At 34.8% G+C, this 142,675-nt stretch overlaps 4 protein-coding genes and 2 long non-coding RNA genes across 10 annotated transcripts; 4 read left to right on the forward strand and 2 right to left on the reverse strand.

The window, feature by feature from the left end:
• The first annotated feature begins 246 nt into the window (after positions 1-246).
• LOC143155323 (bifunctional 3'-phosphoadenosine 5'-phosphosulfate synthase) lies at positions 247-11,686 on the forward strand. Its single transcript, XM_076327931.1, has 10 exons — positions 247-352; positions 5,147-5,317; positions 6,421-6,946; positions 7,544-7,644; positions 8,101-8,288; positions 8,837-9,083; positions 9,421-9,627; positions 9,814-9,919; positions 10,224-10,400; positions 10,871-11,686. Exons 1-10 carry the CDS (start codon positions 305-307, stop codon positions 10,951-10,953), a joined length of 1,854 nt encoding a protein of 617 aa, XP_076184046.1. The 5' UTR covers positions 247-304; the 3' UTR covers positions 10,954-11,686.
• LOC143155322 (protein qui-1) lies at positions 11,127-39,638 on the reverse strand. 3 transcript variants are annotated; one of them, XM_076327930.1, is made up of 20 exons: positions 39,561-39,638; positions 28,945-29,116; positions 28,047-28,219; positions 24,417-24,496; positions 23,730-23,852; positions 23,261-23,403; positions 22,282-22,439; positions 21,568-21,957; positions 19,845-20,255; positions 19,112-19,458; positions 17,987-18,517; positions 17,437-17,677; positions 16,958-17,141; positions 16,158-16,632; positions 15,437-15,743; positions 14,808-15,033; positions 14,366-14,561; positions 13,125-13,653; positions 12,261-12,524; positions 11,127-11,464 (listed from the first exon to the last, which is right to left on the reverse strand). In XM_076327930.1, exons 3-20 carry the CDS (start codon positions 28,153-28,155, stop codon positions 11,451-11,453), a joined length of 4,728 nt encoding a protein of 1,575 aa, XP_076184045.1. In that variant the 5' UTR covers positions 28,156-28,219; positions 28,945-29,116; positions 39,561-39,638; the 3' UTR covers positions 11,127-11,450. The 3 variants fall into 3 exon arrangements, with proteins under 3 accessions (XP_076184045.1, XP_076184044.1, XP_076184042.1); XM_076327929.1 differs by having other exon boundaries at positions 28,697-29,116; XM_076327927.1 differs by having other exon boundaries at positions 28,047-28,224; positions 28,697-29,116.
• Positions 39,639-41,223: 1,585 nt separating this feature from the next.
• On the forward strand, positions 41,224-44,231 carry Mtssb (mitochondrial single stranded DNA-binding protein). The gene is made up of 4 exons (XM_076327670.1): positions 41,224-41,383; positions 41,457-41,541; positions 42,025-42,144; positions 43,931-44,231. The coding sequence occupies exons 1-4, from the start codon at positions 41,372-41,374 to the stop codon at positions 44,140-44,142; spliced, it is 429 nt and encodes a 142-aa protein (XP_076183785.1). The 5' UTR covers positions 41,224-41,371; the 3' UTR covers positions 44,143-44,231.
• Positions 44,232-46,493: 2,262 nt separating this feature from the next.
• Aop (ETS variant transcription factor anterior open) lies at positions 46,494-84,392 on the reverse strand. 3 transcript variants are annotated; one of them, XR_012994350.1, is made up of 6 exons: positions 83,698-84,392; positions 52,698-52,943; positions 51,511-52,173; positions 50,135-50,384; positions 47,519-48,675; positions 46,494-47,292 (listed from the first exon to the last, which is right to left on the reverse strand). XR_012994350.1 is itself a non-coding variant. In XM_076327672.1 (6 exons), the coding sequence occupies exons 3-6, from the start codon at positions 52,912-52,914 to the stop codon at positions 48,399-48,401; spliced, it is 1,407 nt and encodes a 468-aa protein (XP_076183787.1). In that variant the 5' UTR covers positions 52,915-52,943; positions 64,873-65,208; positions 83,698-84,392; the 3' UTR covers positions 46,494-48,398. The 3 variants fall into 3 exon arrangements, 2 of the variants coding, with proteins under 2 accessions (XP_076183787.1, XP_076183786.1); XM_076327672.1 differs by adding an exon at positions 64,873-65,208 and having other exon boundaries at positions 46,494-48,675; XM_076327671.1 differs by having other exon boundaries at positions 46,494-48,675.
• LOC143155215 (uncharacterized) lies at positions 59,568-109,650 on the forward strand. The gene is made up of 3 exons (XR_012994352.1): positions 59,568-59,578; positions 101,043-101,138; positions 109,463-109,650. It is a non-coding gene; the product is annotated as an uncharacterized LOC143155215 (long non-coding RNA).
• LOC143155213 (uncharacterized) lies at positions 64,469-65,008 on the forward strand. The gene is made up of 2 exons (XR_012994351.1): positions 64,469-64,649; positions 64,721-65,008. It is a non-coding gene; the product is annotated as an uncharacterized LOC143155213 (long non-coding RNA).
• Positions 109,651-142,675: the final 33,025 nt, after the last annotated feature.

Below are 142,675 nucleotides of genomic sequence, written 5' to 3' on the forward strand. Positions count from 1 at the left end.
CACTGGTATCCGTTTTTCCTACATTCAGGGTTGCGTTTAAAAAAGAGAGAGAGAGTGAGAGGGAGAGGAAGAGAGAGAAGAGAGAGAGAGAAAGTGTGCAATTTCTCCCCTCCTGGAAGCAATGTATGCCTCCTTAACCCTTCCCGGTGATATATGAAAGAACACGTGTGTCACCAGCTACTCAGTGCTGCTACACAGGTCATTATTGTTTACTCGCTTAAAAATTTGTATTCAAGACATCGTGGTTGAGCTGAATGTCGAACCAAAATCGAATAACAAAGAGAATATCACTTCGTTGAGAAGAATGAGTGAGAATAGAACGATATTATATCCCAATGGAGGAATCAACTCTGTGAGTCTTGATCGAATTTTTAATTTATTTATTATGATACATATAGAGAGTTATAACTATGAGCGTGAGTAGAGGTGCGATCAATTTCAATAATTGGGATGTATTTTAAATTTTCCGTTTCAGAGAGTTTCAAAAATTTCGATTTGAGATTTTATTCCTGATAATTGAAAACTATTATTACTTTAATTAGACACATTGATGATTGAATTTAAGAAATAGTATAATTTTTATCTTCCAGGGAGCGTTTTAAATCAATTGTGAAAAAGAATCAGTTATAAATCAATTGTAGAAAATAATCAAAATTCTTGGTTTGTAAATATAAAGATAATTTTCATCAGAATGAACAAATAATGAGAATCTGTTATCATTATAAATTTTTCATTAATCCTGTTTGGTTCTTATATAGCTATCGTTTGTTACCACAGACTCTGGTATACCACTGTTTTTAAAACTTCACCCGAATAATTAATTTCATTAAAACATACAACCCCTTAAATATATAGACATGTTGAAATATGTAGTAAACTAGTAAAATTCGTATAAAAAATGTATAAATATTATATTTATTTCGTATGTCTTATGCGAAGTTATTTGTATTTTCTTAATTAGTACTTATTAATTGATTAGCAAGTTCGATTGTTAATTAAACCATTGTTAATTTGATATTGCGTTAAATACTTCATCGTAGAATTAAGCTACGAATTAAGTTCAATGAATTTTTCTTCTACTGCGTTTAGTTTACATTCTCTTCGCGCTTTTTAAAAATGGGTTTAAGTTACGTTCAAGTGGCTCGTATGACTTTTCTTGTACTCTTGTTTCATTTCATGTTTTACTATGATAACCGTTTCGGTGCCGTGGGAGTTTATAAGTGTTTAGTTAATCAATACAATTCGTGCGGTGAACGCCCATTGGCGTTCGACGGATGTGTTTCATATACGTGGTTACCAGAATTCCGCATGCGGCGCATGTTATGGTTCTACATCTTAGCATTGAATCATTTTCAGCAATGAAGCGAATAATTTTGACTTATTAGTAAATAGTTGCTGCTTGAAAATAATTAAATCGGGAAGCATTTTTATAAAGAAACAGAAATACGTTTCTACGAATTGCTTTAAACGGTAGGAATTCTATTTTGTTGAATCATTATTGTTTTAAAAAAAATCATTAGTGATTTTCGATAATCTGCAAAATATTTGATACGATAAAGTTAATCGATAAAGTAGACCAAAATATTTAAAATAAACTGCAACCGTAACGTATAAATATTTATTTTAAAATTACATTTATTTCAGTAGAGATCGATAAATCTTTTATAGTTAATCGCACCAAGTAATCGAAATTAATCGAAACGTTGTTGAGAAATTGTTTTCAAACTCATAATGTATAATATTTACAAGTGATAATTTAATCGAAAGGTTGTTCTTTTGTTACAAATGGTTGTTCTGTGACTGACTTTCGAATCTATTTTTCCACATCATTGGAACAATACACTCGTTGCACTCTTGTGAAACTAGATCATGGATTATCGTCAGTCTCGCATTCACCATCTTTTTTAACCGTCAAGAAAAAAAACATATATAGCAGACGTAAGTCAGTAAATTGTTAACGAACCAAATTCCAAACGTTTACTCTTGAAAGAATTTTAGAGAACGTATTTTTCCTAATATAAAACGTTCTCTTTGTTAATACGAAGTGTATAGATATAACGGTTGTGCTTTTAAAGTGAAAATATAATATCGAATATGTAAATACATATTTAATATAAAGAGTATGATTTAATTATATTTTTGGCTATATCTAAACATTGTTAAATATTTAGACGTATTGGAGTACCATGTATATAATTATATATTCTATTTTATTAAAAAATATACATGAACTTTTGGGACAAATACAATGGATTTTACAAACATTTTGTTTAATTTAAACAATCTTAAAGTTTCTTATCGAGGAAAAGATGTTACTTATTTATTATAATATTACGTCAGTTTCTTGTTAAGTATGATATTTTTCCTTGCAGTTGATAACAGTTTATAGCAATAAGAGAAATATAAAGTAAATTTAACGAGTTAGAAGCCTTTTTATTTAAATTCAATAATACAATACGAGACTGGATTTTACCAAGAATGATAGAAACTTTAAATTTTAATATAGTACTCAACTTAGAAATTGGCACGTAAGCATTATGAGACTCGATTTCAAGTTAACGCGAAATTATTCATTGGCTGCAGTCAGTATAGCGTTAGATAACATTATACAGTGTAATTCAGAAATACATACCAGTACTCCAAGAAGCGAGTTCACATATTAAAAGGAATGAAATATTATGCAAAGATTAATTACATATACTAGAATAGGAAAAATTTTACTTCAGATAAAATATAAAATATCCACATTATGTATTTTTGTAAAAAATTATGCACTTTCATTATTTATAGTTAATATCCATTTTATTCATAAATTGGACAAAAATGATTAGAATGAAGGTGTGATTAACTTAAACATCTTTTTCTATTAATAGATTAATCATTTGAATTTAACAATTGTGGGAGAACATTTTTCCCAGAATTATTTTAACCATTATCTCTCATCTCGGGTGCAGAAATTCTCTTTTTTCTTTTTTTTTTTTGGAGGAAACTTGCCAAAAAGTTCAAATGTATACACAATTGTACAATTAATATATAAACATGTAGAAACTTATTTATGATGTTCAGACAATTAAGAAATAGTTAAAACGGTAAAACTCAAGAACGTTGCGTCAGTACCATTGCTTCATAAATTTATGGTTAGTTTTCCAGGGCAAATATAGAAGTGACAAAACATCTGGGCAAGCTGAATCATTGAACCGAAACAGTTTTATCGTGTTTCTAGTGAGTGTAAACGCAAGTTTCTCGTTCTTATAATTCTGTAGCTTCGTATCACTTAAAATTAGCGCGTCTGCAGGAAACGTATCAGTATGTGATAGTACGTTTCTCATCGTTCATGTACGGATTCTGTAGTACATTATTGGTCTGTAAGGGGTTAACACCTTCTACATTATCGTGAGTCCTTTAGCAACCTAGGATGAAACACCATTTTTTGGAAAAAAAAATGTTTTCACTTGATAGAAGATTGTAGATAGCCGAAAAGATAATTAAATTATTTGCAATACTAATCTTAAAGTATATTGAAGGGGAAAGATCATTAAGGTTTGAAGTTTTAGGTATTAGAAATTTAATTTCCGATAAAACGAAAATAATGGGTAGGTAATTATAATTTATTTTAAAGTCAACATTTTTTTTTTGTCATTTATTGTCTTTAGCTAGACTTCAAAATTTTCGAATAATTTTGAAGATTTCTACATTATTATTATACATATGTGTACCTTTGCTGAGGAGCAGAATAAAATTCTTGAAATTATAATATTGTGTAATAGTTTCATTTAATTGATTGGTCAACTCGTAAAAATCATTAAACAAGCGAGTTAGTATGTTTGTGCTTCGTAAAATATCTATAGAAAAATCAAGTTTTCTTAGACTTTTAAATTTCGATTTTGATAACAAATTAAAAATGAGGTCGCTTCGACTAATGGACTCTAATTTGTTTTTAAAAGGAACCACATTTCTTGGATCGAAATGTAAACGAACAAGGATAACTATGATTTTTTGGAGCATATTTTGAAAACAAGAATCTTTATATTTTCAAGAGACACTAAAAAAAAAAACCATTAAATAATTCTTTCCGTTTATTTTTCCTAAGGAATTATAATTTTTTAATGGATCATAATTTTGTCTCGATTTATCATTTATTGTTCTTAACGAAAATCTGGTCTAATAATTGTATATTGTATCGCAACTTAAATATCTTATAGTATTACACGTGTAAATGTGAAATCACAAACGTAAATATCTTATTTACTACGCACTGTAACATATCCATCATCCTTTTACGATTTCCTTGTATCTTGTATTCGAAGTAGGTATATCTTGTGAAATTTCTCGATCCCACTATTGGGTTGAGTTACTTTCATTTCACTTTCTCGCTGGACAGAACTTAAATTCTCGGCAGTTGAGTCGCAACCATCTATCCGAATGGTATTTTCGTTACCGTGTGAGTGATGAACTAACCGAAACAATGTTGTTTATGTATTTAAAACACAGAAACGCAGTTGACATTTTAATAAATTAGTTTTCTTTAAACGAGTATAAAACAAGTAATATAGGTACATGAAATATTATTTTATCGATACTAATATAATCCAATTACGTAAACAATTGAATCGTATTATAAGCTCGAGCGAACATTTAAAAAGCGTAAATTTCAAAAATTGATACTTAAATATTATTCGCAATGGGAATGTACATGAATTCCTTCTTGGATGATCGGAGTGCACGAAGAAATGTCGATAAGGTATTATATCGTATTTTCTAATTATTAATTTATTTAAAAAAAAAGTATGCAAATAATCCATTTCCAGAAGTGTCAAATTTTTATTCGTATAATTATTTATTACTGGATTCGTACAATTATTCGTGTGTTTAACTACGATTTAACTAAAACTATAATCCTTAGTCTCGGATAAATGAGCGATGATTTTGATTTAATTTATTCAATGTCGAATTAATAATTCGTGAAACTATTGCTTTATCACGTAGTTATATATCATTTTATTTTTGGGCTTGATTATTTAATCGTTCCTTGATTAAATATTGTCTATTTACACCTACATATATTGGTCATGTTTATTTCATGAAAATATTTTCCTATTAATCACTATTCCTATTAATCAAACACCGTGAATATCGCGATGTGTAGATTCTCGCAACAAATGTGACGCAGCAGATACATCATGTTTCGAGGGAGAAACGTGGAGAGTCTTATGGAAGATTCAAAGGATTTCGCGGATGTACCATTTGGTTAACGGGACTTTCAGGTGCTGGAAAGACTTCAATCTCCTTTGAGCTTGAGAATTATCTTGTTTCGCAGGTAAAGTTATTTTTCGTATATAATATTCATGCATCGCGATGTACGTAGATTATTTTATGTTTCTATCGATAAATATTGAAGTAGTTTTTGTGTAATATAATGATTCAATTAACTTATTTGTGGAGCCAACAAAATTGAAAATGTTTAAAATAGAATACATTCCTAAGATTTTATTTTCGAGTTTGATAGTGTTCATACATCACGATGTATGAAGATTTATTTTATGTTTCTATCGATAAATATAAAAGTAGTTTTGGTGTAATATAATAAATAAGTTAACTAATGTGTGGAGTAAACAATATTAAAAATGTTTAAAATAGAATACATTCCTAAGATTTTATTTTCGAGTTTGATAGTGTTTATACATCACGATGTATGAAGATTTATTTTATGTTTCTATCGATAAATATAAAAGTAGTTTTGGTGTAATATAATAAATAAGTTAACTAATGTGTGGAGTAAACAAAATTGAAAATGTTTAAAATAGAATATATTCCTAAGATTTTATTTTCGAGTTTGATAAAATAACGAAACGTGTCAAACTATTTGATACGTTACGAATACCCAAAATTCTAATAGTTAATTATTATTTATCACGTAAGACAATTCGGGGAACGCTACACCAATGAAAATAAATATTCTTGCATTTTTTATTCAAATTTTATCGCTGAAACCTTCATTAAGATATTTCTAATAAGAATGAGTTCAAATGCGACTTTGTTTTGATTATAATTTTAATTATACGTTGTTGAAAGTTTTTTTAGAAATAATTTGAACAACGTATAATTAAAAATTGCAGGAACGAGGTTGTTTTTGGACTCATCTTCCATTGGTAGTGTAAACTATTTTCATTTCTACTAATGACTCGTATCAGGAGTATTCTCGGTTACAAGTTGCCTGATTCAAGACGATAATTCAAGACTCTATTCTGTTTACTTTCCCCGGTTACAGCCTGAGTTAAAGCATATCGACTGTTGGCAAAAGAAAACCCTTTTTCGGATGTATAAAATCGACCGTCTTGTTTTAGTCTTTTGTTCACAACTTAGTAAGTTATCATATTATAAATATTAATTATCAATTTTCACTCGAATTAACTACTTCAGGGAATACCAGCGTACAGTCTCGATGGTGACAATGTCCGTGGAGGTTTAAATAAAAATCTTGGTTTCACTAAAGAAGATCGCGAAGAAAATGTGCGGAGAGCAGCGGAGGTAGCGAAATTATTTTCAGACTGTGGTATAATCACCATTTGCAGTTTCGTCTCTCCCTTCGAGGCCGATAGATTATTAGCTAAAAAGATTCTCGAAGAATTTAAATTAAAGTTTTTTGAGATCTACGTACAAGCATCTGTCGAAATTTGCGAAGCGCGAGACGTTAAAGGGTTATACAAGAAAGCGAGGAAAGGTGTTATTCAAAGTTTCACGGGTGTTGGTCAAGAATACGAAGTACCCAGACAACCTGATCTTGTTGTAAACACCGAGATTAATAATGTGGAAACGTCAACAAAAATGGTGATCGAGTTGCTGGAAAGGGAAGGATTCATTCCGAAAATTCGAGAAGTCGTCGAAGAGTTATTCATCGACAATGCAAGAATTCAAGACGCCAAAATGGAGGCCGAGAAGCTTCTCAGTATGTTTTTAATTCACACAAACTTTGTTTTCTTTAATTACGCTTTATTTTCTTTATTCAGAAGTTAATACTAAAATTAATATAAAGTAATTAACTATCGATTCGCGCAATAACTGATTATAATTTTTTGAAACATTCTAAATATTTAAAAATTCGGTAAATATTTAGTGAATTTATATTTGCAGAATTTATACAAACTTTAGATTGTACGTGTAATTCATTAATTAATCTGTAATTAAGTTTCCTTTTTAAAAAAGGAAACTTCACAAATTTTTCATTGTCGTCATGGTTTATCATTGTTAGTACAGTATTTATGGAAGAAAAACATCCTGTATCGTATAAATAATTAAGAATAGTTGAAAACCCTAAGCTCGTGTCCAGTATGTTTTTATATTACCGAATGAAACCTTATCGTCTATAGGTGATCTGGTATTATATATACTGATTATTTCAATATTTTTTCTTTGACATAACTCGTTTGAATATTACAAAAATTTACATAATACGCTGCAGCGTATCGGTTGAAATTGAAAGTTGTGTCGTGTCCTAGAAGTTAAAGATATTACGTTACGCATCTAATATTTTCTCACTTTGAAGGTATCGAGATCACCGATATCGACTTGCAATGGGTTCAAGTACTCGCTGAAGGTTGGGCAAGTCCTCTCAGAGGTTTCATGAGAGAGGATGAGTACCTGCAGGTAAGAACGATTTATTTCAATTATACTAAGTGTACAGACTACTGTTTACTATAATAAAGTACGAAATAAAATTTTTTCCTAATTGACATCGAGTACAATTTGGCTAACGTATTTATTTCATTGCTTATTGTTTTTACTTTTATATTTGTGAATATTGACGGTGGTACAATATTATTTACTTTAACTAGTTTTAAGTTAATAGATAGAAAAATTAACAAAAAGCAGATATTAAATACCATACAGTCGTCAATGTTTATAAACATTGGTGCAAATAGAAATACTGTGTAATAGACACGTGTTAGACATTTAGAAATTAATTAAAGTTAGAAACTTGAAACTGGAAAAAGGAAAAAGAAGGTAGTAGAATTGGAACATCATTTATCAGACGTTACGTGCAAAATTGAACACGTTGAAATCAATGAAAGGGTTAACCAAGAAGAAAATTATTTTCCTTAGTGCCAACATTTCAAGACCCTTGAATACAACGGAAGAGTGGTGAATCAGTCGATACCAATTGTTCTTGCAGTTACCACGGATCAAAAACAAAAATGCAGCAATGAACCAGCATTGGCTCTAAAACACCAAGGCCGACTCATTGCAGTTTTACAGAGACCAGAATTTTTTGCGCATCGAAAGGAAGAAAGGTTCGAAATATATATCAGCCAGTTTATTTTATGGCAAATTGCAACTAAACTTCAATTTCGTACGAGGCTTGTTATTTCAATGCACAGAAGCGGTCAGAGTAATGACTGAAATTGTTTTAATTCCTGTACAGTAATTTTCACTTTAAAGTGATAATTATTACACCGGATTTAAATTGTCCCCTCCTATTGTTTACGTTCACTTAAAACAATTTCTTACTGCAGAATAATATAATTAACGATATAAATCTTACTGAGAATTTCTTTTTATTCATTTTGATAAGTGACAAATATGTGCAAATCATTTGTACCACGAATTCGTGATAAACTAAAAAATTATTATTCTCTCAAATTTGTTGTTGCAAATATACTAAACTATAGTCTGTTCACAAATATGTTTTTGCAATATGTTTATAAAGTTTTAATATTTAAAGCAATTTGATTCAATTCTTAAGTTTTTTCTTTATTTTAAATGGTTTCCAATTGTGACGTTTGAATATTTTTTGTAAAAATTAGAATCTTTTGTTTCTAATGAAAGAAAATCGTAACAGATGTTGCAGACAATTTGGTACGAACGAACCTGACCATCCTTACATTAAGATGATTAAAAAATCAGGCGATTGGCTAGTTGGAGGAGAGTTGGAGGTTTTTGAGAGAATTAGGTGGAACGATGGTCTTGACCAATACAGACTCACTCCCAATGAAGTACGAGAAAAGTGTAAAGAGATGGGTGCCGATGTTGTTTTCGCTTTTCAATTGAGAAATCCGGTGCATAATGGTCATGCACTTTTAATGCAGGTAGCTCGATTTTTATCATTATTTAAATGAAATTACACGCAATAGTGGAGGAAAAAAAGTCAACAATTATTATTTATCTTAACGGTAACTAATTACGTAATCACTATAACGTACAATAATTTTTCTCTCTAATAACTGTTAATATTTACTACCTGTTCAGATAACTAAAAATAATAAGGTAACTTCTGTAATAAATTACACAGAAGATTACATTACTTTTTATAGTGTTCTTTTGTGTCCTTGTTTCAAATTATTATTTCTATTATTAATCGTGAAAATTATTTACTTAACATATTTTTTTGTTGCAATACGTTGAATTTATTGCCATTAATATCAGGACACGAGGAAACACCTTTTGGAAGAACGTGGCTTTAAAAAACCAGTTCTTTTACTGCATCCTTTAGGAGGATGGACGAAAGAGGACGATGTCCCATTATCAGTAAGGATAAAGCAGCACCAAAGTGTTATCGAGGAAGGTGTATTACATCCAGATACTATACTTTCTATTTTTCCAAGCCCAATGTTATATGCTGGACCTACAGAGGTACCAATATATTAATAATCTTTGCAATTAATATCATAGTATTATTGAATGGCCATTTGAATTCCATGTGATTATAACAACATACATAAGAATGCCCCCAATTCTTTAATTCGAAGTTTTGTACACTTACTGGTTTTTCTGTGTACTTTCAATAAATGAATTCGCGATGTACTATTTGTTTCGCAGGTACAATGGCATGCTAAGGCAAGAATGATAGCGGGAGCAAATTTTTACATAGTTGGTCGCGATCCTGCGGGTCTACCGCATCCCGACAAATCTAAAACACCAGATGGTAATATTAAAATGATACAAATTTCACACTTTATCCGTATTTAGAATCTAGGGTGAAAAAATGTTTTACACGCCTTGGTACCTCCCCGATTAATTAAAATTTAAAATGAAACTGCAAACATGCCGTGTTAAACATATACAGGATGTTTTAAAAAAATAGTTTAACGCTCTTTATTCTATGTACTTACCTCGAGGATGAACAAAGTTTTCACTATCGTGCGTCTCGAAATAACTTTTCGAGTGATAATTACATTTCTTCCGTGATTAATTTATAAATAAAGTAATATTTTTGTTTATAATGTTAGGTAATCTGTACGATGTAACGCATGGCGCGAGAGTGTTGACAATGGCACCAGGCCTTCAGAATCTTGAAATAATTCCGTTTAGAGTAGCAGCTTACGATAACAGGCTAAAAAAGATGGCATTCTTTGAACCAGAACGATCTCACGACTTCAGTTTCATATCAGGAACTAAAATGCGAGGTCAGTTATGTTTTGTTATACATCCTTTTGTAATATATTTATTTTATGGTAATAGTTTATTATCTTTCAAATGAAAAGCACTATGTACAGTTGATATAAAAAAAATCAGTATGTACTATCTAAAGTTTGTAGAATATGCAAAGTAGCTTACTTATTATCAATAATTTTAAACGAATTATTCTCTTCGTCTCTGCTATAGCTTATTACAATGCCAAAATATGTTTCAATCTGGAGTAGAATTTACTTCTAAGTATGCGAAGAGAATACTAATTGGATAATTTAATATAATGTTGTGAATGGCGAAGGATATTTTTATAATGAAATTTTACAATTTATGAAAAGATCACAATTTAATGTCTACCAAAAAAATAGAACTGAATTTTAAAAAATGATTATTTAAGATATATCTTAAGTTGAAGTACTGATAAATTAAATATTAACTACCAACAACATTTATTTAATTATTTCAGAATTGGCAAAATCTGGTGAAAATCCACCAGAGGGTTTTATGGCACCTAAAGCTTGGCGAATCGTGGCTGACTATTACAAATAAAATTTAATCAAGAGATTATAAATACTCGTACAATTGTCATGCAACGCTCGTGTAAAGGATAAGATTTGTAAACATGAAGTGTCTTCTTCGTGATTTTACTTTAATCATGATTTCTGCAAAGGACATAGTTCTATAAGAGAAAAAGTTAATTGAAACGAGTAACTATTTGAAAGTAATTTATTTATACTCTTTGTTAAAAATTATCCTTGATAAGGTGGGGGTGAAAGATAAAAGTAAATAACTGTAATTTATTTTTCTCTAATATCGATATACATATTAGACGTGTTTCATTACACATATACATTGTGTATTCATACAGATACGTTTATTGCATCAGACACGAAAAATTCGTAACTTGGAACTTCTTACAGGGACGTACTCTTTTTTTTAGATTTTTCTCTATTTTGTTTATTTGAAAGACAATCAATGTGAGGAGAAGGTATGACAATTAGAATTTTGCAGAGTTTAGTCCATTCATCTTCTAATGAAATATTATTTTAAACTGGTACATCTGAAAGAAAAATCTCGTTGATTACACCAAAATAATTCTTTATAATAAATTTTATCGTATTGAATGAAAAGTCTTCGAAAATTTAAACTAATTCTATACACTACATGTGCATAATGGACTTATTGAACTCACTTTAACAGTTTTGTCGTAACTTTAATGTAACTTCGATTTTATAAAACATGATATTATAAATATATGTAGCATAATCTTTTAGAATCTGGATTTATTTCAAGTTTAATATATTGCTCAATTGAATTTTGAAATAAAAGAACACTTTTAAAAAGAGATTGTATAGTGGTACACACGTGTTTTCTGAGTGTCATTAAGTGGGTGAAATATTATATCTTGTTTGAATAAAAATAATGTTCAATGGGTGTAACTTTTTTTTCCCTCTAGATTAAGTTTTAATTCTATGTTATCCAGAATTCATCTTGTGTTTTCCTCAACAAAGCTCAGAAAAGTTATTTTTTGAAAACTTTTGTACATCACCAAATAAACTTTATTTTTGTTAAAAATTATACATTTTATACAGAAGTTGATACTTTTCGAAAATTGAAAATTCTAAAACAATTGTTTTCGAATTTGTGTTTGCAACGATAAACTCCATAAGTGTTATTGCAATGGATATTGCAAAATAAGAAAACAGTTTTTATTCGTTCGACAATGATATTTTCAATTAATGTCTCTTAATTCTTTCATAGAAAATGATTTTATTCGTTTTTAAAAAATTCTACTTTCACTCAATTTATTTTTTAGAAAGTTGTCTACCAATATGTTTTACTAAACAGAAATTTACCTTCTTCGTCAGAGTCAGATATTCGTGTAGCTTGTAATGAACTTTGTTTCGACAAAGTTCTGCCATGAAGGCGTGGTCTAGAAGGAGGTGATTGTTTATTCCAAAGGGCTTCGAGTTGGTCGAAATGTTGTGACTGAGCAAGAGCTGCCTGCTCTGGACCAAGTCCCGATGGACTACTTGCTAATCCAACTTTACTGATTTCATCCATGGAAGCACTAACACTAAATCGTCGTTGTAGATTCTCCACCGATGATGCTGATATTCCTAAACAAGATGTAACATTTAAACTTCATATTATATCAGTCACTTTTAGAGCTATTATACGAGAATCTCTTCTTTGTTTAGGCTTCGAGAAAATTCCCTTTTGACCTTATTTTCTTTAGGTCCTCTTCAACAAAAAATACGCAATTACTTGGACAAAAAGAAAAAAGAGAGTAGTACTAGTGACTAGATTTTATTTAAATTTTGTCAGTATTTAATCTTAATCTTCTATTTTCTCTTTTTCAATCATTTATTTCATACAAAATATTGTTCACTTTCTTTTCTTCTCGTCTACGTAATTTGCATATTTTTTCCTCTTTTCTTCATTTTGTTACAGAATGAAGTTTCTTCTCGTTATTACCAAAGAGGATCCAAAAAAAATGAAGTTGAAACGTTTAAAACACACATAAGTATATTAAATCATAAGCTTGCTCAAAGAGTCTGTCATAATGTTTCTCTGATATGCAACTTTGAAAAGCTCTAACTCACCAAGAAAGCAATTATGGATTTTGACGTTATTTGATATGACATTATTTCACTAACGATGATTAGGAAAATACGTTTGCTGTACATAATATCAAGGAATTTCTCACAAGAGCCTACCTGATGTAAGGTGGCCATATTTCCTGTGCCATGTGTCACTATCCAATGACACCTCCTTCTTTAACAGTCTTTTATTCGGTCTTTTTGGGCCAGATGGTCTTAAATCTCTTATATCGCACCAAGGTGCAACGTAATCTGGCAATTTAACATATTGCGCCGGAGTATTGTGTAAACAAAGAATAGGCATGCACTTGTGTTCCAGGAGATGTAGCGCGAGTCTTGAAAGATCTGTGGACAGCTCAAGACCCAATACCGGCACGTGCAACATGATGCTGCTCAGAGAACAACCCTTCTTTGTATCCCAGATAATCAGACTCTTATCTTCGCTACCCGATGCTGCGAGACTTCCATCACCTGATAGTTTCACGCATGTAATGAAACCCAAATGGCCTTTTAGAGTATGGAGGTCTGCACCAGTATTAATATCCCAAACGATGAGATTAGCATCTCTAGAGCCGGACACTACAATGGACTTATCAAGGACGGAAACTGCAACGCAGGTGACGTGATCCGTATGACCCACAAGGACCTAAACATGGAATTGTTTGGGCCTTTTGGAGTTGTCTTTACTGCTTCACTCCACAAGGTAGAGTCCCAATCATCGCCGGTCGATTTGAATTTCGCGCTATTTTTAAAACGTCAAACCGATTAACCTGAAACTTGACATCGTATGTCATTTAGACAGATGGGAAATCAATCGTGGAAAAGTACACGGTTATGAAAAATTTTTGGAAAAGGTTGGTGGTCTGTAAAAACGCCGAGACGGTTATTTGGAAGATATCTTAATCCATTATTAACTCCCAAGTTTGTACTTTTAAGTGAAAGAACAAATATTAAGATTACTTAAACCGTTTGAGTTTTATTCAAAAAGTAAATCGACCGGTGACGATTGGGGCACTCTACATTCAATTCACTTGAAAGCGGGGTAGGTGGAGATTTTGATATTAAATTGAGGCCGATATAAATGACCCAAGAAATTGATATTTTAAAAGGTAAATCTAGAATGTTTCTATAAGCACTTTTTTTTATAAACAATTGAAATTTGAAGTTACGAATTACGGGAATTATTGTAGTGCCATTTCACATATTCAAATCTCGATGTTCGAATATATATTTATGATACATTTAATTTCTTGTATTACACACTACATTTAAATTTGTTTTTCCTTTCAAGAGTTTTTAATTCCGTATTTACAGTAATGTGAGTAATTACAATAAAATCTAAAATTTAATAAACAAACCTGTGATAACTTCCCACCAGCCAGTTGCCAGACTTTCAAACTCATATCTATAGAACCCGTAATCAAAGACCGAGAGTCTGGAGTAACTACGAGACAGGTGATGTCTTGGGAATGAGACACCTGATACTTCTCTTCCGGGCCAGCTCCTAAACTTACTATACGTACTTGATTGTCTTCTGTTCCACATACTGCGTACCTGAAATTTTGTTATTACTGTATGGTTAAAATTCGTTAATAAAATATTTTTAAAACAAGTCATCAACTGTGGTTGTTGAATTCATTTCGCAATTAAAGCATTTTAGAAGAGATACATGATTTCACAAAGTAAAATTAGAAAGTTTTTGACAGACAGAAGTGAATATATAGTATTCAAAAAATGAAATAAAAGATCGTAAGTAATGATGAACACAGAAACAGATTTACTAGTATCAGTGTTAGTTACCTCATATCAGGGGCAACTGTGATGCAACGACCAGGTCCACATACAGATTGAATTAGAGTACCAGTATCAGCTGCCCAGACTCGAATTGCACCACCTCTATCGGAACTAACAATTCTTCGTCCGTCAAACATTGCTGTTACGTTCGTAACAGTTGCTTGATGTTTAAACGTTGATACAACCAAACCCAACGTCAATCCCCAAACGCGGACTGTTTTGTCTTCCGAACCTGTATTGAATGCAGTTTCTATTGTAAGAACTGATAACACTATCAGACACGAATTTTGCCTTTCCATCTCCCTCTATTATTTAAGACCAATTAAAACTTTCCAACGGTTTTACTTTATACGTGATACTCAGAACTAAAATAATCTACTTAGAACCAAAACCAATTGATAATAGTGTACACGTACAAAATGTAAGAAATCGTAAATTCCAGGTCAAACTGCTTTCCAGTCTGTTTTAAAGAATATAAAATTCAGTGTGCTAAATGTAACACGATACAAACGAAAAGGTTGACTTTCACTATATAGTGACGTGCAGGAAAAGTGAATCAAAAAAAGATTATATAAATAATACTTTTCAAATAATTGAAGAATATCTATTATCGTGAAAACAATCGATTTACACACCAGAGGCGACGAATAAACCGGAAGCTGAAAATGCAATACACGTGACGCTGGCAATGTGCCCCTCAAAAGTTGAAAGCAACTCGTGTGTGTTTAGCTGCCAGAGGTTGACGAGAGAGTCCACTCCACCGGTGACTGTCATTGCTCCATCTCTGGATATATCCAAACAAGAGATAGGAGCTGTATGAGGAAGCAAGGTTTCCTGCTTGCCGGGTTTTTTGGGTTTCGAAAATGCTTCCTCTCCCCGAAAATTCCAATACGTTACCCGAGTCCCAGCAGCAGTTATCAGAAAGTCATCTTTTTCGGTCACCTTTTGAGAGAAATAAATTACCAACGATATTATGAATTGAAAATTCAATAGACTAAAGTCACGGTCAAGCGATACTATCCGTTACCGAAAAAATGATCAGTGTGCCAGCATAGAGGCAAGAGGGATATCTCGCTGACTTAACCTCTTTAACTTTTCCATAACCCTCATTTCGCTTTGTTTTGACCCGTCAAAATGTTGATAGTACACGAGAACCGTTTCAACTAATAATATACTACGACTAAGACCATGTGTGCTTAATTCAAAGATGAAAAAGTACGACGCCATGAATTTGAGGACAAACGTTTTGAAATTGAGAAATATCGTATCTTTTTGTAAACGTAAATGAAGAAAATTGTGTCACTCAAAGTTTAGGAACGTACTGCACATGTACTGATTAAGCAACATGTTACTTACTTTGACAGCAGTGACGTCCGCTGAAGGATATGTTGTCAATGTTCGTGTCAATCTTCCACTATGCATATCGAAAACGGATACTTTGCCCTTCGTGCCACCAACGATAGCTCTTCTACAATCTCTCGCAAGACAAACACTTTTGACTTCTCCTTGATGACCTCTCAGCGTATGAATCTCTGTTCCTGTTGCCAAGGACCTCAGGTACAATTTCTGATCTTCACAGGCCGCCAACAAAAAAACAGAATCAGCCGATACATCGAGCATCGTCACCGGTGAAGGCAAGACGATGTTTTTCAGCATCGTGAATTTCTTCAGACACCATAAACAGACTGTACAGTCTGACGAACCGGAAACAAGAATCTCGCCAGCGGAATCAACGCGAATGGAGTTTACTGGTCCTCTATGGTGGTCGAATTTCATGAGAACATTACCATTCTGCAAACTCGTGACGATGATTCTGGAATCTTCGCCTCCGCTAAAGGAAAGCACATAGTTGAATTTATTAGATGATTCTATTGGAGAGTTTGCGCATGAGTTAGTTGAAGGACGTGTAGAAAAGTAAGGATGTAATAGTGTCCTGTAGAAAAGTGCTTCAAGTATAGAAAGCGCTATCAAATATCTGTATACTATATTACAATAATATAAATATTGTCAATAAGAAGAATATGATATAAATAATACCAAAATCAGGAAAAATCAAGTGTTAATTGTCACGTATTTAAAAATCGCATGGTAAATTGTAATGTATACTGTGATTACAGAATAATAGCGAGTAAGTGACATAAGATAAAATTGTGAACCTGACAATCACAAAATTCGTGAGCGCAGTAGTCAAACACAAAACAGGAGCAATGTGTTCTTGGATCCTCAACGATAAAGTCAGTGTCTTCATGTCCCACACGATAACTGACGTATCTTCGGAGCCTGTCAGCAAGTACTGCGAATGTTGTGTCACAGCTAAGCACGAGATTGGACCAGAGTGTCCTGAAATAATTTTAGATAAAACATTATAACGTACATGGAAGCCAATATACATATGCAACACAGTAATATCTGACATTTCAAACTGTGATTCATGATATTTTAAGCAACAATTCTACTCTCTACTTTTACATTAACCTAAAAATTGAAAATCATTCGTATTGAATTGTGAATCAATACAATTGCCTTTGCGTCTAAATGTACTTTGCATATAAACTTGCGAACAATTGTTTTCAAAGACGCAACCATATCAGAATCAAACATAGTTGACGAAAATTTATCAAATTGAGAGAACTACCGGAGAAAGTATGAACCAACTGGCTAGACATCACATGCCAGAGCTCAGCATCTCCTTGGAAAGGGATAACGATAACGTGTTGTCCAGAAGGGGCAGCTTCGACAAGTTTCACACCTTGTGGACAGGATAAAGTGCGAATTTGAAGAGGCAAGGGTGGTTGGAGCCAACCGTTCAGTGGTACCAATAGTGGTGCTGTGTAACCATCGCACCAGGCCATTGCCGCTGTTACCATTTTGCTAACCTTGAAGTAGAAATTTTGTTTTTCATTGGTACTGTGATATATACAGTGTTCCATAATGTGAGCGACCCATTCCAATAGTGTACAGAGAAAACAAGAAAAACCTTCACACGCACACACACACACATATGTGTCTCATTTAATCTTATTCCCAATGACAAATAGAAGTACAATCTTTTGCAATTGAGAGATCGACAGGTCAAAGTAATAAACCTAAGGTACTTCGTTAGATGGAAACGAAAAAATTGCTTTGAAAATAAATCTCTGAATTCTAACGTAAACAAATAATGTTAAGAATGAATAGCTCCTCACCAAATCACTTTCATCCTCAGCTACAGGTCTTAACCAGCAAATGAGTTGTGCTCCAAGTTGAAGGGGATCCCTTGTCAAGATATCGCTTGATTTTCTCACGGTGTAATAAACTAACTCTAAGTCTCTCTCAAGGAGGTATCTTCTCGAATGCTCCAGAACGCATCTCAAATAACTGACGGATATCATTTGCACGGCCGCGAGAAGAAAATCGAACGCGCAAACAGCTAATTTTTTTAACCTTTCCACATCGCCAGCTCGTAGTAAATGTAACCAGGCCTCCTCTACATGCCTCAGGTTGTACGCTATATCCTGTGATACTGGTCTACTTTGATAGGGTGTCTCCTTTAGAGGAGTTTCCACTTCTGGAGATGATCTATCATCCTTGAGTACGAAATATTCCCAAAACAAAAGATTCGCAAGTTCTGTATGGTCGCTCCTCAGAGTCTCTTGGTTAGGAAAGTATTTCTTTCGAGCCAGATCACGAATAGGATGTCGCCAACCAAAAAGCAGCCTTCCACTCATCACGCGAACCTTAAATGTGAAACATTGTTCGTTAATATTAATAACAATTCTCGAGAGGATTCTTAAGGTGACTAGAAACCTTTACATGACACGTAATACGGTGAAAAATTAATGGCTTTTTCCTTATTCTTTTTTTTTAGTAGAATAGTGTATTAATTGTAGGACAAATGATTCAGCAGTCGAGAATGGTTGCATTCACAAACAGATTTCTATAGGAACAAGGTATCTAGAATTTTGCTATGTGTTTCAATTTAGGTGAATCTGTTGTACCAAGTATCGAAGCTCCGTCTTCTTCAAAGTGAAGCATAGCTAACTAAATGTACATAAAGTTGCAAAATCTGTGGTAAATAATTAAAAGTAAGAAACGTTTGAGAAAAGTGGAGGAAATCAATTTTGAAAATTTTTCGAGTACACGTGTAATTCTTCTCAAATTATTATTATTATATATATATATATATATATATATCTTATTGTAACAAAATAATAAGTGATCTGCTAAGAATTATGTGTACCGTGTAAAGTGTCCCGACACACTAAGGAAGAAAATAACTTATAGCAGTTTTTGGAGAGATTGTATAAAATAATGTGTCGTTTAAAAATTACCTTCAGGCTTTCGTCGAATGTTCTTCTGACCAAACACCAAGTCGAAAAGTCAAACAGTCCATCTTCAAGGAATGAGTGTTCATCGTCCGTAGTTTGCATAATCACCTCAAGAATTTCTGTTTCGGATAGACCATATTCCGTGCAAGCCAAAATTCCGCCAATTCTGTTAGCCGCAGTCTCTCCTATGAGTTTCTCCAATGCGCCAAAGACATTCTCCATTTCGTTTGAATCGGTACCTGGATCTTGAAGTTCGATTAAAATGTCATTGCTGCGGAATATTTCCTTTTGTGCAGGTGTGAGACGCAACATTTCTGGAGGTACAGCAGTCGTTACCACCAAGTGCACCCCTAAAATTAATATTACGTTAATATTAAAATTAATATTATCATAAAGTTGTGCCATTTTAATTTATAAGAAAAAAGTGTGCTCTAGGTGTCAAGGTTATTTCAGATTGTTTAAATATAAAATTCACAGCAGTTCACTATTCAGGGAAACAGAAAGTAAAAATATAAGTCTGAACTATTGAAGGTGTAAATCTGTAAAATTCCAAGATCCGTACTGTTCGAAATCAAATTATGCAACTGTGTAATTCAAAGTTGGACAATATTCTAACTTTAAATAATGCAATAATATTACACGAAGGTTCCTTGCAAGCCAAAATTCACTGTTGAAAATATTCTTGGAGAATTGAATGTGTAGATACGGAAATGAGAAAATGGATTTTTTGTATTACCTGCTGGTAAGTATAACGGTAGCCATGATAGAGCAGCGATAATGTTGCATTCCAATGGATGCAATCGATGAAGATCGTCGATAAGGATCAGCAACTGTTCCTTCATCGGTTCCTCCTCGATTCGTCTCATAATTTGACTGAACCAGTTGTTCAAATATAGAGGATCGAATGAAGCGTCTTTGGGAAGGTTGCCATCCAATAAACCCGAGAGAAAACCAATATGTTGACAGAGCACTCGAAGTAACTCTAAGCTGTACGCTGATCGAGGGGTCGAAGCACAGAGGCGAACAACCCTGAAAGTTGTGCAATCCAACCAGGTGGAAGCATCTGCATACATTCTCGAGAGCAGCGATGATTTGCCAGAATATTTGCCCCCTTTTATCATTATCGGTCTATGCTTCTGCAATTTACCTATTGAATATTTTAAACAAATTCATTGTTGTATTATCATCGTTATTAGGTTGATTATAACGCCTGGCAAGATACATCTTCACCAGAGGTTTTGTAAAAGATAAAATGGTGAACAAATAGAAATTGAGAAAAGCTACAGTCAGTTATAATTACCTACATATCTTGCATTTAGACTTTGCTAATTATAACTTATTAAGTTCAAATCTATCTACATTGAATATCGAGATTAAATTGCTACATTACATGTAAATTTGAAAAAAGTATTAAAATCTATCGTCCTGATATAGCGTACAATAAATATTCTAATACGACTTTATAAGCAGATATGTATGTACATTCATTTTTAATACACTATTTAAAATAATTAGAGGATCGAATGTTTGAGTAATTTAAGAGAATAAATTTAGACATGAAATAAATACATTCAAATATTCAAACATTCAAACATTCAAACACTCAAGCACCCAAGAACTCAAGCATTTAAGGTTTCAAGAATTCAAGTAGTGAAATATTCAAGTAATCGAAATAAAAAACCAGTCCGAGAAATGAAAAGTTAACTTTAATTAATTTTCGTATTGTTTATTTTAAAATATCAGAATTTGTCGTCATTCAATTTCCATAATTGAGCCAGTCAATGCCGTGGGATAAAATTCAGGTAGAATAATAAAAGAAATATAAATACATAATAATGAACTCAACGTTCTTCTTTTTTATAATGCGTATAAGTAGACCAGGTAAATCGACTATGACTTAATCACATTCATGCACACATATGTACTCGTGTTTCTAGAACTAAACAGTTACCTATAAACTACCTAAGTACGATGAAACTCTAGTTTAAACTTATTTCTATAGGAATGCCCACTTTGAAACCTTCTTTCTTGAGCCTATGTTCTACGCAATAAAATAATGAAATTCACGATTCTACGCTTTTAACTTATTTAGCTTTCTTCGAGTGTCTTTCTTTGCCTTGTTGACTTGTACATTTCCTGATAGAATCTAAGATCGTGGGGATTCCCAATGATCCCTGGAACCAAAACCCAAGACACGTCACCCTAGGGTTAAGTAACCGATCGTCTAATTGTCCTGTGCGGTGTAGTACAAATATATCTATTTTATTACAATCGAACCTCCATAATTGCAAAAGAAAAAGAAAAACAAGGAAACCGGAATCCCACTTACACAGTATATTTTCACTAACTATGATCACCGCTGCCTGTTACTTAAACCTTCGACTTTGGTCGTTTCCAAATAATCGTGCAATCATCGAGATTCTACTGTATATTATAAAAACAATAAACAATTTCTTTACCAGAAATTAGAAGTCCCTTGACTCGTTCAACAGTTTCGTTCTCCTCGTAAGGCTTGATCTCTCTTAGAAGGGCAAGATGCATCAGGCTCTCGGCATAAATCTCCTGCACCATTTTCTTTTTGCTTTTTATCTCGGGGTCTTCTTCTATGGAATCGTTAACAAGTGTCTGTAGTCGGTTCACAATCAAACGACAAAGATGCGCCAAATACCCTTTGTGAGCTCTGTCAGGATTAATTCCACCCGGTTTTTGATCTACTTCTACGTTAATAATATTGTCAGGCGATAGATTATCCGTAATAAGAGATTTCAGTGACGTCACTGCCTTTGAACGCTTTTTTCCTTTCCATGTGCGTATCACAGCTATGATACCGTCTCGTGATTCATCTAACTCTAAAACGAGGTTTTAAAGGACATATTAAGAAACATTGAAAATGTTTAACGTTAAAACAACAGAATAATTTCTAAGAAAATAAAACGGGGGATATTCGAACCTTAAATAGTTGGTTTTCACTTATTTTTAATCGAATATTTAACTAAATTTTTAATTAAATTAAATTTTTAATTAAATTAAGTATCCGTTAAAAGAGTTACAGATTGGCAAATTAATAAGAATATTTTTAATTAATTACAAAAAAAAGACGAGCAAACATTGTTGTATTATTTCGTTGAAGGCTCTATAACACTTTAGTTACAGTCATTTTTATTCTTACCTACCTAAGGCATACTCAAATTGTCTCTCAGAACTGCTTTTCAATATGTTTCTGATTTCTTCGTTATCACATTTATCGGAAATAATAGATTCCGCAACTTTTTTTAAAGTTTCTCTCATTTCCGGCTCCCTAAGTTTCCAACTGTTACTTACTGTCTCCAATCTGTTAATTGTTCGTAACATAACATTTCGGTATTATTCAGACTAAATTAAACTGCTAAGTTCTGACAATATTCGTATTTCTATTTCTATTACTTTGTTCTTAAAATAATATTTTTCAAAAGTGACCTCATTTCAAAATTGCATCAAATTTATAGAATACTACTCGATTAAAAGAGTGGAACGGAAATAGGTATATGTACAGGTATAGATTGTAATAGAAATTTAATTAAAATTCAAAAACAAATCTACACATGTAGATCCATATAGGTGTATTAAAAAAAAAATCTGCTGGAAAATTCATCGTGACTGGACAAAAGGATCAAAAATTAAATTAAAACCGAATGTTGTAAACAAACTGTCCTATCGTAGGCGGTTATTCAAGTTTCGAACAATTAAATCAGGCATGTCAATAATTTAACATTGTTAGTGTGGCATATGGTTCCTTTTGAACTTCTATCCTTTTATGGGACACAATACGTAGAAATGAAAAAGAAAAAAGACGATTAAGATATTCGAAATAACATATATGGAGTTTTAAAGAAAAGAGAATGATCACATTAAATAAAAAAAAAATACACATGAAAATGCTTGTAATTCGTAACAAAACACGTCAAAGCAGGTCCATAAAGAAGCATGTTGACCTGAAAGAACCAGATAGGACAAGAAAAGATGGTGTCAGATAGAAGGTAGAAACAATAAAAAATTAAGAGTTTTTAAATTGGAATCATAAAATCAGTATTCCAGTTCTTTTCATTACCCTCCCTCACGCCCTTGTCATTTCCACTCCATTTGTAAAAATATATCATAATAAAACGTAACTACCTGCTAGCCTTTAGGACATAGCAATCGTTATTGCGTTCATAATATTCTTCCATCATAAAACAACGACTAGAAAGGATTTCATAACTCTCTTCGCTGAATCTTGTTGGCAGCCACCCAACGTTGTAATCATCTCCGACCAGCAGCTTAAGCGACAAAATGTATTTTTTTTTTTAATTATTAATAATCTTGCATGCGTATGTATATGTTCTAAATTCATAAATTGAAGAACACTTCAGGGTCATATTATGGTTTAAGGGTAATCGAGTATTGATGTATGTTTACAGTACATGTATATAAATAGAATAAAAGTATGTAACTTTTTATGTAACTCTTAAATTTTTTATGTAAATATCTCAAGTTTTACATAATATATGTAATCCGTATACTTTTACGGAATTTTCAATTTGTTATTGAAAATTGCTCGATTCTTCTGTGATTAGATTATTTTATGCTTAATTTACAAACTCACCAATAGAAAACAACCTCTTGAGTGTTGATGAGCGGCATGTATTTCATTAAAAAATTGTTCGGCTAAAAATGGATTTGTATCAGGATTCACGTGCGTTGCATATTGCATGTCCACCAAGAGAACCTATATAATTTTGCGTTTATTAATCATTTACACGCGTGTATAACAAACGTGAAATGAAATTGTACATTTTTCAATTGTTTATAACATTGCAGAAAATTTAATCAAGATACAATCAAAGATTAAATTTATAATTTTAATAAATCAGAACTTGGAAATTGATTTTAGAGCACTATAAAATCAACACTATAATGGGCCTTTTAATATTCAAACTTATAATAAAATCAGTAGTATAAATTCCTCCTGTCAAAATACGATAAAAGTATCTACTGTACATATTAATAAAAAATCAATCCTATTTTACTAATTTCATCGTAAGGAGTAATAGTTTTAAATGTTGGAAGCTTATCGCTATTAAGTAATCCATTTTACAAACGACTTACATAAAATAAGCATTAAGAAATTGAATAAATAACGGACATAGTTGACTGGAATGTAGATTAATACTTTCATGTGATAGTGATAGTATCAATATCTATGCCTATACAATCATTGCTTAGTTGCTAATTATTACTAATGTTATGTGTTATAATGAAAATTAGGTAATAAAGTTAGAGTGTTTCGTACCTCGATTCCCATGCCATCGTAAATTGATTGTAATTCTGGTCCAACGAATTCCAGTAATTTTTTCCTTTCCTCTATGAACTCTGTAAATATTTAAGCAACAATGTGGCAACGTAACGCAAGGAATAAATATACAAAAATTAAACGTACAACTTATATATATATATATATATATATATATATATATATATATATATATATAAGGTATCCACATTATTAATATTAATCTTTCTCGTATAAACGAATAATTTAAATTTAATTACTTTTCATTAGAAATATGATGGCTTTGACCAATTTTCAAAATAAGTACTAAATTTCGAATAATATAGTTCATCTTGATTTCGTTCAATAGAAAGCTGCAATTTTCTTCATATCGAAAGGAGATATTACACGATGAGCAATTTTCAAGATTACTTAATGACATAATTCCACATTTATTGCAAATTTACAGTATTGATTTAATGCGTCATATTTCTGATAAAACGTAATGATTCTTTTCCATTTTGTAGTTATTTCTTACGTCATATGTTTCCAAGAAAAACGTCGTGAGACAATAAAGTGCACACCTTGTACAAATTAATAAGCAACGACGAAGCACATAAGTAACGTTGTTTAATATAAGCAGGACACTATAGTCAGATCAGAATCTATTGGCTGCTCAAGATCAACGAAGGACCAACCCCCACTATATTGTTTGACTATAGCTACCATACTGTTTCGCTGTGCATTGCTCTATTTCTTATTTCTTTGCACAAATCTACGAATTCATGCTTTTTCTTTTAAATGAAGAGGGAAAGTCTTATGACGTGAAAATAAAATTCGTGTTAGCCATGATTGCGTTAGCCACGTTGAGCAAATGATTTCGAGTGACCATAGTTTTTGCTACTCTTAATGATACAAAAATTTACAATGATTTAACAGGAAAAAAAACATTACATAATTATTAAAAAGGAGGTAGAATCCATTGCTTAATTTAACGAGTATTATGTAATTATTAAGAAAGAAATAGAATTTACTGCATAATTTAATATAACTCACAATTGTTGAGAAAAATGTACTGCCGATGATACCACGAATATGAAGAAAAAAAATTTATTCTAATTTGGTTATCACCAACAATTTATTGCCACGTTTTTCTCAACAATCACGAATCATATTAAATTAAGCATCTTTCGTTTTACATGCTATCTCTCTCTTATTAATTATTTCGAATATTAATTATATTATATTAATTATATAATTTCGGTCCTTCGTTTATCATTGTAGATTTTTATTTCACCGAAAACAATCAAAATTAGTTGTTGACCGAAAACGTTTTAACAAATAAATATTCAAAAAACAAGGGATTGTTTGAATTAACTCGTACAAACTCCAGATTTTCAATTCCAACGATAACGGGTTGTTGTGATAGTTGCAAAACTTTACATTTTGTCAATAGTTTATCTTTAAAGAGTAAACGACTTTGTAACGTACATTTCGATCATGAAAATTCAACAGTATCATTAGTTAATTCATGAAAATTCTAGAATTGAATATCTTGTCGTTTGTGCTGACTCTCTAGATAAACAAATCAAATTCACATGAACAAATACGCGAGTAGCATACTCGATACTTAATAGACGATTAAATGTGTACATACACCTGTCATTAAACAAGGAATGTTGATTATTGACGGTTCAAAATCAACTGGCAACTTGAGGTCAGTTCCCAGCATATTGTTTAACTACTCACATCATGACGTTTGATCAATCCCATTATTTTATTTTTAGTACCTTCGTGCACCTCCATACACACGAGCCTTGTTTTTCAAACAAAGAGTCGTGTAATGTAAATACAGGGAGTTGCATCTTGAAAATAACCTTGATCGGAGAATTAAGTTTGATCCGACTATAGTCTATCCGTGTATGCGAACTTAGATAACAAACAGAAGGAGATTCGTAAACATACCGAGAAATCAGTGATGGTGTGGATAAATAAAATACTAGATAGGCGGAAGAATGAGTAAATGAGTAGAAGTCTTTATTAAACGAGTAACAAATTGCTTTATTAAAAATTCAATAAATTATTCGATAAAACACGTTTAATTTATTAATTTCGCTGATGTATTTATCGTTTCGTTTTATTATCGCATGCGTATTAAAATACAAATACAATTATTGCTCACGCATACACAATCAACTAAACACAAATTCGTGGAGACGTACACAACAGAGAAACACATTCGTCACCTAATACACAAGCAGTGAAATAAATAGACGTCTAAATAAATAGAAATGAATCGATAAAACACATAGTTGGACAGCCATACAAAGATATAGTTACGCAAATAAATGTAATAATTGATTCACTGATTCACAGAAAATATACAAGTATATGTGCATAAACACAGTACAGGGTGTCCTGCAATATGTGGGATACTGACTTTAAGGATGTTTGGCAGATTTAAGAAAAAATTAAATTAGTTATGTCCCGCAATGAAATTTCGTTTTCAAGTTAATTAAGTAGCGATTTTGATCTCGAACTGAGGCATATTTATGCACTATGTAAATATAAATGGAGAAGAAAGGTGATTCTGTAACTTCGGGGTAAAACTTGTTACTTGAAAGCGGGCATAACTACACTTCGCTAGAGAATCGATCGATTTTAAAATCAGAGTAACTCTTTGGTATCTTAAACAGATCAGAAGCGATTCAAGGTGGCTATTTCGAGTATATCTTACAAATATAAATAAATAGAAATTGTTATAATAAAACACGAAAACTCGTTATATTTCGCGAAAAATTTCAAATAGAACGTACATTTATACGACCTTAATTTCTCGTTTTTAAACGTTAAACCCATTCCTGAAGTACGTTCCTTATATTATAGGACACTCTGTACATGAATTCGTAAAAGTAACAAATAAAGCGTTTCAAGTAGATTTAAAAATGTACGTATAGTGACGTGCAAGAGTTTCCGCACAGTTATATTTCTAACTTTCCTTTGGAAGGTAAGAGGTTAGATGTATTTTACATCGTACTAGTATGATCAAGCTATATTTATTTTTAATAGATACTTCTCCCTCCGTGGTGTAGCTAAGAAAGTAATTGTTCCGAAACTATTTGTACTTTTATTCACATATCTGTTATTAACAAACATGACAACATTCTAAACAAGTGTAAACATTTAATTGTCAGGCGCTGTTCTCGTACAATTAGAATTCTTTTTGTATTGTATATATTTAAAAATCTTCAATAGACTTGCCTAAAAAATTTACAGCGATGCCTCTCTATTTGTCACGATTTCTGCCTCTTTAACTGACGCATTGTTATCATCACCTACTTTAACTGTATCTCGTTTATCCTCGCTATTGTATAAATAATAGCGTTCAATTCTTGGAACATCTGTACATCTTTCTGCGACAATTAGAGAAACATCACTGTATCTGATAAAGGTTATTCTTTAAATAACTTTTGAAGTTATTCACAGTAAGTTTTAGTAAGTTATATCACTAATTTAAATCTTTAAATAACAGACATTTCTTTCGCGATTGAGCAAGTACTTGTAAGCGTATATGCAAAATGCGCCATTTAAGAAAACATCTAACACATATAAATAAGAATATCGATAAGAATAGATATTATTAGATAAGACCATTCCGTTCTCCAGCGATGAAAATTTTAATCAGCCTCGGCGCTGGCAAGTTTTTGGGGGGTGGTTCACCTTTGATCACACCCGCAATGAGTTCCACTTCGAGATTCATTTTGCAGGCTGTTAGTCTCGCAGTTTAAAATAATATTATCTCTTCCACGAAAATATTCTGCAGTCTGTTCTGATTAAACAGAGAATTAAATTATATAAATTCGTTATTACCTTGATCAAATTCTTAAGGGTCCGTCTAGTTTGAGAAAAAAAGAAATTGATCCGTTTCTTTTTACATTCTTTTTAGGTTTTAAATCTTGAGAATATTATTTTGTACGAATTACGACGAAATTTGACAAATTGGCAATATTGCACGACTTTGAACTAAAATCTTTATGTTATCTTTATTTAACATTGTACGACCAGGTTTAAGGGGTTTGCTTAGTTTGGAGGTAAATAGAAATTATTAAATTAAATTAACTTTTTTGTTCGAAATATCTTTAAGTAGCACGTTATAAAATTTACGAAATAAAATTCTGCACAACTAAAGAATTTATAATCCGTGGAAACAAAAAATTGTGTAATATATAAAACTTGTACATAATTGGTATAATGAAATTTTAAATACGTAACGTTTCTTTTAAACCGAATAGAATAATCACCTCGTATTCTTATTCCTTCGTATTAAAGGATGAATATTAGATGAATATATATTTCAGTCGTCAATAAAAGTACATAATAATCGATCTCTTCGTAAATCAATTCAGTTGATTAATTAGTTAGGTAACTTTGTTGAAGATTGTCCTCGCTTTTACTTTAACTTTTTGTTGCTTTAAGTTTATTCCTCCCGAAATGTCTTTATTTCGTAACTTCTTTAATTTTCATCTCATTTTACTTTATCCCCTTTTACCTCGTCCTTCCGCCCTTAGTTTGTTTGTTACTTTGTTTAATTTTTTGTACTGAATTTGTATTGCTGATTGATGGTCCTGGTCAAATAACGCGTACGATATTCATCTTCTTCTGTCGAATTTTTCCCTTGAAGACTATGTCGCGTACATTTTTTGTTTAAAATTCTAGCGAATCTGTAACAGAAAAATTGAGTATCTCGATTGAGAAAATTAATAAACAGGAAATGATAATTCAGCCGAAAGTTCAATACAGTTGTAAGCTTCGATCAGTGTGTGAAGCAATAATATACGATTTTGAAGGAATTTAATACCAATGTTTACAATACGTACACGTGAACAATGTTAACGTACATCCGGTACTACTACGAAATGCTTTCAAACGTAATCTAAAAATAATCCATGCTTGAAATATCTAGCTCTGCAATAATAATAGTTTAATGCTGATTAGAAATTTTCGAGTTACAGAAATTGAGCGTACTTTCCATGGATTTTATTTCACAAATATTTCTTTTAATAAATTACGATTGACTGAACAGTTTTCCTATAAAAATTTTGTCTTATATTTCCAATTATACTTAAAGAAGAAATTTTTAAAATATGTAATCTTTGTTAGCCTGTTTTAAAGAATCGTGTATTGGTTTACAGTAATCTACCATTCAAGATTACCCCCCCCCCCCCTCCCCGTCTCTCTCATTTACATTTTTAATTATACATGGCACATGCGTGCTATGCACGTGGACTTTGTAACAAATGAGAAACAAACATCGGTTAATTTTTTTCATCCTTTTCCTTTTCTATAAGCGCTATAATAAACAACGATTACGCCAATGTGTATGCGTGTTCATGTTCTATGTAAAAAGTGATCGAACACGAATGAAAACAGTGAAATACATTAAATCTCGTAAATAGGTAAAATGTGTATCAGTCTTCTCAAAAATATTTTAAACGAAAAGTTTCTTTGATAAATATTGCTTTACAAGTTTCATTGGTTATCTTTTAAACGAGATACCGAAAGAAAGGTTTCCTCTTAAATATTGTCGGTTACGCCATTGCTATCGACTGTCGGAGAAGCAATTGTTTGAGGAGATCACAACTTCGAGAAAGTGACAAGCGAATCGATATTGTGTTCAGAAATTTGAACATTGTCACAAAGATGACAAGACACACCTAAAACTGTGTCATCAGAAATAAGGACATTGTCCCAGAATGCCTGGTCGTGAAGCAAGATGTCTTCTTGTAAAAGACACATGTCTTCTTGTACATCATGATGTACACCTCACAGCTGCACTGTGTCTCAATTTCTAATATCTTACAAGTGGTGTCACAGAAAGTATTCGTTTCCTTTCGCATAAATGGACAGATCACTGCTAGAGTCCTTGGCCGAGGCAAATGTTCTTATTCGTGATCGAATGGTGATTCACGGACACACTAACCGAGTCTCAGAAACTATTAATGCAGATTGGTGTACGATAAATGGAACGTGAGACGAGAAAATGTAATTTTCTTTTTTGTCTGAAACATTGGACGAAAGAATTGGTCCTTTAGAATGCAGGACAGTAGACGAGTGCTGCTACAATCGTAAATCTAGGTCAGGTGCTGATGAAATAAATGTGCAGTTACTCTATCGACGTCACTAAGGAGGAGTAACGAGGTAAAGGTAACATTATTTATTACAATTTAACAGGTTGACGAATGAAAATCTTAGAGCAGTGGTTTTCAAATTGTTTTTAGAAAACGTACCCTTAAAAGAAATGAAAATTTCTACCTTCCCTATAAGTAGTAGATTTAAGGTGATAAGTAAAATATATACTTAGTTATTGTTAAATCTCGACGATTCGTGTTTTAATAGAAAGAGATGTTTAAGTTGACCACACTTTTCTATATTGAATATTTTCATTCTCTTTGAATTATTAAGAATATTAAGATTATAAAAAACACTCCTTTCGTTCCACATCCCCTCTTTGCTTAGGAGAACAATGATTCAGAGAGTTGTATTTATAAAGGAATTGGAATTTCTACAGAAGAATACATGTTGATGTGTTTGTTACTTTAAGTCTTTTTTTCACGTAGTTAACTAAATCTGAAGAATTCTATCTCTGGCAACGGCTATAAATACTCATCGAACAATAAACATTTCTACAATTCACTGTGCGTGGACTGGTTAGAAGCTACGAAGAATTTTAATCTATGCAGCGCTTCTTTCCTTTTTCTCGCATTGAAACTAAACGAGCGAAATTAAAAAGGGACATTCTTCCATTTTAAAATTCAAATTTCTCTTAAAATGTAGAGTGCGTTGAAGCATGTGAATTAAAATCACTTTCTTTGATAAAAATGCACTTTGAGAGTTACAAACGTCTGTTCTAGGTACTATTAATGTATTTAATTAATAATGTTTCTCATTTATCTCATAAGTTTTTTAAGTTCTTCGATGTATGAAATTTTGTAAAATTTTCTGGTTCTGTCACTTTATGCTATAGTCGAATTACAAGTGCGAATGATCACTTAAAGTGATTTCCCCCACTGTGAATCATACTAAACACAAACTCCACGGTTACGTTGTGCTGATTTATTTTTTAAAGTTTTTTCTTCAGAGCCAGGAATGAATCTTTTTTCAATCATGTTGTTTCTTAATTTTTCATAAAATCAAGGTTACTAGTATCTAATGGCTGACTTTAGAACAAATTTTAATAATTGCATATTTTAAAATATATGTAAATTAAATATACAAGATTATTGAACCAAAGAAATATCTTCATATAAATGTAATGTTTATGTAAGATTATATACGATTGAAACGTAAGACGTGGATCTAAAAAGAATCGTGTGTTGATATATTGTAAATAAAAATTTTATCATTTGAAAAAAATTATTAAAATGTATAAACATGATTTTCATGAAAGTACAATAAAAATTGCACTGTTACGATGTTTCTCATCATATTTGGACTTCACAATCTGTTTATCATATTTAATTATGATATTCTTATATTTTATAAAGAATATCACAACATTGTAGTCGTTGATACATGTTTAGTTATCAGTTATCTCCAATGTAATATGTCAAACTGTTTACATAAGTGATACGAATATGTGTATGGCGTGAACCAACAAGATAAATTCAAGTACTCAATAAATTTTACCTTCCACACCCACATTTTTGCACACCCACTATTATTTGTTGTTTTACACAAGTACCTATTTGTGTTTTACAAATATTTTTTTACGAATTTTATTATATAGAAAATATATAACAAAACGTTCGTTTATAAAAATCTGTAATACTGTCCGCATTTCAGGATTACAGTTGTGTAAATGTAAATTAATATTTTTTAAATAATTGATTACATTGTGAAAAATTATATTCAATGAAAATTAAAATTAGAAGAAAAGATTCGAGTTTGAAAGCATATTGATTTTTCATAGGGAAATAAAAATTTCAATTTAACATCGATTAATATATGGTTATAAATTGATTTGTTACCTAATGAAATAAATGTATCACAATTTTAGTATTTATTCATAAATTTATCCTTCGTAGCAATACAGTTTAATTCTCGTTCATTCAGTTTGATAATATTACATAATTACAATACATAAAGATCGAAGTAAATTTGATGACTAAATCCATCTTGATAGTTTTTAAATATTGAATGGATATATTTTTGAATATTAAAAGTAACTAAAACCGAGTTTCAATTTACTCTGAAACTGATTCAACGAAGATCACGGTGAAACATTTTAACAGTAATTCACAGATTGTGTCGTTTCCAATCACTGTTTCGTTTCACTTCGCTTTCAGTTATCGACGTTTCACGAGCAATTCTATTATTCCAATTATTGAAATCAAGGAATATATTCTGAACTTGATAATAGAATCAATTGTTACAATGGTAACATCGATCGACGTTAAGTTAAAACACAACATCGATTGACTTTATTTTGATGTTAAAATTTTGTAAAATAACATTATCTTCTCTATGTTTGTAATCCAGTATTTATCGATTGAACAACTACCGACATTAGAATATCCGAGGTAATAATATTTTTTGCAAATGTTAATATTATTCAAGGATTCATGGTGTATTTTCATTTGAAATTATTTAATTTTTTTATACGCTTCGATTGCAATAAGAAATACATAAGGAGAGAATTACGCCTCGATTGTAATAAGAAATACATAAAACGCTCTTTATAAGCAAATAATGATCTTATTTACAATACAATATTCGATGAAGTAACAAAATTTCCGAACCATAATTTTCTAAATTGTAGTAGGTAACTACATATAATATATTGCATGTACTCTTGCAACGAAGACATGAAAGACATTGATAATCGGAGCTTTAACTAAATCTGTAATATAAATAGTAAACACAAAGTAATAAATTAAATTAGGTTAAATAATCTGATATTTTTTATTTTATCATTTCGAAAAAAGTAAGTGTACTTAACTTCGATAAGTGAAAAGTAAAAGTACATTATTTTATCACCACAAAAAGAACACGATTGGTAACCCTAGGGACTATTCTATTATCCGAGTAGATGTATCTTTTGATTATGTTGGACAATGGAAACTTTACTATACCGTACAAATGTGGTTTGGTTGTATATCGAGTGAGGAATAAAAAGGCTGATAAACACTGTTAAAAAAACGTGGAACGTCAAGGGATTTCCGAATGAATGGAGAGCAGTCACTATAGCACCGATTTATACAAAACAGACTCTAGAGGCAACAAATAACTATAGAGAAATCAATCTATTATGTACAGCATACAAAATGTATACAATGATAATGAACAAAAGATTCAAGAAAGAGAAAGCAATAAAAACAATCTTCGCTGAAATACAGAGCCTATTTAGAAGAAAAAACCTCACCTATGGCCCCTCTAAAATAAAAGTAAATAATGTAAACGTTACTCCTGTGTGTATTATTATATTCTTGAATATCGTGGAAAAAAATAAACCACAAAGAAAACTGGTAACCTGTACTGCTTCTTTATTGATATGAAAAGGTGGCAGGAAATTACTATGGATAACATTAGAAAGAAAGTTGATCGTCAAAAGATGGATTAGAAGAATAAATAAATATACAAAGAGGCGAGAAGTTTATCGAAAGTAACTAATAAGAAATCAGGAAAATTCTGGGGTTCTTCCCTCTTTGGGTAAGAGAGTAAGGCAAGATTCTATAAAAGAGCTATAAAAGGTTCGCTCGGGGAATTCCGTTAAAAGAAGAAAATAGGATGCTGGTAAAAGGAGAGATAAAAATAAAATCAAAGATGAAGAGATTGGAGGAATACTTTGGTAAAGGAAAGGTACGTTTCAACACACAAAAAGTCTAAAGTAAATATTTGCTAATATTCCAGACAGAAAGAAGTAGAAGAAAGTACACACACGAGGTAGAAAATATTTGACATTGAGAAAGTGAAGAAATATTAGTATTTAGGATACAAGATGAAGAGGAACATCAATACTTGTACAATTATAGAGATTGGCAGAGAGAAATTTGAAAAATGTCTTCGAGAGAAGGAAAATATTTCAACTCACATATTCATTCGGCATCGTAAAATGGTTGGAAACAGATATTGAAAATATCAATATCGCCATAACAACGCAGTTAACGAAATATAGAAAATTATGCCCAAGTGCAAATAAAGAAAGGATCACTATAGCCCAAGATCGAGGAGCAAGAGGCTTCATAGATGTACACAAAACAGATTAAAGCACTCAGAAAGTACTTTCACAACAGACATCACTTCAACAAACTATAGCAATAGCCGACCGAATACACACTGCTTAACTTAACAACACAAACACATGACAGCGATGAAATACAATTCCACCAATACAAAATAGATATATGGAAATCCAAAGAACTGCATGGAGGACACTGGTAAAATATATATATATATATATATATAAAGAATACACAATTAAAGAATGAACTGTTCCCCGAAATAGAAGGATTTATCATGGTCATCCAAGATTAAATTATTATAACCAGAAACTACTAAAAACATATACATATCATGGTTATCCAAGATTAAATTATTATAATCTCAAACCATTAAAAACATGTACATATCATGGTCATCCAAGATTAAGTTATTATAACCAGAAACCACGTTTACTAAATGTGTCGTTGACTTATATAAAAAGTGGAAAATGTAGTTTCAAGATTGGGAGTATGTAATAAATGAAAAAGTGAAAAAGTGAAAATTTTAATTCCTTCGCAAGCTCGTGAAACGAATAGCGGGTTAAATAAATAATTATTCGAGGGGCGGATATTGTCCCTCGCTACATAAATGCTACTTCACTTCCAGGTGAACCTCTGAACTTTTGACCCGGCTACTACTCTGGGTAAAATATATACATGCATGCATACGCGCACATAAATGTATGTGACGTAACGCAGCTAAATCGACCGATTTCGAGCAAAACGACGTTATTCCAATTATTTATTTAAAATAAATAAAGAAATGTCAATTTTTGCAATATATACACAGAGTCGAAAAATGATCTAATTGGTAATTCTTTGAAATCTTTGGAGATTAAAAAAATCCAGAAGCGGATCGGAGCTTCGATTTATTTTTTCAATAAAAAAGAGCTTGCAGCATGTGTTTTTCAATGACATTATATTTCTGTGATAAAGATATTATCGATAACAAAATAACTCTTATCGAATTCAAAGATATTGAACGGAATGGAAATACGATGAACTACATTAAGATAATTTTGAATTTATACATTTCGAGAATGAAAATATTTCTCAAAAAGTTAACGAAATGCTTTTATAACGAAGAAGTCAATTAGTTGCAAGTATATGATATTTTATACGATTGGTAAAATGCAGGTTGGTGAGTAATATTTTAAAAACGGTTCACGATCAAAAATCAGTTACGATATTATTACAATAAAATATTACAATATATATTTCAAATAATTTTGGGAGAATCACCACATAAAGTTATTGCAATTGTCCATCAAATTGTTTAATCGTTAATTTCAAGTAAGAATTGTATCATACTTAAATGCCTTATAGTAGCCCTAGTAGTTAGATTTAAATGCCCAGTAAGAATAAGAAGTCAACAGTGCACGTGAACTTAAAAAAATTATACAAAATTAAATAATAAATATAAACCACTGTAACATTGCAAGTTGTGATCATTGTATGATTTTGAGACTTCGTGGGAGCGTGACGAGCTCAGCTTATCAAATGATTCGAATAAATGGAGAAAGTTTGGAAACCTCTGGGTTCTGGTGCAGAGATGAGGTATAGCTCGACGAGTTGAATAAGATATCTGGTGGTGGGGATACTGACCCCGCCCCTTCTCCTACCAGGTGTCCGTATGGACTTACAAGGGAAAAATGTAACCTATCCCCCTCCAATCCTAACCTACTTTTGCAGGATGGTAGATTATAGGTCCCTGCTGCAATGTACGAATCGTTAGGTGTAATTCACGATAATTGCAGAGATATGAGTAATTAAAGTTACATAACATGCAATATATATGTATATATGTATAAATTATACCAGGAATATCAATCTCTGTCATCGAAATAACTGTAACGCAAATGCTATAAGCAGGTATTTACGGGCTCAAGGTCGTAACCATCGGAGTCCCGTCGATCGAATTTTTTTTTGAATACAAAAATGTTTTATGCGAACAAAACATAAGAAGTACTTCTCACTAGAATAAATAGCGCCAATACAATTAAATGTTAGTTTTAAACAAACTATTGGATGTTTCGACTCGGCAATTTTCGAATTGTCTTCGGTTTAACGCGAACGTTCTATTGTAGCTATAAGCAGAATTAATTATACAATAATCGTACAAAAAGGAATGAAATAAAAGTGAAAAGAAACAATGAATATGTAAAAGAAGTAACAAAAAGTATATAATAATGAAAGTGAAAAGAAACAATGAATATGTAAAAGAAGTAACAAAAAGTATATAATAATGAAAGTGAAAGGAAGAAAAAATAATGTGTATAGAACGAATGCAATTTTGTAACGATAAAAATATACACAAACGTTATGCGTCATCTAGGGAGACATATTGTGGTAGTAGTGTATACAAGTTGTTTTGTGAACGATGGTGTTGAGTGGTTTTCAAGGTCACCTTATCTTTTCAACACCTTTTTCTACCTCTAAAAATAAAAGAGTTATTCAGGTAGTGTACTACAATAAGCACGTCATCCTATATAATAAATTAAGATACTCGTAAATGCTGGAACGTATTTTGGAAAAACAAATATGACTATATTAAAGTATATTTCCCTCGTTAGTGAAAACTGCTTGGCATCGTTCTGATAACTTCCAATTGTCCTGGAGAAAAAGTACTCGCTTTTTGACGCGAAAAATGTTTCCACTGCCATTTTGACACATTTAAAGTTTACGTATTCATTTTTATCAAAAAATTTTACAGAGATCCGAATAAGTGTGTGAATGGTGGTTTTTGGATGGTCTTCTTCACGACATGTGATCTAACATTGTCATGATCAAAACTTAATTTTTTTTTAATCTTTTGCTGCAAAAATCAAGTCAAGATTCTTTTTTCGGTGATCTAACATTGTCATGATCAAAGCTTAATTTTTTTTTAATCTTTTGCTGCAAAAATCAAGTCAAGATTCTTTTTTCGGTGATCTAACATTGTCATGAATAAAGCTTAATTTTTTTTTAATCTTTTGCTGCAAAAATCAAGTCAAGATTCTTTTTTCGGTGATCTAACATTGTCATGATCAAAGCTTAATTTTTTTTTAATCTTTTGCTGCAAAAATCAAATCAAGATTCTTTTTTCAGTCCAAAGTTACAGCTTCCGAAACATTTTGTCAAATCCGTACTTTGACCTTTCCCCCTCTCTCTATCTCCTGAAGGCCCACAAAAAAATTATGTTACAAATCGATGGCCTACTTATGAATCTAGATGTATGCAAAGTTTAAACAAAATCATTTTTGAGTAATTTTTTGAATAAAATGAATCCGAACGATACCTCGTTTGTATTATTTTTAATTATTTGAACTACTTTTGAAGAACTTGCAAATACATGTATGAATTTAAAATAAATAGTCTAAGGTTCTATTTAAGTTCGTCTTTACCATACAAACCATGTGAATGCACTGATTAATCTTATGAAAATATAATAATAAATATTTTAATTTTCAATTGTGGCTAAAATTTTATATGGCATCCATTAAAAGTCAAAAATTGGCAGAGATAGTTTCGTTACCTTTAAACGGGGAAGAATTGATTGCACATAAGCAGGAAACATTGTACTTGCTTAAAAAATAATCTGTTGATTAACTAGAACATCATTGTCTAAATTGACAAAGAATTTGAAAATTGGCTTTCTAGTAAATAACAGTAGCAGATTGTCTGAACCATTTTCCCCGATTCCTAATTACTGAGGATACATATAAGTATTTATATATATATAAGTATGCATACATTCCTAATAACATAAAAATAAACTAACAATACCTTAAAGTTTGCTAAATGGACATTAGTGAAAGATTCACCAAAAAATCCTGGACAAATTGTTACGTTTTGTAAACATTGTGATGTACATTAGTAACAACACTTCATTATTATTTCAATACAATTGATCAGTTAAAGTTATGAACACCGAATCGAAAAATCTGAGAAAGGTCGAATTAAAAATTGCGCACAATGTTTACTATATTTTTAAAATCTTAATATTGTAAATATAATTTCAAAATTACAAGACTTGGAATTTGGAAATTTACAACAATATTCTGCATTAAGAAACAGATTATAATCATCCATAACAATGATATCAGAACTCTTTAAGCGCGAGAAAAATAAAAAGCTAGAAATAAACAGTTTCTTTTTGAAAATTACTATGGTAAAAGAATACCAAAACCTTTTGTTAAAATATTACTCAACTGTATTTTTAAATTGAATTATATTAAAACTTTATTATATTATTAATATAATAACATATATCAGCTACATTATCTCTTAATATATGTATATACACACTTTAATATGCACAAGTAACGAATGCACGAAACGTTTAGTGAAATTAATCCATCGTACGGTATTCCATGTTCGTCTAAAGTTGATTAGATCATTGTCCTTTAATTGATCGCGTAAACAGAAGAATAGAAAAACAAAGCGATATGTACAAACAATTGTATATTTAAATGATAAATAGTAATAAGGTGGCGAACGAAGAGCGTAAAATATATAAAAACTGATGATTATTTCTCGCGAGGGAAGAATCGAAGCGCCACCTGTTTATCGATAAGCGATAATAATTATTTTTTTTTCTAATTCACGCGTCAAGAAACAATCATCGCATCGGTAATATTTCCAATTATCTTCTTCCTATCGATCGGTAAGGACGAGTCAAAATGGCGGTCGGAGTGGGGGGATGTTTATCGAGCTAAGGGAGTCTCAAAAAAGACCAATCCTAATTTTCTTAAAATAACTACGACATTTGCAGCATCCAAACCTTGTGAAAGTTGTATGAAAATCTATAATTTTCTGATAGTCGAGTGAAAAGGAACCGTGACAGGAGAAGTTACGGATAAGAAAATTCACGAAAAGCGGTCGCGGTTTGAGTAGAGAATCTAAAAGAGAATGAAAAGGCGCTTACCGGTCTGTCGCTTTGACTGAAACGAAAAACACCAACCCTCAACACGGGCGCCGCACCACTGCTGACATCGAAGCCCGAGCGTGGCTTGAGTGAAGCGATAGGTCGACGCGCATGCGCATTGACTTACTTCACCTGGGAACAGGTTGATAAAGCGCCATCTGGTAGGGGGTTGATGGAGCAAAGATTTATACACTTTACCATGCAGATCATCGCGAAAATTATTACGCTATGAGCTGAAAGTGAGGGAAAATAAATCTACCATTTTAAGGAATAGAAACGTTTGCATACGTCTACAAAATAGGACAATAATTTTGTACGCTTGAAATATTTTTACGCAATGTATTTTACTACACTTTATTTCTACTTTATATTTTATCATGACTCGATATCGTTATTTACTCTAATCTCTTATACATTATTATTTTATACGTCGCCTTAAATTTCTACATTTCACTATCGTCTTAAAAATAAAACTTCTTTATACGCACATACTTATTTCGTTGAAAATTGTATTCGTTTGTATGAAAATGATAGGACCGAGATATATAATGTAAAATAAAAACTGTATATGATAAATATTCTTTACAGAAACAATATATAAGTCGTCATTCGTGTTTCGTTGTAAGTAGTCTCTTTATCCTCTCCATTGCTGTATAGTTGTCGCGGCGAATTTGACAGACTGCGAGTGAACGAGAGGGCATATGACAATAAACTTCGGGCAAGTCTTAAGTTGCTTTAATAATTAATCTTATATTATAACAATCTTCCAATTTCATTAACCAGTCCCTACTGACATCGAATGAAGACTAATGTAATAATAAATTCATGAGTGGATTTCTTATTCACTGTTCTAAAAACCACTTTCCAAATCTCCAAGAGTGCAAGTGCTTAGTTCGATTATTTACAAATATTTATTGAAATAAATTGTTAACGAAGTTTGTGAATTTCCTGCCAGGATTACAAGAGGTAGGTAGAGAGATTTTAAACAAAACGTATTATAGGAACAAAAGTCCGATTTACATCTGGATTAAGTTTGAGATTACATCTAAATAATTAGATGTAGTCTCTGATCTGCCATCTTGTCGAAATTGGAGGGTCTCCGAGCCCACGTAGTCCCTGAGGCTAATCGTTGGAAGTTAGGTCTTTGATGGGTACAATTCGTATGGTGATCGTTTTAGAACCCGTGGATTGTTCAGATATAGGGTATAGGGTCTCTGCGTATAGTACGTGGAACTATTTTTTATTTTGTATCAATTTTTCGTCCATGAAAACATATAATTCTAAATAAATATATACTAGTATAAGAAAGCGTAGAAGATAAATTTTTTTATTAAAAAATTTTATTTACAATTTATTTAGAATCATATGTTTTCATGGATGAAAAATTAATGCAAAATAAAAAATAGATTGAAAAAAAAACTCAATTTCGAAAAAGATTCGAACTCAAGCTTCCATGTTGGAAGTTTAAGATGTTGTCGCTGAATCAAAATAATGTTCAATACTTGTTTGAAATAAATATATAAGTACGACAATAATAAAGCTTTAATCACATGTCTCAAAAACTATTAAATGCTATATTTTTTGCTTATAATGCTATATTTTCTTGAATCAGATGACTAAATCTACAAACATACAAAATTTCAACTAAATCAATAACCCGAAGGATTTGTACTTTCCTTATAAGTGTCGCTATTACTAGTCGATACACGTTGCTAACTTTATTGTTATTTTTCAAAACAAAAACAAGTGTTTCTTTTTCTTAATTAATGATTTATAATAACAGTTACTATTGATATATAGATTACAAGAAAATGTTTCAACGAGTGAGTGAAGCTGAATATTATATCAAATAAATCTTATTGAATCATATCTAAACACGTGCTTTTTCATTTTTAGGTTATATCGAAAATGATGAAAAGTATTCCTAAAGTTAATTGTATGCGAATGACTACGACTCCTGTTATTACAAAATTAGAAAAAAGTAAGTGAAATATTTTCTAACTTTCAATACCGTTTAATAATTTATTATAAAACAGTTCCATGATACTCTCTGTATTATTGTGCTTCCAAAAAAGTATTGTGTAATATTTCATACTTTAATCGCATGTATTACATTATCGCATGTAATACATTAATATCATAAATGTTTTCTTACTGATCATTGTTATTAACTGTTTTTTCCTTCTATAAAATTGTAGGCAATTTTTATTTTAAATGAAAATAAGAATCAATCATGTAAATTAACATCAATCACATATTTTCTGTAATATTATTTGAAAATAAATGAAATATCGATTTATTCAAATCATGTTTAATTAATTTAAATTCAACAGTTATATTAAATTCAGTATAGACTTTTTTCTTATCCTTTATGCATGACTGTACTTATTTTATTCACCATGAAAATACTTTCTTTTCAAAATTTGGAATTTAAATAATAATGTTATGTATCCTTAATTTGTAGCAATGAATCAGATAATTGTGTTGGGAAGAGTGGGTAATGATCCACAAAAACGAGGTTCACTAGAGCATCCTGTTGTTATGTTTTCTGTCGCTACTCATAGTAACTACAAATACATGAATGGTAAAGTATATAGAATAACTTTTTACAAGTCAAAATAATGGAAAAAAATAACATACACATAAGTGTAGCTAAGAATCTGTTGTTTTTTTGTTATATATAATTTTCAAAATATTGTACAAATGCTGCTTATAAAATTGATTGGACATACATCAATTTAGATGATCAGGTATACATCACTAAGAAATGATGCAACCATTTAGGATAATATTATAGAAGTATAGGTCAAGTCAACCAAACGTGCAAATTGTTCATGGTAAAATATATTAGAAAGTGTTTTACCATTTTGTAATTTAACTTGAAGTTGGTATCGTTGAATCACTGATGCTACATTAAACTTTCTATTCGTTTTATATATGTCCATATAATTATCAATATTATTAATGTATTTTGAAAAATTCAATGTTTCTTTTTTATATGTATTCCATGTGCTGCTAGTTGAGCATAATCCACTGCTACTGACTGTTATATGATGTACCTCCGCACATCAAGCACGTGCACCATACGATGCTTCTATGTTCAGTTGATGATGTGTCACAAATATCAGGGCAAGTTTTATGCTGCCCAATGTACCATTCAGCAAACTTTACATTTGTATCTTTAGATTCGTTCTAGTAATATGTCAACGTATTTTGAGGATATTTTGAAGTTAGGCAGCTCAATGTTATTTCGCTGTTTAAAGATTTATGATTGGATCAAGAGCTAATAGGCCCTTGACATACACCATGTATCATGGAGTAACTTGCAGTTACGTAACTACTAGGTTTGAAATTATGATAGATGACTTGAAGTTATACCTACTATCAAAAAAAGGATCTTATTTTTAGCGATTCTTACAAAGAAGATGAAGAAGACACGAATGTCTTTTGGTATGAGGAATAATATAATTACAAAAATTAAATTTGTAAATTTTAATTAATTATGAAATAGGAATTTAGATATTTAGACTTGTTCTATTATTTTTAATCATTATATAATTGTAGTCTTTCTTGATAATTAGGGAATGTATTAAGGCAAGTGATGATGTATGTCTGATCTCAGTTTTATGGATGCGTTTGCTCGCAATTTTTTTCATTATATTGTCATGTAGAATTCATCTTGAAAAAACATTTTTAATTTTTCTTAATCATCTGTATATAGATGTCCCAAATTTTAATATATATTTTAATGTTTCTATGAATTTGAAAATTTAGTTTTTAACATTTAACTTTTCTAATTAGTACTTTGGGATATTTTTTAGTATAACTAATTTTTTAGCATTAAATCAGTAATTCTTTGCACTATGCCAGATTTTGCACAATTCGTTTCGGTACCCCCAAGCCATGTAATTGTCAGTTTTTATCTCAAGTTCTGATTAATTTTGTGTACTTATTATTCAATAAGTATTACATAATCAATATATAGATTTCCAGCTTATTCTACTGTATGTAAATAATATTTTATTTTAAAGGAGGGGCTTTTAAGATCAATAATTTGCAACATAAACATAAGAATTTAATAATATTAGAACAGTTGTATCTTTTTAAATAATTAATCCAACTGAATAGTACCTTAATGTATTCTTTATTGAGGTTCCTTTTACAAAATGGAAAAGGAATCATTATTTAAAAAGCACAATATATGTCATTGTAGTGGCATCAACATGGAGTGCAAAGGGTTATAAATAAATGAATTATTTGTGAAGCTTTTAAATGTCTGTTAAATCTATCAAACGCGAATTGTATATTTCTATTCTTTCCTTACAACATTTACCATGTTTGCAAGATGTAGTAGACTGAAAATATTGCAGGAGACTTTGCACAACGAACAGACTGGCATAAAATATGCGTTTTCCAACCGAATCTTCGTGACAACGTGATCAGCTATCTCAAGAAAGGTCAGAGAGTAATGGTCACAGGAAAGATAAGCTACAGTGAATTTACTGATGAGGCAGGTAATGTAAAACCGAGCACTGCCATAATCGCGGATGAAGTTGTATTCTTCTATTCTGCTAAAGAATAAAATTTAGATTTAAGTTATATTTATAAAGAAATTTTTTAAATAAAATATTTCTAGAACTCTTATAGAAATAAAATTAATTGTTAAAAATATATACTATTTATTTTTAAATATCTCCTTGAATTGAGTCAGAGGTAATTTGTGTGTTTCATTATTTTATGAACTGCGAATTGCCAGTTTTTCATATTTTTAAATATTTTTGTGATATTTTGTTTCTTTTGACGGGGTGTAATAAATTGACACTAGAAATTATCTTAATAAGTAAATAAATCTCTATTTACACATTGCTCGTTCATTGGCAATGAGTTACACAATAAACGATCAGTATTCTCCTAAAATTGTACAGGTTTCAATTTATACAAGATGTGCAAAAAGAAATGAACTATAAACTCTGTCAGTAAATCGAAAGGATGATACATAGTTCGTAAGTGTTCGGAAATAAAAAAGATTTCGGAAGCATCGAAAATTCCGTGATACGCGCACACGTGTGTAACACGTATACACATATACAATATATTTTTCACGATATATAACATCTCAAATGAAGATCATAGTCGAGATCGAGATGACTGACTCGATATGAACTTCTTTCATACGATGCATAATCTCTGAAAGTATTCATTGACAATGAGTACAGAATCTACATCAGTATCTAATGTGTGTAGAACTTATGAGAACTGATACATTGTTCATTATTTATCAATAAATAATTTCAAAATGTTGTAATAACATTTTATGATTTTTCGATAAAGCGTCAAAATATAATCTTTGTTTCGATTTAAATGAAGATTGACGGTTAGAGAAACAAAATTTTTCATACGATTTTGTGTTTGTGTGTGTGTGTGTGTGTGTTATTTTATACTTATAATTAGTATAAATCATTCTTTCATAAAAATTATATACACAAAATGAAAGTTTTTCTATGCATCTGTATATGTTACGATAAAAATTCCACAGAGATCACAGTATACAAACAACCAAATACAGTAATTTCCGGATAACTGAAACGACTTTCCCCACCACTGTTATATACTTCAATATAAGTGACTTGACTTGAGTGACCGGCGCGTCAGTTTCGGATGAAAGCGATAAGATATGCAAGTGGGATCGAATTTCATCCACGAATAAATATTATAATTGTTACATTTGAAATTCTACTTACACGAGAGTATTATCAGTGGATTCTTCGAATTTTCTCAATAAAAATAAATGTAAACATGATTTTATACTGTTTATTATTAATTAGATGTATCGAAAATTTTTCAGAGATTATTCGAATAACGTAGGATTGAAAATAATAACCCGACTGAGATAGCGTTTAAATTCATTTTCGTTGAAGAAGTCGCATTAATCCAATGATAATACTCTTATAAAGATACAGTATTGTCACGATAAATGTGAAAAGTTTCTCCTCCCGTTATTAGGGGAGAGGTCTCCATTAGAACCAGTCAAACGATAAAACAAATACTTGTGTTAGTAAAATAATATCAATACAAAGATGAACTATATGATACCATATTTGTCAGATCTTTCTGATTAAAATGAGACCAAACACGATATAATTTAGATCATATTTATTTATTTTTTAAATGATAAATACGAAAGAAACCAGATTTTACCGATTCCGAGCCACGTTTGATCACGTTGTACGATTACGATAAGTGTGAATAGAAAATGGACTTATTTAATGGGTGAAAAATATCGAGTTAATATCACTTGTTAAACGAGCAAATATCATTCAAATTATGTCGTGTTTGGTCTGATTTTAATCAGGAAAATTTTACAAAAATTCGTTCATGAAAGTTTAATTAAAAAAAAATTGTTTTAATATAATTCTATTAATATGATAAACGATCAAATAACCTTTAAACTTTGGCGACTGTCTGGATGCTCAGTCTCTTTTCTTTTTCTTTCATTTCCTATTATTCTTGGATGGTCTTTCATAAATATAAATTTTTGTTCCAAGACCGTCACATTTATCGAGAAAATACTGTACATTGAAACGTGTCAAATTTTTAATTTTCATCGATACATAACTAACTCTCATCCTGAACGCTCGTTCTCGTTGTTCTTGGATGCGAGCTATGAAACATAGATAATCCGAGACTGGCTTGTTGGTTGCTCTATCGGATGATATGTGCGTAGCTTGACCTCAATCTGAGATAAAAAAAAAAAAAGATCGATTCCTGAATCGAAAACTCGACCTTTTCTGGATAACTGTAACATTAAGAACACAAATTCGTTTCAGTCGTTCGCAGATTACTGTTCAGAGTTCTCCATTTATAAATCTCTTGCTCGCAAATACAATTTTCATTTTTGCAGCAGCACCCCCTCCCCCCTCCCCCCATCTCTCTTACTCTCATACATATTTATTCGCGCACATGCATACACACACCCATTCACCTCGTAACAACGTTTTCATACATTTTTTTCTTTTTTATGCTTCGAGTCTTATGCAAAAATACGATCTTAAGGCCTGTTTCTAATCGTACACGCGCCTTCGGTCCCTAGTTACAATTTTTTTTCTGCTTCTTTCGAAAATCTAGGGTCTGTTGGCGAGGAATGTGAGCCACAATCGCATCGACAACGAACACAGAAATTTCGCATATAAATTTCTCTTCGGTAGTAAAATATATATGTGTGTGTATATATAAAAATAATATATATAATATATAAACAATATATACACACACACACATATATAAGAGAAAGATTTATTTATATATAAATTTATATTCATATATAACTCTGGCCCCGAATTCCGTAAAACTCTTTCGCGTTTTCTTTTGCTAATAGAGTTCACTATACTTCTCTTTTTTTTTTAATAGTTCGTCAACTTAATTAGTAAGTATTTACGATTTAGGGATACGATCTATAATGTCCTTTCGAGAGTTTTTTTTAAAACGATGGTTACGTTTTACCTTTCTCTCTCTCTCTTTCGCTCTCTCTCTTTCTCTTCTTTTTTTCATTTTTTTTTTTTTATTTATTTATTTATATATATAGATCATTCGACTAAACGCATACTTATACATAAATTACCGACGAATTAGATTGGCACAACTGAGGTGGCGCAACGGGAAGTTGGTTCTGAAGTTTTATCGAATCCAGATATTTCCAGGATAGATCTACGTATCTCGTACAATAAAAGATCCCCTGAAAAATCGAAGTGGGATTGCTATATTTCATTAGTTTATATTACATCAATTTGTAAACTTTACGTAAAGACTTTTTAATAACAATTTTTTTTTTTTTTCTTTTCTTTCAAATAAAAAGAACTTTGGATAAATTCAATCTCTAGTTATAACTAAGCATAGTTCGATCCGGAAAATTTACTTTCAAGCTAAACTTTACATCACAGAATAACTTTGGAATAAAATACCTCGATCGTTTCCCGAACACCGTTTTGTACGTTCGTCGATAACGCTTTTTATATACGTCTTTTTAAAGTAGTTCGTTGTAGAAGCGAAAAATCGTTTCACACTCGCACACGTGTCTCAACACGAGGGATGAAAAAACAGATGGCGGAATATCCGCGAAAGTTCAGCTTCACCGAAGCGTCCTCCAGAATTGCAGCACGACGATTGACTCTGAGCTCACTCAACGAGACTGAAGGCAGTCAATCATCCTACGACTCGAAGTGCATGGAAATCGATGAACCGCATTGATTGAACGATCCACGAGCCGATTTAAAATTGGTTAAAAATTAAACGTCGTTGAAAGATGGAATCAATGTTTAAAGAAAAACGACGAGCGCCCAAAGAATTGAACGATAACCGAGCGACGAAGTTTTCGATCAGAAGCCCAGTCGATTGGCCATCGACCAGACACGGTAGAAGACATTCCTGTTACTTTGAATCATTTTTCCTCGGCGTAATTGCGTAAGGTTGATCCGCAATTTTTTTTTTCAGAATGTACTTTTTCATCAGTCTTTTCATATTTTATTGCCCTGGAAACATCGAGAACCCAGTGGTTTCAAGTTCGTGGATAAATTTCTTCAGAAATCTCATATCTATCTATTCGTTTGATATCAATAGTATCGAAATCGTACGATTTCGTAATTTCCGAATTATAACAAATATCTCTAGCCCCTAGAAAACATTTTTCGTTAGCGAACGTTTGGAAGAAACCAGACAGTCGAATTCTTCGAACATATTCTCTAGTAACGCATTCGTTTACAGTGCGAGGACGCACTGTGGTAAATGGTCTATCGACACTGTCAGCATTTAAAACGCACAATCGAATCAGCACTACGTTTCGCGTCACTTCCTCTCTTCCGACTCTTGGTTGGTTTTAACGAGATTGTACGCATGACTTCTATATTTTGTAGGCGGATCATGAAGAGGTAGAGGTTGCTGCTGTTGCTGTTGCTCGCTGGATAGCTGACTCATGCTGGACATCGAGAGGTCTGTCGGCATATCGATTTCCGGCTCGGCGCCACTTCCTCCTTCTTCTTCCGGCTCTGACTTTATCCGCATTTGCTGACGCAGCAGAGATATGTTCTTTATGTTCTTTAGCTCTGTCGGGTTTCGCAGAAACCTGAACACAAAGAAATCACTTATTTTTAAACGAGTTCTACTCTCTCCTGCGAAACTATCAAAACTACACTCGGGACAAATTATATACGTGTATGTACATACGTTAACGGCCTATTAAGATTTTGAATTTCATAGAAATGCTGCCTGCTTTCTTTTACACGCGTCGTTGCCTGCGAAAGAAATGCAATTTCGTCCGCTGGACGATAAGTAACTATTCAAGTAGCGAGATATAGTTATTCGAGTTCTCGAGCATTTCGCGCAATATTTGCAATTCTGCGTGACATGTGCAAAAAAAAGAAGTGTACAAGCCAATCGCTCAAAGAGGGATCTTAACGACCTTAGAGGGATGTTAATAAGTTAAAGTTAAAAGCGATTATTGGTTTTGGTAACGTAGGTGATACTTTGATTCCTCGACAGTGTACGATTAATGTTACAATGTTGCAAAGTGAATAGATAAATCATGGTAATGATGGTGAATAGGTAAAGTGATGGTAATGACGGTGAATAGTTCGAATGAATAGATAAAGATTGTATCCGTGTTGGTATTAACGATTAGTAATATAATTTTGTAATATTATAAGACGTAGTTGAGAATTTAAAAAAAAATATATAATACAGAAGCAGGCTTGCTACTTGCATTACTAAAATAAAAAATTGTACGATAAATTGTAATACACATTGGACGACGTTTAACTCTGGCAACATTTTCAGTGAATCTTGACTAAACACATTTTACTCGATTTAACGGCTACTTTACAACATTCTGCATACGATAACAATTTTTTCTCTTCCTTCGGTGACTCATGGTCCCAATGTGGACCATATCAACGAAGATCGGATAACGTACAATTTTATACGAAGAAATTACTCACGATGCAAGAGTTTATTCTAATCGACGCGATTTAAGCGAACTGCAAATTTTTTACAAATATCGATTACCTTATTCTACTATTTTCCGCACATAGAATTAGAATAATTGAAATATTATGACAACGATTCTATTTCTATTTTAATAAGGAACTGCTCAAATCATGATGCGAAAAGTGAAAATATTTAATAAATCACTGGAGTGAATTTTGCGACGTTTCCTATGTGTATTACATTGTATTATTTAAAGGTTTAAAAATACGAGAATCTATTCACCGTAACTTCGAACAAGACGAGATCTCATATTCCTTGCAAATATGTAATTTCGTGATTAAAACAAACACCTACTTAGAACTATTAAATTTTGTTACGTATTATTACATAACTACAAATAAGTCTACTTCGTACAAGTGATTTATCAATTTTATGGTTTCTTTGCACACGATTGCACCCTGTTTATGCCTAATTCGTCAAGAAAGAATCCTTTGTTTCCAAGATCAATTGCAATTAATTGAAACTGAAAATTATGAAATTCGGTGTTTATTTCGCTTTTCAAACCTGTGTGAGAAATAAAAAAGATGGCAGAAACTTACTGGTAACAGTGCCGCTCTCCTTGGACCTTTCGTAGTATATTCACACGGTAGTAGTACCGAAGAGCTCTACTCATTTTATCGTAATTCATGGAAAGATGATTCTTCTGGATGCCCCAGAGCCTCGCTAGTCCGGGAGGATCAACAATTTTGAACACACCTGTTTCCCGGCTTTTCCACGCGATGTAATGTGTATATCGTTGCGAAGGGTCGTTTAAAAGTTGTTGAAGAAAATCCCACAAAAGTCTACCATCTGCAACGAAAAAAGAACGTTTTCACACTGTTTCCATGAGTATACACACATTGTACATGTTCACATGTATATTTGTACTGCACTATCGCTCTAAAATTTCATAGAAATGAAGATTTTTCATATCGAAAAGTAATTACAAAGGTCGTACGATATAAAGTAAAAATTGTGTTATGCGAGTATTGCTGTATTTGTGTTGCAACGTTTTATTATGTTTATTGTATAACGAGGAGACAACCAACGAGCTGTTCGACGACAGTTCTCCTCGAAATTTTAAAGAGATACATAGCATTTACGTTGCTCTATTCCTTGTTCGTTAAGTAGTCAGTTGAACGATTCTTCAGAAAAACACGAAAAGTTAACGAACTATTTGTTGCTTCGAGAAAAAGCGAAATAAGTATGTATGGAGTTGGATCGTTTCGTTGACTACGTCTCTTCTGGCGATTAATTACCTACATATGTATGTATCTAGTTGTTTAGATTTCAATATTATTTTGCAGAGTTGGTAGTCTTCTTCCGTTATTACGCAACAATTTATACCGACAAACTTTCACTTCTACGAAGAAGTTCACGGACGAAAGATTGTTAAGAACTCGCAACGATAAAACTAAGTCTAAGTCCAAGTACAATTATCCGATACTTACGTAAAGTACTCGATTAATATGTAAAGATATTTTCGGTAGAGGATTAGTTTCTTTTAAAGCTCGAGGAATGCATCAAACTTTTGGATACAGTACTATATTTGTATACTATATCGCTAAGACCAGAAGTTGCAAATACTTTCGTCGTCTTCGTTAATATATGCATGTTAAAGAATACAGGTCCCGTTTGCAACGATTTTGAAACATTGTCTTCCTCGAAACTGGTCGTATCGTTTTAAACAATGAAGAATTTCCAACTTCGAGTTTAGGTGACTCGGTCCGTAGAGTCGTAATCAACAACGATTGTCCTTTGAATCGAAATAGATACACACTTAATGATTATTTAAGTGTTTGCTAATCGACCGATATAACTGGCCGATTTTTATCAGGGGGAAGTGAAACCAACTAATTTCTTTGCGCAACTCGTAAAATCCCAAAGAACTCACATTGAAACAAGAAACAAGCCTTACGAAAGGATGATCACTCACTTGTGTTGGGTTCGGGCGAATCGTTGGGGAAAAACTCCCTCGCAGCATTGGCAGGATTCGTCCTGAAGGCACCGGGCGTCAGAGGCATCATTGGCTGTGTTAGTGTAGGACTTGGTTGATCCTTTACGCAAACTTCGCTTAGCCTTTGCGCTGCTAAAGCGGTTGGCGTGGCTGGTGGGCTTCCGGTAGCCGCTTGTTGATTATCCTCGTCCGAATCGCTCTTGTACACCTGACTTTGAATCCCTTCCGTATGTCCTGGAGAACCCGCTTGACTATCCACCGACGGTGCGGGAGATAATGTCACCGAATTCGCGGACATTAACGAGGCCAAGTTCGCGGTGTATGGGTTGTCCGTCCAAGTCGGAGTCGGTGGATGCGAATGAGGACTGAGGGGGTACGCGGAGGGCCTGGTGGGTGTCACTGGACTACTGGGGAGACACCTCTGAAGCTGATTAAAGTCCCTGGCCAGCATCGAAAGCACATTGTGCAACACATCGCCCGCACCTGGGCATCTTTCCCCCAAGTCAGCTTTTGTCAACAGGCAAAGAGCCTTTCCGTTCATTTGGAACATGTCCATGTCGAATTGGGGTAAGTCGAATTCTCGTTCGGCCCATCGGAGAAACGTCGCCACATCCTCGCGAGACCATAATCGCGGATCAGACGCTGTTGAACAGACCAGACGTTTTCCGTTATCTTAACTATTCAAACTTTCCTCTAATCTCTCGCGAACGCATGCAAAAGCAGTTCGTATTTTTAACCAGTTATTTTTCCATCTTCCCGATGGAAAGAACGTTTCTCGAACATTGATTTTATAACAGAACCGAGAAACATCGTCATTCTTTGGTGGCGATTTTAGAGGCTACTTTTCGAGCTGCTCGAATTTTTCTCCAGAGAATATCCGAGACTTTTGAGTCGTCTTTGCTTCGCAAGCTTGATCAAAGTCTCATCGGTAAAGGTTTCATCTTTGCTTTTGAAAGAGAATCGTACTCGGGAGATGAACCGTTTTCTAGAGCATATCATTCCGATAGAAAATCGGAGAATATATTATCAATTATGGAAATAAATTCTGATAGGCTGAGAACAAAGATACCAAAGAAAATGTTCGAGACACGTTTGTAGGTACAAGAGGTCCACTTCGGGACTCTTGCACAACTACTCTTGTAATCTATGAACTGAATTGATCTTACCTAGACTCGCTGGTAGATGTGTCTTGAAATCGAGAAAGGGGGTAGGTGGTGGATGCGTGGGTGGAAAATTCATGGTTGGACCGTATCGCCAGAGCAGCTCCGTAGGGCTGAAAGGCAAAGATATACCTGGTGGTAGCCGAGAGTCCATCCCCGTCATTCCACCTCCGGCCGAAACCGGCGGTAATTGCGGTAGTTGAATTGTCGGCAACAATTTCATATCACGCCCCACTTTCTATCCTCTTATCTCTGAAACCAAGAAAATATCGAATCAAACGTTTCAATCTTTTCCACTCGATAATTTCATTACATCGACAATGACGAGATACAACCTAGATTTTTCCTCGACCAGTTGCCATGTTTACGTTAAAGTGATCGTTGCACATTGAATCGTTTCTGGCTACATTATGCGTATAATCCCGAATAGTTCAAATAATTATCAATTGTTTCGACAAGTGAACCGTTACAAAGTCGGATGAAAGCTCTTGAAACGTACATACACATGTACGTAAGTTCGTTCGTGCATACATAGATGCATATACACTCGTGAAACATATGAAAAGAGTACTTGGTTGAATAGGCGCGTCGCGACGCGGTAAGTCAGCTTCGGAAAGAGGAAAGATTATTAGCATAGACTGAAGAGGTGTAAGAATGAAAGCCAGCAGGAAACGCCGATTTACATAACTTATTTCCATCGACCTCTAGACTCTTTCCGTTCTCTCCATTTCTTTTATCACCCTGCTTCGAGAAAACAATCTTTCAAAGAGTTGTTCGCCATTTTTTTTTTTTTTTTTTTTGTAGAACAGTATATTTCCTTTTTTACGAAAATCACTTTTTGAATACAATGCTTCTGCACACCCGTGTAATTCATTTCGATACGCTTCGATAATTGTTCTTTTAAGATCATCGTTAATTGTTAAACCGTCGCTGGAACAAATTTCGATGCTTTCGTGAATCATCAATTAGGTCGATGTACCGACGTTTTTGTTATTGTCGGTAATCAAATTGTTCTAGCGTTGTCAAGTTTAAGAACGAAGAAAAAAAGTTTTCGGAGGAGATAAAAGGGTAGAGATCTTGGCATGCGAAGGTCGATGTGCCTTTGTCCTCGCACCAGGAAATCCTCGTTCGGGAGGCACGCCACGTGTACCAACGATGAAACAGAGAGAAAGAGAGGGGGGAGGAAGAGGAGAAGGAGGAGGAGGAGGAGGGGGAGGGGGAAGAGGAGGAGGAGAATAAGAGAGATATAAGAGAGGATCTCGACCGTGGTCTCTTCTTTCGATCGGTTTTTAGCTCTAATGCGATTAAAAACTATTTTTACAAACCTATAGATTACATCTATCATCTATGTTGTTTTTGAAAACAACCCTTACTTCCTCCTTGTAAAATCACGCGTATGTGTATATGTAGACTTTTTCACCGCGATCAATTGTGAAATCTAAAAAATATTTGTTTTTTCCACCGTTCTTAATAATATCTTATTTAATTGAAATTAACAATGACGAATACGTTGCGGTACTTAACGATGAAAAACAGTCGGTTTAATTTGCAACGAATAAGATTATACTTAATTAGTCCTTTATTGAATCAGTTACAAAAGAGTTGTTTAACTTTTTTTTTTTATGTAAAATTTGTTTCTGCAAGACTTATTTAAAATATCTTTTTCAATCTTGCATATATGGGCGAGAAAAACTCGAACATGCAAGAGGTAACATAAGAACATACAATTGAAATAAAAAGTTTAGACGTAATCGTATTAGTAGACACATGTACACGTGCAATACGTTTATTAAACAAATTTCTTTTTTTAACAGTCAAAATGTAACCGAGTTGTCTTAAAATGTGTTTTTCTGTATATATAAAAAGAAAATTGGTCAAAATTTTGCTCGATTGCAATACTTTCATTTTTTACAGGTTGAAAAGTAAAAATCGATCGATCGATCGAATCGATTCAATTTCAATTAAATAAGTAGAGAAAAAGTGGAACAAAATTCGGCGTTCTAAATGTAATCGATCGATCATCCAGGATGAATATTTCCGGCTTGGAGGTCGCGACCAGTGAACGAAAGGAGGAAGTCGAGCCGGAAGTCATATTCAACACAAGAAACCGCCCGAATGATCTTCCTTTAGCAATACCGTCTCCCGATCTTTCAGCAATTATTCCAGGCGTATAAAATCCACTCTAACGAGTTTACGTCGATGACTATCTCCGCAATTAAAATCAATTCGAATAATTACACAATACATGTAATACGTACACGTATTATATATCTATATGCAAATTTGTATACTACACTGTACAGTCTTGTACAGAGCCTCGAATCGAAATAAACAAATGAGAGTAAGGGTGAACGAATGAAAATTTACTATATTTAAATACACATTTCAGATTTGAACAAATGTCGCAATTACGATAACACATTGTAATATTTATCGTCAAACAAATATTATACACAAAGGATGTATAATATTTTAATATACGAAAAAAGTATTTTAATTAACACTAGATTTACCAACCAGTCGAAATGACTGGTTCCAACTGCTTTCGTAATAAAATTTACTTTAAATTCCATGGCATGTTTTCTGAAGACTATGATTTTTCTATTCCACCCATGTGATCAATTTTATAAATTCTTCTTTTTCCTCATCGATTGATTTTCTTTTAGATATATATAAGATACACCTTAATATTACGAAATCTGTCGATAGTTCTAGTGTTAGACGTACTAATAAGAGGCAAATGGTTGTGTGGTGGGGCGATAAGTGCAGATCTGGGATAACATAAATGAAAATTAGGTGCGGACAAAGGTAAATGTAAAAATAGAAAAACGTAAACAGTGACGAAACAAGTATTTTACCCGTCCTTCGTTTTTCTTAATGTCAGAGGTTCGTTATGCCCTATTCATCGGTGTAGTTACGTAACTAACAAGAGCTCGATAAAGTTACGATTTGATCGACATTAGCTATCTCGTACGCTACGCAATCCATTTGCAAAACATATTTTGCTCGCAAAAAATTTGTCGTACGATGAAAGTGTCGGTGAATCTTGTCTAAATCGTGCAAACAAACACTGTACGGTTACTGGTTAAGAAGATTATTATCGCGCTAATCGCGCGCAATAATTTACTTATAATATATGTACAGAGAGTGTTTACACGAGATCAATCATATTTGTGAAAAAATAATTAAACGTACTAATAAGTATACTTTATATGTACATAAAATTGAAACTGAAATTGCGTTTTATATTTACAATTGTGTTTATATGTATAATATACATATAAAGATATGTATAATATATTTATAATATATGTACATAGAGTGTTTACATGTAATCAATCATATATGTGGAAAAATAATTAAACGTACTAATAAGTATACTTTATATGTACATAAAATTGAAACTGAAATTGCGTTTTATATTTACAATTGTGTTTATATGTATAATATACATATAAAGATATGTATAATATATTTATAATATATGTACATAGAGTGTTTACATGTAATCAATCATATATGTGGAAAAATAATTAAACGTACTAATAAGTATACTTTATATGTACATAAAATTGAAACTGAAATTGCGTTTTATATTTACAATTGTGTTTATATGTATAATATACATATAAAGATATGTATAATATATGTATAATATATTTATAATATATTATATGTACATAGAGTGTTTACATGTAATCAATCATATATGTGAAAAAATAATTAAACGTACTAATAAGTATACTTTATATGTATAATACATAAAATTGAAACTGAAATTGGGTTTTATATTTACAATTGTGTTTATATGTTTAATATACATATAAAGATATGTATAATATATTTATAATATATGTACATAGAGTGTTTACATGTAATCAATCGTATATGTGAAAAAATAATTAAACGTACTAATAAGTATACTTTGTATATACATACAATTGAAACTGAAATTGCGCTCGAATCGTAAATATAAAACAACGAAACAGTGTACTCGGTAAGCAGAACATATTTTCCCAATGGTCGGAATATATGTACTACTATTTTCATTTCGTCGATATGAAAATTAAATTATCTTAAATTTGTAGAATCGAGTGACTGGATTTTTATTTCACCGGACTGAACACGGTCTGCAATAAAAACGTTCAAAGCGTACGTAAACAACATCAATTTAAAATTATTTCGTGGTTACGAACAAAATTGAATAATTGAACGTGTTTATGTATCGTTGGTGTTATTTCAGGGGTCCTGGTCGCTCGTTAAAATTTCGTTAAATTATTATAACAGTTCAAAAATTGTCTTTTCGTTGTACCGTTTACGTACCAAATAATTTATGTTAAAATTAATTTCGTTTCAATCGTGCTTCCAATATGGTTTCATTTGCCTTCCATATTCGACGATGACTATATTCGGCATTAATTCAAACAGAAGCAGCGTTAAAAGCGTAAAACTTGAATCGAGTACGCTTCCGTTCCGATTCAACGTACAGAATCATCCTTGAGGAAGATTTAAGATTTACCGCGCGGGGATGTATCGATCCTCTTTACTTCCGAGTACTCGAACGCTTCCGTTGTCCTTTCTTTTTCTTTTTTATATTTTACGCGGTTTCGAATTTCTATTCGGCTCCGTTTAGAAGCAATCTACTATTGATTCATCGATAACAAGGTATATCAGTGATAACAAGTTGATTTACCATCAATACTGGAATTATTGGCCGCTAATTGGCTGACTCGAGCGAAACACATACTCTCGTATTTTATGTTAGTAATTTTAAAAAAACTTTTAGTAGACGATTTCGGTAGCACATTTATAAACATACTACAAGTTTCTCTAGACTCGTTAGCTGTATGCTTACGTTCTAGAATATTTTTCAGTAACATTGCTTTTGTATTTATTACGTCGCAATTCCAGTTTTAACCGATACACGTGCATCGTGCATCTTGCATCGTGCAACGTGCAACGTGCAACGCACATTGCCTTGAACTTCTCGATGTGGACACTATCATAAAACCACTACCCTCTTCTGATACGTACTCAACAGAAGCATCCCCGAAACGAAGTGAAACGTCTCCTACGATTACTATACACCAAAACACTCAAATACCAATTTGGTATCGGAACTGCGTCTGGGAACTTGTATCGGACGATCGACGTTCGAATTTCTTTCGAATAGACCTTTTAAAAGCATAGTTGTAACAATAAACGTTTAAAATCCAGAATACGATTCAGTTTCATTCTCACGCGTAATTTGTTTGTCAATGCAGTTCCAGTACGTTACATTATTCGTGAAGATAGCGCATTTGTAGAAAATATATCGTGGATACGATATACTATATTTGTTGTATGCAGTCTATATACAAATACAGAGAGGACATATTTTAATTAACTTGTTTTCGTATGGTTATCTCTTTGTTTCAACGAGGTAAAAGTTTAATGAAAAATTCGTTACCTGCATATCATAGCCTGCTAATTTATTTATTTATTTATTTATTTATTTATTCATAAACGGGTATAAAAACCCATTATCGAACTAAGAAAAAGACTGACGAGCAATTTAGAAAATAACAACAAAAAAATATATACATATTACAATAAATTATAAACGAGCTTCCTAAACGAGATTAATGACGTAGAAAAGTCGAGTACCATACAGTAATTATTAGCTGTTAGTATTATTAACAATATATACAATTAATAGGGTTTGGATAGAATAAACGAATTAAATATTTGTTGGGAAGAAAAGCTCGATTTTATTGTTACAATTTTGCGATTAACTAGCGTTTTGAGATTTAAAATACTCGACAATTGTACTAGACTCTTTCGATAATTTGTTTATATTTTAATACATCGGGCGACCGGATCACCAATGCATACTGAAGCCGTAGTTTAACAAGAGTACAGTGAAGAAGTTTGATGTATCAAATACTTTTAAAATTCGCGGCATACAAAATTAACGGTGTACCACTTAATTAATATTCGGAGTAGAGACAACTTTAGAGATACTAATAATAATAATAATTCAATTTTGTTTGCAAGTTTAAAATTAAATTGTAAATCTACAATTAAATTTTTCTATTCAAACAATATACGTTATAAAATATCGTTTTTCGTTTCTGATTTACACGCGAGTATCTGTTACAAAACATTGCCTGTACCAATACTTTTGTTCGACACTGTATGCATTGTCTTCCACTGACTTAAAGATTCGCGGGACGGTAGAGGGACAAAGAGGGATTGGACCGCCCATCCCCACTCGAGTCACACACTCAGCCATAGTAGTAGGAATAGATTTTAATTGCGTCCCTATCTCAATATGTATATAAATATAAATATTGAAGACTATAAACTACTGAGGTTTCGTTTATGCTTATATATAATATGTACAACGTCTAAAGTAAGAATTAGTATAAAAAAGAATATTATGTAATATTAATAGTTTTTAACGTTTGTCTAAAACATTTTTTCATCGGACTATTGCAAATGCCTGAAAAATCGTAGCGACAGTTACTTGTCACACACTGTATATAACTTCTTTTGAAACGAATGAAAATTCATTTTTATTTATTAAATTATTTTTGTTTTTCAAAAGAATTTTCCTTCCACTGGTAATTATATAATCAATGCTTTTCTAGCATATTGTAAAAAAACCGCCAAAAATTGTTGTCCTGTATCAGATATAACTGTTTTATAATAATAGTATGTTGCATCTACGCCAATGGAGCTCTGCCTGCCACGTGTTTCTCATACTCTCTCTCTACTTCGTCACTCGGTCCACATGTGTCTGTAACTGCCACGACGAATAGCAAGCTAGAATTGAGTGTGTGCGTGAGAGTAGGTGTTCCCCTTCCACTTTTCACGCATTCCTGTCACGGAACTTCAAGTCAACAGTAAGGAATAATTATATAACCAATGCTTTCCTAACATATTGTATAAAACTAGCAAAAATTGTTGTCCTGTATCAGATTAAACTATTATATAATAGTAATATGTATACCAACTATTGTATAATAGTAATATGTGTACTAACCATTATATAATAGTAATATGCATCTACGCCAATGGGGCTCTGCCTGCCACGTGTTTCTCATTATCTCTCTCTATCTCCCTACCTCATTCGTCACTCAGTCCACACGTGTCTGTAACTACCGCGACGAATAGCAAGCCAGAATTGAGTGTGTGCGTGAGAGTAGGTGTTCCTTTTCCACTTTTCTCGCATTCCTGCCACGGGACTTCAAGTCAGCGGTAAAGAATACACATCAGAGCGCTGTCAAGTGAGCTCTCCCACTACCGTTTCGACGTGTCACTAATACGCACTCACGTCGTGCGTAGTGTTTCTGAACTTCCTTACCACGGAGACGCTACCTTGTCATGATTGCCTCTTTAGCGTCGAACGGTTTCTCTGACAACCTAGGTGTGCTGTGCAGAGAAAGAACGTTTGGAAGGGGAAGTAGTCGCGCGAGAGACTCCTGCGTTGGACACTGCTGATCTTCAGGGTAAACTACTCTAATGTAAGTAGGATACTTACTCCCGGATATAAAAATTAAGGTTCGTGCTATAATCTGTTTCATCGACGATCGAGTCAGTTGCGTTCGCACCTGACGAATCTTCGAGAATTGATTTTTCAAGAAATATTTTCGATCGCACCATAAATTACAGATAGTGTATTTTTAGAAATACACCTAATGTATTTTTTTTAATAAAATTCTAGTACACACTACGTATGTAAGAAATCGAAATAGGTACTATTTCGGCGACTGATGAAAATACACAATTACTCCCACTTGTGTGGTACAAGTAATAAGAAAGAGATCACTTTTAAATCCATTCAATAGTTTGTATCGAATATATTTTTCGCAAGATCGGTTGTCAAATTAATTTACCTCGGTAATAACTTTTATTTACCGATATTGTTGCAAACGATATTTGTGCAATATTCGTAGATGTAAATCTACACGAGCAAAAAAAGACCCGCGTACGTTAATGCTTCGTTTAAAGTTCGAAAATCGGGATCGTCGGTTATCTTTAATCAAGGCTCGATCGAAAATTGGTTCTCGGAACTGGTCGAATTCAAACGAGCTGTTCGAAGAGGATAACGAATTGGATAGAACGCCAACAATGAGAGATATACAACAACAACGAGTGAGTTTGAAACAACGTGACGTATATACAGTTGAACATTCGGTTCCATTTTTGTGCATCAATGAGAATTAATACTTATTATATTTTTCTTTGCATCTTCATACGATATTATCGATAAAAATAACCCTAAATACAACCTTGTTCGGATTATTTTTAATTATTATATAAATTATACGAATATCGCTTCTAAATGCTGTAAATCCAAATGTTTACACGGTGAAGAAGTCTGTCCCTTGAAACGGTACTTTAAATTCGATACTGTCAAAATTCAAGCGATAGATTCTTCGAAAACAGTTGTTAAAGGAACACGTGTTATTTTTATTGCGAAAGTGATAACCAGCCAGCAGTATCAGCCAGATAAAAAGTACAAAGAGAATTCAAATGAAAGAATACAAATAAGAGCTTTACGAACTTCGAAAGTATTAAGTACATTTTTGTTACATGAAATTTGCAAGTGTTTTTCAATACTTGTACGTGAGTCTTTGAATTTCACTAGCATGAAAATACAGGTTGAAAGCTGCTGTGCATCTATGCCTCCGATATTTATTGTCTCCGAGGTCTTAGAGCTCGTTGAAGCTTCAAAATTAGATTTCATATATGAATCGTTGTAGAGGACAAAGAGGTAAGACGATAAAAGCGCACATTTTCGAGAAAAACGTGGAAAATTCATAAAAACGAAGCAACTTGTGTAACTTTAATCTCTTGATTCAATTAAGATATGAACATTGTCGGGAAATGTTCTTAAAAAGATCCTGGAGTCCATACGATCAAAATCCTGACCCTAAAGTTGATCTATGTAGAGATTTACGGATAATTGTTTTATGACTTTGAAAATCGCGGCCTGACCACGATTAATGTTAAAATCGTTATCAAAGCTCGTTCAACGAGACAAAGGCGAGACCATTAATCGTGGCATGGATAGCACCGAGGAAAGTAAATGAAGTACAACACGAGCGAGATGGAGCAACAGCGAGGTTCGATAGCTGGAAAATCGATCCCGGGTGCGAAGAGATAGGTGAGGAACACGTATCGGCGTGTCGACACTAACCTAATTCAAATGTCATATGTTTTAATTAGATACATATGCTTTCATGAAAGAAATATTAATCGACGAAGAAAATTTGTCCAAGCAAGGATTTCGTTTGGATAATTTTTAATTATAATTTAGTCGAATTATTTCCAAAGAACAGTCAGGTACGAATAAATAAAAATATCAGGTAAAACTCTCGAAGATGCAATGAGAGATTGAACATTTTTCAATTTCATATTTAATCATTTAAACGCAGTTTATCGAAGGCATGTTTGGATGGGAAAATTATACGCATTTAAGTATCTTTTATAAAATTTTTACATCGTGTATATAAATTTCTAGTAGCGTCGTTATCATCGGAACGTAGTTATTCGTAAATCACAATTTACAAACAAATTATCGTCGCATGAAGTTAAACAAAAATTTCTTTCCAACTCAGAAGCCTAGTCTATTGTTTGAATCGGTATGATACGTTAGACCTGAAATCTATGATAGGTAATAAGTGTCACGTAATGGATTACGTTTCGACTTATTTCGTCATTCTCGCCAAATTATTAGACATAAGTTCACAAAGAGATATACATATTGAGAAATGGAAGAAAAAAAAGAGAAATGTATTTTTCATTAGTGGATGTAATTCAATCTCGTGCGCGTGTCTTATCGCTCTCGTCTATCTGCAGTCGGCCGCGCGTGTCAAACGGGTCGCTTGGACCGAGTAAACAAAACAAGTTGGACTAATTTCGGCATAATTTCTCCGGGGTGAAAAACCGTCGTTTATCCGAATTCTGTTTCAATGCTTTAATGCAGAAGTATCCAAACTTTTTCAGTTACGGAACACTTTCCATCTTGCAATATACATGTGTACATAGATAATGGGTTGTTAAGTAAGTTTTATCGAACGACAAAACTTATCGAGGAACTTAGTAAATGTATAAAGCGAAAACATATAAATATGCACGAAAGGTAAAGAGAAGAAACACAGAACGTCCATTTTTAACGATTTTATGGTATAAGAGGGCATTTTGTTGGCGACAGTTTGAAGTATAGAATTGGTAAATTATAAGTAGTTGCAAATTAGAAACGTTTATGTAAGATAACGCCAACGATTTCGTGTACTGATAAAAAACAAGGAAAATTAAAATAGTGTAAAGCAAAGCAGTTACTTTTTCTGCACATTTCTTTCTACGATCTCTTATTAGAGTTTACATTATGGACAATAAGGTATAATTTATCAAATCTTGTTTCTTTACTATTTTTTCCCTTACAGTGTTTATTTACAATATTTATTCAGAATGTCGAATTTCTTTTATGGATATTTAATTTTTAAAATGAAGAACATATAATTAATATTCAACTGATTTTACTTTTGAAAAGAAAATTAAAGTGATAATATTCATAAACAAGTGATGTGAAATCAGTTGAAAATTAGTGCTTTATTTTATATGAAAAATGTTGTCTGCTAGATACAAGATACAATACAAATTATAATATATAAAATGTAAATTGTAAATTTCCAAATTTCATATTACAAATTTGTTTAACTGATGTAATAGAGTTTGCTGCGGTATGGTAGGAAAAATGAGTCAGCCATATTGCTTAGCTATAGTATATTGTAGTACTCTTCTATTAAGTTTTATTAATTATTTGATGTCATTGACTAACACGATTCTTTTTCAGCAAATATTTACAAAGTTTTTTGCTACGGATACGAATCCGAAGGCAAACTTATTCCATCACTCTCAATCCCTGAATTTAAAAACCCTAGAAAATTTGATTTAGTCTTCAAAAATATCAGAGAACCTCAAAAGATAGAAGAGAGTGTTTTAATCTAAAATCTAAAAGTGTAGATTCTACAAGTGTAGACTTTTATTAAATTTTGTATTTTCGAATAGATGTGAATGACCATCGAAGTTTAAAAAATTTTTAATTCGAATAGGCTGAGAAAATATCAGTATGGAATGCGTGTACGGTGTTTTGCTGTCATTCAGCCATTGCTATCGCTCGCCTGTCTCGACTCTTCAGTGCCGTAGCTAGCATAATCGACAGACACCAATAGTATCGTCCAATAGGCACTTTCTTTCTATACATATACACCTTTATAATGTGTAATAATGAAAAGGATCGGGAAAAATTGTTTATAATTCTGTGAATTAATATTCAAGAATACATGACAAAAATTAGGCTACGAAAAATCGAATTTAACGAGTAATTGCGTGTATCAAGGCGTTCAGTAGTCATCGAGCTGCGAATTGGCATTGTTCACTGGAAGTATCATTAACAGTCATGGAAGGAATCACCTATTATCATATTTTTCAAGTACGACAATCCGGACATGTTTGAAAATAAATCAATAGATGGTTTTGTGTTTATATATTATTTATTGTACACTGCAACGATGTACTCACTTGTGGTATCATTTTATTAAAGAATTATCTAGAAGATAAAAGTAAGTACCTAATCTCTTTTCAAAGTATTCCTTCGTCAATTATAACGTTACAATTACAAATAAATCGAAATTTTGAGCGGACGATTAATAAAAAAATATTAAAAGCGTTTCGAGTTATGGAAATATTGAGATACACATTTCTTTTTTAGTACTGGCACATCCTAAATTCAGATAACTGTCACAATCTTTGTACGTTGCAAAAATATGTCAAGTATACTGCGACTCAACTTTTATACTTATATATTTATTTATATTTATTTTATTCATTGGAAACTTTTATATATTAAATTAGGGATGAAATATCTGGAAAAAATACAGTACCTATTAAACTCTACTTTGCAAGGTATATAAATAGGTATTTTTATTCTAATAGATATTATGGACAATGTAAATCTTACATCGTATTATTTTCAGTAATGATGCAACAATTGTCGATGTACTCGCGTCACTGGTTTCCATATGATACTTGTACATTCGATATTTGGATAATTGCACACGCGCAATATTTTTCAAAGAGTATAACTGCCATTTATTAGTAGCTTCGGAATAAATATAAGGGCAGCTACCTTGAACAGGAGGTATCATCTTCTGTCCAATATGACCATAATGGAAGCGATGCAGTGAGCTCTACGTGACAGATTCAAGTGACACGAAATTGGAAACCCCTGTCTTGATTTCTGAAGCTGGTAGCTGACGATGATCACAAGTACGGAAATAAACTCGAAGTAAGGACCTTGTTCAGAATTATTCGACGAAATCTCACACCCTCCACTCCCCTGTGAATTCACTCTTCCGAATTATGCACACACTAGACACGTAATCTATGTGGTCGTTGTCAATCTTCGTTGTAAATTTTCTCTCAAGTCCATAAAGGGAGAGAGGTGAAAGAACTGATGGAACATCTGGTGAAAACAAAATAAACGAATAAGTTTTGAACGATTAAAAATATTTGAATGAGACTTTGATCGAAAATTAACAAAAACTTACTCCTCTCAAACGAGTTAAGCTTTTATGGATTAACATTATTTTTGTACAATTTATATTCATTTTTGGATCGATACAGTCAAAGAAATGGCTATTAATAATTATAAAGAAAATATACACTCTGCAAATATTAATCGAAATCTATGTTAATTATACTTTGTTTGATTCTTTGGGTCACGAGTTATAGTGTGCAATTTGTCTAGAATATGATTACAATTTAATTCTTCGTTTATTAGAGAAGATAGAGAAAAATATGATTTAACCTTCTTATGTAAAATTTAATTCTCTTTAAGATTAATTTAAAATAGTTTTTGACGTTGCCGCAAATAACAAAAATATACAGGAACAAATGAAAAACTACAAGAGGTAATCGCAATTAGGTATTAAGATGAGAACTTAAAATTTAAATATAAAGTTTCATCGATACCTATTTGGTCGTTTAGATGCAATTGTGTCAACAAATGTGCACTCGAATATTTAAAACTAAATTTCTTTCAATAATCGAAACGTGTTCGGGGAGCTTGAAAATGTGTTGTTCGAGAAAAGAAATTTAAAAATTTTTCAACTATTCGATAAATGTTGAATTTTAATTTCCAGAGATGAATATTTAGTATCTCGAGCTAGGATCTAGTTATGATTGTAACATTTAACAAAGGGAATGAGCGGTAAGGCAGATGACTGGGATTTAAACGTTTTATCAAAAGATTTATTATGATTTTTCCAATGAAAATCAGCCCAGACATGAAATTATATGTACTATTTATTCGAATCGAATAAGGTATTATTCTGCACTAATTTTCGTCGATAAAACCTTATCAATCCATTGAGAATCGTTTCCGTGAAAATTTCATTTCTATTCACGAACAAAATCCGATCTTACGTGGATATTTAAACAACATTATGTTGTATTTAACAATATTTTGTCAGATTAACGTACGATCGAACAGCATTAATAGAAAACAATAATGAAAAATTACAGACAAGTGATTAAAATTGTCCTTACCGGTATTTATTAATTATTTGATAACCATATAATATAATAATGTTTTGTAAACATAATTAATACGTTTGTATCTTTCGATAATAAACAGGATATTTTAACTTTCATTACGGTTCCCCGTACGTAGATATATGTACGAATGTCATACTGTAGAAAAAATTCTTTTTTTAAAAATCATTGCGAAACAAATTTTTTTTGAAACGTAAAACGTAAACCTAAATGCTAACAACTGTTCGTGCGCAATGTGTACAGTTTTGGCGCGGTGCCTTGTTTAACGGAAGTGTTCCAACGAAGAGGACCGTGTGTTAAAAGGGTTGAAACGTAAACTTGCATACGTACAACTTGTGTTACACGCGAGTGACTGATTATGCATTTCGATGATCGGTTCTCCGAAACGTGTACACATTTCGAGCGGCCGTGTACTCCTCCGATAGTAAATTTATAAGCAAACAAAGAGCGGCTCTCGATAGTTCGATTCTATTTCTAAATAGAAAAATTCTTTCCTAAATCGTAGGAATTACAATAATCCACGAATGTGGTTTCAGTGAAAAAATTATATTCAAATCTATCAGATGATATTTTAATTAGATATTAGACTAAATTATAATAACGTTAGAGATAAACGACAAGTTCAATAATGAATGGTAGAACTTTATCGATTAACCGATAATGTTTGATTCATGAGTATTGAATTGTACGATATAGTGTTCGCATATATAATTATGAATTTACTCTTTCTATCTCGCTCGCATGCTCCATTTTTCACTCTTACTTTTCATGCAGCGGCAGCTCAGAATCGTATGTGGCTATAATACCATGCATTGGAAAGTAGTGAGGATTGGAAACCATATAACCGCCATAGAAGAATCGTTTCAGAAACGAAAAGAACCGATATACGAGTACATACATACATACAGAATCGATATTGACCAGAACCTTTTCGCACTGGTAACAGTTAAAGCATCATTTCGGTTCTTCGTAACTGTTTCAGTCAGAACCTTTATATAACAATTGTTAACAGTTATTTCTGGAACCTTTTCAACCCCTGGTTTAAAAGCACCCGACAAGCAGAAGACCCGAGTTTTCCAATCTCGATCCAGTAAATCCGATCGTTTTCTCGTATAGGGTAAATATAGTCGGCCATTTAAACCATCATGAAAATTCAACCTGTGATTATTGTTAATAAATTACTTCCTAAACATTTTCTACATCACTGTATTCTTTAAGGTACGTATTTTAAAAATATCTTGTAGTTCGTATAATAATATATTAATTTATAGTCGCAATCGTCATCGGTCGATTTACTTTTTCCCCCCCGAATTGTTAACGTTAAAGATCGTAATTTTTCGTAACACGTTTGTATAATTTGCACGTGTTTTTTCAACGTGTACTTTTCCACGATTAATTTCCCATCTGTCTAGACGATATATATCGAGTTTCAGATTAATCGGTTTGACGTTTTAAAAATAGCGCGAAATTCAAATCGACCGGTGACGATTGGGACAATCTATACAAGAATATGCAAAAATCATTTTCTTCCGAAGAAGAACCAAAGTATACGTTTTAATGACTCAACTCACACGGTATTACTGTAATGATATTTACCGCGATACTAATCGATCGGCCACGGTCTATGAGAATGTATTTCAATGAAGCTTCGAGATATTTCTGACGTCTAAATCCGAAACTGTAATCGGTATTATTATTTTCCTGAAAGTTTAGAAATTTATTTAACACCATCCTGACGAGTCAAACAAATGGAATTTTTTTTTATTTTCTCGAAGTTTAAAGTGTGTAAAATGTTACGTCAAAAAGATATTTAGAAATTCAAACGCTTAGCGAAGTTGCAGCGATAAACAAACTTGTTTTACGTTTTCCTCAAAACTATATTTTTCAACCTGGAAATTTCCAGAACTACGCATCCGATTTACTTCAAATTTTATAAAGATATTCTGCATAGAGTATTCTACAATGTAGCGTACGATCTTTTGGATATGTTAATATTTAATTGGTTATAAATGTTTAAAGTCGTGTTTTTTGATAAAAATGATCGGTTTTTCTTCAAATTTTGATTATTTCTACAATTATAGAGTATTAGGTTACGAATCGACAACATAATTTTATTTCAAACCCCCCAGTTCTTGTCAACTGTGACGACCAAAGAACAATGTCTCACCAACCAGAAAGGGATTCTCGGAACAGCGAATAACTTCGCCATTTTGTACGATTTTTACTTTCGCAAAATTGTCAAATATAACTAAAAGTTCTATTTATATTGCCCCGAAAAGACTACAATTTTCATTCAGTAACTATTCGGAAAAAAAATTGGCAAAACTCATTTTTTGACTTCTCAGAGTGGTGTCCTTTGAACTTCAATCGATGCGATGCTGGTACCCAAAGGGTTCAACGATGCGTTATATTTCTCGATGAAAAGTAGAGATTAGAACGATCCAATGACAAAGAAATCAATTCACCGTTAATGGTTGACGAAATAAGAGGATGCCTTGGAAAAGAAGAAAAGCCAGGTTTCCGCGACCTTGAGTTGGTCAGTGAACCCGATGCTCGCGCGTCCGCTTACGTAGCGCTCTCGGCAACTCACAAGGAAGTGCTTTCTCGATCCTTCGCGGGGTGAAAGAAAGAGAGAAAGAAAACCAGAAAAGAGAGATGCGGAGCGAGATAGCAGACAGTGGCGTAGCACACGACAAATCAACGTCCGTCCTCTCTAATGTACTCCTCCGTTATCGTCGGTGTTGGATAGCACTGCGCATTCGCGTTATCGCAATTAAGAATAATCATGGAAATTTTTTAAAAGTTGACCAATTATTCGATAAGAGAATTCATAAATGGAATCACGCGAGACAAATACGCGGGCTGAACGTCATCGCAGTTCCCAGCATCGATTCGAATACGAGTTTTTCCGATAATTCATACGGGAGATTGAAATTTTTAATGAAAACCGTTGTTGAGATTAATAAACACCGATGTTTTACAACGTGGTCGACGTATCCCCGAATAGAATCAAATTGGTTTCGTGGATTTCAATTTCTTGGACTTTAAAATGTGTCTTTTAAAGAACAGACGACACATTCGTGAATCTTATTTACATACTTGATGAGACGATGTCGATAAATGATTAAAATATTATTTTGCGTATAAATATCTACTTTAAGTATACCAGTATGTTTATTATTAAAACTTGAATAAATTAAAACATTTACTATTAAGACTTGGAATAAAACTTGTAATAAATTAAAATAGCATCGGTTCGATTTGTAAACATTGCCATAGAATATTTATCGATATAGTTTACCGTAGTATCGTCAATCGATCGAAGTAATTTTTCCATTGGAATTGATGCAACTTGAATTTTATTTGCTATTATTAAATGCAAAGGAACTTGAGTTCATTTTGCAAAAAATACAGTACTAACTCGATTATATGATAAATGTTTCTTGACAGACGATAGAGTACACTCTCTCTGAATAATTGAAATGAATTGTGACGTGAATGATTGAAATGAATCCGAAACGTTTCAATTACCTGAGGAAGATCGAATTTTTGTTCCTGGAATTGACTTTTTGTATCTCAGACGCGAACACGATTTATTTTGCAAAAAATCACCATAGAAAAATGACCGGAGGATTCAAATGGGACGAACGTGGTATAGAACTGTGATTGTCGTGTCATTTTAACATTAAATGCAGTATTTATATTCGTTAAGAGTTCGCGGCTTCGGACCGGAACGAGCCTTATAGTATGGAGAATATGTATATACATAAAATGTTGTAAAGTGTATGTATCAAATGTCTGAAAGTCGGAGCGAAACAAAGCCTCTCGCTTTCAGTCCTTATGACTCTGTAACCGCCCCCCCCCCCACACACACACACACAACACAGACGTACATACATATTATTGCCCTATGCCCGACTAGCCCGGAACTTTAATCCCTACTCCTGGTATCCAAGTTGCAAAGAAAACTTCCTATCCTTCTCTGTGAAAGACAAAGAGAGAGAGAACGATAGTGTTCGTGTACTCTAATTGATACTTTACAAGTACGACCATTTTGGACCGGATTATTATCATTTAATCGAGTTTTAACAAGTTTGAGAATTCTAAAACAAATTTTCTCAGCTCCTCTGCAATCTCACTGTATTCTTTTGATTATTTAAACGATAGGAAAACGTGAAAGATAACTATCGGAAGTTTCCTTAGTTTTTATTTTGAAAAATAAAGAAGAAACTCTCTTCGAAGAAACGACATATACAGTGTCTCGTATAATCTGCTCGTTCATATTGAAATGGAGGAGAGTGGCTTTTATGGAGAACTAAAAAGATGTTATCAAGTATTATACTTCGAATATGCTTTATCGAATGGTAATAATTTGAACTACCGGTGCCGACCGGAAATGGGATAGTCGTACCCCAAGACGAGTTTCGTTTAATGGAACATGGTAACTTTTATCGAATATTCGGATTCTACGTATGAAAAATATGACAATGCCTGCATCGACCATAAAACGATCATCAAAGTATTAACTACAAAGTATTAACAACAAAGTATCCTGTATATTAATAACAAACGAAGAAATTTGGTTTTTACCTGTACTTCAAATATATTGTCAATTTCGATCATTTATCGTAGTAGCAAGAGACTCGCATAAAGGATTAGCAGATTTACAAGTATCTGATCTCTTCAAATTGTGGTTACTCGTTTCAAAAGGAAAAATTATTTTTTACAAATAATAAATTAAATTTAATATATTATTTTATATTTTTAGTCAGGTTCGAGATTTTTACTTTCGAACACTTTACCCTAGATCTCGGATTAATTCATGACACGAAGAATAAAGAATAGGGCCAAATAATGACCCTTCGATTGTTTTTTTATTCGTAGAGAAAAGTGATTTAACTCGATGACGATTTTAATTTACAATGGAAGAAGAATAGAATTATTACATTGTAAGAATATGATTTCATGCCAGTTATTCAGAGAGAAGTTACTTCAGGTATCCGGAAGTAGATTCTTTATATCTTATCTTATAATTTAAACTATGCAATGCGTGAACAATGATGAATTCATGTATACGATATTTCGACACTATCCGTTATCTCTAGAGCGATAGCGAAATGATTGTTTGAAATTATACGAAATACTGCATCGATAAATCAGATTTGAAGTAAGAAAATTCTTACAACACATATTATGCATATATATACTATAAGTCCACGTCATTCATTGTTTATAAAGTTTTCCTATTCTGCTATCAAATCATGAAACTTATCATTCCAATTTTAGTATACGAACTATCGACTCAAGACGCTTATACATTTACATATTTGTATGCAAGTTATAAAATATCGAGAAACGAATTATAGCGATTCGTTTGTCAGAGCATGAAACTGCTAGAAATTGCAGTTTATCGGTTATCAAAATCCGTTGGAATGAAATTTGCGTAATATGAAAATAATGTATAAACAAAGAGGTAAAATGTGGTGCACGAGAAGAGAGAATAGACAAGGGGGTCAGTGACATGTCGTCGAACAGAAGTTTATCAGTTGAGTGAGTGACCCACGCGGCTAGCGTTTTCCGCCCTCTTTTATACCTTCGACTGCTGCACAACTGCATAGCGCAGTATGCACATATACAGTGGCGACAGGCAAAACTTTTCGGATAATTAAGTTTTCATTTCTACCTCCATTCATTTGGAGGGGAAAATTTGAAAAGAATTTTATGCAACACGAGATAAAAAAGTGGTGATGCACAGAAAAGATAACGATCTCATTGATAAACATCTCTTTTTCATTTACTACGATATGTATAATGGTATTTTCCGCCCTCTTTTATACATTCGACTGCTGCACAACTGCATAATTGCACAACTGCACAGCGTAGTATGCACGTATACGGTGACGACACGGAAAACTTTTTGGATAATTAAGTTTCAATTTTTACTTTGGAAGGAATAGGTTGAAAAGAATTTTATGCAACACGAGATAAAAAAGTGATGATGCAAGGGAAAGATAACGATGTCATCGACAAATATTTATTTTTCATTTACAACGATACGTATAAGGCTCGAAAGTTTGCGAATACATCTTGTAAACTTGTATTATAGGGACATCTTTGGTTTTGCTCGCAAACACAATTTTGCAGAATGCTTATGTTTAATATATTAACAGTAGTACTACCAAAGGTAAACGTATTACTATTTGTTACGTTTTACGTATGTGTATTACTACATATCTACGAAATTAGATGGAGAAAGGGCAAATTAATTTACTAGTGCCATTAGTTGTCTATTTTGATAATTGTAATTTTAAAAGGAAGTTCGAAACAAGTCAAATTGACTCCCTTGGTAGTTCTAGTGTTAAACTACCGATGAAACGGTATCATGCAACCTGTAATTTAACTTGTAAAAAATAGAATTATTGCGGAATTTCATGGGTAATATCCATTGGGAATGGAGCACGATATCATGGAAAAAAAAATATATATGTGTGTGTGTGTGTGTGTATGCATGTGTATAATATATAAATATAAAATTATTATATTTAAAACACGCAAGTAGTAGTTGAATCTGCCTGGAGAAAATTATCATAGTTGTTACTATGACAAAATTAGCATAGTGTAATTACATATGTGTTGTATTTTTTTTACTATGCTGTTTTTTTTAGTAATAATCGAGCTACGTTTTCCGGATAACTAAAACAAAATCACCCCCATCTATATTTATATTTAATCAGCGCGAGCCACACGTTGATCATTGATAATTACTAAGGTTCACATATTTGTTGTTCTTTTAAATCGCAGGTTCCGGGTTCTGACCATGTTGCAGTTTAATAGATAACACTCTATATTATTTATAAACATTTCGACCTAGATTTTAGGTTTTATTAAAACATCACGAAATCAATTTACAGAAAATTGAGCGGGTTTAAAGAAATATAGTATTCTAGTATACATAAAACTCGAAACTATAGTCATCGTATAATAATAATATAAATTCATAAAGTAATAAACAATATAAAGAATATCGAAACCATACAATGCGGAAGTTATAAATGGAAATCAAACGGAATAACAATTTTATGTTTCTGCTGGTTGAGCATAAATATAAGTAAAACATATAATTAACATACAATTATCTTCTAAAAATTTAATCTTAAATATTCTACAACTTTACAACTGTACATGGAAGTACCTAACAACATGTATTGTTATCTCCAACACTTCAAGCTCCATTACTATGCAATAGATCACATAAATGTCATTGACTGACGGGGAAAAAGAAGATTACTGTACTCTCGCATAAAACTAGCCTGAATAAGTTCGTGTTTGGAATCATCTTTATCGTAAATTCTCACCGAATCGTCGACAGTAGTCTCGCGAAGATACTTGCAATTTCAAATACAACAATTTTTGTTTTCACTAATGAATCAAGTTCGCTCTCGACAGCGTATCTGGCGCTTACCGAACAAACCTAAACAGTATTGAAAATAATTTCGTTTCAATTAATCGGGGGTCGCGTACTCTTATAACGGAGTGCACGCCCGTCTGATTTAAATGTAATATAATCGAACGAGCTACGTAGGAGTCAACTTAAGGAATTACAATACCACTACGGAGGTCGAAACAGGGCAATATTTGTCATTCTTTTGTAGGAAAAATATAGATCATGATTAAGTTATTAGTTAACGTATAGATAGTTTTAAGGTTGGACAGGGAAAAGCATTACAATATATTCTAAGAATATATAAGTATCAATTTTTATTCCTGTTTATTTGAAAACCAGATGGCAAAAAGAAAATAGAAAGAACCTAACCCAAACCTAACCGGATGACAAAAGAAAGAAAAGAAGAAAGAAAGTTTCTACTTATTTTCTCTTCACCGTTGTATTCCTTACATAACCAGGCAAAATCGAAAGGTCCTGGGTTAGGTCTAGAACAGTTGTGTTGTCGATCGGGTTTAAAAACGTGGATTCGAGATAAATGCGCACAAAGTTTCAACTTCGTTATACTTGTAAAACTACACGGAATTTGTCAACATAACTCTAGTCAGCTATTCCTGTACCACACATAGATTCGTCTGCAGACTCGTAACAAGATTCGAGGCCGACAGAAGCCGCTCGTTCTCCTCTCCGCTATGCACATGGTGGGTATCTTGGTTTTCACGGTACCGATAAGCCTCCACGCTGATTCCAACGCCCACAACCCGTCATAGTACGTAGCAATGTAACATTACCGAATCATTGAAGCTACGTGTGGCAATGTTGTAGCTATCTCTACAATTTTTTCGTCAAGTGTGTTCGGTGCTATATTATACACAAAGGAGTTGTAACTTTCGTTATTGTTTCGATCGTACACCGATGTAATCTGGTCCTGTAATCATTTTCACGAAAGACGCTCGGATGCAGTCTTTATCGCTGCAGTTAACATCTTTTCGTTTAATTTTTCAAGAACAGTTGCACGTCGCCGAATACACCGTAACACGTTTTTAAATATTTTATGAAAAAGCGTTGACAAAATGAGATTTCTTCCAACAAATTTACTATTATACCACTTTAGATGGGGAACTATAGAAAGGAAAGTTCAGTTTTACCTAACGTTACGCTATACTGAAACCGTGTCCCTTGTACTCTGTACAATGGACATATTTGAGGTTTACAGTTAACCCCTTGCCCTACGATAACGCGTATCATAATCAACAAGGTCGGTCGTAACTACCACTGTCCTTGTGACTATTAAATTTTCTTTTTCAAGACACTGTACAAGAGTTTCTTTCTAATATTTTCAAGGAACTATATTTCAACGTACGAATGTGAACTCACCCATGGTTCTTATGTTTTTCCCGATTTCTTACCTAAAAATTTTACGATATTATAGTCGAAGGGGTTAAAATTCTCAATAATACGATTTCTTGCCTTTGATCGATGATGAGGCGACGAGAGAAGCTTTCTATGATTAAATATGTCTCCCCCAAAAAATTCACATCACGATTATTTTGTCGACTCACTGCATGGGACTAAGCGGAAAACACATACGCTGACAGAGAATAATTTGATAAGAATAAAAAAAAAACGCGTTATTTTGACGCATTTTCATTGATGAGGAAAATTACAGAAACCGTGTATATTTTTCTTATACCACCTGCATTGATTTTTATCCATTTAACGAAATAAACATATATCTTCAAAGCTTTCTTCAGAACTTCTTCAAAGCTCTCTTTAGATCGATTTTCTAAAGCTATCTAATTTTATAATTCTCTATGTGATCAATCATAAACCTAGTATGTTTCAGATACGTTCAGATATGCTTCAAACGCGTTCAGACATAATTCAAACAGATTCAAACATGATTCAAACAGATTCAAACATGATTCAAACACGTTCAGACATGCTTCAAACAGGTTCAAACATGACATCGACACGTTCCACGGATGAAGTACGTTGAAGTAAGAAAATAGTACGCACTGTAAATTTTATAAGACTGTCCCAATGTAAGATTTAGAGATATCCACCCATAGCTAAATCTCTTCCGCTTATGAACACGAATTAACGAAGTTGTAACATGTATGTCAGTTTTTATTGTCTAATATATTAATCTTTGTATATTAGAGTTTTACCTATGAATCTTTCCAAGTCGAATGCTAGGACTTCTAATCTACGGTAAAGTGAGCTCAATTTTTGCTCACAAGTTTATTACAATTTCTTTTCGTTATAGAATCACGATATCGTACATTCTTAAACTTACGAAGAGATCCCAAAATTCGAGGCGAAACGTTTTGTTCCGTTTATTATCGCTCCGTTTTTCACGTGATCAAATAATAATACCTTGTCTCATATTAAAAATCTGTCTTATATTGAGAATCGTGAAAATCTATACACGAACGCAATAAGGTTCGTTGTAAGGGTGAGATACAGACTCGTGCAGAGATTTTAGACGAAAATGATGTCGGTGTAAGTCGGTACGATATTGTTACATTGCAGCGGTTTTTATCGATTGAAAATTCCTCCAAAGGCACGACTACCTGTTACTCGAAGAAAGAAGGAAGGAGCGAAAGACCGAGAGCGGATGAGAATCTCTGCGGAGGCACAAAGAGAGCATCGAGACCTCGAATGCACGTGCGTGCAACTAACGCCGACCGGAAGTCGATAAAAAGCTGCTTCACCCTCGTCACTCGGCAGCAGCTCCTCCTCATGGGAACCAGCCTCTTTCTTCTCTCTTTATTCCTCCTCGCTTCTCATTCCGCGCGTTTCTTGTCTCGTCTTTCCCCCTCTCTCGCTCCCGCCCCCGCGCCAAACCACGCCACGCCGACTACCCTCTCCTCGGGAGAAAAGGTTTCTTTCAAGTGGCCCGGTAAACTTGAAAACCTTCCTCTGAAGATGCACTTTACTCTCCAAAGGTGTTTCTTTCTCGCAGGGTGTCTCGCTCGAGAAGACTCCCTCTTTTCCCGGCAAGTTTCTTTTATTTCGTATCGAACGATCAACCCCTTGCGTTTGCTTCAACTTTTGGTTACATTAGTAATTAAAATAGTAGGGCCAAATCTAAAACTGTAAGGTGTCCCAAACATCACCGATCGATTTACTTTTTGAACGAAACCTGAACGGTTTAAGTAATCTTGGTATTCGTCTTTTTACTTAAAAGTACAAACTTGGGAGTTAACGATGGAACAAGATACCTTCCAAATGTTTTTACGGACCACCGATCTTTTCAAAAATTATAGTACGTACTTGGTATCAAGAAACTCTAATAGGTTTCAGGTTAGTCGGTTCTACGTTTTAAAAATGAGGCGAAATTCAAATCGACCGGCGATAAGTGGGACACCATTGTCATTTTAATCCTTGCGTTTGTTTATACTTTTGGTTGCATTAATAATTACAATAATAGGGCCAAATCTAAAACTAATCGGTATACTTCTCGTATCGAGAAATATGAATACTTGGGAAAATATTGATAATGTTCCTCGTTATTTGAGCGAGAGAAATTTTAATTGTTTTTATACAGTAATGAAAATTATTACAATCCAATGGGAACAAAATAGACGGACATTGTAATTATACCGTCGCGCCGAGGCAGTGGAGAGTTTGGCAGGTTATCGAGCGGCTGGTAAGTCTGTGTTTATAAATACGGGATGGAGGAAGTACCGCAATAATACCAGCGGCTAGAGTCGATCGTTATTACCGCAATATCGAACCACCGAAAATCAACCAAGAAAGACAGAGACGAATCGTTCCTTTTTTCGAAAAAATTCTCTTCTTACAAAACTAATCATCACGCCTGTAGCACAACGCGTACTAATTTTGCAATTATCGATTTTAATAACTGTTCAAATATTATAAACGTTTAATAAAGAGAAAGTCGATTAAACTCCCATAGTTTGTTTCTTTTTTCGTTCTTCTCGAAAAAGATCAAAGTTGTGGATATTCCTCGATAAGTGTGACATTTATCCATGAAAATATTTTTAAAATGCAGTTTTACTTAGTTTCTGACACTCTTTTCTACAAAGTTGTGGATATTCCTCGATAAGTGTGACATTTATCCACGAAAATATTTTCAAAATGCAATTTTGGTTAGGTTATGGCCCTCTTTTCCACAAAGTTGTGGATATTCCACGATAAGTGTGACATTTACCCATGAAAATATTTTTAAAACGCACTCTCGGTTAATTTTTAAGGAAGAAACGTTCAACTGGTACCGAAGTTTATTTTCTGTCGAATATTTTTGTCAACTTTTCGGCACAAAAATGATAGTTTCGAAAGGAGTTTAGGGAATCAAGAATCGAAGAAAGAAAGAGGAAGAGCCGATAGAACATGGGCGAAGGTATTTTAAACGCGACTTCCTCCTCGAGTTTTCCTCGAAAGAAGGGAACCGGATGCCATCTATCCCGACCGTCTGCTTCCTTTTGCTCCCTCTTGGAATTAACCGTACAAACGAGAGAGACGGAACATCTCTCCAGAGACGGTTTACCAAGAAGCAGAGAAAGGGAAAAGGAAGCAAGAGACGAGAGAGGACACGAGAAGAGAGAAGAAGATCGAATTGAGCGCTCCTCGAAAGAATTAAGATAGACCGAGACGGAGATAGAGAAAAAGAAAAGTCCAAAGTCCGCGCTTCCGGTACGGATACGGACCGGTTCTCTTCTTTGCAGAAGCAGAGGGACAAACGGGGAAGAAGGGAGAAAGGAGGAGAAAAAGCGAGAAGGAGGGGAGAAAGAGAGAGACAGACAGGCAGACAGGCAAGCAGGCAGGTAGACAGACAGACAGACAGACAGACAAACAGAGAGCAAGACAGAGACGGAAGCGTTTTTTAAAATGCTGCTTGTTAAGGAATTCACTTATTTCAGATATACGCACACATACTTTACTCTTCTTTGGTGTATTTATTTTAAGCGGTTATATTTTATCACATGTTATAAGGCCATTTCATCGCTGCATTATGGTATTTGCAATGGCGTGCGACAAGTAAGTACTACCGTAACAGAAATGATGATATACATACGTGGAGAATAATTTTACGATAATTATTTTTCATCGCTATGAAACTTATAAAATATAAGTTTATAAATTTGGAAATTATATTTCTTTAAGAAAGAAATATACGCAATCTTCCCTTTTGTAGTTTTCAATCGTTTAAATAAAGTACTTTAACCTCAATGTCAATAATTGGGTATCTTTTTTGTATTTTCGTTCAAAAATTGTGCACCTTCTTGTTGAAATATCGCAAAATTGCTCCGGATTTCTATTCTTTGGACAATTTTATCCTAATTATACTAACGTACACCTTTTCTATAACCGGTTATCCATATAGCAACAACTACAGTTAAGCGGACTATAGACAAAAGTATAGGAATATTTTATGGATAAATTATAAAGAATAGATAATACTTAGTTAGAATTTGTTTATTACTTCACGAAAGCTATGATAACGATAAATTATCGAAGAATCATTGTATTCAATTTTTGATACGATTGAAACAACGATTTTTTATTCATTTTATTATTCACTTTCGTTTCACGACTAGTTCTTTTTTATTTTTCGTTCGTTCAATCACAATTTTTCGAATTGCGTATTCATTATACTTTAATGCTATATTTAATTCACATTGAAAGAATGTACTGACTGATTATCATTTATTATCTTTATACATGTGTGTTTACATCGTCAAAACAAACAAACCTTAAAATGTTCCAATATCCACTTAAACCCATATTTGGTCATAAAATCGTAGAATTCCTCTGTGTTAAGGATTTCCCACATCCTTGGTAGTTTTGGTACAAAGTTGTTATATTTCAGTCGAATTTCGTATATCGGTACTCGATGGATTGTAAAAAGGCTAAAAGATAATCGAAGGGAAAACGTAGAAACGAAATTGTTGCTATGTTCGATTTATCCATGCAGGAACATTCGAGGTACCTGGTTATTGACAAATGTAGAAAAAGCTGGTCAGACTGTAAAACAATCAACGTTTGTTCCACCGTCGACAAGAAATTCCAAAACTAATATTCGTTTTTCATTTTTAGCGTCCTTGTTCGAACAATTTCAAAATTTCTTTAACGACAGAGTACCACTGCAATGTCTATCTCTGATAAACTATGATAACGATAAATTGTCGAAGAATCATTGTATTCAATTTTTGATACGATTGAAACAACGATTTTTTATACATTTTATTATTCACTTTTGTTTTAAAAAATTACGTATAAATCTCTATTTCAGGTTATGTCGTAATGTCTTGATTTTCCTGTTTACATGGTTAAAACAATAATTTGTTTAATCTAAGAATTAGAGGAACAAGAAAAACGCGAGACGGTAAAAAAATTAATACATTACAAATAATACTTCTACACACTGAAAACTCTGATTTTATATACTTTCCTTTGTCTTTCGGTTGTTTAGTGCGTATATTAAAAAATATATAGAGAACCTATTCTTTTAACAAAAATAACTAACGAATCAGAATGGATTTCGTAAAATATTAATTTTTATCTTTTCTTTTATCCATATGCATTATGAAATATCTGAACCGTCGAGTGTTTTATGAAATATTGACACTACGTCTGAAATAACTAACTAGTTGTACATAATAACGTTAAAATAACAGTAATAAGTTACTCAACGAAAGTGTCAAAACTAAATAAATCCAATAGAGCCACGTATGTACACATCAAGAAAAGACTGAAAAATGGATCGATGTAAATGTAACAAATTTATAAAAATGTAACTTTGTTTCTTATAAAGAACGAAAAATTGTATTCACTGATCCATTATTAAATGTGTTACAAAAAAAGAGAAAAATCGTGCTAGGTACTGCTTTTTGTGGTTGTTTGTGTAGAAAATCACGATAACACAGTATCGAAACTCGGAGTTGATAACACCATTTAACATTGATTTACAACTAGTTTTATATCTCAACTCACTTTTCTCTATTCAATGATATAATTTTTCTTCTCTTCGCACTTTAAAGCGTTTACTTCATTTTATGCAAAAGGTATGCAAGCAATTTATGTCATCGAAAGAAAAGTTATTTAATATTCAACTTTTAATATGAATTCAAGGGAAATTCAAGAGTTGAACGAATTTATCGAACAATTTCTCAAGTATTTTTTTAGAACAATTTAGCGATAAATGTTAAGTAAAAAAGTATCTAACAATAACAGAGCCAAGACGAGAATAATGGAAGAACAAGCTGAAAGAAATTTGCAGGTGGTTCGATGTCAACACCTCATTCGAGATCTTGACGATCGATCGAGTCCTCCCTTGAGGCTCAGGGAGACATTTTCCATCCCCCTTGCCATTTTGCCAGCGTAGTGCTTCCTCCTTCACTTCCGGGTTCCTAGCTCTTCCGGCCGGAATTATGTTTCGAAAGCCTTTCTTCTTTCGCCCTCCCACAGCCGGCGCTTCCTCTTCCCTCTATATATGTACTTCGTTTCTCCCCTTCTACCATTTATCAGCCCCCTTAACTGCGATAGCAAATGGATGCAAAAACCTTCCGACCAAACTTTTATCCCGCCATTGTTCGCTTGAAAGTTAATGCAAGTAATCCTCAGAAGTTAACTTACTGCGCGTCTTTTCTTGTTCGATTCGATTTTATATTCGAGAAGTACCAACGCAAAACTGATAAATTTACAAATTTCTTAATTATGTCGTCTACGTAGATAAACAAAGTGCTTGTTCAGCGCAGATTTGGGAGCATTTGGACATAACCGGAGGTGAAAGATTTCGTTTTCCCACAAAGAAAAAAAGGGAAGGTAAAGAGAGAAACGGTAACGCGGCCGCGCTAAGGAGGAAGGAATTATGCATGATTTTGTTCGAGCTCACGTGTTATGTAAATGATAACGTGCAACTTCCTGAATAACGATCAAGGAGCGTAAGCAACAGCAGCTTCGCATAGCCGTCGCGTCACAGCCTATATGTGTATATGTGCGCACGCGTACGCAAGCAAATGTTAAGTGGGAGAAAGAGAGATGAGGAGTGGGGACCGTTTGGAGGAGGAAGAGAAGGAGGAGGGGAGAGTAGGGTGGTGATGGTGGTGGTGGTCGTGGTCGTGGTCGTAATCGTGATCGTAGTGTTGGTGGTGGTGATGGTAATGGTGATGGTGATGATAGTGGTGGAGGTAGTGGTGATGGTGGTCGTTGTGGTTATGGTCGTGGTGGTGGTGGTGGTGATGGTTGTGGTGGTGGCATGGCGACGGTCGTGGTGTGGGCAAGCATATAAATTCTTCACAGTTGGAAATTGAGAGGTACAGGGGACAAAAGATTAAGTCGATTATTTTCGTTCAAGTGAAATTCAGCTCCCAATCATACAGTGAAACAACTAATTAAGGTAGCACCGCGTTAGGACACGATTAGAATGTTAAGAAATCGCAAAATGTCGTATCATCTTTTAAATCGTGTAACGAAAAAATGTATCGAGTCTTCGAACAATGTGTTCGATTATATTGAAAAATTTTCTAAAAGGCAATAAACCTTTTTTTCTTTTAAATTTATAATTAATAATTTTTCTATAAAGAATAACCGAGTAACAGGTATTTCCAATAAATTTGATTTTATGAAAATATTTCTTTGTAGGACATCGAACCCATCGAAAGGATTGTCACGCTTGTACGTACAGTAAGGCAATTATGATCTAATTTCAAAATTTTATAAAGGTTGTCATTTTTATGGAATCCTGAATGGGATCGTGTTCATTGATGAAATTGATAATCTCCAAAAGTCCTTTTCTGTGAGGTGAATGGGTTTTGTTATTCAAGCAGAAAAGAAGAAAATTAATGAAATACGGACGATGCGAGGAGAATTTTGTTTACTACGTGTCTAAATTTCGATAGAGGAGCTCGATGGTGATAAGTAGCACATACTAATTTATCAACTCGAAAAATGATCCTTACAAATCCTTACTTAAGTTGCCTTTAGTTAGACGAAGCGCGCTAATCTATAAGCCTCTCAGTAGTGAAACCGATAAACTACACTTTCTGTAAATTGCTCAATTTGAGTTAAATTTTAGTATCTACAATATCAATTTCTTCCGCTTTTTATTTCATGGAGTTTATCAGTTTGACTTTTGAATGGCTCGAGTATGTACGAACAGAATCAAGCGGTCGCCTCAAGTGTTTACGTTGTCATGATTTTTATTTTATTACTACTACCGGAAAATGAAAAACATACGAATAAGTTTGTAATGGTGAAAAGTAGAAAAACATTAATAATTATAAAGAGTTGTCTTTACAGTTACTTTGTAAGTGAAAACACTAAAGCATTTGTAAATCGAGACGATTTAAAAATCAATGTACATTAGTGTTTATTTATTTAGAATATGTAAAGCAATGGCACAAACCAATTTAATTGTTAAATGCAATTGCAATAAACGTTTTTAAATTTACTCAATAATTTATTGTATAATGGTAGACTCGTTATCAACAGCTAGTAAAGGAAAGCAGGTACACGTGGTTTGTATAATTAAGCTTCCAAAGTAAAATAAAAGAATTCAATCAGAATTATGATAAAACGTAACTCGATTTTCTTTACGATTTCATTAAGGAGCAAAAATCTAATTAACTATATTTCAGAAAGAAAACCTTGATTATAATATGTATTTGATAGCATCTGTAAAAAAATATAAATAATGATGTGACCATAAATCTTTTAAATAAATTGTAGCACAATTATTTCGTGGAGCAAAGTTATTTCGAAAGCAAATATAACTACGTAAATACAAATAAAAGAAACAATAAGCAGTAATGACAAAACAAATTCTATCAAATCAAAGATAAATGACCGTTTCTTTTTTTTTTTAAATGTCCTTTAAATAACCAGAGATTTTAAGTTTTGAATTTTAAAGTACATAACCAGTATTTGGTAGTACGTGGCACCTCAGATAAGGAAAGAATCAAGGAAGTAAGAGAGGAAGATCGTTACCTCGATCACGGCTTGTCCGATAAATCGTCTAATGCGGCGTAATATCAGTGCTGAAGATCGGCTAGCGAGTAGAAGTGAACCACCTCGGTGGTCATCGGGCAGAAATCCGCGCCCTAATACGTCGCGACTCCAGCCTGGCATCCACAGGTATCTTCGAGACACCGACCACGCGCACGTGTATCGTTTCTTCCGCCTCTCTTCTTTCTCTCTCCTTCTCTTGGCACCTACTTATATGTACTTATTTATACATCTTGTCCACCCCAATATCCTCTAACGACGATGTAGATTACGATTTATCTTTGCACACAAGTAGATCCGTGGCGATTCGGTCAAAGGATTAGATATTTCTACAGAAATATCGGTTTTCAGTAGTAGCCATGCAAAGAAAGTTCAAATGTATAAAAATATCCATGTGTGTACGCGTATGTCACATAGAGCCTATCTACGCGGCAAAGTGTATCACAGTCGGCACTACTTGAATCACCCTCTCTCTTTCTCTCCACGTTTTATCGAGACGAGTTTAGTAGAGATTTGCAGGAGACCGGTAGATGGACTCGAGGAGGATGCGGAACACGAAACGGATCTCTCTTCACCTCGGACACGATTCGACAAGTCTCGCGATTCTTTAAAAGCCACGAGTACACCACAAAACTAACCCGTTCAACCTCGAAGCTAGTGAGCAACTGAACCGCGAGTCGCGATCACAGTTGGAAGCCTGCCGCCACACACTCCACTCCTCTCTCAGCACTACTGGAGACTCGCGGCACCGCGCATGCGCGGCCTGCCGCGCCGTATTACGCGTTCGACGAACGAAGACAAATGGACTACCGAAACGCACGAACCTTCGAGGCAAAAGAGGATAGATAGATAGCCGGTTATACGGTCCGAACGGAAATAATCGAAGCGTTGTAATCGAGTGGGAACTGCCATGGGAAGATGGTGGGGATTTTACCGACTTCCTCGTAGCTTCCTCGTAATCGCGATCCCGACTGTCGACGCGAACCTGTTTTCCTGCAAGCTCAAATATCTCTTGGAGGTCGAAGTATTTTTTTAACCTAGGGAAATTTAGTTCTTTGACTATTCGTTTTAATTATCACAGAAACAAATTGCGTTCGAATCGAGGTTTTCGGATATAGAATCCTCTGATCGAAATTTTTCAAAATCGTCTTTTCGACGATGCAAAATTGAGTTCCAAAATTATTCGATTAAAATTAAAAATACTCACCAAGTTGTACGGAACAATGATATGATTGTTTGTGATGTAGAAATTAAAAGACAACTATGCGTATGTGAAAATTGTAGGATTAGCGCAAGTAGTGTTTGCACAAACATTCACTAGAAAAGTAACTTGTCTTGGTATTTGGTATTTTTACTCTTTTTTAGCGAAGGACATGATGTGATTAAATTAATCGTTGAATTTTAATAACGAACTTATTATAGTGGATAGACTTAAGCGTTACTTAAGCGAAACCGTTGCGTAATGGAATGTTTGACTTGGAAGTCGTTTTTCTCGAAACAACTTTTTCCGGGCTTGTATCACGAAAACCTCTATTCATCTTCAAAAATTTTGGCGTACATACGAAATAAATGTATCTTAATCGGCTGCACTAGAACCAGGATATCTGCAATCACTGTTTCTACTTAAGAAAATATTTCTCGTTTTTCGATAAAAGTCTTTTACTTTTTTTTAATGTGTCGTCGTTTAAAAAATGTTCAATATATTTTTCTTCGTAGTTTTGTCATAGCTATCTTTTCTATCAATTAAATAATTCAAAAACAGCAGGGCGTAAATTTTTTTCCATTGAAGATATTTTTTTCAATCAATATATTTTTAAATGAAAAAAATATATACATTCTCTTGAAGTATGTATAAATAAATGTGCAAACGTTGGGAAAGCTATTGTTAATAATATTGTTAATTTACAACAGAAAATTTCTAATTCTCACATTACGTAAAAGTAACAGTGCCTCTCTGGATGAAAAAAGTTTAGCTTTTTTTATTTGAACGAACATACATAGCTGAGTGTGTACCAAGTATCTATAGAATTATTTAAAATGTAAACACACGGTAGTAATTAAAGGAAAAAGATTCGACTCCATTTTAATAGCGAATTTTTAAATTTCATAATCGCAGATGAATTTGTCAGGTCGGTATTATATCATTAAAAGTAAGGAAACGTAGTCAAATCAAATAATTCCGATAAGCTGATAAAAGATAACGAGTTGATATGTCGACAACCTCCAAAAAATAATCTTCTTCTCTTTTTCGTTCGTTTATTGTCTAAATAATATTATTATTTAATATTTCGTTTAGGCAAGAAGATATTCTCCGTTAAAATACAGATGTTTGTTGTATACTTAATTAGTCTATTACATTTTCCAATCGATTGTAAATTACTAGTTACTTTTCGATTGACGAAAACAATCGAGCAAAGATTGTTACTAGTGATCATTTTTTTGCACGAATATGTATTTTGGACTATAAATTCCAAAATGTTTTCAATGATACATTTCAGTTTCCTGATATATTAGAATTTATTTGGAAATAACACGTCACTTAGCGAACAGGTGCATAGGTGCCGCGTTTCTTCACTTTTTTGGATTTTTTTTTTCTTCTTCTTCTGTAAGAATCGGCAGGCAAGTTTGAAGAAGGACCCCTCCGAGAACCAATGCAGGTAGCCCACGTTTCTGGACGCCCACAAACCTGTTTTACCTGTTATATCCTGGTTGGCTTATGAGTACCACCGATACTTATGTCTGATCTTTTCCCTCTGCTTTTTGATTTCCTTTCTGCAGAATCTATCCTAAGGAAAGAAAGGAAAAAATGGAAACGTCGTCGATCAAATCAGTTGGGGGTAGGGGCAGGCTGATATTTCGGGCTGAAAATTGAGGGTTCTTTGTAGATTCTTTTTTTTTCTACAAAGAAATAATTGAATCGGATCGAAACTTAGTTGACACATCTACATCTCGTATAATGCAGGATAACGAAATATTGATAATTTTTTCGAAACATCACCACAAAATGAAAATTTTTCAAACTAAAAGAATGGTGTCTACTTTGATCAAGAATTTCAGCTTTTAGGCCTGTTTTCGTCCTCTTAAGTGAGTTAAAAAATGGAAATATTCAATATTTTAGTAATTGGCCAATGAATTTGTAATATCGTGGCAAAAAATACAATTTCGGGAAAAACGATTCTAAGGGAAAATTTTTTAACGAATTTTCCACATTGTGTGGTTGTTCGTTTGTTATGAAAACAAATACAACTGCTGTTTTATTTAAATTCGAATTGCAAGTATCGTATCGAGATTGGTGAAAAATTGTTTTGTACTATATGTAAACTTGGAATAGATATTTTTCGACAAAAGTTGAGAAGCAAATCAATTTCGTATACTTTGGTAAATATTTATCATCAAGTATATGTATCTATTATAAAACGGTGAACATTCTGCATTTAATAACAGAAAAGTTAAGAAACCTTATGTTTAACCTTATGTTTTCAGTAATCTTTTGTTTCATATTGACACAACAAGCACGACAATGAAATTTAGTTATAAAAATGGCAAATGGACGTTATTGAATAGAAGTAAAGAAGCATATTTAAAATCATTTAAATCGCTTTTAGATTTAAAAATACACAATACGCATTGAAATGTTTTTGAAAATTTCGATGGTGGTATCTCGAAGAGAAAAATCTCCACAAACAACTATTTGCAAAGTTTGATCGTTGATTGTGCACTATGGCCACTCTTGTCGAAGTATTCAATGCTTGTTTCCATAATGTTTGGTGTTCCAGGGTTCGGTTACATTTTTAAAAACATTTTGCACAAAAATTGGCGGTATCTTATCTGTGGCAGTGATACGTTTTGGTAACGATCGACGATGTATTTTGTCGATTGTGAAAATCTCATCGGTGAAAAGTATCGAACGATAGTGAACATGGGCGAATCTCTTCAGTTCTTTTGCCTTTTTCAGTCGTTGTTGTGCCATTTCTTTCGGTAAGGTAATGACCACGTCCCAATTTTCAGGAATGAAATTTCGACTTGCTCTTAATAATCCCAATTTTCCGAATATTACTTTTTACAATTGCCGTTTATATGATTACGTTACCATTGTAGCCATTTTTCTAGAAACTCGCTCCTCTTCGCAAAATAAAATAAAATGCTAACAAGATTTTTGAGCTTATGTATAAAGAATCCAAACGCAAAACTCGGAAATGCTTTAAATTGCCAGTTATTTTGGACCATTTTGTATATTTCTATTAGACAACTGTTTTTATCCAAATCTTCTGAGAAAAAGGTGCTTTAAAAATTTCGAAGGCCAAAAATTTCTAATTCTCCAAATTATATCAAAATTTCAAATACCATATAAGAGTTATATATATAAGAGTTACCCAAGTACAGGGTATAATAATTTTCACACCATTACGACACTTAGAATAATAGGATTTAATACATCCGGTAGTATACTTTCCGTATAATGTCTATAGCAATATTAAATTTAAAAACTATCGTCCACCGTATTGAATTATATTATTCTCAGTGTCATGATGGCGCGATCACGAACGTAATTTAAGTAACTACATGGTACACCTTTAATATTTTTAAAGCACCATTTCCTCCGCACGAAACCCACTGCAGAAAATTCGAATGAAGAGGATGTTAAATAAAAGTGTACGTAAGCAACATTACTCAGTAAAATGAAAAACTGGAGATAATTTTGTTCTCTAGATTTTCTAAATACTTTCTGCATAAAATGTAGCAAGACCAACTGTATATTACATTCTCTTTACTTCGTGGAATGTAGGTATTTATTTACATCAACTTTGTTACCACAAGTACAAAACACGGTTCGAATTAAACTCTATGACTTCTAAAAACAAACATTTTCCCCTACATAAGACTTGTGTCATCTAAAAAAGCAGTAGACAAGATGTAATTAGTTGATATTTTTTTTATCAAAATTGGTTGGTAGTATTTTCTTTAATTTATTTCTTTTTTTCATACATGTACATATAGGTGTATGTAATATTTTTTTTTCGGATAATTGGAAGGTATAAAATAAAAGAACAAAAACAAACGTTATGTAGGTATATATTTATTTTGATTTTAGCTGAACGATATTTTCACATACCTTTGACCCAGCCCTTAGAAAGTTAAAGGAAAATTGTCATTCCCACCGAGAATGAATGGAGACCACATGGATGCACGAGTGTGCAAAATTTGAGGCAAGTCTGTAGGGGTGGGGGGGTAGGGGGTTCGTTGATTTTGTATAAGGTTCTTTTCTGTGGAGAAATATTGTGCCGGCGGTTCTTTTAGGACAAGATCTTTTAGAATTCGAATCTAAGATTTCGTAGATCCCTGAAGAGGGTAAAAGGGACCCGGTAACTTTTAAGAAGAATCTTTTTTTAAGCGATCAGAGGTAAACGTAAGCACGGAGGATTCGAGAATCTATTGTGTCATCGTTCTTTCAAGGAAAAGAGATTTTGACCTTGAGTCTTGGCTCGTACCTGTTCCGCGATTAATGTTCCCGATTGGTCACATTGGCTTCAACTCTGTGTCACATTAAAAGGAATCACTTACGATTCAAACTGATATATCATTGAAGAAAATGTTTCAGGTACTTGGCTTGTCTTGTACAAGGTGGTTTGTTATTCATGGTACGATCATACATGGAGAGATACTTGGTGAAAAAATTAGTCGACAACGAACAATCGAATTTTTGCAGATGCGATTTGTCTCCAAAACGAGATGGGAACGTTTGGGCAAAAACAATTTTCTAAAGTTTAAAGTCTAAAAGTTTAACCCCGATTTTTCTGAAATTTTGCATGTTTGTAGAGCGGTGAAAAATAAGTATTATACACATATTGTACGTATGTATTAGGTGGACCGGAAAGTAATGTCGTTTCTGCGCATGTCACTATTTGATTGTCATTTGTCAGCTCATTGTGTACATTAAAGTCGTAGCAAAGACATTCTGAGGTTATAGTGACTTGTTTAGTTGTAAATAATTAAATTTAAAATTTTTCTTTACAATTTTGGGTGAAATGGCCAGCCAAATACCAGAAGAGGTACATATCCGGCATTGCATGCTTTTTGAGTTTCGCAAGGGTAGTAACGCAACAGTTGCTACCAAAAACATTTGCGATGTTTATCCAAATGCATTAGACGTTCGTAAATGCCAAAGGTGGTTTTCCAAGTTCAAATCCGGTAATTTTGATCTTTCCGACTCGTATCGATCAGGAAGACCAACAACGTTAGACAATGACGTGTTAAGTGCGGAAGTGGAAGCAAATCCGTGTCAGACAATCGAGGAATTGTCAAACAGTCTTAACCAACCTTGGTCGACCATCCAAGAACATTTGCAGCAGATTGGGAAAGTAAGCAGAGCAGGTGTTTGGGTCCCGCATAATCTGTCCGAAGAGAACAAGGCTAACCGATCCACCACATGCAACTTATTGCTTCAACGGCACAATACAGAAGCGTTTTTTGATCGCTTGATCACCGGAGATGAAAAGTGGGTTCTTTATGATAATCCAAAACGCAAAAGGCAGTGGCTCTCTCCAAATGAATCGCCACAAAGTACTGCTAAGCCAGGTTTACACCCCAAAAAGGCCCTTTTGTGTGTTTGGTGGAGTATTCGCGGCGTTGTTCATTTTGAAGTGCTGAAACCTGGACAGACTGTGAATGCAGACCTTTACTGTGAACAATTAGATCGTGTAAATAAATCTTTAATTGAAAAGTGGCCAGCGATTGTCAACAGAAAAGGCGTTATTCTGCAACACGATAATGCAAGACCGCACTGCGCAAGACGAACCTTGGCAAAAATTAATGAATTGGGGTGGGAGGTACTGCCTCACTCACCATACTCGCCCGATGTTGCACCATCGGATTTCCATTTATTCCGATCGCTTCAACACTTTCTAAGTGGCAAAAGATTTGCAAATTTGGATGATATTCAAAATGCCATCTCTGTATATTTTGCTCAAAAACCAATTGATTTTTATCGATCCGGCATTGAAAATTTGCACACTAGATGGCAAAAGGTTGTTGGTAATGAGGGTGATTATATCATTGATTAAAAATAAAAACTCGTTAAAAATTTATGTGTTTGAATTTAATGTAAGGAAACGACATTACTTTCCGGTCCCCCTAATATTTATTTAGTGGCGTTAATTCCAAGTTTAAGAGGTGACATGTACACTAAAGTTTCAACCCTGATGCGATCTTAAAAAATATTAATATACAAGTAAAACAAATTACGTTTACCATTTTTATAAACACCGAAAATTGTTATAAAGACGATACGGTGAACTATATCTTTACTTGGAATTCACAATTAGTTGCAAGTATCGTACAATATTATACAGATGTTGTATAAATATTGGTAACGTGAAAAACATCAAATGGAAGTATTACGAGCGTAGCAGTCGGTTTTTCTAATAAAAAGCTCTTTAAAATACGCTTCGTTAACATTGTTTATTACCGGGTTGCTCAGAGAAGTTGAAATCGGAACGATTAGAATTTCGACTCGATAAAAAGGAATCCGTTTTGCTGCTGTTACGTCAACCCATCGTCCGAAGGAAGAAAAGAAAGGAAATCCTACAGCTTCGAAGAATGCCGTGTAATGATCTGCACATCCGGGAGGACGACTGAAGTGACTTCGATCTCCTCCTCCGTCGAACGATCCCTTCTTCTTTTACCATTTCCCCTTTTCTTTCATTCTTCGTCTCCTTTCTCTTCTTCGTATTTCATATCTCGTGCACGTTACTTATTTTCATTCTGAATATTTTCTGCAGGTACACATATTTATATTTTTTCATTCAGTACACTTCCTCTCCTTTTCTCTGATCGAGTTAATTGTTCCCTCTTCTTTTGTGTTTTCCTTGTTTCTTCGTTGGTTTCATTTTTCCTGTTCAAAGTATAAAATTTTCTTTCTGAATTTTATTCTCGGAGCTACTAGGTTATTCAATCAATTTTATCGTTCGATAAAACTTATCGAACAGTACTGTTGAATGTAGTACTGTTGAACAGTTCTGTTAAATGTAGTACTGTTGAACAGTACTGTTCAATGTAATACTGTTCAACAAGTTTTATCGAACGAAAAAAAATTTGGAATAACCTATTAAAGTTTTTGCTTTCGTATATTTGGCTGTTGTCACTGCATCTGTAGCTCTCTGTATCGGGATTAAATGGAGGTGAGCGATGCAGTGGCGTAATCGTTTACAAGCACAGAAGAAGAATGAGAAAGAGTGGGTGAACGAGGATATGGAACGGGTAGGGAGAGGGAGGAACAGAGAGCGAGAACTATGGCTAGAGAGACAGGGGAATCTAGCGGATCCAAGGTAAGTTCTCGCCATCGGTTCACGTATGTGCAATGCAAGAATTATTTCTACAACTTAAACGAATGTCCTTCGAATTAATTGTCGATCAATTTTTTTCAGAACATCTTCTTAGATGACAATTTTACGTAAGCTGAAAACTGTATTGTTACATAATTAATATACAGAGATATATAATACATACGTATGTATGAAACCTCATGTCGTTGGAAATAGTGTTACAACAGTACATTACAATTAATACGATACAATTCGATCGGTACACCTACTTGGAAATTATTTTAAATTCGGTGTCTAACGTTTAAGTTACTCCAAATCCTAAATGTACCACTTGAATTTAAACTCTAAATGATAAATTACGAATTTCAATGTAACTTTTTAATCCTAAACTTTTATCTCAAATTCTAAAGCTTTCCTGCAATTTTCTGTGATTACTATTTCTATATCTTCAAATATTAACAGACTTGTTGCTAAGAAACAATAAATGGAACTTTTTTGCATAAAAATATCAGTTTATTGTATCATATACATATGTATCGACATACAAATATTATTTCTATCATTTTACTTTCGATTACATATACTTTGCTTACTTAAAATTAAATAATAATATTCGATGTACTGAACTGTTTAGAATTGTCAATTCGTATTCTCTCCTTTGTCATCTAGATGTTCATGTATATACATACATATGTATATAGAAAATCAAAGATTCCAAGCTAAAAATATACAAGTTTTAAATTAATAAATTAAGTTTCTTAAGATTGCGATTGTAGCGATTCTTATGGATTATTGTTTTCAATTTTTTGCAAAAGCTTTCTATCAGTGATCTAAACAAGGCATGTCCAATGATTGTTCTTCATTATCGAGAAACAAAACGATCCACGGAGTTACACGTTCTCGTTTGTGTTGAACATTTCGCCTGTAGAACAAATGACGATAGACTAATTTTCGCTATAGAGGTTCACATTGAGCGCGCAACGTATAGGTAGCGCTGCATCAGCCAGCGTGGCGTTTGGTACCATGGTAACAGAACAGAGTGGGGGAAGGTGTACAAGTTCCGGAGCTTAGTTTGGACACCTCTGGTCTAGATCACTTAACTCCTTGCTTTACGATTTAATTTGCGATCGCGCGTGCCATAGTTAGATACTGGGTATCTCGTGGGCCGAGACAAAGATCTGGTAATATACAGTCTCCTTTTGTCGATTGTCTGGGAGCCAATGGTACTTTCAGAAATTAATATTTCCATGAAACGTCAAATATCCCAACGACAATGTAGAATGACATGAATTTTCTTATTAACATATATTTGAATATAAACTTTACAATAGGATAAGAAATAATATAATAAAAAAGTGAATATTTTAAGGAGTACTATTATATTGTCTTTTTATTATATCGTAAAGTTTATATTGAAAAAAACCATTAGGGCAACCGTATACGTATGTATACGTATTTGGTATAACTTTGTTCCTTTGAAACGAACGAAACTTTTAGAATTATATTTTCAACAAGCTCACTTTAAAGTAATATTATTTCGTTAACTAACCACATAGATACATACATACATACATATGTTCATGGATGATTTTATTTTAACACTTTATCACTGTTCTTTTAAATGAAGAGGAACGGTATCTTTCATAATAGATTTACTATTTTACCACAATCTGAACAGACTTTTTAAATAAATTACAGTATAGAAAATAGGAAAAATGGCGTGAAATCACCAACGATATGCCTAATACGCTCATTCGTCGCTCCCAGCTGATGCATCACGAATGAGAATCATGATTCTTACGTATGTACTGTATAACGATGATTAGTTAGAACCCGAGACGGTACAGGGATAAGAGAAACACACTAATCGCTCCGCCTGTCCCCACTTATGATGCTCCAGAGACATGTGGCTCACTTAGTAGATGTGACCAATTCGTCCAATAATGGAAATACGTGTGATTCTAGTCAATGTTTTTGTACAAGTAGACTAGCTTACATTCAGGTTTCAATTTACCAGCATTGTACAGTATTTATATAAGGGTTGTTCAATAAGTTTTGTCTCTTTTTCCATCGTAAAAAAATAATATGACACTTCAACTTTGAACAACTGTAAATATACGAACGAGTCGACAGATCTACATGAAACTTCACACATATTCATCAAACAGTAATACCATCTTTAGACAAATAAAACGACGAACTTAATAGCTCGATTTCTTATCGAACGACAAAACTTGTTGAGCAATCTAGTACTGTTCAATAAGTTTTATCGAACAACCTAGTAAGTACTATGTCGGAACGAAAAAATTTTCGCTTTTGTGTTTACACGATTACACACACGTTATAAAGTTCATCCGTTGTCGAAATTCGCATTCGTTGACGAAAAAACTTCCGATCGGGATTAGCTATGACGAATTAACAATGCCCGATAAAGAAACATTATTGTTCCCTCGTACGTGTCTGCAAATGATAAGAAATTGTTACTTACGTCGCGTAAACGATAAGAGTCTCGCTATATGTGTGTATATACAATATTATCGGTAGAAGGGAATTAATATAAGCTTTGTTACTTTCTTTACATTCCTTTCTTTGAATTCGTACATTTCGCATACAAATTCAAGCATTTATTAGGTTGTTCAATAAGTTTTCATGTCCGAGAAAACTTATCGAACAGTACTAGATTGTTCAATAAGTTTTGTCGAACGATAAATCGAACGTACATAACCTATTATGTACAACCGTTGAATCATTTTCGTTAAAATGTACAATGATTCGTGCAATACTTGCAACAATAGCTATTAATAGAAAATTTGCAGATACTTTGTTGAAATTTGCATACGCGCGCGCGCGCGCGTGTGTGTGCATTTCGAAAAGAAATAAAATAATCGACAAACGTACTCCCATACAACATTGTTTCGAAACCTCTCTTCTTCTGGCTCTCTCCTCCTCTCCTTTTCTCTCGCTCTGTCTTTCTCATAGTTTCCTCACGTTCTCTCTCTTTCTCTCTCTCTCTCTCTCTCTCTCTCTCTCTCTCTCTCTCTCTTAGCCTTTCTTTCTGCGGTCTCCCGCGATTTCTAATTGGGCAACGCAATTTCCTTCCTTCGGCTCGCAGGAGGAATTCCTCGATTGCGCCAACATCAACGTGGATTACTCAACTTCTCTCTCCGTGTCTTTCTTTCCTTTTCTCTGTCTCTCCTGTTCTCTCGCCCGATCCTGATTAGGATTTGAAAATGTGTATCATCCGTCTCGTCAATGCGAACGATAAGGAGCGTAGTTTCTCATTCATTGTTAGAAATGATAATTATCGTTTCGTAAATATAATTATTGGATAATAAATATTATTCGTAGAAATTTGTTTCCATGTTAATTTCATTGAAAGAGATCGTTGTTTATAGTATGTGTACTAGGTTCAACGAGATGAGTCGGTAAAGAAAAACAAACGTTCGTGTGGAGTTTGTGTAACAGAAAACGACAAACCATAAGTTTGTTCTTGTCTTGCGTATGCATCGATCGTTTATATTTGTTCACATCGTCTCGTTGGCCCGAGGATAGGTACTTGGTTATGTTTGAACTCGAATTGTACGCCATTTCCATTTAAAAATGGCGAAACAAGAACCGAGAAGAGTCTTGGAGATTGTGTTCTCAGTTTCGTCAGTTTAAAGAGAATTCGAAAAGAAAAGATTCTCGAATGGGAAACGAGAAACTCGTAAATATTCGAGAATTTTCAATCAAAGAATCCGGTACAAAAGGTGCAAGAAACCTCGAACGTTTGAGACACGGTTCAAAAGATTTTGTTTTTTTATACACATAGATATGTATGTAGGTGAACATTTACGTGTTTAATTTTCTAGGAAGTACTACCTACACACTTATTTGTGCATTAGATGTATCAGGACACCCGTAGGTAATACTTTATCAAACGCAAAAAGATATTGGTAAGGTTATCTCGATCATCTCTAAGATTATCGTTCACGATTCGAAAATTTTCCAAAAAAAAAAAAAAGAAGCAAACGTTTAAACTCTTTCGAATTTCCCGCAAGATCGGAGGTGAAAAAGATCGGCGTGAATATCGGTAAAAGGTATTCCGTGTCGACTTCCGCTACGGTTTTAGTCGTTCGAAAGTTACCGGTTCCGGGAATAGTGCAAATTTCGAAAAATCTCTTAAACGATATTCTCGTTTGAGAAAACAACCGGTTTATTCGCTCGACGAACGATCTTTCACCGATGAATTTGGCGGTCGAAGAAGTGAGAGGAGGGAGTAGCGATAATTCTCGCAATGGCCGCAATCGATCGAGTCCGATTTGGTTGTGGACACGCGACTAGAATATCTCCGCCTCGTGATTCGAACGTCCTGCATAATTGAGTGCATTCCTCGGTTACGCGGATTCCGTTTTGCGTCGACACGGATTCCGTGTCTCCTGCCGAGAACGATACGCATCTACGGTTCAAATAAGAGAACGTTGTCGCGAAAAACAACAAGAAACGACGTACATACGTACATATGTGTACGTATATACTTACGTTATCGTTTGGTCGTTCGTATCGAATCGATTCGCGATCGATCGATTAAATAACTATGTTTACACGTACAGGTTGTCCCAATCATCACCGGTCGATTTACTCTTTCAATAAAACTCAAACGGTTTAAGTAATCTTGATATTTGTTTTTTTTTTTATTTAAAAATAAAAACTTGAGAGTTAATAATGGAATAAGATACCTTCCAAATGGCCGGCACACGATTCTGAGAGAAACGATTACAAAGTTTCCGAATCGTTAGCGTCAAAGATCGCGATTTTTCACGCGTTCTGAATAGTTTTCACGCGTTCGTTTCACTGTGTATATTTTCCACGATTAATTCCCTATCCGTCTAAACGACACGTGTTGAGTTTCAGGTTAATTGGTTCGACGTTTTAAAAATGGCGCGAAATTCAAATCGACCGGTGACGATTGGGACACACGAAAATTGATCTGTCGGTAATCCGGCCGATATGCGTACACACGCGTATGTATAATTCTTCCCGATTTTCTTCGGAAAGTAACAGTAGCTGTACGCTGACGATATGGGCGAACAAGTTGAGACAAAGAATCGCAATAAGAGGGTGGGGGTGGGCAAAGTGGAGACTAGAATCGAGTATTAATAGACTCGGGTGACTGGAAGCCGGAACCGAAGAGCACACCTCCTTCTCCTAGTTGAGTCGCTCGTTCGCATTTGCTCGACTTGAGCGAGACGGATAGACAAAAGGAAAGAAAGGGGGGAGAGAGCGATAGAAAGAGAGAAAGAGAGAGGTCGGCTTATTTATAAACGCAAGATAAAGCGTGGCAGTGCCGTGAGAGGAAGCCGTTCGAGCGTGGCTCCCACGCTTCCAGATACGCGTTACGTGTGCGCCTTAACTTTTCGTCGTGCCGCGTTAAAATCGAAATTACGATACGATAAACTCGAGACGATAGGAAATCTATGCGACTCGTAATACTCGACGCTCGAAATTCAATTCAATTTTTATTTCCAACTACGATTCGTGACTCGCTAGGGAATTTTGTTGGTAATCGTCCGAAATCCCAGCACGGGATTTCCTCGGAATCGGAGGAAGAGGTCGAGCCTACGGATACCTACTCGAGCGAAAATAGAGTCGACCTCGCATAGACGCGTCTCTAGACGCGAGGATAGACGATAGGAATTCGAGTTCCTTCGTAACGCGTTCGCGCAAGAATCGATATAAATACATACATATACAGCGCTCGACCGAATTAACATCTTGCATACGTACATACGTACGTACGTCAGTGTACACGATGCAGATCCTCGTGTTAGAAGTGTCGCACACTCGGGCAGTAACATTTCACTTCCGGTATGAAATTTTCTGTTCCGCGTTAAGGGGGACATCGCTCCGAGACGTCGGAAAATGGGCCGACACCAAATTTGGACACCAAATGAAAAGTGTAGTCTTTTTCAGAGAATGTGAATATAACTTTCAGCTTTGTTTTACAATTTTGCGAAAGTAAAAATTGTACAAAATGGCGAAGTTATTCGCTATTCCCAGAACCCCTCCTAGCGAAACGTTGTCCACTATGCTATAGTTGACACGAACTGGGAGGTTTGAAATAAAAAATGTTGTCGATTCGTAAACTGGAGACTATTGTTTAAAATGTAGCGCACGATTTATCGAAAATTTTAATAATTGTAGAAATTGTTGAAGTTTGAAGAAAGAGCAATCGTTTTTATCCAAAAGAACGACTTTAAACGTTTATAAAAAATTGAATAATTAACATATTTGAAAAATCTTATGCTACATTTGTATAATACTCTGTGCAGAATGCAAAAAAAAATTTGTAAAATTTGAAGTAATAATATTGATGTGTAATAGTAGTTCCGGAGATTTCATGTTGATCAGGTTGAAAAATATAGTTTTGAGAAAAACGCTGCATCTTCGCTAAATGTTTGAATTTCGAAATATCTTTTTGACATAACATTCTACACACTTTGAACTTTAAGAAAATAAAAAAACGAAATTCAATTTTTTCGATTCATAAAAGTGGTGAACGATCGACGATCGAATTACCCACTTGATGGTAAAATATTTTACCACATATATATACATACGTAGATATTTGCGATATATGTATGTACGCATTCTTTTCCTATTTGTACTTTTCTCTTATTTTACAGAATAAACACGTACACGATAGAATCGAAAATCTACTCGTTTGTAACACTAGAAGTATCGATAGATTTCGATATATCAAGATATTCCTCGAACTCGTACGTGTCTCAGGAAAATCGATAATGGAGAAATAAGAGGCACTTATGCAATTGATTATAAAATAGGAAAAGTCACAACGTCTTTTGAACATATGCTATGGAATTTGAATTAAATTTTTCTTTACAAGCAGTTCAAACCGGTCATTTTGACTGGTTGGTAAATCTAGCGTTAACACGTTAAACGCCACTGTGTTCACTGGGGATCGACATTCCAAAGTTACAACGATTCTCTAATCTAATAAGTGCTTACAAGACGAACTTTAATACTCGTAAATTTTTAAGTAGCATTAGTAATACTACAATACATAACAAGCACAGCAACGAGTTATCGAATATTTCTACTTTTTGCACCACGGTTGGAACAAACATGGGGGACATACTTAAGCACAGAAAACTAGCGTGGAGTTGGACGTGTTAAACGAACTAGTGGTCGTATGTACTTATGTATATATGTATTTTTGTATGTATGTATGTATGTATGTATTTTTGTATGTAGGGATGTATGTATGGATGTATTTTTGTATGTATGTATTTATGTATGCAATAAGATGCTCAATAAGTTTGTCATTCCATAAAAAATGGAGCTATTAAATTCGTCGTCTTATTTCTCTAAAGATGGTACTACTGTTTGATGAACATGTGTAAAGTTGCATGTAAATCTATCGACTCGTTCGTATATTTACGGTTGTTCAAAGTTGGAGTGTCATAGTATTTTGTTACAATGGAAAGAACGACAAAACTTATTAAACAACCTAATATGTATTTTTATATGTATATATTTATGTATGTAATAGGTTGCTGAATAAGTTTCGTCACTTGATAAGGAATGGAGCTATTAGGTTCGTCGTTTTATTTTTCTAAAGTTGGTACTACCGTTTGATGAACATGTGTAAAGTTGCATGTAGATCTGTCGCCTCGTTCGTATATTTACGGTTGTACAAAGTTGAAGTGTCATAATATTTGTTTGCAATGGAAAAAACGACACAACTTATTGGACAACCTAGTATGTATATATGTATGTATGTATGTATGTATGTATGTATGTATGCATGTATGTATGTATCTATGTATGTATGCATGTATGTACGTATATATGTATGTATGTATTTAGATTTCCGAGGGAGAAACCTCGGTAAAGGTTGGGAGATGGAGGAAGAGGAGAACCAGCGGAACTGAGGTCCGCGGAGCTTCCTTTCCTTCGGACATGCCTCGCTGCTTCTTCGTCCTATCCCACAGATTACGAACAACTTTTCTCTCTTTCTCTCTTCCGTTTTCTCTCTGTTGGCTCCGTTGTCTCCGTTCTGAACGCGACGATACAGTAACCACGACAATGCCGATCGCTATTACGACCGCCTCGGCCTCGAAAGTAGGAACTACGTTCGACGCACCTACATACTTCCTGGACGACCATCGCCAACGCGCTTTTCTTCGAGAGGAACAACAAACCGTCTCGTTTATTCCGAGTAGACAATATACCGGTTACCATTAAACGGAATCTTTAATATTGGCGTCTCGTTTTTGAATTTTCGATCGCGTTGAACGGTTTCTATTTTTTCATTTACCTCGACGAAGCTACTCGGACATACACGAGTTATTCAAGTGTACATTATGCGTCAGGAAACGATACATCGAGGATTGGAAACGCTGGATGGTCTAATTCGAACGAAATTTGAACTCACGGTTCGACTCTCTCGGTTCTCCGTTACTTTCAACGTCTTTCGCAAATATCGTTACTGGTTACTCGTGGTTCGTTGGGACACGTGTACGTATCCTACGTGTGTACGTATGTATGTCCAAACTGATCGCCCGTGTTTTAAGAGAAAGAAAAAAGTTTACTTTTAACCCCTAGAGTGAACTCGTTTAGCGTCAACTACGACTTCCTCTCTTAAACTTCTTCTGTTCCCGGTAATTAGATAAAAGCAGGAAACCGTTACGGGTTGCATAATATCGATGTTGCGCAATCGATACCTTCACCTTATGTGCGCCTTACGTCGTCTCGCCGAGTGAAAATCACCAGGAGAGTATGTGTACGCGACGGAAGGAGAGAGTCAGAACTGGGGGAGAAAGAGGGAAAGAGACGTGTGTACGTTTCCTAAAAAGCACAGAACAAGCGTGAGCTACATATGTATGTATGTACGTTGGAGAATATTTCGAACGAAGCTCTCTTACGTGGAATCGAGCCTCTTCTCAACGTACGTAGGTACGTACGTACATATGTATCTATAATATGTAGTTTCGTTCGTTAAAGATACGGAAAGCCGTTCTCACGAGGGAAATGATTCGAAACGACGAGAACGAAAGAGAAGAACGAAAAAGAATCGAGAAATTGTGCCGAGCGCGATAGGTACGTACCTATGTATGTATATATGTATACACAATGTAGGTGATGTCACGATGAGTAAACTGCACCGGACGAGTTAGAGATTTCTCGCGGTTCGACCGTATTCTGAACTAAATAGCGAGCGATGGTTATCAAATATCGAATATCGAAATATCGATTGTACACCGCGATCGTTATCCAAAGAATTGTTACCGATCCAACAACCTAAACGCTTCTGCCGATAGACTTTGCCTTCCGGATGTTTGCTTTCTCTTTTCAGTTTATAAAATATCCAGTGTCATTTTTCTTTTACGAACGTTCGATATTTTCGATACTTTTCCGATCGCAGGACCGCGTTTCGACGAAGAAAGTCTTGATTTTTTTCCTTTCTTACCGATCGAACATTCGCCAGTGTGTTGGTTTTTTTTTCCTTTTTACCGATCGGAAGTTCGGCAGTGTGTTGGTTTTTTCTTTTTTACCGATCGAACGTTCGGTATTTTCGCTAGTTTTCCGATCGAAAGATCAAGTTTCGATGAAGGAGTGTTGGTTTTTTCTTTTTTACCGATCGAACGTTCGGTATTTTCGCTATTTTTCCGATCGAAGGATCAAGTTTCGACGAAGGAAGGTTTACGTCGGTCCGATTCAAGAAATGCCGAAATAAACCGCGAAGAAGCGACTTTTTCAAGGAACTTGAACATGAAAAAGCTGTGTCGCGGTCGAAACGATGGAGAAAGTCTGCTTCCGGCTGAAAGCGCCTTTAAGCGTATATGTATGTATGTATGTATATACGCGCCGCGCCGCGCCGCCACTGCGTCGTTTACGCGCCGACATAATTATATAATCACTTACGTTGCAAGCAGTAATACGGGAGTTATAACAATCCACCTTATGCCGCTAACCCAATTCCCTCCCGAGTCTACTCTTAACCCCTACTGTTCTCCTCCTATTGCTTTCATAGCGCTACCATACCGCGTCGCGTCGCGTCGCGTCGCTTTGTTACTTTGTCACTTCGTCGCTAAACTGCTGCTGCCTGCTCTAGCGTGTAAATGTGAACAACGAACACCTTCGTCATCACGGTGGAGAATATCGATTTTAGATTTTTCGAATGGTAGATACACTAGGTTGTTCAATCAGTTTTGTCGTTCGATAAAACTTATTGAACAGTATAGTACTAGGTTGCTCATTAAGTTTTGTCGTACGATAAAACTTATTGAACAGTACTACATGGAACAGTACTACATTGAACAGTACTGTTCACTAAGTTTTATCGATCTTAGTTTTATCGACAACTTATTGAACAACCTATTACAAAAGTGGCATTTTAAAAAAATGCAATTGTAGATAACTAGAGTACTTGATCTCTAAAATGAAATATGTAGGTACACGCATCGAATGTAAAAATACTTTCTTTTCAATAGATAAGGAATATTTATCAAAGCTACATAAAAGTTTTCGCGTTAGTATTATAATTAATGTTTATTGATATTTTTTGGAGTAATTTTTTGATTGCAATTACAACTTGCAGGTCAATTCGTTCTGGTTTGAAATTCATCTTTTTTCAATTACATCATATTCGGTTAATTCTTTACACAAATGCCTAATTGTGGAGAATATTTGTTGCACCGGTAAAAGGATTAACTTTTCGAACTAAAGTTTTCGTTCATCGTCTCTCTACCTTCTTCTAAACAGGGAATAAGGTTTCTCGATAAAATTTCCAATTTTCCTCGACGATTTTTTCTGTTTAAATTAATAACAATTTCTTGCTCTTCGATGATCGTTTTTCTATGTTTTTTATCGGAATTCGTATTTTTAAGCTGATTTTAACGGTAATTCGATCACATTTTTTATACGAAACTTAATCGAGACCTTTGACTATTGATTTTTAGCATCTATGTACATATATAGATTTCCGATCGTCGTTCGTTTTAAACATTTAAGCATCCGTGTATAAAATTCTGCAACCTTAGGAAGACTTTTACAGGCCAATGTTTATACCGTGTGATAAATATTCTTCGTTTATTGGAAGAAAACTTTCTTTATTCGACTTGTGCCTATCCTATTTCAAAGATCAAGAACTCTGCATTAATCGAGTACAATTACATTTAAAGAAAAAAGAAAACGCTATTGAAACAACAATAAAAACGAGATAAACAAATTTCCCATTTGTGTTCCACTTATGTTCCATGTACATACATATGTATGTACATACATAATTCTTTGCATCCACGAATACAGAGTGATTTTTGCTTTTTACGTCGTGTATGATACATGGAAATCGGAACGTTAACGATAAATAAAGAATCGCGCAAAATACAAAAGGTACTTAAGAGAAAATTGCAATAAAATATTTGAAAAACTATCGCCATCGATAAATAACGTATTTCGTACGAGAAAAAAACAGTAACATCGAAATCTTATTAATCCTTAGTACAAACATTATCAACCATTATTATCATCATCATTATCATCATCATCATCATTACCACCATCATCATCATCATCAACATCATCACCATCAATTGTAACAACCTACCAACACACGCAAATAACCTCATAATCACTGATACACAAAATAAATGGTGAATTTTACACTTTGAGACTGCCCTCGTGCAAAATAACCACATGGGTAAAAAACAATTCTCAAATATAATAAAATAGCAAACAGATACACTAGAACTACGGTGGACAAATCCGTTTTCTTTTTATTATTTCAGAACTTTTTTATATGTATACTGTAGACAGCACTTAAGACTTATGTATCGTAGAATACGTAACAGTATTAATTAAATTAAATATGAATTCGTGTATTTAATTAGAGGATTAATTTGTGTTACATTTTGATGTAGTTATAGTATAATTAAGACACGATGGAGGTTGTAAACTTTCGAACGTACGTTCAAATCGCTCTTAGATCCTTTTTATTTTTCGTTGGTTATATATTTTGTTCAATTTCCAACTACGTGACAATGATTACTTACAAACACTTTATAAACATTTGGAGAACTTTTAACCCAAGTACATACAAGTGCATAAATCGGAAAAACTTTTTCTCAAGGTCACCTTTTCCAAGATTTCAAGATCATCAGTACTTTTTTAAACAGAGTCAGATACTTTCGTTACAATGTTGTCATGGCCGATGTCAATGCAAGCACAACGATGCACCATAATGTAGTTTTCGAGTAACCCTGAGTATGGAACATCCGGAAACGTACGAGAATAAGAAAAATTAACGAAACAAAAAATTGGAAAGTAGCAAAAATTGATTGCAATGCTCAAAATGGAGTCCACTAACGTCGATGAGTTTCTGTAGTTGATAAAAAAAAAAACAGGTTCTTTGGCTCTTCTTATAGTCTCTTGGCTAATATTAGCACATACGTCTCTAATACGTTCCTTCGTGTTTTCCGGCGTTGTAGGAATATCGTTATAAACGACTGCTTTCACAGCTTCCAACGGACAAAAGCCCAATGGCCTAAGATCGGGTGAGTGACCAGGCCATCGAGTATTTTCTGGCACCATGTTCCATCCAACGTTGAGAGAACACTTGATTTAAGTCTTCACGAGCTATAAGTGCATTGCGAGTAGGACACCAGTCATGTTGTTACTACATCCGATTTCTCGAAGTTGAAGGAATTTCTTCTAGTAGCTCGATGATGAACAAACTTGCACATTTGTCACTGCAAGATACCAATGGTAAAAAAATACTCCGATAACCAAGTGTCGAAGAATACGATACCATAAATTTATGACGCATATTTAATTACCTATCTCAAGTCGTAATTCTTCGTTCACTCTTTCCAATAGGTTGAAGAGCGTCAACCGAAGACGAAAGATCATGGATTTTAAATACATCCATTATGCTACTCTCAGTCTCGAAGTACAGGGTGTCTCGATCATCAACGGTCGATTTGAATTTCGCGCTATTTTTAAAACGTCGATACCTCGTGCATCCTACACAGATTATTGGTTCGTTAAACGCGTAGGTGTACTTACTAACGGGGCTAGAGTATTTACGAAATACTGTGCTTAAAATACACGACCAACAGGCCCATTTGGATACGCGATTTGATTTATTCGTCGAAAGTTAACTTGTCACACCACGTGCATTGTTAACTTGTCGTCGAGCAATTGCCCCGAATCGAACTTATCATCGAATCGATGCTTTGGAAATGATCACGGGGAAGTGGTAAAGATCGGTAGGCGGACTAGGTTCACGTTAGAATAATAGCGTTATTAGAACTAGAAACCATGCGACTTCAAAAGCATTCGTGTTATTTGCCTTTCACCGATACCGTAGCTTAATGCTCTTCAGGGCCGATCTCTTCGAGACTCTCCGCGTTCCTTGTTCCATCGTTTCTTTCGAGCCACAGCTTCCTATTACTGTTAAAATTATTTAAAGATCGCATCACCCTGGCAACAATCAACGTACTTGTAGAATCGATGCTTCTTCAACAGTGGTAAAAATTATTTTCCTTATGCGTTAACTTTATTCGTTTAACGGAAATGTACACGGATTCGACGCTGTTGAAATTAATACATCTTTTTTCGTTCCATTATCAAAGACACTAGGTTTCGAAAACACGTAATATTCTAATAACCACGGATAATGCGTTATGTTTCTTTCTCTGTCTGTAAAAAGAAATGTAACTTTAGTGTTTTCGATCAGAGATGTCATAGTTGGGGTTGTCACGAAGTAAAGTTACTCCAAATGCGATAGACATTGAGCATATTTTCTATGCTTGTCAATTATTCGACGAAATGCGAAAATGCGTTACTATTATTCTGTTTTTTATTTGTTTACTTATTTATGGAATAAATACTTCAGAATGCAAATAAAAAAGAAAGAAGATTCAATCGTAAGAATGTATAACACGAAATAATTGAAAATTAAATCTAGCAGGAGTGGAAAAGAAATCAATATATTTACAGAATTTATTAACATATTTTAGAATAGCGTTCGAGCAATTACGTGATATGAGTTTCCTCTAACGTAAGAGTATAGTGACGAATAGCTGTGAGAGACGTAAACTTAAAAGACTCTAATAATTCGGGGCGTATAAATGCAACCATTAATAACATTCTTCGCGAACTGAAATTCAAGTAGGATACTACGTGTCTCAAGCGATAAAAGATTGAGTTCGCGCAGGAGTCGCTCATAATTATGCCCGTCAATTGCCATAAGACGAACCATATGAAAAGCAAATAAACGTAAAAACCGGTACCGTATACTCTCGATCTATTTACCCAGGTAGTGACGATACAGGGACCAGGTAATAGAACAATATTTCAAATTGTACGAACATTTTAAAAAAATGTTTTATTAATTATTAATCGAATAAAATATGTTCGTGGACTCCATAGATTTGTATTTCGCAATTCTCAAGCAGGAAGAAACTTCTCCAAAGCTCGTACTTTTATCGAGGTAGCGTTTTATACATATTACATTTTATTAATCGAATAAAATATATTCATGGACTCCACAGATTTGTATTTTGCAATTCTCGAGCAGAAAGAAACTTTTCCAAAGCTCGTACTTTTATCGAGGTAGCGTTTTATACATATTATATTTTATTAATCGAATAAAATATATTCATGGACTCCACAGATTTGTATTTTGCAATTCTCGAGCAGGAAGAAACTTCTCCAAAGCTCGTACTTTTATCGAGGTAGCGTTTTATACATATTATATTTTATTAATCGAATAAAATATATTCATGGACTCCACAGATTTGTATTTTGCAATTCTCGAGCAGAAAGAAACTTTTCCAAAGCTCGTACTTTTATCGAGGTAGCGTTTTATACATATCACATTTTATTAACCGAATAAAATATATCGGTGGACTCCATAGATTTGTATTTCGCAATTCTCAAGCAGAAAGAAACTTTTCCAAAACTCGTACTTTTATCGAGGTAGCGTTTTATACATATTATATTTTATTAATCGAATAAAATATATTCATGGACTCCACAGATTTGTATTTTGCAATTCTCAGGCAGGAAGAAACTTTTCCAAAGCTCGTACTTTTATCGAGGTAGCGTTTTATACATATCACATTTTATTAACCGAATAAAATATATCGGTGGACTCCATAGATTTATATTTCGCAATTCTCAAGCTGGAAGAAACTTCTCCAAAGCTCGTACTTTTATCGAGGTAGCGTTTTATACATATTACATTTTATTAACCGAATAAAATATATCGGTGGACTCCATAGATTTGTATTTTGCAATTCTCGTGCGGAAAGAAAATTCTCCAAAGCTCGGACTTTTATCGAGCTAGCGTCTGATTCCGATGGGGAGGAGAATCTCGGAAGAAAGCATGGAGGAACGAGAAGGAAGAGAAGCTCGGCAGGGGTTAGGTGGCTGGGAGGCATTTCATTTCCTCACCGACTTCCGGCAAACGCGACGCTTCCGCCATATCGGGGCCGCCGTCGCCGCCGCCACTGCCGCCACCGCCTCCACCGCCTCCACCGCCTCCACCGCCTCCACTGCTTCCACCGCCTCCACCGTCCTCCACCGACCTCCACCGCCGCCACCATCGTCACTGACGCCAACGCCGACGTCCCTTCGTCTTCCTGCACTCCCCGCTTCCGGCTCCGGTTCCGGTTCCAGCCTCTCCACCTTCCTTTCTCACCCTTTTTCTTCGACTCACCCACTTCGTTCTCTTCTCCTCTCAACGCCTCCCTTCAGCAACTCCACGCAGCCCTTCCGCTTTCTCTCCGGCGTTCCCTTTTCACTTCCGTTCGTTTCCAACCCCGCCGACTTCCGGCAACCAGCATTCTCTAGCGACTCCTCGCCCTCCCACGCCCGTTACTTCCAGCAAGTTCCGGAGAGATTATTCCTATTTCAGTCTCGGGAATTCTACCAGCCTTGAGGCGTCACTAGACGACCTTCCTTTGGATCGTTCCAACCAAAAAGCCTGGAAATCGATATTCGAGGAAAATGTGTATTCGCGCGTATACCTAGTGGGAAATACATAAATAATACACCTACGTATACCGATCTCTCTGTCACGCATTTTATCGAGTTCCGTAACGTTACGTTTCCGTAGCTTCACGTTTCCGTAGTGTTACGTTTACGTAGTGTTACGATACTCGCACAGTGTACAGACCGAATCTTAACAACTCGGAACTGTCTACCAGATTATAATTTTCCACCTTTTCGCTCAGCTGCAACATTCTGGAAATTAAATTTACGTTAACTCGAATTACTTTCCACGTGTCGGGTAGCATTATTTTACCTTTGTAAGTAGAATTTAGTACAGACGGACCTTTGCAAGTCAAAGTTTTAGCTACGTCTCGCAAAATAGTTTCGAATATTGTCTCAAATAATAAAAGATGGAAAATATAAGACACTAGTTTTCCTGCGAGGTCTTTTCAGGGGTGCTCAACTTGTTACCCGACTGGGCAGATTTCAGTGCATCCGGTCACAAGTCACGCCACACCCTAATGGAGCAAATGTTTCAGTGAGCCGGTGTCTCGTAAAAAATATACATGTATATACAAAATTTCCTCGGTTGGACCTTTTATTTCACCCGTTCACCGCGGTGACTTTTTTCGTAGATTTTCATATTTCACAGTTGGGGAAAAAATAACAATGTAGACTTTTCAGTTACACTCTACAAAGTTCGAGAAAAACAGAAAAATGATGGAAACATTTTCTTAGAGCTTTCTTTCCGTTGTTTTTGCGTTAATAGTTAAATATTTGCATGCAAGAATATGCATGCAATCATTGAGTATTCGTATAGCTCATTCTCTTTCTTCGTCTCTCTCTTGGAACTATTATTATTAGATATTTGTGTTACTTCTTTATTAGGGATTGAAAGTAAGGTATTTACAATTATACACATGGCACGATTAAACTTCGATAAGGAAAATTTCACTCAATGTATGTTTCGACACATAATTTTCACGATATAAGAATTATCGATAGAAGAAAACGAATTAATATTTGTTTCGAAAGAAGTAAATGAAAAATGTCTATTTCTAATTAAATATGTTCGTATTGAGAAATTCTTGAAGAAAACTTTTCAAAGAAATATATGCATTTAAAGGTTAACGTGTTCTTGAAGCAACGCAGAAGACTCGTACTCGAATGCATTTTCAAGTGCATTTCTTTCGAAAACGATATCTTTGACAGAATTTCGTTATTCTTGTTTCGCATCTTATTTTGAGCCATAAAATCTCCCTGGCCTCTTTTGTACGATGATTTACAGACCGCCTTGTATAACTATAGTTTTGGTAATAGCTTCTAGCACAATTGCTCGCAATGGAAGTTAATCTTCGATCATTTTTTCATTCTCATTCAACGTAACCTTCGACCCGGATTCATTCGGCTTTTATTCATTTAAGGCAGGGATCCGTCAGGAGTCATGGGAGTTCTACACCAATCGGACGCGCGTCGGTTCTCCCACCATTGGACACGTCGCGTCGCATTGCATGCATTAGTGCAGTTCTCTTTGCACTGTCTTCCATTTTATCGTTCGATGATGTTAAAACAACAAATCACAGACCGTACACACTTCTTCGATTTAGCATAGTAGGCACACTTTTCCCTACGTCCCACAGTGGTCCAAAAAGCAATAATTTGTAACCAAAATTTAAAAAAAACCTTATATCGATGTTTTTTAACCGAAATGTAATTTGTGCAATGTAAGTTGAATATTAACAGTAATTTTACAATAATAAATTTGAAAAAAATCAATAATCTTTGTGTTGTTTCAAAAGGACAGAATTATTCTCTGTCATAAGGAAAAAGATGTTATATTTTTCGTCTCGGTGAAGAAAAATTGAAGTGAAATATATAAAAATGTATAAAATGTAACTAAAAAATGTGTAACAATTACTTCATCCCTATTTCTATCTTTACGTCACAGGTATATCATTGAAAATTGTCTAAATGATCAAATACAGTTGGGTCTCTTTTAAATAATTTAAGTGGTTTTTATCCATACATGTGTATTTGTTAAAAATCAGCTAAAATTCCATGAAGCAAGGCCTCCTCGATAAGGAAAAGGGTTGGTTACTTTTTATATCTAGAATCATGCACCATCTATTTTCAAATAATTATCGGTTGGGGCAAGTTGGACCACGTGCATCGCAGTTGGACACGGGTAACCTTACGCACGACCTGAGAACACGAGCCCTTTGGAAGGTCTAGAAAGATTTTTTCTTGAAAACTACGTAAAAGTTACTCATGCGGCTTGCAGGCCCCAGTTTAGCTTCGAGTTACAAATTTGACCGTACTCAACGAAAACAGTCGACCATTTCTGTTTTCGTTGATCGTCGTTTTATTTACATCCAATTATATACTTGGTACACAAGCACACGTATACGTACGTAAGAAATATTTATTGGAATTTTTTACAACAGCATTCCTAACGATCTACGAAATAGATTTTCGAAGTATGCGAAACATCAGTTTAAAATGTCCGATACGATTCATCGAAAACGAGAAGAATGATGACACAAATGAAATTTCCTATCTATTCTTTACAACACTACGTAAACATTGTTTCGACATTGTATTTTACCGTATTCGGTGAACAAAATTAATATTACAAAATAATAATTAATATCAAACCTCGAATCTGCAGTGTTTTACAAATTCGGTGGAAAACACTACCGAAATATGACTAAATTGATACATCTGTCAGGGAAGTTGATAAAAAACTATTTTCAAATACAATTTTATTTAAACCGAGAGAACTCTCGGTGATAAAATTAAATATATCGTATACCTACGAATAATATAGATTACCGTGTACTTGAATAAAATCGAATCGAAAACGTGGAGGGATACGTAAAACTTGAAAGAAGAACCTGCTAGTAAAAGCTGAACCTGAACATCGGAAGGAGGGTGTATAGGTCATCCGACACCCTGCCAAGTCTCCAGGGTGAGTTAAATAGTATCATTCCCATATGGAAGGGCCTGCACTGCGTTGTAAACCACGCGAGACACCATCTGTGACCGTTTCGACTATTTAGTCTCCCCTCGTTTTTCCATCGATCTGTCCCCTTTCCACGAAGACCACCGATCCAGCCGAGCACCCAACGAAACCTCCGAAATCTCCAGGAGGTCTTCCCCAAGGGATCGACTGCTGGAGGATTGCGACACACGTGAGACCTCCCCGAGAATCACACCGAGGCGAGGAAACGATAGATTATGCACTATGCGCTATACTTTCGCAACTGCAAAGGTATCTAAGGAGGATTCCGACATTTTGTCGACCAAATTCCGAGTAAGTGTATACGGATTATGGTAATCCAGTTTGCGGTCGAACAATAAGAAAAAGTTGCTGCTTCGAGAGTGAAACGGTACAGCTCGAATCGTGACTCGTTATTAATATCGTTGAGGATTATTTAACGATACTAATTTCGTAATTGTTGTGGACTGTGCTACTGTTAAATTGAAAATAGTGTAGGGTAGTTTTTAGAATTTTGCTACGATTCCGAAGGTACGAAAAATAAGAAAGTAACGTTGCGTACGAGAAAGTCATCGTTTTGACAGTTCCAAATTTTGTTCAAAGGAACAGTATGTCAAAGGTTCGTTTCCCTAGTTTTGCAAAATATTATATTATATAACCAACCACAGGTCCGCTCGATTTTCTCTTGTTCGCGTCGAGAAGGATCGATCACTTGGAATAGATTTCCTCCTATATCGAAATGTTATTTTTTACTTTGATGCATTTCTACAAAATAAGATATTTCTAAAGTAGATATTTCGAATGTAACATTACAAAGAGCTTTGAAATATTCTGGTAATGTCTAGTGTACAGTTACTATGACTTGGGTGAGGTTTTGTTGTTGATATTGTTGTTGTTATATTATTACTGTTGCTATTATATTATTATTATTATTATTGATATTACTATTGTCATGATTCTTTTAATCTTTCCTAGATATATATCTGCGAGATAATTCACTGGTAGCTTTTGGAAAAACTAGTACATACACTTTGTGTAAAAGATTAACGACTGCTTTATTACGATCTAAACATTTTTACTAAAGTATATTACAAACGAACGAATTGTCTATTATTTCAGTGACAATTTTTGATCTTATATTGAATTACCCACCTTTAACGTTCAATGAAATCAATAATTGTTACATATTACATTGGTAATTTTTTTGTACACTGCTGGTCAAAAGTACGTGGACATTTACTAGTTTTATAAAAATTACGAAATATAATGTGTATTATTATTGTTAAATGACTATTGTTATATATGTAATGTACCTTGGTAACATCAAATGAAATCAATTTAATATAAATTATTTAAGTATTTAAATTCTTTAAATAAATAAAAGTTTACGCAAGATATGTAACATTGCGTTATTCTCTGCTCCGTACGGATGATCTGTATGATTTTCTTCTTTCGTTATACGATGACTGATCTACTCTAGAACATCCCTCGGTCTTCCTTAGGTTAATGTAAATATTTAAAAACATGATACAGCGTGGATGCACTTCAGATAAGAGCTTAGAGACCGTTCTGTTCTTCTTTCGAAGCAAGTTCGATTTGAATACTTGTAACTGCACGATGGATGTTAAAAGAAACGAATTAAATGTAGAAATGCGTTCTACGATCCATACACTATCCAAAGAAGAATATTCTGTAAGAGAAATTCCAAGAAAAGTGAATGCGTCTAAATCTTGTATTGACTACAGATTAAAAGTTACGGTATAATAGGAATTTGTTCATAAAGGAAAAAATCTGGAAGACCTAGAAAAACCACCGAGACAGAAGATCGACGTATTATGACCATTCATAGTGATGGAAAAAGATTTCATCATTTTTTTTGGATGTAGTAAGAGTTAAGGAGGTGTTCATATATCACTTTTGAGCAGCAGTGTAGGTGTAACACGTGGTACTTATGCAGGGTGAGTATAATGTACGGTACCTATATAGAGTGAAGTGATATACGGCCGAAGTTTATAAAAATATCGTATTTGCATGATACTGGATTGGCTAATCGCACTCTCTCGAACGATTTGTCCAGCACTCGTACGAGAGTTTGCATTTACCGTAACAAGAACATTAATCGAATAAACAGTAAGAGATGAACACTTAGGGAATCTGCGGTATAATATCGATAAACTGATGTACATTGTTTCAATCGTGCGATAGCAATAACAGATGTACGTAACCATAGTCTGTTGATAATCATGTTTATGTACATTTAAAGATAACCTTCTACTAATAATAGCACACGTGTCATACGACATCACATATGATTGTAACAGATAATTTAGGAAACCATTTGGCGAAATATCTCACACGTTAATACTTTTATTAATTAAATTTAAATTTCTCAGGCCAAAGACACTTCAAGATCATAGTGTATCAGATCGATGAATTTTTATTGACGTTGACTGTAACATATTCTAATAAAGAAATACGTAATTCCATTAAAAAAGATCTCTTTGAAAATATTTTTCATCTACCACTGTGTATGCATCTCTTCTAATAGTGTAAAGTTTTTCTTGAGACATGTTTTGATACAATAATAAATAACAGAGATATTTCGGGGTTCTTTTTCTCGTGACTCATCCTATATGTACATACATATATACGTACGTAGCAAGTAACATAAAGGACGTAGTATTATAATTATGTATGTTCCTGCTTAATTTCTGAAAGTTTAAACCGTGATGCAATAAGCGTTCATTTTTCAAACACGATTCGTGAATTATGAAAATGGAACACGTTATGAAAATTGTGACCTCTTACTTTAGGGAAATAGCACAAAAGTTAGATGATTAACAGGGGATGATTGCCAACCTGGAAATTCAAAATATTCTGAAACTTTGGAATATACATATAAAGTACACGTAGATGTGTATTGCATAATTTTTTCTTTTCTTTGCTGCGTAGGTTCACTCTAAAGGGTTGAAATTAACAATTAACACTCGAATAGTTGACTATTTTTGATTCCATTGTGATAACTTGCAAACTGCAGAAGATAGGAAAAAAATTTTTTAATAAAAATTACTTCATTTAACTAGATCTGTTACGTGTACGCGATTAGTCAATTGTTTAAGGAAATGAAAAAAAATTATAAACAAAACTCGATATTTTAAAAAAATTTTACATTTTTCTCACGTGGGATCTTAATCAATGGTTCGGATAATTAAAAACAATATAAAAAAATGTAATTATAGTGGTACAAATAAAATGTTCGTCTGTTGTTGCACTGTATTTGCTGGTAGTCGAAGAACTCAGTCTGGTTGCATCGCTCGTAAACATTACGAGGATTAATGTTTCGCTAACCTTTATTAAGAAACATGTTTTGTACATTGTAGCGAAATATATATATAGATATATATATACCTTCATAGCGTATATAATATATATTTATATAGCGTAATATATTTATATAGCGTATATTCAGAGGAATATAATATATAAATATATATATATATATATATAGACACACACGTAAGATAAACGATGACTTCCTCTGACCTCATTATATAAATAATGCGATTTGTTGTTACTGTCAATAACATTGAAGACATTTGAATAGTGAAAAGTCAGTGACAGCAATAAAAACAAGTTTCTTTATAATCTACAATTGGTATTAATAGTAAATATGTATTGATTCTAAAACGAAATTCTGTGGTGTTGAATATGGTTGCCATAAATCTTGTACGAATAATGAGTTAACCAAATGCAGTTGATTTTCAGTACATAGTTTAATATTCAATACATAGTTTTGAATATTGAGTACTTATGTTAAAGTTGCAACTAATCTCTCACAATCTCGATCAAGAATTAATAATTACACTTTGAAGAACTTTCTTCTTTTTCGATGCGATAAGGTCAAATAGAACCACCGTCTTTATGATAGAAGTTAGAGGAACTATACTCTGGTAATCTTCGTTCTACATTTCGCATTACACGTTTATCCGGATGGCAACGATGTGGAAATCTTTCTCTGTAATATGCAGTTGCAGCTGAAGCATTGCCATCACACGCTCTCAATGCAAGTAACATATCCACGTATGTGTAATGATACTTATTAGTGTTACTACGATAGTTTTAACGATGCTGATAAATGAAACGTAATAAACATAGTAACTTACTTAACTTGGCATCGCTAATGTTTACACGATCGTAAACACAGGAACGAGCCCAGTACCATTAAATTGCAATCTGTTAGGTCGAAAGTGTGGCAAGTATACACGTACGCGAAGAATTTTCAAATTTAATTTTCTCGAAAATAAAACGGCAAACAAAAAATCGTCATTCTATATTTTTTATTTATTCTTTCATAAGGAATTCATCCATACCTGGTTATATTACCCATATCGACACAACTTGTTGTATATTGTTATTGTATCTTTAAAATATAAAACTAATGCTACTGTATTATATTTTGAAAAAGTGGGAAGAATAAGTGACTAATTCTGAAGGTGTCCGTCTGAATTTTTGAGAATTTTTGGAATAATAAAAAAAGGGGGAAAAAGTTTTAGTTAAAAATTTTCACACATTTATTAGATCGGACAATATGGAATCTCTTATTATAAAAAAAATGCAGAGACGTAAAAATGCATCTTTAGTTTAAATGATATTTAATTTATTCATTATTTCACAAATATAAACCGAAAAAAACGAAAGTAATTTCTGGGCCATGATGTTTTACTTTTAACAGATTTCAAATTGGTAAATATAATAACTACTATTCAGATGTCTTTAAAGTCACTTTGGATATTCCACAAGGTTCCTACTTGAGACGTTTGCTTTTTAACTTATACTACTTGCACTCATTTTTTCTACTATTCTACTATTCTCCATGCAATAGAAGACACTGCTAAGTATAATGCTTGCGGAATGAGTTTTCATTCAATCTATTGTGTTATTAAATTCATAGATTTAAAAAACATTTCATCGTATAGTTGTACCCTTAATCTGGGAATAACTTTTCTCTTCTGCGATGATTTTCGCATTCTAGGTTTCATAAATAGATTAAGCCAATACCTTCATAGCGTCAATACATTAAAAATCTTTTATGTCATTTTAGTTCGTTCTAAACTGGAATACTGTTCCATTATATGAACTTCTTACCACCAGAATCTATCTAACAAGATTGAAGGCACACAACACAAATTCCTACGATTAACTTCGCGTAAAATAGGCCATCCTATATTGCCTCAGGACAATGACTATTCGTACACGTTAGCTCGATATGATCTACTTTCACTAGAACATCACCGTCTTGTGTCTGACTAATTTTTCGCTCAGAAAGTTTGAAATGATGCAGTTTCCTGTCTGAATGTCCTTAAACACTTGGTGCATATTTTAAAGATTTTACCATGATCGATGAAGGATGCTTCGTCGGTAAATAGAACTTTTTTAAAAAAAATCTATCAAAGGAGGCACGGCTTTTGGAATCTTTGCCGTGAAGGTTTCGATAAAACGATAAGTAAAATAATTTCTGTATCGGGATATAAATTTTTCGTTCATTCGTAATCTGTGAAACTATTGATCGCGTGTCGAGATAACTAAATTCACGCATTTTCAACGGATCGAATTTATCAAAATATAGAAGAAATAAATAACTGCTTACAGACGATATACATGCACAGATATAAATATATTCTACGAGTTTCTATTATTTTTCACATCCTCTGTCAAAATGTTACATATATGTTGCAATCGGGTTTGTACGCGGAAAATAGTAACTTAAAAACTTCTGCAGGTGCACATTTATTCAAAAAACGTACCTTGCTTTAAAACTTTACTTTGGACGCGATTAAGAAACTGGTTTTAGATTATTTCGATCAAAAGTTGGAAAATGAAGGTTAGAAATCGAGTTTAAACACGCTGAGCGGCCGCCATTTTGCCAAAGTGTTATCTTTGGGTCCAATCGATGACGCCATTTGTAATTTCGTTTAAGTCGCGATTCTTTCATCAAGAAATAAATGGCAAGATACGATATTTTTAAGTAAAATATTTTTTATCGTTTCGTACTACTTTTTACCATACCTCGGGTGAGAATTAATCGATGTATTCGATTGTTTTCGAAGCAATGAAGTTAATGGAAAATATGGAAATCGGATGATACAATGTCCGGACAGTATACTTTACGAAGTAGGGTTTCCCATTTAAGGTCAAGCAATTTCTTTCTCGCGGTTGCCTCGCGTTGTCGTGAAGCAGTATGAAATATGCCCTGATTTGACCCGGTTCAAGGAGCTCGCGATAGAGTACATCTTCCGTTTAAAAGTAATCGAAACACGAATAAACATCACCTCGATTGCACACGTTCAATAGTGTCTTGTTTCATGTGAAGTAGAATGCATCATTTCTCGATAATATGTAACAATACACGAACCAAGTATAAAATGCTTAACTTTAAATATTAAAATCGACGACAGATCAAACGTATCTTTATTCAGGTGTGAGATTGTTTTTGTTGAACTTATTATGAACAAGAATGTGAATATTGTATGGAAGATTGAATAATTATAAGGTTAGGTGTAAATTAGGTTATAAATTTAAGTTGGCAATAGTGTATGGGATATGTGAGGTTGAACGAGTGGTAGTCGGGGATTCCGAGTAGTGTAATGAGTAATGCGTTAATCTTTATGTTAATAAACAAGAAAATAGATATAAACAGAGTTCTCCCATTGTTCTATTATTCTCGTTTCCCAACAATTCGTTCCTATTCTTCTCTATATTAAGAACATCGCATTTGTACTCGGTGTTGTTGAGGATACACGAGAAAGAGGGCTGGGGAGGGTGAATGTAAATATTGTATAAGGTACACGGCACATAATAAAGGGGACTTGGTTCTCCAAGGTTATTTTGATGTACGGTATCGTAACTTTAAAATGGAATTAAGGAGAGAGAGAGAAACATCTTTAAGTCGGATCTGAAGAAAAATGAATCAAACGTAAAACTTTTGCATCTGGAAGGTAAACGAACGTATCGTCTCTTGATTCTAAAGTAATCTAGCAGTGATAAACCAAGCGAGTAAACCGACCAGGTAACGTTAGCACCGTGTCCAATCTAGCGATTGTGGAATACTTATGCTGCGATTGTGGATATTGCGTAAGTGTAAGTATATCGCGAGCATGCGAGCTAGGCAACCGTCGTGCTGAAATGGAAAGTTATCTAACAATTCGGCTAATTTTTGCATCAGGAAGTCGGGAAATTTTTTACCGTATAAGATTCCATAGATAAACAATGACCGTAGAACTGTGTCTTTTAGTATATCGAACCGTTTGTCGATGTTTGAAGGATGTTCGCGTTGAACTTGACAAGGCGACCGAGGATTCTCGACCGACCGTGCAATTTTGTAAAAGTTGACTCGTCGATAAAGTTCTCCATTCAGTATAGTTCTCGACGCAACGAACGTTTATCGAGTATTTTTCCGAGTGCAGACGTTACAATTGGATACTTTCAAAAATATGCCATTTAGGTAGTCACGTTCTTCAATGAAGAGTGGGTCAAGATCGAGCAAGGTTGCAAATAAAGAAGGGTTCTTTTACCAATATTTTTGAAAATATTCAATCGTGACATTTAAACTTATCCTTTTTGGCCCACGATAGGCCCACGATAGGCCCACTGTAAGACTATGCAATCAAACGCATGTTTTGTTGTATGAGAAAACATTGATCACCGTGAAACGACCTTGAAACGGTTGAAACGGTTGAAAACAACCGGTGGTGATTTTTGTTGTTGTCGAACCGTACGCAATGAAAATATTCATCCTTTGTATACGTTATTCGTTTCGTTTTGCTTCTAGCATTACAGCTACGTAAGTTTACCTAAACTCGCACAAGTTTTCACGAGTTTACGTAAGTTTGCACGTAGTGTAAATCGGAAATCGAAAAACGAAGAAACTCAAAACGTATAGCTTTGTAAACACCGGATGATTCAACCACAGAAGAAGGATCTCAAGTTCGGAATAGAACGATATTATGAAGTTTGAGCTTGTTTGGTCCTAAATGTTGAACGATTAATGGGTATCTATTACAGATCTGCTAAATGCTCCTTAATTATGGTACAACTTTTTTCGAAAAACCTGTATTATACAACGTTACAATGTAACGTAGCACCCTCTTCTTGGTTATCTTTCCGTATTTTTCGCGATTGATAGCTAAAGTAAGGTCAGTTGTAACGGAAATGAATCGTTAAAGAGGACGAAACGTATCGGTACGTGAAATGTTGACCACGGAAACGAACAAACTGGTTCTTTTCGCAATAGACGAAGTGCAGAGAATTTCGGTGAAAAAAAGGCGTAAGTTCGTGGATGGCATGTGATAGGTGACACGTGGAACACAGCAGCGAATGGATGGTAAAAAAGCATTAGGGAGAAAAGGCAAAATGGATTGAGGGTGGCGCGAGGGGTTGAATTATAAAGATGAAAGCCGTTGTCAATAGGGAGGTCTACCGGCACCCTTCTCTTTATCTCTCTTTCTCTCTTCCCTTTTCTTCTCCCTTCTTTCCCTTTCTTCTTTCATCTCTCTTTTTCTTTTGCGTCTCCCTTTGGTTCTTTTCAACAGACACGCGACTGATACACCGCGCCTCGAAAAATCGTTACCGCTTTCACGATCAACGAGACTCGATCGTCGAAACAATTATTTCGAAAACGTAACTGGAAAGTATGAAAATTAACGGGAAAAATCGAGTCTGGCCGCGAACTATGCCGGAATTGATTTGACCTTGGAAAACGGGGGCCCCCAACGCACCCCCAGCACGATTCCCAGCTCGATTCCCAGCTGCGCTCGAATGACTAATACGCTGAACGTTCATCGGGGTGCGACCAGATTTTCAAGGGTGGAAACGAGCTGCAACGAATCCAAGATCGAACGTACACGCGATTCGCACCCTTTTGCGTTCGTTCCTATCGCACCTTTCTCCGAGAATCTTTCGCATTATCGATGCAACGTGTACAGGCTGTATCCGAATACGCGCGAAATGTCATTTCTCGGGTGACGTTTATCATTTATTGTAATAGAAAGCAAGTACTTGATGTATCGATGAAACTTGTCTCCGTGACTCTCAATTCGACGAATATGGTGTCAAATTTAACACGCAGTTTCAACGTACGTGACAATATACGTATTCGTGCCACTTAAATTTAAATTCACTATTCCGCTACTCTTCCTTCGGAAAAAAGTTCGTATAAATTCTTACTTAGATATTCAAACTTTCAAATCTTGTGGCAGACTGCCGAGAAAAGTAGAATCTCGAGTGTGTTTTCTCATATAGAATAAAAATTAATCAATTCTCCGACCTTCGTTGTTTGTATTTTATCGATGAGTTTTGTTAACTTTTTCGTCTTTGTATCTTCGTGTCTTCGTGTTTTCGATTCTTGTACGTTGGACACGTTGAAACAAATTTGAATAAATCTTTATTTCACAAAGCGATACATTGGGTTGTTCGGAAAGTCATTTCGTTTTCCAAAATGGAGAATACCTAATTTAATAAAATGTTTATACACTCTAAAAAAATCGTGTTTCATTTTCACCAAAAAGAAACAAAATTACTTTCCGAACAACCTAATATATAGATTTGTTTGCACTTAACTCGGACCAGATGAATAATTTTAATCAATACCTGATTATTATCAATACAAACGAGTTAGATATAATATATATATTTTTTATTTATTTGTTTATTTATTTAATACACACACACACACACATATTCAACAGGTATATATGTATTTTTTATTTATTTGTTTATTTATTTATTCAATACACAGACGTATTCAACGGGTATATATATACTTTTATTTATTTATTCAATATACATACAAACACACAGACATGTTCGTCGTGTGTCACCCTTCGAGTCACGACAGTCCGTAGAAAATTACATGCTGATTTTCGAGGCCGGTTAGCGATTCGTCTCGCGTTTGACGACTCTGCCTACCCTACCGGGGTGAGAAATCAAGCGGGAAACTGATCTGGTAACAATAACTCTCCTTTTTCAGACGTTTTCGATTCGATCCCTTAATCCTGGTACGAATGGACAACAATCATGGACGATGAACATCTTCTGCCAAGGCTAGGCAAATAACCTTTCAAATATAAGTCACTGAAATACGTTTAGAGAGAGGAACGCTCGAACAATTTCTCTCGGTACGGAGGAAAGAGTAGTATATGGCGTGCAATAGAAACAAAGGGAAGATAAAAGTAGCCGTGTAGGAAAAAGAAAGAGAAAAAGGGACAGAAAGAGAGACTCGTTCTCGAGATACGTGGGAAGTGGAAGAGCCCTTCGATCGAATCGTACGCACGTTGACAGTTTCAACTTTTAACGACTTCAGCGCTAGGCAGTCAACCACGAGTCGTCACACGTTGAAAATTACAGGAGCAATCTGGTATTGCGAGTTCTCTATCGTTTCTTTCCTACGAAAGAATAATTTACTTTCATTTTGTAATAATAAAATTTCACACGGTCTTATTCCGCAAGTATCGAAGCTCTGTTTAAAAATATAGTATTGTACAGAGTGTCCCAATCGTCACCGGTCGATTTGAATTTCGCGATATTTTTAAAACGTCGAATCGATTAACCTGAAACTCGACGCAAATCATCTAGACAAATGGAAAATTAATCGTGGAAAAGTACACGGTAAAAGAACGCGTACAAATTATTCAGATGTATTACGAAAAATCGCGATCTTTAACGCTAACGATTCGGGAACTTTGTAATCATTTCTCTCGAAATCGTGTGTCGGTCATTTGGAAAATGTCTTATTCCGTTATTAACTCCCAAGTTTCTACTTTTAAGTAAAACAACAAATATAAAGATTACTTGAACCGTTTGAGTTTTATTCAAAAAGTAAATCGACCGGTGATGATTGGAACACTCTATAAGATAGCAGAAACATTGGCCGTTCTCTTTCCCCATCGGGGAATTTCCACGCGTAATTTCCAGCGTGCAGATAGTTGTCGAGGGCAGTTGAACCGCGTTTTTCGCGGGCAAAGGTACACTGGTGGGGTTGTCGATGAATGTAGAGCTTGCGCGTGTGCGTGCGTAAACTCTCGCAACGTTTTGCCCACGGGCAGGGCACACGACTGCTCTAGAGGCAAGGTCGCCCGGTCTCAACCCCACCACGCCCGTGCCTTTCCTTGAGACCTTTTATAAAAAGTTGTCGAATTATATGTTTCGTCTAATTTGAGAAAATCAAGAGGAAAAACTCTTTAAAAGAACGTAAAAAATATATAAAAAGCTTCTTCCTCGACTGTATTTTTATTACGTTAGTACGTTGAAAAACAAAATACTCTTTGCACGTACGATATATGGTTGTAAAATGAATCGCAATTAAAAGTATCAGAAGTTTTAACATGATTATAATTATTACTATCATTCTTCTTGTTCTGTTTCTTCTTATTATTATAATTCTTATTATTATCATCATTATCATCGTTACCGTTATCGCGTAATCGCGGTATGCTCATGATCGTTTGCACAGAGCGAAGTGCAATTTAAAATCGTTCCAGGTAAATTCATCAAATATTTTTCTACCAGTTGTTGGATGAAATAATTCCAAGTAAATATCTCACATTGAAACAGATCCTCCGATGAAACACGTTTGTTCGTTTGTTTGTTTACCGAAACCCTTCTCCAGGGTTCGTATAGGGATAAGTTTGAAACGGGAACAGATTTCGACGAGGATAGACGACGAACGAAAAGAAAGTGTAAGATCGGAAGCAAAATCGGCTAGGAACGGAGACAGCCTCCCTTTCTGATTTTGAGATCGATAGGAAAGAGCGTAGTCCCTGCGTAATTAGGTTGCAAGACCGCTCCCAGAGGGTGGTGAGGGGAGAAGAGAAGCAACGACCATCCGCAGTGGGGGCTGGATGTTGTTTGTCGGAAACCGGGGCATCCTGCTAATGCCTTGGTTAGTACTCCAGTTTCCTTTGTGGCACCCTCGTGCGGCACGGATCCACCCTCCACGCGGATACGCACCCCCTGCAGAATGCAATTTAAGCCGGCAGGCCGCGCACTACGCCTATACGCCTATCCAGTCATCGCGTGCCCAACCGATCGATGCTTACGAAAATTCGCTCGAGACGAGCCCCCTATTCGCTCCCTTTTGCCAATGTATGCCTCTGTGCTGCTGGATCGCTCAAGAACGACGAAACTGTCACTTACATCGACGGAAATTGGAAAAACAATTTCATACGTTCGTACTTATCTGTCTAAACTGGCCCCGAAAGGAATTCGTACACTGTATTACAAGGAAATGCGTATGTATCTATCCACAGTGGCTCCGAAAAGAACTCGTGCACTATATTATAGGGAAATGCTCCTTACCCGATTTCAATGAAAGTTTGTGTGCCAGAGAACAATGGTGTACACATAGAGGAATTTTCTTGACCGGAGGAAATTTCTTCAAGAATTTCTTCCTCGAAATCGATTCCGAAAGGTTTTAAGGTTCTTTTGACTATTTCGTGCGAATTTTCTTCGGACTTTTTCTCAATAAGATAACAGAGCAATAAAGGCTGAACATTGTTCGTGGCAAAAGTGTTGCTCACTATGCATTTCACACTATTACGAAGTTACGTTTGAACGATCGAAGAGAACCGATTTCAAACGATTGGAGGATCTCGCAACGACTTTGAATTGATACGATAGAAATTTTCTTACGAAAAATGTTCAGCTTTCAATGCTGTGAAGATCTCCCAAAAGATTGTACGAAAAAACTGAAGAAACGTTGAATTTTCGAGTGTCGATTTTATCCCTCCGAGAACACTCTTCGTCGACAAAAAATGATGTCATATGCGACCCAGTATGCTTTCCACGCACACAAACGTTCATTAAAATTGGACCTGTAGGTTAGGGGAATTTCCTTACAATATAGCGTACGAATACTTTTTTTGATCCACTGTGTGCAGGCAACTACTTGGACAGGGCGCGACGATGGAAAAACTACCTCGAAGAATTTTAATTTCCTCTCCGATATCTCTTTTCGCCGGCCGTGGTAATTGTTACAAGGAATGTTCACACTACGGTTGGTTGCTTTGCATACCGCACCGAGCCACTCTAAATGATGAGATTTTCGTCGGTGGCACAAGTTGAATGACGGAGGAAACGCGGCGGGCGAAAGAAGAGCCGTATTAAAGTATTGCTCAGATGTTTTTTTGCCGCGGCGCGGCGTTTGCTTTACTTTTACGGTCGCCTGGAACAATGACGAATCCCCGACGTCATTGTGCGCTGGCCCTTGCAGTTCGAGAAAAATGCAGAAAAGGGAAGAAAGCCCGTGAAAGAGAGAGAGAAATAGGGAAAGGTACGCGTCGCGTGACAATCACTCGCCGCTGATTACACGGACCATTGTGCAAGGACAACGGTGTACGCGACGATAAAAGGGTTTCCTTCTCCCCCTGCTAGGAGAGCGAAATGATTCCGACGTCGGAATGAAAAGGAGAAAGAAGAGCGTATCGTGAGAAAAGGAGAAAGAGGACCGCTTCCCCGGTAAATCTATTTTAAATGTTGAAATTCAATTTTCAAATTTCCATTTACGCGAAGTGTTATGGTCTTGTCGAGCGAAAGGTGTTTAACTTGTCCATTTGAAATTTTCTTTTCCGCGCTGTCATTTCTTATATGTATATGCGTGTACATAAGCATACAAACGTTCAGAGTGTCCCAATCATCACCGGTCGATTTACTTCTCGAATAAAATTCAAACGGTTCAGGTAATCTCGATACTTTTCTTTTATTTAAAAGTAGAAACTCGAGAGTTAATTATGGAAATAAGATATTTTCCAAATAGCCGGCACACGATTTCGAGAGAAACGATTACGAAGTTCCCTAATTGTTAGCGTTAAAGATTCCGATTCTTCGTGATACGCCTGAATAATTTGCACGCGTTCTTTCACCGTGTACTTTTCCACGATTAATTTCCCATCTGTTCAGACGACACTTGTCGAGTTTCAGGTTAATCGGTTCGACGTTTTAAAAATAACTCGGAATTCAAATCGACCGGTGATAATTGGGACATCCTGTATAAGTTACGTAGATGTTTACCATGTATTGTGCAGAGAGAATAAAGATTGCTCGGTTCGCTCAATGACCCAAATGATTTTCAAAACATTTTTGAATCTAGCAAAGTAATTGTACGTCCATAGTGACTGTTGTCTAGATACTTCGCAACGATTAAATTTTTCGTTCTCGAGAAAGCTGTGGAATCGTATGAAATCTTTCGTTAAACATTCGTTTTTGGTAACACCCTTTCGATAAATCATCGTCGTAAACATTTTTATAAAAAATATTAGATAAAGAGACAACTTTTTCTACAAAGTTCAACAAAGTCCTTTAGAATTCTATTTGTCCGATTTTAAACCAGGAGAAAATACAACAAACACGGAAAATTCTCAAACCTCTTTTGTCAGGTTTGTTTGTTATTATTTTATTTTGTTTATTCCTTGTTATTAAACTCAGCGCGAGTCGTAGTGCATATGGGCGCGAGTTCGAAATTCGATCGCTGACGAACATTTTTATACTTTTCGTTACGTCCTAGTGACGATAGTATCAACGTATCGATCAAGTTTCACCGATAAGAATTAGCGAAAATCGGAAAATTATTAAAATTATATTCAATCGAAGCACAGCTAACAGTTGAAACGTTCGGACTCGATTACGCGTAGCTACGGTCGCGTCGAACGAGGATGTTGACTTCTGTTATCCAGGACGAAACCGGAAACGCCTGGAGGCCGCGGATCAAGCAGGTAGGACAGGTAAAACGGGTGGGGCTTCCGTTTCTTGATCGTCGATCGAGATCGACTCCATCGGGAGTATTTTCTTTGCAGGAAGCCTCTTAATCACCGGACGAGTCAGCTCTTCACCGCTCGTAGTTGTGTGTTATCTACGGTTCTAATGTGTAAAAGAAGCAGTTATACCGTTTTATTAACATTATTACTCCCTCGATTAACTCTCTGGTTGATAAGATCAGTTAACTATAAATATACATACGTTTAATTAATATTGATCAATTACTGTATACTATTCCGAAAATGTATAAATCGAATCGCAATCGCAACGATACGGGAACAATACGTTCACCGGTCGATGGTAAAACAAGAATAAAGTAATATCTAAAAACGAGAGTTCACTTGTCACGGTGCAAATATTGGTGGAATTTGCTTTCCAAAAGTAGGAAGTAGAAATCACCGCACAACCGTGAGCAGTTTCGAGGTCGTAGACGAGAAGAGGAAAAGGAAGAGAACGTAGAATAAGAGAAGATCGGTGGTTAAGCCGCTTTTTGCTAAGTGGATGAGAAGCCAGGAGAACCGACCCGGTGAACCAAGGTCCCCGAGGACAGAACGGTACCCTGTGCCCTCTTCCCTCTTCCTCCTTATACCACCTCGATGGGAGTTCCTTCTCTCAGCGTACAGGTTACCGAGGATAAGGAGTCTGGCAGCGCCTCGAGGCTCCTTCTCGTAAATTCCTACTTATGTGTTTTTCATGCACTGTATCGTGCATGTGTGCTACTTGCACCAGGTATGTACATCTCTACGTCTACCGTTTATTCCACGGATTCGATCGAGTTACGTCTTCGTCCGAAATTCGCTATTTAGGCAACTCGGATTTCTTATTACCGGTCATTGGCTTCGAACGCGAATTTTTCCCCGCGAGAATGATCGAAAATGTTCGTAAAACTATGCAAGTTTCCGAATTATAGACATTTCTTTGTTTCGTTTGCACAGGAGCGATGTTTTCACCAAAAGAAATTACTTCAAATGATCGAAAGCTCGTACGTGTAATATGTAAAATATTATTATGTAATAGGTATGTGTAGATGTAAAATATTATTACGTAATAGATATGTGTAGATGTAAAATATTATTATACAACAGGTATGTATTTCTTTGTTTCGTTTGCACAGAACTGCTGTTTCCACAAAAAGAAATTACTTCAAATGGTCGAAAGCTCGTACACGTAATATGTAAAATATTACTATGTAATGTAGATATGTAGATTCGTGTAGTGACCAATTTAGCAAATATATCTACGCAGAAATAAAATTGCAAATGCAATTTTTTCAATTTGTTCGATCGAGAAACATTTATACTATCAATCGTTATTGCAACAAACAGTATCAGATACGATATCGATAAAAGAAAAAATCTATATTAAACGATATTTTGTTTGATAAATTTTCGGATGACCCATGTCGAATGTCGGAGCAATCTATGGTTTACGAGACACAATGTTCAATTCGTACCACCTGTTACGCTCTCCGTAACGAACTTGACGCAAATGCAAGCTACAATCGTGCTTACCACATTTCATACAGTATTTATTCGTTAGAAAATTGTGTAAATTTATCACTCGTGCATTTAAAAGATCCGAAAATACAGAATTACCTTCGTCCGGATCTCTAGCAATAGGTTTTCTACGGGAGATACAACGATTTAAAAATTCTGCGAACGTATGAGGGTTTTATACGTATGAGATTTTTTTGACAAAAGAAAAAGAAGAAAATTCAAGTCAAGTCGAGCCAGAATTCTTTATGCTAATTAATGTAAGTACGTACACACGTGTACGTATGCGTGCGAAGACATTGCATAATTTTTTAAATGTAATTTCTTTCAATAATACACGTCTTATTGGCAATGTTTCGATGTTGCATGAGAAAGGTCATATTTTTATCGTAGCACCTTCAAATCGTTGCAGAACCACCTCTGTGATTAATCGTAGAAATAATACAACGCACACACAAACAAACAAACAAACTGATAATAACTTTTCATCAGATTTTCGACGAATAAAAACACAACGCTTAATTCGTGTGTAATACCTTTTTCCAATCGTTCACTTTGCATATTGGTTCGTCCAATTGCACATCCTCGTAATTCGCTTTTTTAAAATAATCACCTTTTACCTTTGTTATCGCGACTTTTGTTCAATTTTGCTGTAATTTCTGGTGCCATCGTCCATTCCAATTTCGTTTATCGGGCGTTCGAATATATCGATCTTCAACTCTTATAGTTTTCTTCTGTCTTTTGCTTATCACTATGTACAGCTATCTTTATCAATAAATTTAGCGACTGTATATCATACTATAGAACTCGAGGCATTGATCATGGTTGCTGTTTGCCTAATCTGTACACCCTTCGTTATTTAAAGTTATAATAGAAATAAATTCCTTTCTTCTAATTGTTTCTTTTCAAATTCGAATCATGTACGTACCTTTCTATTTATTTTTGTCCTTTGTTCTTCTTCATATTCAGCTTCGACTTTTTCCTTTTCATAAGTGTGAGTGTATATATACGTATAAATATGTGTGTACCCTCGTGTGTACATGTATACATGTATGTATATACGTATGCACGCAGTCGTCTTTCTTTTCTTTTTATCTTTGTTTAATTCTTTTCAAGGTGGAGCTTTTGGATAGGATCTTAATAGTTCTGTTGTGAACTCTCCATCGTTCATTCGTTCAGCTTACAAGACTGTTGTCCACGTATCTAGAATTTCATTATCGATGATTGTAATGTTACTTTCAATGTCTCGGCCGATAATGTTGCAATTCTTGTCCCTGACCACGATTTTTGTACTTAATAACAAACTTTCATTAACGAGATGCTCCAAGAGTTTTTTAATTAACGATTGGTATTTCGTTAAAAAAAGTCAGATCGAAGATTAAAAGAAATAAAGACCATTTACTTGCACAGGGGAAAAAAGATATGAATTTGTTTATTCGGTATCTACATTGTTAGCAGAAGAATATGTGTACTACTACCGGATGTGTTGCTCTTTGATGACTATGAACAAAAAAAAGACATCGGTACAGGTGAAAAGGGAACGATATACTTATTTTAATTCAGAAATTGTTTAAAACAATTCTTGTTACCTTCCCTGCACTTTCGAATACCATGGATAAACGATTACTTTCCACTTCTGATAAAATTATGAACAATGTTGATGCGCATTTAGATATATACATATACGCCATGTTCTTTCCAGTGTACTCTTCTAAATGACTTTAAAAGTTCACGGTACTAATTTTAAATAATTTTATAATTTTCAAAAATAAAATAGATAAGTAGACGTGTATACGAAAACACGTAAATATAATTTTACACGGTTTTTGTATAAATATTTAAATATCTATTTTATTCTCGTAAAAATACAACAAAAAATCTTTATGTCTGCGTATCGTTCTGTTCGCTAGTTCGTACCTTCGTCGATTCTTTGTATATATTTTGACTTGTCGCTCTAAAGAGATCATTCTCTTTTGTCACGAGACACGGAGAGCACTCAGCACCTATAGAAGTAATAATGAAATTATAATTAAATTATAAACGACGATGGACTCGCAATTGGTCCGTACGATGAGGCGTGCATCTCGTTCTATGATTAAAATCGTTCGCACCTAGTGTAAAGATAAATACTATAATACTTGAACGACGTACCAAGTAAAGCTACGAGATATAAGAGTCCAGTGGTGCGCAATGGGTACGAAAATATTTAAACGAGAACGCAAGCAGAAATCGATTAAAGGACTCGTGGTAATTTATTGACAAAGAATTCACTCTGAACGCAAATAAGAGCACGGAGACAAATGCGCGTGCACTGAGGTCGATCGAACGGTGTTCGAACACCTTCTCGATTCCTGTATCGGGTGAAAGCAACGTGTTCCTAGTAATGATTTCGTCGTAGACTCGATTCTGCGTCTGTTCCGTAGTATTACTGGTAATACCAAGCAGAATTACGGGACTACTCTTTCACTTTGTGTTCCCGAATTTTCACCGTGTATTCGACCACGTAAATAATACATTTAATTATAAATACACAATACCAATCGAGTTATCTGATCTCATCGCTAGATGCAAGTGCAAGTTATCGTTTCCAAACACTTTTTATTCTTTCTCGTACAATTCCTTGGGCTCACTCTACAAAGAATTACCTCAACTTTTCAATTTTCCTTTCCCGTGCAATTTCTTATTCTTTCGCCGGAGGAGATTGCAACGCGACAAATCTTCGAAATCCCCTTTTAAATTTCCATGAAATATCACGATTCGTACACGACGAAGGAATCTCGACGCAAGGAATTCGAGTAGAAGAAAAAATAAGAAAAAGAAGCGGTGGACCTTACCGGAAGTGGCTGAGACTCGATCATCCTCGGATCGTTACAATAACGCTCACCGGCTCGTGGAACGAAGGAGAAAGAAGAAAGAAAGAAAGAGAGAGAAAGGGCTCTACTGTCGCGGGAACGCCACGCGTGATCGAGTTACCTGGACGAACCGACGTGGTGCAGGTGAGGTTGGTGCACGGCCTGCGGGACAAAGAACCGCAAGAAATACCGATACCACCTTACTCCGGGACTGTAAGGTCGCTGTCGCGACTCAAAATCGAACCGTCCACACCTTAACCGTTTATTCGTCGATCACGATACTAGGAGATATTTCGGTCAGGGGACGAGGAAAAGTCGAGAACCTCGACAAAGTTTCTCGTTGAACGAGAAAAGAACTTAATATATGTTCGGTGGAGAACTTACCGTGGAAACGCGCTTTTACCGGAGCCCAGACACGCGAACCCTTCAAAGACACTGATACGTCGAAACATAGATACCCCCTAGTATTGCCTCATCCTTCTTATGCGGTTTGGCCGTTACGTTCTCGTGCACCTTTGCCCGTGTATACTTCGATGAAGCTGATTCGCAACATCTAGACGGTGGTCAGTTTTTTCCAACTCGTCCGATGATATATCTCTTTCTATTCGGTGTTCCGTTTCGTTTGTCTTCCTCGTTACAAAATGTAGCTGGTACGTGTTACGACGACAAAGGAACTCTCGATAATTTAGTTAGTATCCACTTGCAAAATTACGAGAGGGTTGTACGACGCGCAACGATTCCATCGTTGTCTCCTTTCTCCATTTTCGTCCGTGTGTTGTACACGACTAAAGAAACTACTAGTTTTTCTTTCCCGCAGATTTTCAGTGGTTGCAGTCGGTTGTTAGCTTTTCCTGTTCCGATTCTTTCGTTAAAGTTACAACAATGTATCAAACTGGAAGTTGGTAACTCGATTTGTGTAAAAATTGACCCTGTTAATATTGTGTAAATATTAACCCTGCATATCTTCAGCAGTTGTAGTTGATTTTTAACATTTTCTGTTCCGATGCTTTCGTAAAAGTCACGATAACGTATTAAATTGGAAGTTGGTAACTCAGCTCGTGCAAAATCTTTAACCCATTGCTAAACTTGGTTAAGATTTCCGCTGATGAGTACTGTACGGTTTTCACCGTGACCGACTATACGTACGTACGCGTAGGCATATTTGAATTTCTATACACCGATTACCGATTGGTATGTTGTTAATTTGCGCTGAGAATATTGTTCCGTGATTCTTGGAATCGACTTGTATAACGGTTAAGGGGACCTTCGATCGGACCAGACACATGTGGTGTATTTATGTACGTACAATAGATTGTACTCGCAAAAATTAACGTAAATTTACTGTCGAAGCAAATTTACAACTCAACCCTATCGGAGTAATATGTGAATACTTGCTCCGATAATGCGAGCGATTTATTTCTCTTTTTGTTAAATATTATACGAAGAGAAAGGGTACGATCAGTCATTCTTTTTTTTTACGAGATTTCAAGGTCATCGGTATTTTTTTAAACGATAACTTGTATTTTTTTCCTTACCCTTATAGATCATAAAAAATCCAATTCAACGATCATAATAATCGTACCGTTCTTAACATTTATTTTCGAGATACAGTATTACCTCGATAAATGTAAAAATCTTGGGATCAAAAGTCACATTTATAAAGGCCATTTATGAAATTTTATACCTCTGTCGGCATTTCGTCTGCAACGATGGCCATAGAAAAGGATAAGAAGCCAACGAGAAAGAGGAACTGAGCGTCGTCGAAGTTTAAAGGCCACTTGATCGCTTACAACATTAATGCAATCACATTCTTTTAATTTCTTCTTTTTTTTTCCATCAAATCTTTATCAGCATATTTGTAAGAGTCATCTAATTAAAATGAGATTAAACATAATATAATATAAATGATATTTACTCATTTAGCACGTGATATTAATACTTATCGTAGTTATACAACGTATGAAACGTGTGAAACTTATTTATCGTTTAATAAATAAGTAAATACGATCTAAATTATATCGTGTTTGGTCTCGTTTTGATCGGAAAAATCTGAAAAATATAACAATAACATTTCCATCAACAAAAAATCAATAATAAAAAAGTTGTGCATTATGTTTGCATTAGCATGGTTTCATCAACACAAGCATCTTATCGACTAGTATTACATTGTAGTCAACTGATGAGCGCCGTGAAGTGTCACATTAATCGCTCGACTGGTTCCAAGGGGACCCCCTTTCCCAATAGTGGGGATAAACTTTTCACATTTATCGTGGACATCAGTTTCATATTTATCGCAATATTGTATTTGCATCGGAAGATACATAAATTTTTTGTTCTCCTGACAAAGTTAGGAGACCTACAATGCTAGATGATACAAAGAAAAAAATTATAACTCGTTGAGAGTCAATGGCTTGGGACCAACGCGTGTTATATAACGTATACGAGACACGATTTCCGAACGCTGAAGACGAAAGCCAGATGAAACAAGAACGAATTAGGTGGACTGAAAGTGAACAAAAAATGGTACGAGACAAACGAAGCATTATTGTCTCGCTCGCTTTCGTTCATTCTCTTTGACTCGCTCTCGCTTTCGAGTACGAATGAATTATAAATGGTGGGGAAAGATCTCGACTCTCAGCGTGTAGACCAAACCCAGATCTCAACCAAAAAGAAATAGTGTATATAGTACTACACAAAATTGGCAAATTTGCTGTCCTTTATTGTAAACCATGTTATATATTAAAAGACATTTTAGATGTCTTTTAGTCGTGGTTCGACCCCTCTGATATCAAACAATTTTTAAGATAAAAAAAAAGTCTCTTTTACAGTTAAGAAAGAAGACTATACAACCAAGCAATCTCGAAAGCTTTGTTCGAATCAATGACGATTGCTCTAAACGCATACCGTCAATTTCAGCATTTCTCGTCTAGTATATACATGTATATCAGACGTGAACTTTGAAATTGCATTAATCGTTGCATGTTTCTGTTTAAACCCATACTATGTTTCAGGATTAACTTAATTAGGCACAGGTAGTATCAGATAAGTGAGGAACGAACTCAGTAGGAAGAAACTGCCCAAACTGATAAAGTGTAGGAATCCTGTAAATCGTAAGACGTTCTATTAACAATGTGCGAAGAATAACAGTTCTCTATTATTGTTAACGGTTTGTTCCATAAATTAACAAACATTCACCAATACCAAATGCCCTACTGACTTATTTACCAATCATGCAGACATATGTATGTATCTCCAAAGGTACCAACACCTTAGAATTTTAACATGAAATATCTGCTAAGCTATTCATCATCTAGCCTAAATTTCGTGGATCGATGTGCAAAAGTCCCTTTGCGATAATCAGCGATATTTTACATTCACAAAGATATAATATGACATCCATTATTCTATTTGAATTCATCGATTAGTGTTAAAAGTATTACAGTGTCAAATGTTGTAAAATAAACGCAAACGAAGTGAATGTTTCTCGTTCCGTTTAGTATTCGAATTGGAAACAGAAACTGTATATTTTTCCAAAGTGCATACGTACTTACATTGTTTAATATACCGTTGTATAATCCGATTATCGATACTTATCGTTGCAATCGTGTATGAAGAATTCGTATCCGTTGAAAAAATAAACGAACCAACATCAGTAGAGAAAATTAGAGAAGAGGGCATAATCTTGCATCGTAAACGAAACGAAACCGTTATTACGAAAATTGATTAGCCCTACTTTGTATGTGACTCCGTAATTAACGGAACAATTGTCCAGTTTTCAAGCTTCTTTCGACGGTCGTTGATTTCTTCGGTTTCTCACCGTCGTTGTTAAATCGCTCGATCTCGAAAATAACGAAACCAACCAGTAAAGACAAAACGACGCGACGGAAGCAGACGGATAGAAGAGTCGAGGAAAGATTACGTTTCTATGTCGTAGAGTGGAGTCGGGAGGGCGATGGGAAGACACGAAAAAAATGTAACGAGAGTGACCGAGCGAGGACCACGTCGCAAATTGCCTGAATTAATGGTGTAGTAGGGTCATTTTAACATGTTGGAATAAAACTCGTCCTGTAATAAATGATTTCTGACCGCGTCAGCCTTTCGTATTAGCTAGACGGCCGGGGAATACGATCGGTCCTTGAAGGCAACTTTGCAAAGTTTTATCCTTGCGAACCTTTGATTTTTTCGAGCTTCCAGTACTCAACGAGCCCTCCTACAACGCTCGACGATGGACAAAACTTGTTCCGTTCGCATAGATTGACGCAAACCCAGTTGAAATGATCTCAATTAGAGGTTCTCGGTGTTAGACACAGTCGGAGAGCGTTCTTTCAGCCATCGGCTTCGGCGTCTTTGCCTCCAAAAAGTTTTCTCCCTAAACATCGACGAATCTGCTCTTAATCGTGTATCTTTCACGATTTCGAAAATCGTTTGTTATCAAACTGTCGTTCTCTTTAGCACCGAAATATCGTTGGAAATCCTTAGTTACAATAATTCTGCGCAAGGATTTCGCTGGAACGAGACGAGAAACTGTTTCGTTGAATAAAAGACCCTTGCAACGCACCGATTCAACGATTAACTTTAACGAAATTTTAGGAACAACGGACTTGGAAACAAAATATTTTCCCCCTTCCGGAGAAAGAGAAGCTGGAATCCGTTTGGGACGAGAGTTATTCCGAGGCTGAAAGGTATGTAACTTCTGGTAATCATGGACGAACGAGTGTCAAGAAACGGACAATTAAACCCAATTAGGGATTAACCCACTTTCTAAGTTAGCTGCAAAAATGCGTCTCGATGGTTAAGTTGCGTTCTAAATTTTCAAATTGTGATCGTCCTCGAGGTGAAACGTTTAACTGATAAAGAAAGAGGTCATTCTCCCGAGGATCTCGGTGATTATCGAAAACGAGGTGGGCTCGATCGAGGAAGAGCCTCGCCCTTTTCCTTCGTGAGAAACGAGAAGGGCGTGTCTGCAATCGGCCTTCTCTCGCTTCTTTCTTTACTTCCTTTCCTTCTATCGAAGCACGAAATCACGTCGATCGATAGGTGAACGAATGAACCTCTCGTTTCGATCGAAACGGAAGCCCGACGAGTCGATTAAAATAGAACGATTAAGAAGAAGTCAAGTATACTACCTGTGATTGTATCGTAGCTTTGAAATAATACATGACATTTCGAGTATAATTATGCAAGTAATCCTAAGCGAAGAAGAGAGGAGAAGAAGAAGAAAACTGGAAGTAAATCCCGTCCGGTCGGGTCGCTTCCGCAGGGATTCGATACAGTTCGATGTAGAAATTCAAGATCGTCGATCCAATCGTTGTTCTTTAATTTCTTCTGTTTCAAATGATAATCGTCTCTTCGGTATGTTCCCGACCGAACTCGAGAAGAAGACGAAAGAAAGAAAGCTTGCGTCGCGTCGTCCGAAGCGAATGTCCAAACTAACTTCTGCACTAAAACTAAAAGCGTCGAGTAATCGATAATAAGTTAATGGGCAGGTTTGCTCCGCTGGCTTGGTCAGTTGCTCACGGGCGAGGTATTCGATCGAGCCGATGACAACTTCCGGCGGTGGTAACGAGCGGTCGACACGCGATCGCGATTGCGATGCCAGGAGTCCTCGTATGGATCGAGTGAGTCTCCGTCGAACTCACGACTGGACACAACTTTGGCTGTTTTACTTTTGAGTCTGTATTTACACGAATTTAGACACACCTCTCCGAACTTGCACCTCCTTTTCCTCTTTACGATTCATCATTTCTTGTTTCTCTTACGGATGATTACGGGGTGTTTGGACTTGTACTTTTTTAAAGAATCTTGTCGATCCACCGAAAGAAGTTTAGTCGACAACGGCATCGAGCGCCGCTCGTCAGAACGGCCAAGAAAGAAGAAGAAGAAGAAGAAGAAGAAGAAGAAGAAGAAGAAGAAGAAGAATAAGAAGAAGAGGACGTTCCGTTATCGTTCTCCTCCGCATAACCGTACCTCCGACAGAGGGCGCGATCCCAGATCGTCTCTCCTTCCAAGGAAGGTCAAATCACCTACCACGCTTCCTCTCTTCGTCGCTCCTGTGTATATCCTCGCGGGATTAAATTCCTATTTCAAGCCTAAACAATCGCTTTTCTTCTCTCCTCTTTTCTTTCCGTTTCTTTTATCGGTGTAATAAATCGTTCGAGTTTGTTTTCCTCGAACGCCTCGATCCCTTAATGCCTCGCCTCGAGTTGCCGGTACGTAACAGCTCCTTGTAACTTGTTCGGCTTCCGAGACAAACGAGGGTCGCCGAAGACCCGGAAGTTCATTCGACTCGACACAACAGTTACCATAGTCTGCCGTCGTATTACCTACCTTTCAGATTCCCGGAAACTCGCTAGCCTTTATCCGCCTTTATCCGGAACTGTACGAGAAAAGTTCGATCGATAAGAGTCGTAATATTCTCTCGAAGCGAACAACCTCTACGAGGAGAACTGGTACCTTCCTTTAACAACGCTCGAGGATCGCGAATGCAACAACAACGAGGGTTGCTCGCGTACTTCCTGTCCACTAAATTCCGGAACTGAGAAAGGTTCGATCGATAAGTCGTAATATTCTCTCGAAGCGAACAACCTCTACGAGGAGAACTGGTATTTTTGAACAACGCTCGAGGATCACGAATGCAACAACAACGAGGGTTGCTCGCGTACTTCCTGTCCACTGGATTCCGGAACTGAGAAAGGTTCGATCGATAAGAGTCGTAATATTCCCTTGAAACGAACAACCTCTACAAGAACTGGTACCTTTCTTTAACAACGCTCGAGAATCGCGGAAGTACCAACAACGACAACGAGGGTTGCTCGCGTACTTCCTGTCCACTGAATTCCGGAACTGAGAAAGGTTCGATCGACAAGAGTTATAATATTCTCTCGAAACGAAAAACCTCTAGAAGAACCGGTAGCTTTCTTTAATAACGCTCGAGGATCGCGGAAGCACCAACAACGACAACAAGGGTTGCTCGTACTTCCTGTCCACTGCATTCCGGAACAGATCAACCGGAATAGACTCGAAACTACGAAGAAATAAATTCATCGGTGATATCGGGTCGTGTTACAAAGTAACTGGAGAAGCTGTGCGTACAAACAAGGCGGATCCGAAGTACCTGTTACATCGGAAGCCACTCGAAAGCACCGCGTCGTTCAAGACACGCCAGTGTGGGAAGCTGCGTCGGCGTTAGTTGCCTCGCGCCTCGTCATGCTGCGTTACTCTGCACCGTTCTGCCTCGCATTACGTCGACAATTGATCCTAACGCGCTAGACGCCGAGCCAATTAAGAGACCTCTTGTCCGATTACGTCATCTATCAGCGATACCCACCGTCCTTGTGCTTTCTACCGCAGACGGAGGAACATTTCTCCCCTGAAAGCGATTCTAGTCGGTTTTTAACCGCTCGTACCTACCACGCGTGCACGGTTTTCACGAAGATTCGTCGATCCGTCATCGAGACAACGAGGTGCGAGCAAAAATAAAGAAAAGGAGAATTCCATCGACGTTTCTTCCTGGTAGCCGTGACCTCCTCCTTCTCCTTTCTCAGCGTCGGTATCGGGCTACGTTATTTTCGTGCCCGACTTCGTCGACATCGAGTTCCTCGGGCAGACTGGAAGTCTTATCGAAAGGGTAAACTAAAATGATCGGTGCGTACGCTCGAAAAATATGCGTACGATCATCGACAACGAATGTAATCGTAGTCGTTGCGACCGCTACCGCGTTTACGTATCACGAATTTTTCTTCCAAGAAAAGAGCACAGGGAAGGGGGAGAAGTAGAAAGAGAAGAAGTACATAGTCGTAGACGAAAATAAAGAAGGCGAGTCAAGGGAATTCCAACGAGTTCCTTCCTGGTAGCCGCCAGCTTCCCCTCGGCCTCAGTTTCTTCCTCTAACAAAAGGAGGCCTTCGGAAGGGGAAGGGGAGCTGGCCTCGTGGGCGACTCTCGCGTTCCTAAACTGCATTCCAACCTGCGTTGCCACGTCTCGTCGTAAGCACGCGGAATACACGCATAAACGAGCGCGTACAGGCACGTGCAACGAAGATCTTTCGGGTGGGGGCGCATCGAGAGAATCGACTCTTCGTAAATACATATTCCGATAAACACCTACCCTCGCACCATTCTCCGTTCTTCGTTATTTTCATTCCTTCCGTTACTCGCGGAGGCCTAACCTCATTCCTTTCTCGGTATCTGCGTTGCTCCGATCTTGAGTAGAAGTATTCACGTTCTCATCGTCGACTATTAACCCTTCGATCCGCGACTTTGTTTCCGTATAACGATTTGCCGACAATATTGGGCAAAGAATTTCAATTAGAGCAAAAGTACGTACTCGATAGATTGTTTATCTCGTACTGTCACGTTTCGCAAGCGTAATGTTTTTCCAACGGATGAATGCTCGAGAAGAACAACTTCGAAACGTACAAGAACCGAATAAATATGTACACATGCCACTCGAATCAAAAAGAACGCGAGCGTATCGCGCTGAGAACGTATATGCATACAATATTTCGGTAAACGCATGTGCCAACATAAACTCATTACAAGGTATGATTTAGATACAATAACGATCTTAACCCTTAGTTATAGATCGAAAACAACGTTTTTGATTTTCGAAAGATAGAATTTCGTACACCTTCGAATGGATAGTAAGAATTACGACGAACGATGCTTTTAGAAAATAATTACCATAGCGAAGTTATTGATCGAACAAAGTCGGTGATTCACGACAGAAAGAATACTAGTAATTCCTGCTTTCGAACGACAAAATCGGGACCGCCGCGCCGCGGTTCGCACGAAAGCGGTGTAGGTAGCGATTTCTATCTCGAGCCGAGACCCAGCCAGGCGAGAACAACAGCGAGCGAGTCTCGCATTACATGTGCTCGCTGGCCGAAACTTCAAAGCGATACCGCACGCGCATCGATGCGTCCGTCAACCACTAACTCGAAATAAGAATTTTTCTATTTTTCATTTTATCTTCGTGAAAATATTGCGCATGGATCGGCGAAGTTTATTCGATAAAAATGAATCGAGACGCAACCTCGTTCGAACGTGCAGGTATTTACAAAATTCGAAACTACTTTGTTTCACAAATACTCGGATACATGTGTATACATAATATAATATGTAATTCGAACAAGGTCTTCTTTTGTTTGATTTTCGTCTGATAAAAGGATTTACCCCTCCCCCCTCTCTTTGTAAAATACATGGGCATTTGTACGTCAATACAACGAAAATGATAAAAATTAGTATTTTTATCGATGAATGAAATTCGATTGGATGCACGAGAAGAATCGTTCTCGACGACCAGGTAGCTGTTTGTAGAGACAGTAGCTGATTCCCTTACAGGAATCCGGGGTAAGCGAAATAATTGTCACTCGAAGGCGGGAATTATGATAGAATTGACTTTGCTACAATACGGAAATTCGATTGCCCAACGACCGCGATTCCACTACCCTGATCATTGTCCCAAGGTGTAGAGGCCGAGTTAAAATTTTCAAGATCAAGAAGTTTGCACGGTCTTCGAGACACTGTCAAATTTTTTTGCGGTTCTTGTTCGAAAAAGTACAGACGCGCTCATCTTTCCCTCTATATACATATAAGGCGGCCTATCGGGATGCTTCCGGTCGACTCGAGACTTTTCTCATATCCCTCGAATAGCCTCTCGCGATACTCACGGCCAGTGGCAGGTACCTATATTCGAGACCTTCGTGTGCGCTCAAGCATGTAATGACCACCGTCTCATCCCAAGACAGGAAGAGGAACAGGTTTTCCATTTTTCATTGGCTTATCGTCCCCCTTTAACCTCGAGCTCGTCGATTCTCCGGATGTTGAGAGTAAGATGAAAAAGAGAAAGAGAGAGAGAGAGAGAGAGAGAGAGAGAGAGAGAGAGAGAGAGAAAGAGAGAGAAGGAGAGAAAGAGAGAGGGGAGAGAGGGAGAGAGATTACGGATAAGTCGAGGGATGAACTAAAAAATGCGCAACAAAGAAACAGAGTCTCTAACTATGATAACATTTCTTTCGTCTTATATCAAAGACGTATAAGCGTAACGCATCCACGCGCGGAATTAATTTTCCTTTCCAGGATAGGACGTAGACAACGAGAAGAAAATAAAGAGAGCCGAGGAAAAAAGAACCCGGAGAAGAAAGATGACAACTAGTACAGTGAAATGTAAGAAAGATGCGGTCGTGGGCCAGGTCTAAGATGTCCCGACACGCCCACGGAATCTCACGGCCGATCCTGTTTTAGGATAAGGCGGATTATCAACACTGCTCCGTCTCTGATGCAGGTGTACCTACCTACTGAACGGACAGCGGCCCCTTTGCTTTCAATCCTCTATGTTCCAAGCTCTCCCTTCTCTTTTCAATTTCTCTTTCCCGTATGTACACACACACACATACATACATGTTGTTTCTATATCAGTCGTCTTTTCTTTGAAAATTGTTAACATTCGGATTATTTGTCGAAGAACTTAAGACAGAACATCGCCGTAAGAATACAACGAAACGAAAGAAGAGAGTCTGTCATTTCAAATTTGTACGTTTATCGAAAAGTAAAGAGTAAGAACAAAGATACGCGAATCTCTGTTATTAATTTTTCCTTCCTCTTTTCATTAAACCGCTCTCGGTTGTTTCACTCTTTAATCGAATGGTTGTTGTTGGTTTTCGTGTCGCTGCTCCCAACTTTTATCGAAAGTTGAACAAACCGTTCACGAATCTGCATACGACGAAAAGTTGAAGCGACTGGGATATCGAAGTGGAAAAGATTAACGAACAAAACTCGCGAATGCGCGCTGTGTATTTATGCGTTGTGAAATACGTAAATACGTATACGTACGTATGTATATATGTACCTATGTAGGAATGCTTATGCGAATACAGCCCTTCTTTGCGGTTGTCGTTTGCCGTCGGTGGTCATCGAACTCGCGACAAATTCAAAATAAACGGTCAAGGCGCACCTAAGCACGCGTATGCGATCACCACCAAAGAACGATCTCCTCGTTCGCAAAACTGAGCAAACTTGCGTAATACGTTAAATATATAAAAAAATACTGGGATTTCGTCCGATCGATCCAACGATACGAAAAAGTAATTTTGTTCACCTTTCCGAGGAACAACTTTCGAACAACGGATAATTTGTTGCAAACATTTGTGTATGAACGACAAAAATTGAACGTAAATCTCTGCAACGGATACGCGAATATTGATAAAAGAAAAACGATGGGAACATCGAATATTTTTCTCCCTTGTTATTCTTGAACCCAATCTTTCATCGGGTTCATCAAGTATATTAGTATGTACTTACCTACGTATGTACATTACTAATTTATTATCTTCAGTCTATGGTATGTATTTAATCTACAGTGTATAACTTATTGTGTACGTGCAACTTAAATTCCAATAGTATTTTGTTTACAACTATGCAAACAAATTTTATTCATAAGTACTAATGTATGTATTATATATACAATTATTATTCCAAAAGCAAATAATACTTGCACAAATAATACAATAACTTTTTTATGCATCGAAAGAACTATAATTTGACTAGCGAATCACGTGCACATATAAAACACTGTAATAAATATAAGAAATTATGAAGATATGTTAAAGATCGACGTATAAAATCGATAAACTTTCAAAACGTGTGACAGAAAAACTTCGACAAAAATCTCGATCATTATAATTAAGGTTCACCCTAATGAACATATCTATGTATATAATCAATCACCAATTTATTCGTTTATGCAGTGTTTAAAGTAAATGAGATTTCAGAAATAATAATGCAGTGTTCTATATTTAAAGAAAAGTGACACGACATTTCCCACAAAGGCTACTATTTTGTTACAAAATTGTAGAACGTTAAACTGTCTCCATACGTGTTCGCTTCGAATCGTATGTGTACACATACATACACACACATACGATTGTTCATCAAACTTCGATTTCGAGAAGTTAATCAACGAATAATAAACATTCATGTACTTACTGACAATGAACGGGAAATAAACAAAGTTTAACAGGCAAAACGCACGATGCTCCAATGTGATTGCTAATAATAGAAAAAATAAAGTTGTTAACACTTTATTTAAACTTTGTGAAAACTGAGTGAAAAATTGAATACGATAAATATACGATATATATATTATTACGTATCTTAACGAGTGTTAAAATATTGTGGAATAACATATAAGGTCTTAGACAAGATTCGCAATGCTCCAATGTGATTGCTAATAATAGGAAAAATAAAAACGTTAAAACTCTATTTAAATTTGAATGCAAAATTGAATATAATAAATATATATATTATTATGTACTTTATCGAGTATTAAAGTATTGTATGATTGTAAAGTATTGAATAACGTGACAAATTCAAAGCCGAAGGAAGAGATCGATACTATTTCTGATAAGCAGTGATCGTTATTTCAACTCGAATAAAAAACTTATATATTTACAAGTTAGTTTTGCAGAAAATAGCGAAAGATTTGGTCTATTGT

Source organism: Ptiloglossa arizonensis, chromosome 2 (genome assembly GCF_051014685.1).
Source record: "Ptiloglossa arizonensis isolate GNS036 chromosome 2, iyPtiAriz1_principal, whole genome shotgun sequence".
NCBI lineage: Eukaryota > Metazoa > Arthropoda > Insecta > Hymenoptera > Colletidae > Ptiloglossa > Ptiloglossa arizonensis.

What these genes read in the sequence shown, in the direction of transcription:
- LOC143155323 (XM_076327931.1), top strand. Translation starts at nt 305, where the DNA reads ATGAGTGAGAATAGAACGATATTATATCCCAATGGAGGAATCAACTCT. An exon ending in GGAGGCCGAGAAGCTTCTCA is followed by an intron (nt 6,947 to 7,543) that starts GTATGTTTTTAA and finishes CTCACTTTGAAG; the next exon opens with GTATCGAGATCACCGATATC. An exon ending in ATCAGGAACTAAAATGCGAG is followed by an intron (nt 10,401 to 10,870) that starts GTCAGTTATGTT and finishes TAATTATTTCAG; the next exon opens with AATTGGCAAAATCTGGTGAA.
- Mtssb (XM_076327670.1), top strand. An exon ending in TATTACAAAATTAGAAAAAA is followed by an intron (nt 41,542 to 42,024) that starts GTAAGTGAAATA and finishes CTTAATTTGTAG; the next exon opens with CAATGAATCAGATAATTGTG. An exon ending in TAACTACAAATACATGAATG is followed by an intron (nt 42,145 to 43,930) that starts GTAAAGTATATA and finishes AAAATATTGCAG; the next exon opens with GAGACTTTGCACAACGAACA.
- Aop (XM_076327671.1), bottom strand. Translation starts at nt 52,914, where the DNA reads ATGAAATTGTTGCCGACAATTCAACTACCGCAATTACCGCCGGTTTCG. An exon ending in ACATCTACCAGCGAGTCTAG is followed by an intron (nt 52,174 to 52,697) that starts GTAAGATCAATT and finishes TCTGTTCAACAG; the next exon opens with CGTCTGATCCGCGATTATGG. An exon ending in TTCGCCCGAACCCAACACAA is followed by an intron (nt 50,385 to 51,510) that starts GTGAGTGATCAT and finishes TTTTCGTTGCAG; the next exon opens with ATGGTAGACTTTTGTGGGAT.
- LOC143155322 (XM_076327930.1), bottom strand. Translation starts at nt 28,155, where the DNA reads ATGAATCTCGAAGTGGAACTCATTGCGGGTGTGATCAAAGGTGAACCA. An exon ending in ACAATTTGAGTATGCCTTAG is followed by an intron (nt 21,958 to 22,281) that starts GTAGGTAAGAAT and finishes ACCTCGTTTTAG; the next exon opens with AGTTAGATGAATCACGAGAC. An exon ending in ACCGTTATACTTACCAGCAG is followed by an intron (nt 19,459 to 19,844) that starts GTAATACAAAAA and finishes TATTAATTTTAG; the next exon opens with GGGTGCACTTGGTGGTAACG.